Source organism: Balaenoptera musculus, chromosome 1 (genome assembly GCF_009873245.2).
Source record: "Balaenoptera musculus isolate JJ_BM4_2016_0621 chromosome 1, mBalMus1.pri.v3, whole genome shotgun sequence".
In the NCBI taxonomy this organism is placed as follows: Eukaryota; Metazoa; Chordata; class Mammalia; order Artiodactyla; family Balaenopteridae; genus Balaenoptera; species Balaenoptera musculus.
In genome coordinates, this window is record NC_045785.1 from 121985466 (window position 1) to 122118876 (window position 133411).

Genomic DNA, 133411 nt, shown 5'->3' on the forward strand with positions numbered 1-133411 from the left:
TTCCTTGCCCCAAGCTTCTCCTTCTCAATAGTGGTAGTTGCCTTGAAAACATCTGAAACAACTGGGCAAGACTGAAATAAGCTCTTTGTCTGACTGAGATGTCTTAATGAGAGGCCTCTAAGCAGCAAGTCTCATCTCTTGCTATTTATGGTATTGAAGCAGTTGGCTTATTAATATCTACAACATCTCAAATTTCTGAGCTCTTTATTCCCTTCTTCTGCCTGCAAACCAGTAGATTCTGGTCTGAGTGCATCTCTTGCTTGTAATACCTAGATAAAAACAGCAAGCAGCACTACAAATAATAAATGCTGGAGAGGGTGTGGAGAAAAAGGGACCTTCCTACACTGTTGGTAAGAATGTAAATTGATACAGCCACTATGGAGAACAGCATGGAGGTTCCTTAGAAAACTAAAAATAGAGCTACCGTATGACCCAGCAATCCCATTCCTGGGCATATATCTGGAGGAAATTATAATATCAAAAGATACATGCACCCCAATGTTCGTAACAGCACTATTTACAATAGCCAGGACATGGAAGCAACCTAGATGTCCATCAACAGAGGGCTGGATAAAGAAGATGTGGTACATATATACAATGGAATATTATTCAGCCATAAAAAAAGAGTGAAATAATGCCATTTGCAGCAACATGGATGGACCTAGAGATTATCACACTAAGTGAAGTAAGCCAAACAAAGACAAATATCATATGATATCGCTTATATGTGGAATCTAAAAAAAAACAAAAACAAAAACAAAACAAAAGAGGGAATTCCCTGGCGGTCCAGTGGTTGGGACTCCCCACTTCCACTGCAGGGGGCCTGGGTAAGATCCCACAAGCCCTGAGGCATGGCCAAAAAAAAAGATACAAATGAACTTATATACAAAACAGAAATAGACCCACAGACATAACAAACTTATGGTTACCAAAGGGGAAAGGGGGGGAGGGATAAATTAGGAGTTTGGGATTAACATTAACACACTATTATATATAAAACAGATAACCAACAAGGACCTACTGTATAGCACAGGGAACTCTACTCAATATTTTGTAATAATCTATAAGGGAAAAGAATCTGAAAAAAATATATATATATATATGTATAACTGAATCATTGTATTGTACACCTGAAACTAACACAACATTGTAAATCAGCCATACTTCAATAAAAAAAATCTAAAAAAACAGCAGGCAGCAGCCAACTCATACTTTCTGGCTCATTCCAACCACCTTCCCCCGCACGACTGGCACAATAGGGATTGTGTCTGCCTTTCAAGTTACCACAGCATCAGGTCTACCAAACGTTTTGCCATGGCAGAAGAGGAGATGCCATCTTTTCAGCCAGTGATACCAGTTCCTAACCTCCTGCTATGCTTCCGCTAAGCCAATATTACCAATTCTAAGCCAATCATTCTATTCTGTTCTATTCTATTCTACATTTTTTAGCTGCACAGGTGCAGCTTGCGGGATTTTAGTTCCCCGACCAGGGATCAAACCCGGGACCTCGGCAGTGAGAGCGAGGAGTCCTAACCACTGGACTGCCAGGGAATTCCCTAGGTGTTTATTTTAAATAGCACTCCACTTCAAGGTACCAATTTTTCTATTAGTCAGGGTATGTTAAATTAGTTTATGAAACAAATCCAAAATGTAAGAGCTTGAACACAAAAGAAATTTATTTACAACTTACCTAACAGTCTAGGGGCATCTAGGTTAGGATGTTTAAGATCTGTGAGGCCAGGGGTGGGGAGGAGGGGACTTGGCTCCCTATAGTTACAGAAGGACCCGGGATGCCATCTTCAGCACATGGTTTCTGAGGATGCCCTCTGTGTCACCCTGCCAGTCATCCAGGAAAGACAAAGAGCAAGGAGGTATAATGGGTCAGGCATGGAAGTCGCTCATTTCACTTCTCTTCCCACACCAGTGGAGAGAATTTAGCTGCATGGCCACACCAAGCTGCATGCAACTCATCATCGGTTAACTAGGAGAGTGAAGTATGAATTTGTGGAGACAGCTATCCACCCCCACTACAGATATTCTATTAGTCAGTGTTCTCCAGAGAAGCAGAATCCATAGGATACATTTATATAGACAGAGAGAATGAAAGAGAGAGAGAGAGAGAGATTTTAAGGAATTGGCTTCTGTGAGTTGGGAGGGTTTGCTGGCAAGTCTGAAGTCCTTAGGGCAGGCTGGCAGGCTGGAAGTTCAGGTAAGAGTTGAGGTGGCATAAACAGTAATGGAAAAGGATATGAAAACGAGTGTTTGTATATGTATAACTGAGTCACTTTGCTGTACAGCAGAAACTAACACAACATTGTACATCAACTATACTTCAATAAAAATAAATTTAAAAAAAGAAGAGTTGATGTGGCTATCTTGAAACCAAATTCCACAGGGCAGTAAGCTGGAAACTTGGGCAAGATATCTGTGTTGTTGTCTTGAGGAAAATTCCCTCTTATCTGGAAAACCTCACTCTCTGCTTTTAAGGCCTTCAACAGTTTGGATGAGGCTCCAGTTACATCATGGAGGATCATCCGCTTTCCTCAAAGTCTACTGATCATGAACTCTTATCACATCTAAAAAGTACCTGCACAGCAACATCTAGGTGCTGTTTGTCCAAACAACTGGGCATCATAGCCAGGCCAAGCTGACACATAAAATAAACCATCACAGACAACTAAGTATTAACCGTAGTTATTTTGGAATAGGCAGTGAAGGTGAGGCAGGAGGATAGTATAGGGGAGGTAGGCATAGATTTTTGTTATTTTTATATCTTCATAAATATTTGTTTCTTTACCGTGTGTATATATTACTTTCTTTTTAAAAAAAACTGTTGTTTTTAAGAAGGGAGATAAGATGATATAGACTGATGATATAAGTCTGAAAAGAAGACAGGCTTTTTGAAAAACTGAGGATCGGGCAATGGGTAGCTAAAAGCATGTCATCCCCACCTCTTGGTCCTCAGATAGGAGTGTCAGGGAAACAGCAGCTTCTGCTCAGGAGGGTTGTGAATTACCGTGTATTGCCAGATGCATTTATGTAATTATATGTATACTTCCCTCATGAGAAAGCCAGGTTTTTAGTTATGGGGGTTGGAGTATTCTATGATGAAATTGAGGCTGTGGTAAAGTCTAAGCAAAGAGCGGGGCAGCAGAGGACTTGGTGTCGAGGAAAGGGGAAGCGGGAGGAAGAAGGGCTTGGCTGGATGGAGATGGGCCATAAGAGGACAGACAGTGGTGGGGCGGCCAGTAGGATAAGGGGAACCCTTCCAGGTCCACCTGCTCTCTTTCTCTCCTAATTTTTTAGGATGGTTGCCAAGTCAAGGAAGAAGCAAACCTTTTGTGGGTTTTATTGTTGCTGTTATTGTTTTTTCTTGGACGGACATTGAGAGGTTTGAGGAGTGGCAGAAGGGGAGTCCAAGAGGGGAAAAAGGTAATAATACCTGTCATGCGTTTATGAGATCTGTGCCTTCATGCTAAACCCCAGGGAGCCTCCCATTGGCCCTACTCGAGTAGCCATTCTAGAATCCTCTCAGTGTGCAGTCCACTCTGCCTGCTTCCCTTTTGCTGTACAGCGGCCAAGAGGCTCCAAGAACACAGAACCTCACTCCCCTGGAGAGCCTGCAGGACCAAGTCTCACCACTAGGTGGCACACACACAAAAGCTGTAGGTTAACCGGCGGAAGGATAAAAATTAGACAACTAGAAAAATCAAACCCATATAGCAAAGAAGGAATTCAAGAATGAGGTCTACAGATTCAAATATCTATTGCGTTTTTTGAAATTTTGACTACCAAGTGGCTTTTTCTGGTGCCCCCAAACTTGAGGCTGGATGCTTGGTCATGATGGAAAGAAATGTCTCTGCACCAGGTGGCAGCAAATAGCAAGATACAAAATAAGAGAGGCTGATGACCCATCTAGAGCCAGGTTACCTCCTCAGGCAGCCCAATTCTATCTTGAATGGCCTCTCTGAATCGTTATCCATACCCCTTAATATTTGTATCCCACCCAAAGCCATTTCTCCCTTTTCCCAGGCTTAACAGATCCTGGATTTTTTCCCCAGTGTTTAATTCCCTCACCACATAACTAGGGCAAATCATGAGTAAACTAAACCAACCAGGGTTGTCTTATTCCCCTTGGCATTGATGGGCTTGGGGATGAGCGTGTGACCCAGATCCAGCCAATGGGCACTGGAGAGGCTGGGCATCTTCTGGGAAAAGATTTCCCAGCTCTTAAAAAAAGCCCCAATATGAAAGTTGGACAGCTGCATGTAAATCAATAAAGTTAGAACACACCCTCACACCATGCACAAAAATAAACTCAAAATGGCTTAAAGACTTAAACGTAAGACATGACACCATAAAACTCCTAGAAGAGAGCATAGGCAAAACATTCTCTGACATAAATTATACCAACGTTTTCTTAGCTCAGTCTCCCAAGGCAATAGAAATAAAAACAAAAATAAACAAATGGGACCTAATCAAACCTACAAGCTTTCACACAGCAAAGGAAACCATAAAAAGTAACAATAATATAAAAAAAAAGATAGCCTACAGAATGGGAGAAAATATTTGCAAATGATGCAACTGACAAGGGCTTAGTCACCAAAATATACAACAGCTCATACAACTCAACAACAGAAAAACAAACAACCCAACTGAAAGATGGGCAGGAGACCTTAATAGACATTTGTCCAAAGAAGACATACAGATGGCCAGTAGGCACATGAAAAGATGCTCAACGTCACTAATTATTAGAGAAATGCAAATCAAAACTGCAATGAGGTAACACCTCACACTGGTCAGAATGGCCATCATCAAAAAGTCTACAAATAACAAATGCTGGAGAGAGTGTGGAGAAAAGGGAACCCTCCTACACTGTTGGTGGGAATGTAAGTTGGTGCAGTCACTATGGAGAACAGTATGGAGGTTCCTCAAAAAACTAAAAATAGAACTAGCATATGATCCAGCAATTCCACTCCTGGGCATATGCCTGGACAAATCTATAATTCAAAAAGATACATGCACCCCTATGTTCATCGCAGCACTATTCACAATAGCCAAGACATGGGAACAACCTAAATGTCCATCAACAGATGAATGGATGAAGAAGATGTGGTACATATATATATAATGGAATACTACTCAGCCATAAAAAAGAACGAAACATTGTCATTTGCAGCAACATGGATGCAACTAGAGATTATAAGTGAAGTAAGTCAGAAAGAGAAAGAAAAATACCATATGATATCACTTATATGTGGAATCTAAAATATGGCACAAATGAACCTGTCTACAAAACAGAAACAGACTCACAGACATAAAGAACAGACTTGTGGTTGCCAAGGGGGAGGGGGAGGGAGAAGGATGGACCGGGAATTTGGGGTTCGTAGACGCAAACTATTATATTTAGAATAGATAAATAACAAGGTCCTACTGTATAGCACAGGGAACTATATCCAATCTCCTGGGATAAACCATAATGGAAAAGAATATTAAAAAAGAATGTATATATATAGTGTATAACTGAGTCACTTTGCTGTACAGCAGAAATTAGCACAACATTGTAAATCAACTATACTTCAATTAAAAAAATAGAGGGACTTCCCTGGTGCTCCAGCTGTTAAGACTCCACGCTCCAAAGGCAGGGGGCCCGGGTTCGATCCCTGTTCGGGGAACTAGATCCTGTATGCATGCCACAACTAAGAGTTCGCATGCCGCGACTAAGACCTGGTGCAGCCATGAATACATAAATAGTTTTTAAAAATTATTTTAAAAATTAAAAAAATAGAGAATTAAAAAAAAAGCTCCAATATAATAAGAGCCTTCATTCTTTTTCCCAACAGTATGAAAAATAGGTTTGTCTAAGCAAGGAAGAGGTTCATCAGAAAGTCAGGGAAAGAGGAGAAAGAGTATCTTTTTTGCTCCGTGGTTGGGGGTTGGGGGAGCAGTGAAAACGGGGCAATGCTCCTAGGAGTGTGTAAGCTGCTGGGAAGGCCCCACGCAGCTTCAGAGCTGAGCCTCAGCCGTGGCTGTGGCCCTCTTCCCACTCCCTCCTCTTCCGTTCCCCAGTTCTCCTCAGGTGGGTAGGGGGAGAGGATGCTGCAAGGGCCCCCTGCAGCCTCAGTACCAGGGCAGAGGAAGCTGAGGAGTGGCCAGCCTCACAGAGCTCCTCTCGCCCCTCCCCTGTTCTAGTTGCTTCTAAGGTGCACAGTGCGGAGAGACTCAGCCATGTGGCTCCAGGTAATCCATGGGCCCAGATGTCACACATGAGCCCAGCCTCTTACTTAAGCTACTTCTTCAGCCTTTAACCAAATCCAAGTGCCTCTCATCTAAAAATAACAGTTCTCTTCCACCCTACCCATGTGTCCGTCTAGCTGCAGACCTGTATCTCTCCTTCCTCAGAACCAGCCTGATAGGAAAACAGTACACCTGCTATCTCTACTCCTTCAACTCACATTCACTCCCCAATCCACTGTAATCTCTGCCACTCTACTGAAGCTGCTTTGGATAAGGTGTTAATAAGCTCCATCTTGCCAAATCCAATGGATGCTCTTCTAACTTTTTCATATTGACTTTTTTGTGTGGCATTTGACACTATTAACCACTCATTCATTTGTTCAGTAAATGTTCATTAAGCCTCTACCATACACCAGGCGTTGTTCTAGGTTCTGAAGATATATTAGTGAATAAAACAGTCCCAAGTCCCTGTCTTCATGAAGCATCTATTCTGGTGGGAAGAGATAGGCAATAAAGTAAATTGATAAGAAAATTATATTGTACATCAGAATGTGTTAGGAGAAAGTGTTATGATACATCAGAAGGTGTTATGGAGAAAAGTAAAGCAAGAAAAATGATAGAGTGCTAGAATAATCTGAATGTAGAGTGTTTTAAATAATGGGTCAGAGAAGGACTTACTGAGATGATTGTTGAGCCAAGACCTGAAGGTGATGAAGAGATCCATGCAGAAATCTAGGGGGAAGACTTTTTCAGGCAGAGGGAAAAGTAAGTGCAAAGGCCCTGAGGTAGAGTGTGCTTAGTGTACTGAGAACAACCTGGAAATCCCTGTGTCACCATCAGAGTGAATGACAGAGAGAGAATAGTAGGGGATGCTGTCAGACAGTAAGAAGGGGTGGGGTGGGGAAGAGCAGGGGAATGGGCACATCTTATAGTCTTGTAGAAGCTTTGCAAAGACTTTGGACTTTACTCTGAGTTGGGAAGTGTTATGGGTTGACTTGTGTCCCCTGGAAAAAAGATATGTTGGAGTCCTAACCCCCAGTACCTCAGAATGTGACCTTATTTGAAGACAGGGTCTTTACAGAGATAATCCGGTTAAAATGAGGTCATTAAGGGGGGTCTTAATCCAATACGACTGTGTCCTTAAAAAAAAAAAAAAAGGAGAGGGCTTCCCTGGTGGTGCAGTGGTTAAGAATCCTCCTGCCAATGCAGGAGACATGGGTTCAAGCCCTGGTCGGGAAGATCCCACATGCTGCGGAGCAGCTAAGCCTGCGAGCCACAACAACTGAGCCTGCGCTCTAGAGCTCGCAAGCCACAACTACTGAAGCCCACGAGCCTAGAGCCCATGCTCTGCAACAAGAGAAGACACTGCAATGAGAAGCCCGCACACCGCAACGAAGTGTAGCCCCCACTCACGGCAACTAGAGAAAGCCCGCGTGCAGCAACGAAGACCCAATGCAGCCAAAAATAAATTAATTAATTTAAAAAAAAAGGAGAAATTTGGACGCAAAGACAGGGAGAATGCCATGTGAAACACTGGAGTTATGCACAAGCTGAGAAACTACCAGAAGTTAGGAGAAAGTCCTAGAATACAGCCTTCCCTAGTGTCTTCAGGGGGAATATGGCCCTGCCAACACTTTGATCTTGGACTTCCAGGCTCCAGAACTGTGAGACAATAAATTTCTGCTGTTTAACCCACTAAGCTTGTGGTACTTTGTTTTTGTTTGTTTTTGCATTTGCTAAAATTTTTTTTAACATCTTTATTGGAGTATAATTGCTTTACAATGGTGTGTTAGTTTCTGCTTCATAACAAAGTGAATCAGTTATACATATACTTATGTCCCCATTAAGCTTGTGGTACTTTGTTATGGCAGCCTTAGCAAACTAATACAGGGAGCCAAGGGAGGGATTTAAGCAGAGGAGTTATACAATCTGGCTGACTTTGTAAAGGAATCACACATTGTTGCTGTGTTAGGAACAGAAGAGTGGAATCAAATGGACCAGTTAGGATGCTAATGCAATAACCTGGGTGACAGGCAATGGTAGACCAAGGTGGTAGTCTAGGTAGAAGTGCTGAGAAAAGCAGAGCCAACAAAATATGCTGGTAGATTGGGTGTGGGGAGGGCATGTGAGAGAGAGAAGAACCTAGGATGCCCACTTGTTAAAACCTTATCTTCAGCTCAAATAGCCTCCCTTTCTCCTGGGTTTTCTCATTATTCTGTGTAGGCATCTCTGCTTCTGTTTCTTCTATAAATGACAATGTTCCCCTGAATTTGTTCTTCCGTCACAAGCTATAGATTCTCCTTGTAGTTCAGAGACAAACCTGACTTCAACTTTCACTTGTATTTCAGTAACTCCCAAGTACGTAACTCCATCTTTGATTTCCCTTCTACACAACAGAAACATATATCCAGACCCTATTAGGCATTTCCACCTAGTTATCCCACAAGCTTCTTCCATTCATTTTGTCTAAAGTTGGCCTCATTATTTTTTCCCCAAAGCATGCGCCTCCTTCTCCTGTATTCCCTTCAGTGTAACTGGAATGTTCAAAGGTGGCTTCAGCTTTAGGCATAGTTAGATCCAGGGGCTCAAATAATGTTGTCAAAACTTTTTGTTTTTCTTTCTCTCTCTCTCTGCTCTACTTCCACCTGTTTATTGGATTCATTCTCTGATTCTCTACATTTATCAGGAAAGATGTTAATGGTTCAAGCCATTGAGCCAAAAGAATGAGAGGCCCTCTCCTTCCTAGCATCCACATATCAAATATCAGAGTAGTTCCTGGCTGGTTTTTTGTTTGGCCCCTATGCCCAGCCTGGAGCCTAAGCACCAGGGCCAGGAGGATAGAGCACTTTAATTGACCAGTCTTTGTTATTTGTCCACCTTTTAGGAAGAAGGGACAATGTGATAGACATATCATATGAAGTAGGGAAGGTATGGTTCCCTAAAGGAAACTGCTGTCAGAAGGAAGGAATGCTGCACTCTAGAGCCCGTGTGCCACAACTACTGAGGCCACATGCCACAACTACTGAAGCCCATGCGCCTAGAGCCATGCTCTGCAACAAGAGGAGCCACCGCAATGAGAAGCCCACGCACCAAAACGAAGAGTAGCCCTGCTCGCCGCAACTAGAGAAAGCCCGCGTGCAGCAACAAAGACCTAATGCAGCCCAAAATAAATAAATTTAAAAAAAAATAGAAGGAAGGAATGTTGGGCAGTCAGCAATAGCAGAGATGTACCACAGTCACATTGTCCTACTCTCTCACAGTGATTTAGAATACCTACATTTTGTAATTATGTGTTCATTTGTTTAACATCTACTTCCCCCACCAGAGTGGAACTCCATGAAAGTGTAACCATGTATATTTTTGATGACCACAGTGTCCTGGTACACAGTAGGCACTTAATATACACACGATGAATGAATGGCTTCCTAATCTGTCCAAAGGCTTGCCTTTCCTAATCTCTGTCCACCCTGCCACCAGAGTGAGCTTAAAATGGAAATCCGATCATGCAATTTCTCTTCTTGTAATCAATGGCTTAGAGCTTTCAACCTAAACCCCTTAGCTGGTCAGGAATTGGCCTCATGGCTTGCCGGTTCCCCACGTATCCCCAGAGCTCCAGTCATCCTAAACTACCTACTCTTTCTTGCTTCCTTACTTTCTTGTACATTATTCTTTCTGTCTCCAATGCTTTTCTTCCAACTTTTTCTCAGCCAACTCCAATAATTCCTTTAGAATTTGGCTCCTGTCACCTCTTTCAGAACCCTTTCTTGGACCTGTGTTAGATATCCTCCTCTATGTCCTAGAATACATTATGTTCATTTCTACTTGCCATACTTGGCCAAGTCAATCAAATGCTGCCCCATCTATACTCTAAGCTCTTTGAAGGCAGGGGTTTTGTTTTATTAATTTTTGCTAACCCATAGCTCCCAACCCTCCCCAAATAGAATCAATGGTCTCCTTCTCTCTGCGTAGCTACCTCTATTGCACTGTATACCACAATCATTACTGTTGTTCATCCTTTCTCCTAGAGGATATTGACTATGTATTATTAATCTCTGCAGCTCCCTGGTGTTGTTGAGTTGCTCTGATGTGACTGAGAAGAATCACCTTGGGGAAGTGATATTCACATTGCTAGAACTTTTAAGGATTGAGTCTTACCAGAGTTATAGAGATTATGACTTCTATATCTGTAGCCATGTAATTTTTTAAGTGACCTAATAGTACTTCACGTTATTTTGAAGTCTTCTGGGTATTTTTTAATCTTTATTGTGCATCAATAAATCTTATCTACTGAGATAAGCAGGAAGTTGGTTCATTATTTTTTATTGGAAGATAACATTTTTAGTTAAATTATCCTGTGGACATAGGGTACAACTAAGACTAGAAGGAAATGAAATTTGTTCATCTACAAGTCTAGCACTTTTTATCAGCAACATTTTACTAAATACAGTTAAAGCTTTTAGACAAATGAACTTCAGAAAGAAAATCTTCTAGCTGCTGCCTAGAATTATTATAAATTGATGATTAAAGGGGAAGAAAAACAAATTGTCAAATGATTGCTTAGTATATATAGAACAATTGAACATTTTACTTGTTCAACTGTTTTTACTAACGTCCCCTTATAATTTACAAAGTATATATCTATTTCTCATTTCATCTTTATAACAATTTTGTGAGTAGCAGGCCACTGAAGAAATTATCATCCTCTTTTTTAAAATAAGGTAACTGACACAGTAGCCACAAGTTGTCAGTTGTTTGAACATAGAATCCTACTCAACTCACCTTTGTGGCCACTATGCCCCCAGCACAGGGTCTTGCACAAAGATGGTGCCCTGTATGTGCCTGGTGGATGCGTGAATGAATGTATGTAATTATATCCTGACATTAATTTCAGGTTCTTGTGTTTTCTCGTCATCCAGGAAGCGTCATTCCAACATATTTGATGGAAAGAAGTCACACTTTGGCTAAAGCCTTTCTAGAAATTTGATTATTCTTTATTTTTAAAACCCAATTACTGGGGCTTCCCTGGTGGCACAGTGGTTGAGAGTCTGCCTGCCAGTGCAGGGGACACGGGTTCGAGCCCTGGTCTGGGAGGATCCCACATGCCGCGGAGCAACTAGGCCCGTGAGTCACAACTACTGAGCCTGTGCGTCTGGAGCCTGTGCTCCGCAACAAGAGAGGCCGCAACAGTGAGAGGCCCGCGCACCGCGATGAAGAGTTGCCCCCGCTCGCCGCAACTAGAGAAAGCCCTCGCACAGAAACGAAAACCCAACACACCCAAAAATAAATAAATTTTTAAAAAAACCCAATTACTGATTAACATAATATAGTCAAAGTCTTAGATGAGCCCACCACATCTAATTTAAGCAGTGTTTTCTATTCTATTCTCCCAAATTTGACTTCAGCCAAATTTCCTAATTCAACTTCCAAAGAGATCTCTCCATCTTGTTTTTTTTTTTTTCTTCAAACTACCTGGTACCACCTATTAGTAGGTGGTAAAATTAGTAGATTGAGACCAAAATGTTTTGTAGATACAGTACTTTTATAAAGTTAGAAAAATTGGTGTGAATATGGAGAATAAAATTTCAGAGGGATCTCTTCCGCAAGCTGACTTTTTAAATGATATTTTTATATTTTAAATATCACCCCTGAGTCAAGGGATATAAATGGGAATAGGGAAGCCAGTGGAATTTCCATTTTCCTGTCCAAGCTGACTTTACTGTTTATATCTGAGTGTTCTTGGAGCAGTGTTATCAAAAAAGAGCAGAACTGCATTTAAAGAATGTGACCAAATGTTTTGAAAAATGAAAGTATGAAATTATCAAAGTGCATATAGGAGGTAAACATTGTTTCATGAAACTTCAGTGTCTGGGTTGCAATAATGGTATTCCTTACCATGGATTGTGGTCAAAAAAAATTCAAAACCACTGCTCTAAAGTTATTGTCCTTTTTTGCTTAAAAATGTGAAATTTTCTCTAGAATGGAACAGTCTGTCACCAGCTCAAGCAGGTTGTAGGCTTTTTCAACCTTCTTGATATGATCTCTATTTATGGTTGATGACTTTGTTCAGCAAATGGTTGCAGTAATTAATTACAAACCTAAAAATCACTTGCATAAAAAAGGCCTTTGATTACATTCATAAGCAGCCAGATGGGCCTTGGATCCAAATATAATTTTCTGGTTTAAAATATGTGTTTAGCCTCTCATCTTCAGAAAGCAGTCATTCAAAATATCATCTCTGGAACCTCCCTGGTGGTCCAGTGGTTAGGAATACACCTTCCAATGCAGGGGATGCGGGTTCGAACCCTGGTTGGGGAACTAATATCCCACACGCCATGGGGCAACTAAGCCCACGCACCACAACTACAGAACCCACACACCGCAATGAAAGATCCCACATGCTGCAACTAAGACCCAATACAGCCAAAAATAAAATTGAAAAAAAAAATTTAAAGAATCGGGCTTCCCTGGTGGCTCAGTGGTTAAGAATCCACCTGCCAATGCAGGAGACACGGGTTCGAGCCCTGGTCCGGGAAGATCCCACATGCCACGGAGCAACTAAGCCCGTGTGCCACAACTACTGAGCCTGTGCTCTAGAGCCTGTGAGCCATAACTACTGAGCCCACGTGCCACAACTACTGAAGCTTGCGCACCACAACTACTGAAGCCTGCGTGCCTAGAGCCCATGCTCCGCAACAAGAGAAGCCACCGCAATAAGAAGCCCGTGTACTGCAACGAAGACCCAACGCAGCCAAAAATAAAATAAAAAAATTAAAAGAAGTTAAAGACTCAAAAGATTTAAAAAAAAATCATCTCTGTGATAAGCCATAATGGAAAAGAATATGAAAAAGAATATTTGTATAAATGAATCACTTTGCTGTACAGCAGAAATTAACACATTGTAAATCAACTATACTTCAGTAAAATAAGTTTGAAAAATAAAAATTAAAAAAAGCAATTTTGAAATTCAAAAACATCATCTCTTAGTAGACTTATGTTTATCCTCTTCCATATTCATCTGTGACCGGTGGACAATTTCCTGATTTAATAATTTAACATCTTCTTTTAAGATTCACAAAGTCACGTTAATATGTACCATTCAGATGGTGAAACAGGAATGTGCACAAGTTTTTTAAAAAGAGAGGGAAAAGAGACAGTGATAGTCACTTAAATGATACTCCCTGGGAACCCCAGCTTGCCTTACATGAAGACATTTTGCATAAACGGTAACAAGTCCAGACAGGATTCCAGCTCAGCAGTGTTATATTGTAGACCCAATGGAGTCAGCCTACCGGATGCTCTAGTAGAAACAGCATGGACCCTGAAGCCTAAGGCTCTTCCTGGTTCTGCCACTTGCTGTGATCTTGGGTACATCACAACATCTCAGAACCTGATCTGTCACATATAAAATCAGAACAATAAAAAGATATCCTATCTACCTTATAGGACTGCTGTGTTTGAAGATCAAATGCTTTCAATATGCCAGGCATAATGTCAATTGCTTTGTATAATCCATCCAAAACACTATGAGGGAAAAATCCATGTAGCTGATGTGACTAGAACCAGTAATTTGTAGGTTAATCTAAAAAGTTAACTACAGAATCATGAAAAAAAATTCATATGTACTTCAGACACTTCTAACTTATAACAAATATATACCTATTCACTTCTGATGTAGGGTCAAGGCTTTTTCCCTGAATATGAGGTTATTTTTTGGAGTCTTGTTTTTTTTTTTTTAATAAATTTATTTTTGGCTGCGTTGGGTCTTCGTTGCTGCACGCGGGCTTTCTCTAGTTGCGGCGAGTGGGGGCTACTCTTCGTTGTGGTGCGCGGGCTTCTCATTGCGGTGGCTTCTCTTGTTGCAGAGCATGGGCCCCAGGCATGCGGGCTTCAGTAGTTGTGGCTCGTGGGCTCTAGAGCGCAGGCTCAGTAGTTGTGGCACACGGGCTTAGTTGCTCCGCGGCACGTGGGATCTTCCCAGACCAGGGCTCAAACCCGTGTCCCCTACATTGACAGGCGGATTCTTAACCACTGCGCCACCAGCGAAGTCCCTTTTTTCTTTTTTTGTATACACCAAACCGATAATGTATCACCTCTCGTTTGTTTGATTCATCATGACTGGCTCATTCATTTCAAAGAACCCTTACCTTTATTTTGTTTTCCATGCATAGTTTATAGCAATAAAACAACAGAATCAAACATTTGCAACTCAAAGGTTTCAAAGACTGAAAGAATTTAAACAGAGTTTAAAAAAATAATTTATTTATTTATTTAATCTTAGTTTTTGGCCATGCCGCGCAGCATGCGGGATCACAGTTCCGCAACCAGGGATTGAACCCGCGTGCCCTGCAGTGCAAGCATGGAGTCTTAACCACTGGACCGCCAGGGAAGTCCCTAAACAGAACTTGTGATGATGAAAATTTCATGCTTTGTGGCAATGCTTTCCTAAAATAAAATGTTTTTAAGACAAAAATGTATCACCTCTGATTTCCAGTTTTGGTTTCTGTAAAGTGAAGTATGAACTAAAACACTAAGAATGAATGTGAGTACTGAATCTTTCTAAACTTTTATTACTTTTTTCAGTCTTTGTTATTTTACCCATATGTAAGTCAAAGCAATTATTTTTAGCAATTTGCTTCTATTGAGTCATTCCAAACCATTCAAATTAGTTTTCATGGACACAATTCTCTTTTTTGCATTCATATTTCATTAATTTTCACAATACTTAGTGTATATAATTAAAATTAACAAGTAAAACAAGTAACATTATACAATTCCCTGGTAAGAGCTAAAGTGCATACGTGCGGCTGACAGTGTCCAGTGTGCTGTGGGCATCAGGCAGCAGGCTTTTCAGAGGGAACTAAGAGAATCTAGCTGAAGACTCAGATGAGTGATGTTGGATATGACAGTTTTAACTGGAGTATTCATCCCATTTTCCAGACGAGGCCATTGAGGCTTAGAAAGTTAAGAGATTTGCCCATTTTTAATAAATGACTCATATGAAAAGCTCAAACAGATATAGGGAAAAGAAACCTAACACGACCACGTAAAGGTCAGAGAAAACCTCTAGGAGGAGGAGATGCTTGAGCTGAGTTGAGAAGGAAACATGAGAAAATCAGGCAAATAAGAGGAAGAATATTTCAGGCAGAGAAAACAAAGGTAATAAAGTCTAAAAATGTGAAAAATGCAGAATTTAAAAAATAAATTTGCTTGACTTAGAGCCTGGGATGTATGCGAGACAGGGATGGGAGAAGGGTAGATCCTAGGGGTGGGAGAGGCTGGAGATCCAGACTAGGGTGATTTTCTATGCTAAATAGTTTACATTTACTTACAGGTTACTGGGAGCCGGTGGACAACTTTCCTTGGAGGAGCAACACAATTAGATTTATATTTTAGAAAGATTATTGCCTTTACAGGATGGATGATGAGCCAGGAGAGACCAGAGTAAAGGAGACTACCTGACAGGCTACTTCAGGGAAATTAAGGGGACAGTGATGAGGACATGAATGAGAAACTCAAAAAAGAAACCAGTCCAGATAATCTGAAATTTCAGTAATCTGACTGTAAACCTGGAGTGGGATGTATTTTAAAGAACCACTCCCATCCTCCCCCCCAAAAAAACTTCAATTATTTTCAGGAATTATATTGTTGGTAGTAATGTTGGTATTGATATTGAGACTTTTGGGTGGATATTGTGGGATTATGCTAAAGACTAAGTATATGATATTCCATCATTTCTGGCAATGAAAACTGGAATTCTTAGCATGAGAATTAAAAGAGACACACGTTAAAGAAATTAAGGAAGAACTCTGTAGCTCGGAATTTAAGAGGGGCATAGAGTACTGGTATAAACTCATGATGCATTTTATCTTAAAACAACAACAAAACATATTACCTATCTTAGTCCACAAAAAGGGCCTAGAAACCTAGTAACCCAGTCTCAATGAGCATCTTTATGCTCTGACTGCAGTCTCCAAATACCATTCCCCAGTAAAAAGAATCAGGCCTCCTTGAAGAAAGTGTTGCCTTCTGGTCAGGCAGGAAATATGAGGTGGCCCTGGAACATCTTGTCATATCACTTAGCAAGGATGCCACCAATGAAAACTAGGGTCATGTCAAACAGCCCCAGGAGCCAGCTTAAAGAGCCTCTCACTGGCCAAAAATAGGACAATTTGAGCATCCACAAGAAAAATAACTTTAGTGAACTGAAATGAATCAAGTATGTTTAAACCTATGAACTGCTAATCACACACATTGTTCACCCCTGGAGCATTAGAGTGAACAGCTCATTATTTTGAAAACCAGATCATCACGCATTTAGTCTGCCTTTCCTATAAAATTTAACACTGGGTAACCAAACAGTAGATGAAGGAATGCTTCTACCTATAGAGGTATTTTTTACTTAATAAATGAAGAGATAGTAGAGTATCATAATTTTTCAATCCCTAATTATTGGCAATTAGTGATTAGCAAAAACTAACATTACAAAAAGAGACAACCAACAGTGTGTAAAACAGGCATGCAATCAGCAAATTTCAAACTGAGGGAAACCCTACAGGGGAAACAATGCAGTTTCTTCAACAAATAAATTACAAGGGGGGAAATGAAAGAGAGATGGTGGGGAACTAAAATGTGAGTGGACTGCAAGCCAGCCAACATCAGCGTCACCCTGGAATTTGTTAGAAGTGCAAGTTCTCAAGCTACACTGCAGACTTATCAGAATCTCTGCAGTAGGGCCCAGCAGTCTGTGTTTTAACAAGGCTTCTAGGTGATTCTGATGTATTCTAGTTTGAGAACCATGATAATAGATTAGAAGAGATTTACAACGCTTGTCAACCAACTGACTAAAAAAAACTGTAAAAAATTTTGACATCTATAGACAATTATCCTATCGAGGAATTGTCAATTTTTTAAAGTGTGAAAATGGTATTGAGATATATATAGAGATACAGATATTCTTTAAAGCCCTGAAACGTTTATGGGTAAAAGATACAATGCCTAGGATTTGCTTTAGAATAATATAAGAGGAATAGAAGCAAGAAGGGGTAGACATAAGATTGGCCATGAATTAATTGCTGAAGATGAATAATCAGTATCTGGGTGTTCTTTATACTATACATTTTTTTAACTTCCATTTATTTTTGAGGTTTTTTTCCATTCTAAAAAGCTTTAAAACTCAAAGCAAGAAGTAAATTCAAAGAAAATAAAAGACTATAACTTAAGCAGAATTAATCCAAAAAAGGAGAAAGTATATGGTGCTTTTACTTGTATTGAAGGGCAGGACTGAAATACACAATATAAGTTTAAGTTATATTGAAAAAACCCTACTACACACTAGCCTGTGAAAAAATGATTTTGATTTGGATGTAAGGGAAAATTCTGGATGCTCATCAACCCACTGATGTCATTTTAAATCCCTAAACAAACTGAACAGAATAATTTACACATGAGAGAAGAGGAACCACAATCTGGTCAAAGGCATATGAGTACACTCGTTTGCTTTCCAGGTTTCAAACTGGCTTAGATTCTTAAGTCTTATCTGTTAATAAATTTAGGTTTACCTGCATTTTTAAAAAGTTTACTACTAAGTATATTAAGAGCACAACCTGAGTAGCCTAATGTAAATATTAATAATGCTTGATTTTTTTTTTTTAACTAGGAAGGGGACAATCTATCCTTTACATAAGCAAAGTAGCCAAATCACGTGTCTTGAGAGCTGTTCAGAGGCTTCTCTGGCTTGAAATGTCATCTCCATTAATTCAGTGATGGTCTGGATTTAGAGTCATCCAAATGACTAGTCTTGAAAATTTTTCAGGGCAAGTAAATAAAAAAGCTAACTGTGAGGCTATAGTAGCCCTTAACATCTCCTTGAATTTACATTCTTGTGATGTGATAGCTCTGTTTCCTCTGCATACATCCTTGCTATTGTGTCCTTTTAGGAATAGGGTGAATAGATGTTCTCTCTCCTCCTTCCTTCTCCTTTTTCACTTCTCCCTTTTACTTACCCTCTTCCACTGAAATATACTTTATGAAAACCTCAACATCCATTAGAAATCTGATTAGAAAGCACCAGCTTCAAAACCTAAGAGGGCTGATGGCAGGATGAACTATATATTTTCACTTTACAAGGTGACGCAGAATTTTGAGTATGGTTTCTTCTCTTTTTATGCTTTAGTTTAGATATTCCGTCATTTTGTCATCATTGTTATCATGATCATCGTTTCCTTCTTTATCACCCTTTTAATTTTTATTTTGCCTGGAACAGTTAATGACATGGAGAAAAGACCATTAGAAGTTATCACTATCCATTATCAGGCATCTTTTCTGATAAAGGTAACCTTGCAATAGAGATTTCTGTTCCATTTCATCTGCTTTTAATGAGCTCCTGCTGTGCCCCCTCCCACCCATGTGATGGCTTTGAGGAAACAAGAACAACAACAAAAAAAGACAAAGCCTCAACTTTAGAGCTCATATACTCTAGCTGAGGAGATAATGGAAAGAGATGGGAAGAGATTCACCACATACTATATTGGGATGTTATAATACAACACAGCATTTGAGAGCCTGGACTACATGGCTTTAAACTGCTTGGGTTCGAATCCTAACTCTGCCACTCACTAGCTAGGGGATGCTGAGCAAGTTATTTAACCTCTCTTGCCTCAGTTTCTTCATCTGTTAAATGAGGGCAAGAACAGTAATTACTTTGTGGGGTTGTCTTGAGATAATCCTTAAACTAGATAATCCATAAAATATTTAAAAGTATCCATATATTTTATCAATTTCTGTGTTGACCATCGTTTCTTAGATCCCACACCTTCCCCCTGGTATTCTTTCCCGTCCCTGAAATATATCCTTTAATAATTCAACTATCTTGGATTTTGTAGCTCTGAAAATATTTTCCCCAGTTTTGCTCTCAAACTTCTGGTTTAGCTGTACATAAAATTCTAGGTTGATAATTATTTTCTCCAGCTTTAAAAATATTATCCCACTGTCTTCTGGACTTTATGCCATTGAAAAGTTTGCTGTTGGTTTAACAGTTGTTATTTTGCAAATAATGTACCTTTCTCACTGGTAGAATACATGCATCTAAGGACACTACTGATAAAAGTAAACATCTAGTACTAGAGTTATCACTCCACATAAGATTTCCAATTCCATGGATTCGGGGGGAAGATCATGGTATAAACATCCTCTCATCCTTTACAAAGGAGCAGGGCAAGAACCGAAGGCCACTGTGACTACAAGGAAGCTCTGCAAGATTAACCACAGATATAACCATAACCTTGCCTCCAGGGGAGGACTGAGTGCCTTCCCAAGAATCCAACAGATTGTACTAGGGTATGAAGGAAACTGCTGAGGACCCTCATTTTTGTACTCTCGTGAGTTATTACTTTCCTTTCCTCTCATGCTTTCGAATTCCTATAACAGAGCAACTCTGTATTTTGAGCATATGAAGCAAGTATGATAAAATATTACATTTAAACATTGCCCCAGGGTAAGGGGGACGGGAGAGAAAAAACAAAAGCAAAAACAGCATTGCCCCTTCCTGGCCAATGTTTATTTTACCCTTATGTTCAGATTACTAAAAATATGTATCTAGAAATATGGCAAAACAAAAAACATGTCTCTCCTCGTAGATGAAATAGCTAAAATTTTGGCCTCTTTTATTGATCTCAGGTCATATATTTGGGTTGAAAAAAACACACAACAAATAGTTCCAAATAAGAGTTACATAAACTAAATTTTTCTTCCAGATCTCTAAATGCTCACTGAGAGCCAACTTCCATGGTACATGGCACACAGCACATACTTGAGAGTTGATCCCACAGAAATATTTGGGTAAGCAAAATAAGAATTCGTTTCTTATTACATAAACATCACCTGTGCTTATCTAATCAAAACACTTGTTTAAAAAAAATTAATCTGTGACCAAAAGCACTATCATGCTTGTTGAGTGCCATTCTCATTCAAATCATATCCAAAAAAACCTAGAAATAACTCAAAATTAGAAAGTGGCCCAAGTGCTCAGGCTGCCTATGGCTCTTGCTACAAAATAGTTGCCGGTCTGATTTGAGTGTCTAAAAAGAATGACAGGAATTATAGGGTTCTTCTTAAATTCAAGAGAACTTCCCAGAAGGAGGTGGAGGGCCAAGAAATCCACCTGCCTGCTTGGTGGCAGCTCGTGAAGGGGCAAGGCCAAGGATCTTCTGGATGTTCTGTGAAGGAAACAGAATAAAAATTGGGTTTTAATAAGATACAGAGAAAAGTATTTAACATAGATCTCATATAAAGAGAAAACTTACAAATAAAAAGTACTGATATGACCTAAAACAGGATGATTACTACTTATTTTTTAAAAGGCCTATAATATTATAGAGATCACAGAACAGTAAAAGGCCTCTTACCTCATGGGATCTTGGTCTACTAACCAAAGAAGCTGATTTTTTCAACTGGAGAATCATAAAAAGAGGTAATCTTTTATTTCAACACAAAGTACATTCATTAGCTATTTCGTGTAGGAAGGCCTTTTCTCTGAGTATGGGTCTTATAGCTGGATTTAGTCATTATTGCACCGTCTGAAGCTGAAACTGAAATATTCAGTATCAATGTCTTCAAAGAAGCGAGAGAATTCAGAATTTTGCAAAGTAATCTAAGTTCAGAATCCTCCTAGGTTTCTACACAACCCCTCATCTTTTCAGCTGTCTCACTTAAATCTAATTCAATAGTTTTTTTTTCTAGAAACTCAACTTTATGAAACTAGTTCTCATAGAAAAGACTATTTTATACTCAGATTTCATCAGTTAATATAACATTAAATTAAATAACATAAATGCAACAATGAGTAAAACTAGCATAAACAGTTTAGGGATAAACACAATTGGCTCTTGAAAGGCAATGACTCAACTGGTGGGAGCAGACAGGTGGAGGAGTTCTATAGAGCAATCAGTAGTGGACAGTGTGATGTGGGGATGAGGTGGTTTGCTTTAAAGAGGGAGGGAAGGGGTTCATGAATGTGGAGAGGTTAAATAAGGTCAGTTAAGATACTGTACAGCACCTGTAAGGGGGAAAAAACCTTAAAGATCGTCTAATTATTTTTGCTCAAGTCTTTCATTTTATATTTCAGAAATTCCAATTAAAACTTGGAAGAGTAGGATGGCCTGTCTAAAATTACAAAGTTCAATGAAGAACAGAGTTAGAATTAAAACCCATGTTTTTTGATTCTTAATCTAATGGGTTCTCTTACACAGTACCTCCTCTATTAAAGTTCTGTTCTTCAGAACAAACTCTACACCAGGGTAGGCAGGTTAGCTTCTATGCATTCATTCGTTCAACAGTTATTGAGTACCTAATGTGCATAAGGCACTATGAGAATATCTATATCTAGGCTCCTCTGAAGTATACACTCCCCAATCCTTTATCATTAAGAATAATTGCTACTGAGAGGGCAGACAGCAGAAGCAAGAAGAACTACAGTTCTGCAGCCTGTGGAAGGAAAACCACATTCACAGAAAGATAGACAAAATGAAAAGGCAGAGGACTTTGTACCAGATGAAGGAAAAAGATAAAACCCCAGAAAAACAACTAAATGAAGTGGAGATAGGCAACCTTCCAGAAAAGAATTCAGAATAATGATAGTGAAGATGATCCAGGACCTCGGAAAAAGAATGGAGGCAAAGATCGAGAAGACGCAAGAAATGTTTAACAAAGACCTAGAAGAATTAAAGAACAAACACCTAGAAGAATTAAAGAACAAACAGAGATGAACAATAAATAACTGAAATGAAAAATACACTAGAAGGAAACAATAGCAGAATAACTGAGGCAGAAGAATGGATAAGTGACCTGGAAGACAGAATGGTGGAATTCACTGCCACAGAACAGAATAAAGAAAAAAGAATGGAAAGAAATGAAGATAGCCTAAGAGACCTCTGGGACAACATTAAATGCAACAACATTCGCATTATAAGGGTCCGAGAAGGAGAAGAGAGAGAGAAAGGACCTGAGAAAATATTTGAAGAGATTATAGTCAAAAACTACCCTAACATGGGAAAGGAAATAGTCACCCAAGTCCAGGAAGCACAAAGAGCCCCAGGCAGGATAAACCCAAGGAGAAACACGCCGAGACACATAGTAATCATATTGACAAAAATTAAAGACAAAGGAAAATTATTGAAAGCAACAAGGGAAAAACAACAAATAACATACAAGGGAACTCCCATAAGGTTAACAGCTGATTTCTCAGCAGAAACTCTACAAGCCAGAAGGGAGTGGCATGATATATTTAAAGTGATGAAAGGGAAGAACCTATAACCAAGATTACTCTACCCAGCAAGGATCTCATTCAGATTCTATGGACAAATCAAAAGCTTTACAGGCAAGAAAGAGCTAAGAGAATTCAGCACCACGAAACCAGCCCTACAAGAAATGCTAAAGGAACTTCTTTAGGTGGGAAACACAAGAGAAGAAAAGGACCTACAAAAACAAACCTATAACAATTAAGAAAATGGTAATAGGAACATACATATCGATAATTACCTTAAACATGAATGGATTAAATGCTCCAACCAAAAGACACAGGCTTGCTGAATGGATACAAAAACAAGACCCATATATATGCTGTCTACAAGAGACCCACTTTAGACCTAGGCACACATACAGACTGAAAGTGAGGGGATGGAAAAAGATATTCCATGCAAATGGAAATCAAAAGAAAGCTGGAGTAGCTATACTCATATCAGATAAAATAGACTTTAAAATAAAGAATGTTACAAGAGACAAGGAAGGACACTACATAATGATCAAGGGATCAATCCAAGAAGAAGATATAACAATTATAAATATATATGCACCCAACATAGGAGCACCTCAATACATAAGGCAACTGCTAACAGCTCTAAAAGAGGAAATTGACAGTAACATAATAATAGTGGGGGACTTCAACACCTCACTTACACCAATGGACAGATCATCCAGACAGAAAATTAATAAGGAAACAGAAGCTTTAAATGACACAATAGACCAGATAGATTTAATTGATATTTATAGGACATTCCATCCAAAAACAGCAGATTACACGTTCTTCTCAAGTGCGCACGGAACATTCTCCAGGATAGATCACATCTTGGGTCACAAATCAAGCCTCAGTAAATTTAAGAAAATTGAAATCATATCAAGCATCTTTTCGGACCACAACGCTATGAGATTAGAAATGAATTACAGGGAAAAAAACGTAAAACAGACAAACACATGGAGGCTAAACAATACGTTACTAAATAACCAAGAGATCACTGAAGAAATCAGAGAGGAAATAAAAAAATACCTAGAGACAAATGACAATGAAAACACGACAACACAAAACCTATGGGATGCAGCAAAAGCAGTTCTAAGAGGGAAGTTTATAGCTATACAAGCCTACTTAAAGAAACAAGAAAAATCTCAAGTAAACAATCCAACCTTACACCTAAAGAGACTAGAGAAAGAAGAACAAACAAAACCCAAAGTTAGCAGAAGGAAAGAAATCATAAAGATCAGAGCGGAAATAAATGAAATAGAAACAAAGAAAACAATAGCAAAGATGAATAAAACTAAAAGCTGGTTCTTTGAGAAGATAAACAAAATTGATAAGCCATTAGCCAGACTCATCAAGAAAAAGAGGGAGAGGACTCAAATCAATAAAATCAGAAATGAAAAAGGAGAAGTTACAACAGACACCACAGAAATACAAGGCATCCTAAGAGACTACTACAAGCAACTTTATGCCAATAAAATGGACAACCTGGAAGAAATGGACAAATTTTTAGAAAGGTATAACCTTCCAAGACTGAACCAGGAAGAAACAGAAAATATGAACAGACCAATCACAAGTAATGAAATTGAAACTGTGATTAAAAATCTTCCAACAAACAAAAGTCCAGGACCAGATGGCTTCACAGGTGAATTCTATCAAACATTTAGAGAAGAGCTAACACCTATCCTTCTCAAACTCTTCCAAAAAATTGCAGAGGAAGGAACACTCCCAAACTCATTCTATGAGGCCACCATCACCCTGATACCAAAACCAGACAAAGACACTACAAGAAAAGAAAATTACAGACCAATATCACTGATGAATATAGATGCAAAAATCCTCAACAAAATACTAGCAAACAGAATCCAACAACGCATTAAAAGGATCATACACCGTGATGAAGTGGAATTTATCCCAGGGATGCAAGGATTCTTCAATATACGCAAATCAATCAATGTGATACACCATATTAACAAACTGAAGAAGAAAAACCATGTGATCATCTCAATAGATGCAGAAAAAGCTTTTGACAAGATTCAACACCATTTATGATAAAAACTCTCCAGAAAGTGGGAATAGAGGAAACCTACCTCAACATAATAAAGGCCATATATGACAAACCCAAGGATATACAAAGGAGAAAAGACAGTCTCTTCAATAAGTTGTGCTGGGAAACCTGGACAGCTACATGGAAAAGAATGAAATTAGAACACTCCCTAACACCATACACAAAAATAAACTCGAAATGGATTAGAGACCTAAATGTAGGACTGGACACTATAAAACTCTTAGAGGAAAACATAGGAAGAATACTCTTTGACATAAATCACTGCAAGATCTTTTTTGATCCACCTCCTAGAGTAATGGAAATAAAAACAAAAATAAACAAATGGGACCTAATGAAACTTAAAAGCTTTTGCAAAGCAAAGGCAACTACAATCAAGATGGAAAGACAACCCTCAGAATGGGAGAAAATATTTGCAAACGAATGAACGGACAAAGGATTAATCTCCAAAATATATAAACAGCTCATGCAGCTCAATATTAAAAAAACAAAGAACCCAATCAAAAAATGGGCAAAAGACCTAAACAGACATTTCTCCAAAGAAGACATACAGGTGGCCAAGATGCACATGAAAAGCTGCTCAACATCACTAATTATTAGAGAAATGCAACTCAAAACTACCATGAGGTATCACCTCACACCAGTTAGAATGGGCATCATCAGAAAATCTACAAACAACAAATGCTGGAGAGGGTGTAGAGAAAAGGGAACCCTCTTGCACTGTTGGTGGGAATGTAAATCGATATAGGCACTATGGAGAACAGTATGGAGGTTCCTTAAAAAAATAAAAATAGAACTACCATATGACCCAGCAATCCCACTACTGGGCATATACCCAGAGGAAACCATAATTCAAAAAGACACATGCACCCCAGTGTTCATTGCAGCACTATTTCCAATAGCCAGGTCATGGAAGCAACCTAAATGCCCACTGACAGACAAATGGATAAAGAAGATGTGGTACATATATACAACGGAATATTACTCAGCCATAAAAAGGAACGAAATTGGGTCATTTGTAGAGACGTGGATGGATCTAGAGACTGTCATACAGAGTGAAGTAAGTCAGAAAGAGAAAAACAATTACCATATATTAAAGTATATATGTGGAACCTAGAAAATGGTACAGATGAACCAGTCTGCAGGGCAGAAATAGAGACAGAGATGTAGGGGACAAACGTATGGACACCAAGGGGGGAAAGCAGCGGGGGATGGTGGTGGTGTGATGAATTGGGCGATTGGATTGACATATATACACTAATATGTATAAAATAGATAACTAATAAGAACCTGCTGTATAAAAAAATAAATAAAATTCAAATATTCAAAAAAAAGAATAATTGATACTGATGTGTTTATATTTCTGAGATAACACTGTCAGAATATCACATAATATTTAAATATGAAGACACAGCTTTAAGAACTCATTTAATTATATTTGCCATAAAATACTTTATTTATTCATTCATTCAATCACTCACAATACTATAGATCATGCTGTACTTTAAAGAGAAATCTAAAAACAGGTTAAGAAGAAAAATCAATCATTAGTAGTTCAGGTTACGTCCCCTTAGTAAAGCTGGAGAATGTCTGTATTACTTTCATAATAAAAATAGCTCCTTCATGCCCCCCTCTAAAAATCCACTGCACAAAGCAATAAGAAGACCAAATGATAGAATGTCACTAAATTTCCAACTTCTTTTATTTATTTATTTTTAAATTATTTATTTATTTATTGGCTGCATCGGGTCTTTGTTGCTGTGTGGGGCTTTCTTTAGTTGCGAAGAGCAGGGGCTACTCTTCATTGCGGTGCTCGGGCTTCTCCGAGTGCAGGCTCAGTATTTGTGGCACACAGGTTTAGTTGCTCCACGGCATGTGGGATCTTCCCAGACCAGGGCTCAAACCCGCGTCCCCTGCGCTGGCAGGTGGATTCTTTACCACTGCACCACCAGGGAAGTCCCCCGACTTCTTTTACTTAGTCAGTAAGTACTTACTGACCACCTACAATGTATCCAGCATTAAGTAACGCATGATGGTATATTACTTTAAAGATAAAATTTGAAATAATAAGACATTTGAGAATTAGCTGCTGATAAACACATTTGTCTAGTTAATGACTAGAATAATACAGTCTAGACAAAATATACAAGGCATCCTTGCTCCGTTATTCTGTAGAGACAGGGGTCAATTAAGTGACTCCTTACCATTTTAGAGATAAAGACCAGTGTAAAAACCGCTGATGCCCTTTAAATCACACGTTTACTGTGATTTAAAGAAGACAAATGAAAGGAAAACAGGCAATATTTTGAAAGGCAGACTGAAAGGGTAGACTGTGGACAGTCTCATTATGAATTAAAAACACACAAATGACTATTGTACACAAGCCACTGCTCTAGATGGAAAACAGCCCTAACAGCAACAACCACAACAGCAACAAGAATGTCAAAACAAGGTTCAAGTTCATGGAAATCCAGGCAGTGCTTTGGATTTCCTTGTGGTTCTTGTCACAGACTCCCTTGGAAACACTAAATCAAGTTTATCAATGGTACTTTACTCAAGCATTTGTATTTCAATACCAACCCTCTGCAACCTTATCCTTTAGTGAAATTCTAAACCATCAGTTTAAATTCCTATAGTCTCACAAATGAACCCACAACGGTTTTTCTCAGATAAAATTTTTCCTCCACAGCAGTAATACTATCCTACATTTCTATGCACTTTAAAGTTTGAAAATAATTTTAAAGACTAGATACCAGTCCTTAGTTATCCTTGTTTTCGAGATGAGAAAGCTGAGGCAGAGAACGGTTACAAATCAGGCACAGTTTTCCTCTATTAAACAACTCTCTAAGGGATCTTCACCTTAGGAGTGAAAAATATTGTAGCAGGCCTGGCCTATAAAAAAATACACAATTATGAAGACTATGTATGAGCACACCATAGAAAATATATATATGTTACATTGTTAAGTGAATAAAGGCATATAAATCAAAACCCACAGAAGGTACAATACCAAGAGTGAACATTAATGTAAATTATGGACTTTGGGTGATAATGATGTATTAGTGTAGGTTCATTGATTGTAAAAAGAACGTATCACTATTATGCAAGGTGTTGATAGTGGGAGAGGCTGTGTGCAAGTGGGGGACAAGGAGTTAGATGGGAAATCTCTGTACAGTCCACTCAATTTTGCTGTGAACCTAAAACTGCTCTAAAAAAATAGTCTATAAAAAATGCATATAAATACTGTAAGAATATATGGAAAAACAACAGTTGTATTAATAATAGTTGTATATCCTTTTCTCATTCCTTGCCTTCAACTTTTTGAAATATTGCTGAACAGGATAATTTAAAATAAAGACAAATATTTCCATAGGTGCTATCTCAAAGTGCCAGCCAGGCATTGTTCTAAGCACTTCACATCTATGTTCTCCTTTAATCCTCACAACAACTCCATGAAGCAGGCTTATTATTATCCTTACATGCAGATAAAAAAAGGGGATCCAACTGTCAGGCTGTAATTCAATAAACAGTCACTGAGCTTCACAGTGTATATAGCAGGTATGTGTGTATACATTATCTCCTTTATATCTTTCAACAATCTCATCCATTAAACTTGACCTGACTGCTTTCTTACAGCCTCTCAATTCTCCTCCAATTTTTCAGGCCTTCTTAATTAGCAAGATTTAGTTTAGAAATATGCACTTTGCTAAAAAGACAGAAGTTTTAATATATTATGAACATGATATGGAAGAACACTTAACAGAAATGCAAAATATAAGATGTGAGTCTCCCAAGGAAATAGAAATAAAACAAAAATAAACAAATGGGACCGAAATCAAACCTGCAAGCTTTTGCACAGCAAGGGAAATGATAAACAATATGAAAATACAACCTATAGAATGGGAGAAAATATTTGCAAACGATGTGACTGACAAGGGCTTAATTTCCAAACTATACAAACAGCTCGTACAACTCAGCAACAACAACAACAAAAAACCCAATAGAAAAATGGGCAGATCCATTGTTCTCAGACTGTTGCCCCCCAGGGTGCCCAGGGACTCCAGCGGTGGGGTAGGTGGGGGGAGATTGAGTTGGGAAGAGGATAAAGGCAGAGAAGCAGATAGTTGGGGTTCTGGGACCCCTCTCTCACTTCTACCACTTTTACTGCTTTTCTATTTGGTGGTTCTGTGTAAGATTTAACTGAAAAAAGGGGTTGAAATGCTAAAAAAAAAAAATGCATGGGACTTCCCTGGTGGCCCAGGGGTTAAGAATCTGCCTGCCAATGCAGGGAACACAGGTTCGAGCCCTAGTCCGGGAAGATCCCACATGCCGTGGAGCAACTAAGCCCGTGCACCACAACTACTGAGCCTGTGCTCTAGAGCCTGCGAGCCACAACTACTGAGCCTGCGTGCCACAACTACTGAAGTCCACGCGCCTAGAGCCCGTGCTCCGCAACAAGAGACGCCACTGCCATGAAAAGCCCGTGCACCACAACGAAGACCCAACACAGCCAAAAAGAAATAAATAAAATAAATTTTAAAAAAATGCATGAAAGCTTCTTTCTACGGACCTGGGATCAGATCTCAGTCTGGGTGCGGGGCCCTGGCCAGTTGGACTGATTCTGTGGCGTGATTCTTGTCAATAAAAAAATAATGTAAATTTAAAGAAAAACAAAAAAAGAAAAATGGGCAGATGACATTTCTCCAAAGAGGAGATACAGATGGACAATAGGCATGTTAAAAGATGCTCAACATCACTAATTATTAGAAAAATGCAAATCAAAACTACAATGAGAAAAAAAGAAAAGAAAAAGATAGGGACTTCCCTGGTGGCGCAGTGGTTAAGAATCTGCCTGCCAATGCAGGGCACACAGGTCTGAGCCCTGGTCTGGGAAGATCTCACGTTCCGTGGAGCAACTAAGCCTGTGCACCGCAACTACTGAGCCTGTGCTCTAGAGCCCATGAGCCACAACTACTGGGCCTGCAAGCCACAACTACTGAAGCCCGTGCACCTAGAGCCCATGCTCTGCAACAAGAGAAGCCACCGCAATGAGAAGCCTGCACACCACAACGAAGAGTAGCCCCTGCTTGCAGCAACTAGAGAAAGCCCGTGCGCAGTAACAAAGACTCAATGCAGCCAAAAAACTAAATAAATAAATTAATTTATTTAAAAAAAAAAAAAAGAAAAAAAATTTTTTTAAATCAAAAGAAAACTGCAATGAGGTATCACCTCACACCAGTCAGAATGGCCATCATTAAAAAGTTTACAAATAACAAATGTTGGAGAGCATATGGAGAAAAGGGAACCCTCCTACACTGTTGGTGGGAATGTAAGTTGGTGTAGCCACTATAGAAAACAGTATGGAGGTTCCTCAGAAAACTAAAAAATAGAATTACCATATGATAAAGCAATCCCACTCCCAGGCATGTATCTGGACAAAACTATAATTCAAATAGATACATGCACCCTTATGTTCACAGCGGCACTATTCACAATAGCCAAGACATGGAAACAACCTAAATGTGCATCAACAGATGAATGGATAAAGAAGATGTGGTATATATATACAATGGAATACTACTCAGCTATAAAAAAGAATGAAATAATGCCATTTGCAGCAACATGGATGCAACTAGAAATGATCAAACTAAGTGAATTAAGTCAGAAAGAGAAAGACAAATACCATATAATATCACTTATATGTGGAATCTAAAATATGACACAAATGAACCTACCTATGAAACAGAAACAAAATCAAGGACATAGAGAATAGACTGGTGGTTGCCAATGGGGAGGGGGGTAGGAGAGGGTAGGAGTGGGAGCTGGGGATTAGCAGATACAAACTGGTATATATAGAATGGATAAACAACAAGGTCCTACTTGTTATAGCACAGGGAACTATATTCAATATCCTGTGATAAACCATAATGAAAAAGAATATGAAAAAGAATGTATATATACGTATAAGTGAGTCACTTTGCTGTACAGCAGTAATTTACACAACACTGTAATTCAACTTTACTTCAATAAAAATTAAATTTAAAATTAATTTAAAAAATTAATTAAAAAAATAAAAATAATTTAAAAATTAAAAAGAAAAAAAGTATGGTAAGGTTTTGGAAAGATATAAAACAATTATTTTGCATTTCTGTCCAGTCCTGTGTAACAGCGTAACAACTGAAGAGTATATGTCAGAAGAGAAAAACAAAGGAAAAACATTTTCCCGTAATCATGCCTTCTATTGGCAGGAAACCCAGAAAAATACCACTACAGGATTTGCATTCCTTCCTCTCTGCAAAGGATAAGGACCGGTGATCAAGAAAAGGAAATTGTTGGTTGCTAACTGGATATTCTGGGAAGACCCAGGTCACTGGCAATAAACACATTCTGCTAAATTTTATTTCTTAGTCATTTAGCTAAAATAACTCAGCCATGGCAGTCCTTACTTCACTCTTTGTTAGTTTCTCTGGCATCTGACAACCAGCCTTCCTTTCCAACTGATTACAATTTCTCATCAAGTTCCTATAACATAATCTTTACTTTATTCATAATGCTGTGTGTAAAATCCAATCACCTCAAATGGCCCCATCCAACAGTCCCAGGATTTTCACATTGTATCAAAATAGGCTATTTAGGAGAATGATGTAGAGATTAAATATTTAATGACAGTACAACACCAGTGTAGCTGAAATAATACTGGGTTAGCAGTCAGAAGACTTGCTTTCCAGTACTAGCAAACTAGGCAAAGAAAGTAATAAGCAGTATCTTTTCACTTTACCAAGTCTCAATTTTCCTTATATTTAAAAGAAGGGGGCTCACTAGGTTGATTGTTTTCAGACCCTTTAGCCACAGAATCCTTTCTTTAAACAAAATCATGTAAAAACCCAACACAGAAAAGAGATGAAATAGTGTTGGGAACCTGAAGCCCCCTACTGGGCCCTTCAAACTTCCCCATCAAGCACCTTCAAGGAGCCACAGTCCTGTGTGGCTGTGGCTCTAACATTCTAGAATGTGTCTATGTTGTAACAAATTATATTGCAGACTTCAACACATATCTTACAAAGTGGAAATCAAAATTTTGAAAGGAGGATGAGCCATCAAATCTGCACCAGAGTAACACCACCTCCTTTGTAAAGTTGAATGAATATTTTCTGTCCTAGGATGTCCAAAGGCCTCTTTTGTAATAAATGTCTCTTTTGGGGGGATTAGGGGATCAAGTGACAATTTCGACCAGTCAAGGAGAACGTTCTGAATGTTCTGAATTTGAGTTTTGTGTAAGAAGACAAGATGTTTTATCCTTTTAAAAATCTCAAAATGGATAGTAGAACCCAGCTGGCACCATGTGGGGTATCTATAACTCAGAATGAAATTGTAGTCTTACTGGTTTGAAGGATCAAAGGACAGAGTTTAGGGCAACCATAGCAACTGAAAGTTGAGGGGAAAAAATCTTGGAAAATAGCTAAAAGGAGAGTTCAAAATTTTACATCTAAACTCTGCCCATATCTCTGGCTGACTCTTAAACCATTCACGCATGAGACTGTCTTCAAGCAGCCGAGCTAAGACTAAAATAACTAAGATCTCAGGTGCTGCCTACCACAAAGGAGACAGACTTTGGAGTTTGAGTGCCAACTTAATTGCCCACTTAAACAAACAAACAAACAAACCTCCCACTCTTTTAAGAATAACAGAATCTAGAATCTCTATAGCCTATCATTCACAATGCCCAAGATACAGTCTAAAATTACTAGACATACAAAGAAATAGGAAAACTTGACCCATACTAAAGAAAACAGGCAACAGATAGAGCTCAATCTTGAGATGATCCAAATGTTGGAATTAGTAGATAGGGTTTTTAAAACAGCTTAACTATGCCTAAGGACATAAAAGAAAATATGTTCGTAATAAATGAACAAATAGGAAATCTCAGCAGGGAAAGAGAAAAGCCAAAAAGAACCAAATGGAAATTCTGGAACTAAAAAATACAGTATCAAAATTTTAAAATCATTAGATGAGCTTAGGGTTAACTCAGATGAAAGAGGAGTCATGAACTTGAAGACAGATTACTAGAAATTATCCTATCTAAAGAACAGAGAGAAATAGACTTTTAAAAAATTGAACAGACTAGTGTCCTATTGGAAAATACCAAAATTTTGAAAGGAGGATGAGCCATCAAATCTGCACCAGAGGATTAATGTATATGTAAACGGAATCACACAAGAAAGAATGGGGCAGAAAAAAATATTTGAAAAAATAATTGCTGAAATTTTCCCAGATTTTATAAAACCATAAACTCTAGCAGGATAATTTTTTTTAAATGCCCTAGGCACATCATAGTCAAATTGCTGAAAACCAAACTTAAAAAAAAATTGAAAGCAGCCAGAGAAAAGTGACACATTATCTGTAGAGATACAAAGATATAAAGGACTGCTCATCAAAAACAATGGAGGCCAGAAGATAGTGGAAAGACATTTTAAAATGCTAAAGGATTAAAACAAACACAGTCAACCCAGAATTCTGTATCCCATGAAAATATTCTTCAAGAATAAAGATAAAATAAATATTTTTGGATAAATGAAGATTAAGAGAATTTGTCACTAGTAGATTTGCACTATAAGAAACACATATAAAGAAAGAAACAGGGCTTCCCTGGTGGCGCAGTGGTTGAGAATCTGCTTGCTAATGCAGGGGACACGGGTTCGAGCCCTGGTCTGGGAAGATCCCACATGCCGTGGGGCAACTGGGCCCGTGAGCCATGACTACTGAGCGTGCGCGTCTGAAGCCTGTGCTCCGCAGCAAGAGAGGCCGCGATAGTGAGAGGCCCGCGCACCGTGATGAAGAGTGGCCCCCACTTGCCACAACTAGAGAAAGCCCTCGCACAGAAACGAAGACCCAACACAGCCAAAAATAATAAATAAATAAATAAATAAATACCACTTCTGTGCAACAACTCCCACATTTCCATTTAAAAAAAAAAAGAAAAGAAAAAGAAAGAAAGAAACAGACAGAAATCAGTACAAGCAGTGACATGCTTCATCTCCTATTATATCCCACCAAGAACTCTGGACTCAGTGGTCTCTATATCCGCTACACACTTTCAAGCCTCCATGTTTTTACTCATACCATGCCAAGAATATTCTGATAAGATTGGAAAACCCCTACTCATCCTTCAAGATACAACTTAAATGGCCCTCTTGTATAAAATCTTTGTTTCATAGAAATAATCCCTGCAGCCATTTCACTTCCATAGCACTTTTTTTCCCCTCCTATACCGTATTTGTACATGCACACACACACAAAGGGCATCAATCACACTCTCCTATTACTTATGGGTCTGTCTTCCCACATAGACTGTGAGTTCCACAAGGGTAGAGACAATCACTTCTTGCTCTTGCATTCTCAGCATCAAAGAAGAATTCCTGGCATAGTATAAGGACTTGAATCATTCTTTTGCAAGGACAGGAATATTCTAAATAAAGCCTTGAACTCATGCACTGAAACAATTCAAAGGGATCAGATTAAGATGATGCCTGAATAATCTGTTCTGAATCACATGCATTCTCTGATTTGAAGTTAAATATTACAAATGAAAATGCCTTGCTTATAGATAAGCTATACTGAAATTAATGACTTAAGTTATAATCCTTAAATAAAGTGACATAAATTAATGATGAGGTACAAGAGATGGCAGGCATCTATCTTGTCCTATCATTCTGATGACTTTAAGATATACTGACATGACATAATTAGAACCTATTTTTACAAGCCATATCAAAATTCTTTGCCCTAGGAAAGCCAAAAGTGAGAGAAAAAATAAAATTTACTTATTTTTATCACTGTCCTGAGCACATATGTCTGTTGAAGGAGACAATGACAAATTCTCACTGATACTTCTTCAGATTACAGTCATACATCCATTAAAGTTATATATTAAGATGTGAGTGACAAAAAAAAAAAAGAAACTCTTTCTTGTACTTTTCCTCAGAACCACTAACCCTCTTTGCCTGCAAAGAAAAGAGAATTCTGTTCATAGCTTTTACTGTCATATAAATTTATAAGAATAGACCACTTTTCCCTTAGCTGTTCACCAGGTAAGTTTGTGTGTATTTTCACTAAGATTTAGAGCACCTTCTGTAGAGGAGATCACCATTTACTCAACCCACTACTGACTCATAATAAGAAAAGGAAAGAAAAAAAAAAAAAGCAAGTACCTTAATTTTAGGAGTTAAGAAAATTTCCCTTTATTCTTAAATTTCATCACTGCCCTGGACTAACTTATCACCTCTGATAAAAGCTGGCAGACCTACCATTTCCGCTGCTACAAAGTCAGACAAAGGAAACAGTGATGTGAAGGTCAAGGCAGCTAATCGCTAATCACTACACATTAAGCAAGTAAACAAAAGGAGAAAGATAAAATTAGGAAAGGTAATTAGATTTCTTTTCAGTTAATATGACATATCACCATGTTTTAATCTGTGAAAAGAACCGGTCCTATCTAGGGCTGGGAAACAAATACTAATTTTAAAAATTTAAATACTTATTTTTTCACTGGTTTTTAAAAAAACTATCACCTTAAGAAAAACTGCTAACCTTCTATATCATTGTCATCTGATTATCATAACATGGTGAGGTTGTACACCAAACCCCATTTCACCTTTGTAAAAATTGAGACTCAGAGAGTTTCCCAAGGACACTTGGCCAGTAAGTGTCAACAAGAATCAAACCTTAGTGTTTTACCTCCAAATACTACACTTCCTCAACCTTATAATGCATTCCTCCTCTCTCCCCACCATTTTAAAGTTTCTGAAGTAAGAATGTGTCTTAAAATCTATTATCGGTAAGTATTATTTCTGCTTTTACTTGAAAACTCTTTGTTATTTTTTTTATAACTTTATTTATTTATTTTTGGCTGCGTTGGGTCTTCGTTGCTGTACGCGGGCTTTCTCTTGCGGTGAGTAGGGGCTCCTCTTCCTTGCCGTGCGTGGGCTTCTCATTGCGGTGGCTTCTTTGTTGCGGAGCACGGGCTCTAGGAGCACAGGCTTCAGTAGTTGTGGCACAAGGGCTCAGTGGTTGTGGCTTACGGGCTCTAGAGCGCAGGCTCAGTAGTTGTGGTGCACGGCCTTAGTTGCTCCGCAGCATGTGGGATCTTCCCGGACCAGGGCTCGAACCCATGTCCCCTGCATTGGCAGGTGGATTCTTAACCAATGCGCCACCAGGGAAGTGCCTCCTTGAAAACTCTTTAAGTTGATGGTGTATCATATAATCACTAACATACTAGAACATGAAAAAAATAAGTAATAGATAAAAACCAGACTCACAAATACTTACGTGAATTAGTAATGTCATAAAATTGCCTTAGTTTAGGTTTAAAATTTAATCTTTGTTTAATCTGCCTCCACTCTGATTGGTATAACAGAAATAATTTTAAATGTACTTCTATACCCTCATATTTGATAATGATTTCTTTAGAAGTGAAGTTGCAGGTGGGGAAAATTAACCTTTTTATTTGAAAAGAAACATAAGTTCCATGAGGGCAAGGACCATAATCATACGTCAGTTTTTTTTTTTTATATAACTGTATACTAAGCACCCAGCACAGAGCCTGATACACATATGTGTTCAATTTTGTTGAATGAATAAATGAACAGAGGACTCTATCAAGGGATTATTATTAATGTGATAGTAAGTTCTCTTATAGATAGGGGAAAAAATTACTGAAGCAGACAGATACCCTTAATTCAACCTAATATTATACCTCCATCATAATAAGGGGGCATGATATAGAAAGTTAGCAGTTTTCTTTTTTTTTTTAGCAGTTGTTCTTAAGGTGACACTTTTTTTAAAACCAGTTAGCACACTCCTACCCTTGGGGTATTGTCACGAAGGGACTGGAGCTAGTTGATTTAATCACACTATCACTCTCAGTAAAGGAAGTGGATTCTGGTTAATGCTGTAGAGACGTTATTAACTGACATATGTAAATATCATAATCTTTCACAAATATAAGATGTTTAAAACAAATTCCAGAAACCTGGTGATAGAACTATCCACTCACTTCAGCAATTAAACTGTTGATAGTTTAAGGACATGAATAACAGAAATGTTTCTCATTCCCCTAGATGCTATATTCTAATTTACTACAAGAAGACTTCCCCATTAAAACAAGCAAGGCCACCCCACCATTGCTGGAGGTAACGAATAAAATACATTTTGTTTTTACACGTTCAGCATAAACATTAACCCTGAGTGAATGAAATTATGGTTTTCACTCACTGAAACAAAAGCATGAGAAATTACTTGTATTCTTTTAAAAATGGTCTCAAACTGGTGGCAAACTGAAGCCTTAAGATAACAGTACTGGGTAAAATGATGAGTAGTTATGGAAAACAGTATGTTGATTCCTCAAAAAATTAAACATAGAATTGCAGTATGATCAGCAATTCTACTTCTGGGTATATATGCAAAAAGAAGGGAAAACAGGAATTCAGACATTTATACACCCGTGTTCACAGCAGCATTACTCACAACAGCCAAAAGGTAGAAGCAATCCAATGTCCTTTGACAGATGAATAAACAAAATGTGGTATATACATACAATGGAATGTCTATTCACCCTTAAAAAGGAAAAATTCTGACACATGCTATAACATGGATGAACCTTTAAAACACGCCAGTTACAAAAGGACATAAGTATGATTCTACTTATATGAGGTCAAATTCACAAATATGAACAGCCAAATTCACAGAGACAGAAAGTAGAATGGTTGTTGCCAGGGACTGAGGGGAGAGGGTAATGGAGATTTAGTGTTTAATGGGCAGAGATTTTCGGTTTGGGAAGATGAAAAAGTTCTAGAGATGGATAGTGGTGATGGTCATATGACAACGTACAATGTACTTAATGTCACAGCATTGTACAGTTAAAAATGGTTAAAGCAGCATATTTTATGTTATGTCTATTTTACCACAATAAACAAGAAAGATTAAAAGCACTGGAATTACTGAATATAGGAAACCAGAAAGTAGCTTCTGGACATAAGACAGCATTGCCTTGAGGATTCCTCAGGAAAATTGCTACCAGGGGCAGTCACACTGACAAGTTTAAACCTTGAGACTCTATAGGTATGACACGTATATTTTGACCCACTCCTCCATATTCTTTTACTCTAGGGGTTCAGATCACAATGCTTAGCCCACCCTATGACACCTGCGCATTCCAAAAGACCTGATTATCTACACAAGGTGTGAAGAAAGGAGGAGTGTCCCCAGCCAAACACTTGCACTGGGATCTGAACAGACTTACAAATTTCAAAGAGGAATTTAGCCAGGCACTCCAGAGAAAATATTAATAGTAGGCTGCTGACAGGGCTTCGTCCTATTCAAATACACACTAGATTCAAGAATAATCATTAACCTTACTGCATTCTTTTGACCCCCTGGCTTCTCAGTCTTTGAAAACAAGGGATAGGCAACCTTTGATCTCAAATGAATCCATGTTTTCCCTCATAAAAATCACATAATAGTTGGCAAAGTACAAGAGCAAAGAATAAATAAGGTACACTAGTGTCAACTCCAAATGCATCGAACCATGATTTAAATATAAAGAATGAAACCAAAATGTACTAGAAGAAAACAAGGATGAATTTCTTTATAACTTTAGTTAAAGACTAGTAAACCAAAAAAGGAAAAAACAAAACAAAAAAAAAACAACAAAAAACCTCCAGCAAACAAAATTTTGCATGGCAAAAACCATACTAAGTAAAACAAACATGAATGACAATTTGTAAAAATTATTAGTAACTTAGATCACAGAGAGAGCTAATCTCCCTAAGAGCTAAAAATTAAGAAAAAGACCAACAACACAATAGCGAAATAGGCAAAAAGCATACACAGTGTCTCGCCTACCAAAGAAAGAAAAAATATACATGAATAGCTCTTAGACAAATAGAGATGAATCCAATCCAAATGAGCAAATTAAAACTACAATGAGAGAGCAATTCTTATCTATTAGATTGGTAAAAACCCAAAAGTTTGACAATTTCTACTGGAGGTTGGGGGCAACATGAATTTTCCTACATTGTTCTAGGGAGTAAAAAGTGGTATAACCCCAATTTTCCAAGTTTATAAGTTTATATTTGGGTGTAGTATCTACTGTTTGTTTCACATATGCCTTTTAGGTGCACACTATGCTTTAAGGTATATACAGGAAATTAAGAAATCACTAGAAGCCCGCATACCACAATGAAGAGTAGTCCCCGCTCGCTGCAACTAGAGAAAGCCCATGTGCAGCAACAAAGACCCAACACAGCCAAAAAAAAATTTTTTTAATATATATACATAAATTAATTAATTAATTAAAAAAAAAGAATGGCTTCATTGAGGGAATCATAATACAGTCTCTAATCTGAAAGCCTCATATTTTATGACGGCTCATTTCACATGCATCAACAGAGTCAACTATTATGCAACCTAAGATCTTAAAAAACAAATAAAACAACAAAACAAAACTTAGAAAGAGAAAGGGAATAAGAGAAAGGAATTTTAATTCAAAGAAAGAAGCATATATTCCATAGTAACACTTCAAATGCTGAAGTATTTCAGACTGGATATAAGTTCATAATCCTCCTGTTAGTATACATACTAACAACCAATGGGGAACAGAATACAGAAACTATTGGCAGCTAATAAAAATGATAAAAGTAGGCCATTTAGGTGATTTTTCAAAGATTTTTAATATCTCAGAATACTTATACTAGAGCTCTATATACTTTTCTCTTATTAATATCAGTGCATAGGATCGGACAAGTGGAAATTAAAAGTATGAATATATATCTTCCTTGGCTGAAAACAAATACACTGAATTTTTTTGGTTTTTTTTGCTGCCCCTTCTCTCCCCACCCATCACCTTTCACCTATTTTTTGTATTCTCAGGAGTTAGCATGGCTGGTCTACTGCCTGGTTTTTATAAATTAATTAATTAATTAATGGCTGCATTAGGTCTTCATTGCTGCGCACGGGTTTTCTCTAGTTGCAGCTAGCGGGGGCTACTCTTCGTTGTGGCGCGCGGGTTTCTCACTGCAGTGGCTTCTCTTCTTGCGGAGCATGGGCTCTAGGTGCATGGGCTTCAGTAGTTGTGGCAAGTGGGCTTCAGTAGTGGTGGCTCGCAAGCTCTAGAGCACAGGCTCAGTAGTTGTGGCTCACGGGCCTAGTTGCTCTGTGGCATGTGGGATCTTCCTGGACCAGGGCTCAAACCCATGTCCCCTGCACTGGCAGGCGGATTCCTAACCACTGCGCCACCAGGGAAGCCCCTGTTTTTATAAATAAAGTTTTGATGGAACACAGCCACACTCATTCATTTACATATTGTCTAGGACTGTTTTCATACTATAATGGCAGAGTTAAGTTGTTGTGACAGAGACTGTATGGTCTGAAAAGTAAATACAAAAATATTTATCATCTAGACCAGCAGTCCCCAAACTTTTTGGCACCAAGGACTGGTTTCATGGAAGACAATTTTTTCCATGGACGGGCAGCAGGGAGATGGTTCAAGCAGTAATGTGAGCAATGGGAGCAGCAGATGAAGCTTCGCTCACTTGCCCGCAGCTCACTTCCTGCTGTGCGGCCCAGTTCCTAACATGTCGTACCAGTCCGCAGCCCGGGTGTTGGGGACCCCTAACTTCTTCTGTTTGCTGACCACCATGGTAAATGACCATGGCATTCCTGATAAAATTAATTGCTACATATACACCTCACCAGACTTTCTGAAATAACTGAAAGGAGTTTAAAGACCAGCTTGAGCTGAACTTTCTCAATGATCGTTCTTAACATTTATTTCATTAAAAAAAAACTCTACAGTTCAGATGGTGATTTCTAGGTAACAATGTCCAGGTAGCAGTGCAAATGGTGCATATAAAATAACTACTGTGAGGGAGTTCCCTGGTGGCCTAGTGGTTAGGATTCCAGGTTTTCACTGCCGTGACCCAGGTTCAATCCCTGGTCAGAGAACTGAGATCCTGCAAAGCCGCGAGGCGTGGCCAAAAAAAAAAAAAAACCCCAAAAACAAAATACAAAACTGTTGTGAGCCATCACAAATAAAGTAGTAACATCTGCATGTAATTAAAATAGAATTGTTCTTTGTTGCTTAAAGTAGCATGTATACATCATTGTTTTTATTAATATTTTGACCCTAGCCATAATTTTAATATTTCATACTTAAATAATCAAATTTAAGAGCAATATTCTAGTTACTGATGACCTCTGTTAAACCAACAAAGAGATCCATGTTGTCACTGTCTTGGCTTTCACCTTGGATAAGTCAAAATGCTAAAGCATGCCAAAAGATATAGTATACACCTCGGCTACACAAGAATATAACTTCCTGGTGGACATACCCACTTAAGTGCCTCACAAACACCTCAAACAGCATGTTTTCTAACCAACCTACTTCCCTTTCTTCTATTCCCATCCTCCATTTGGTCACCAAAGCCATAATGTTGAAGTCACCTTAGTTTCTCCTTTCTCACATTAAATCAATCTCTAAGTTCTGCTAGTTTACCTCTATATATTTTTCAACTTTGTCCCCTCCTTTTCAACCCTCCCATCACTGTAACAGTTTAGAACATAGTGATTTTTTGCTAGACTACTGTGATAATCTTCTGAGATTTCTGCATCTGGTCACATATCTACCCTTCAGAATGCAGCAAGTGTCAGAAAATGATTCCAGGAAGCCTGGAAACTTGGTTGCATTCAATATGCAACAGAAGAAGGTGGGAGACATCCAGATAGAAGGAAGAGCATTCACAAAAAGTGAGTCTGGGTAAGTGGAACATGGAAACTGTCAGGCAAGTCAGAATGGCTGGAGTGTTGGATGAGGTGAGAGATGAGGTAAGGAAAGTATTAAGTGGTAAGATCATGAAGATCTTTGTGAGCTTCAAATTATAATTCCGTTTCCTATTGATTCCCACATGCCAGACAAATCAAAAAACCTGCTGCCAGGATACAAAATTAATGCACAGAAATCGCTTGCATTTCTATACACTAATGACGAAAAATCTGAAAGTGAAATTAAGAAAACACTCCCGTTTACCATTGCAACAAAAAGAATAAGATATCTAGGAATAAACCTACCTAAGGAGACAAAAGACCTGTATGCAGAAAATTATAAGACACTGATGAAAGAAATTAAAGACGATACAAATAGATGGAGAGATATACCATGTTCCTGGATTGGAAGAATCAACATTGTGAAAATGACTCTACTACCCAAAGCAATCTACAGATTCAATGCAATCCCTATCAAACTACCACTGGCATTTTTCACAGAACTAGAACAAAAAATTTCACAATTTGTATGGAAACACAAAAGACCCCGAATAGCCAAAGCAATCTTGAGAACGAAAAATGGAGCTGGGGGAATCAGGCTCCCTGACTTCAGACTATACTACAAAGCTTCAGTAATCAAGACAGTTTGGTACTGGCACAAAAACAGAAATATAGATCAATGGAACAGGATAGAAAGCCCAGAGATAAACACACACACATATGGTCACCTTATCTTTGATAAAGGAGGCAAGCATATACAGTGGAGAAAAGACAGCCTCTTCAATAAGTGGTGCTGGGAAAATTGGACAGCTACATGTAAAAGTATGAAATTAGAACACTCCCTGACACCATGCACAAAAATAAACTCCAAATGGATTAAAGACCTAAGTGTAAGGCCAGACACTATCAAACTCTTAGAGGAAAACATAGGCAGAACACTCTATGACATACATCACAGCAAGATTCTTTTTGACCCAGCTCCCAGAGAAATGGAAATAAGAACACAAATAAACAAATGGGACCTAATGAAACTTAAAAGCTTTTGCACAGCAAAGGAAACCATAAACAAGACCAAAAGACAACCATCAGAATGGGAGAAAATATTGGCAAATGAAGCAACTGACAAAGGATTAATCTCCAAGATTTACAAGCAGCTCATGCAGCTCAATAACAAAAAAACGAAGAACCCAATCCAAAAATGGGCAGAAGACCTAAATAGACATTTCTCCAAAGAAGATATACAGATGGCCTACAGACACATGAAAGAATGCTCAACATCATTAATCATTAGAGAAATGCAAATCAAAACTACAATGAGATATCATCTCACACCGGTCAGAATGGCCATCATCAAAAAATCTAGAAACAATAAATGCTGGAGAGGGTGTGGAGGAAAGGGAACACTCTTGCACTGTTGGTGGGAATGTAAATTGATACAGCCACTATGGAGAACAGTATGGAGGTTCCTTAAAAAACTACAAATAGAACTACCATACGACCCAGCAATCCCACTACTGGGTATATACCCTGAGAAAACCATAGGTCAAAAAGTGTCATGTACCACAATGTTCATTGCAGCTCTATTTACAATAGCCAGGACCTGGAAGCAACCTAAATGTCCATCGACAGATGAATGGATAAAGAAGATGTGGCACATATATACAATGGAATATTACTCAGCCATAAAAAGAAATGAAATGGAGGTATTTGTAATGAGGTGGATGGAGTTAGAGTCTGTCATACAGAGTGAAGTAAGTCAGAAAGAGAAAAACAAATACAGTATGCTAACACATATATACGGAATCTAAGGAAAAAAAAAAAAAAAAAAAAAAGGCCATGAAGAACCTAGTGGCAAGACGGGAATAAAGACACAGACCTACTAGAGAATGGACTTGAGGATATGGGGAGGGGGTGGGGTGAGATGGGACAGGGTAAGAGAGTGTCATGGACATATATACACTACCAAATGTAAAATAGATAGCTAGTGGGAAGCAGCCGCATAGCACAGGGAGATCAGCTCGGTGCTTTGTGACCACCTAGAGGGGTGGGATGGGGAGGGTGGGAGGGAGGGAGATGCAAGAGGGAAGAGAAATGGGAACCTATTGTATATGTATAACTGATTCACTTTGTTATAAAGCAGAAGCTAACACACTATTGTAAGGCAATTATACTTCAATAAAGATGTTTAAAGAAAAAAAAAAAAAACCTGCTGCCACAGACAATATTCAGAGGAAGAAAAAGAAGAAAAACAACTCACTGTTTAAAGTCCCATCTCAAAAGCCACTTCATTCTTTCAACCTTTCTGCCTGAATCGTCTGCCACTAATTGAATGTTGTGTCTCTCTTCCAGGCTCTCACAACCTTATATGTATCTCACTCTTTTTCACTATGAATGTCTGACCATCATGTTGCTTGAATGTAAATTCTACAACCCAGACTTTATCTCAACTGTGACTAACTTAAAGTTCCCAAATTATTATGTTTATCTGTGTTTCTGAAGTGCCAAAAGGCACTGGTGTATAATAAAGAAGAAATGATAGTGGGAAGACAAAACCCACTCTTTACTCTTCTACCTTTAGATAGTTGCAATAAAGAAGAAACTTGAGAGCTCTAAAAATGGGATGTGGAAACCATTTTTGATTTTATGGCTACTTCCCATCCCTAAGGATCAGTAATCTAGACCCACACACATTTAAAACAGTTTTAGATGATACTCTGGAATTCTAAAACAAGCAACTGAGAGATCTCAGTAGCAAAAGGTAGACACTTCCAGTATTACAGAAGTAGACACTAATTTAGGGTGTGACAGCAAGGAAGGATATACATATTAAATAGTGGATGTTGTCACTTACCTGTCGAATTGACATGGTACAGAGAATATACAGGAAGATGAAGGAACAGTCTGTGGTATCATCCCCCAGCAGATTTCGATGAGACAGTCCTTGGATGTAGGAAAGGGGGGTGAAAGGGAGCTTTGCCACCACTCTACCATCAAATCTAAAAAGGAAAAGACAAAGAACTGTTATTTTTGGAAGACAGACAAGGCTCTTAGTTCCAGAGAAGAATCTGGGACAAAAATAGAACTCTAAGTCCCTTGATCTCTAAAAAATAAAGAAAGGATGATATTCTAAAAAGAGACTTGAAGTATAAGGATGTAAGGAAGGACCTAGATTTTTCCCATCAATCTTTTTCTAAACTAGTGATTCTTAATTTTTTCAGTACCAGGATCCTTTAACACTCTGAAAACTTATTGAGGACCCTAAAGAGGTTTTACTTAGAGGTTATATCTATCAATATTACTGTTTTATAAATTAAAACAGAAATTTTAAACCATTTATCAAATCATTTAAAAGGTAGCAATATTCAGTATGTTAACACAAGTATTTTTATGGAAAATATATTTTCCATAAAGAAAAAGAATTTAGTGAGAAGAAAGGCTTTTTTTCCCCCAATCTCTTTAATGTTTTACTTAATAGAAAAATGTTGGATTCTCATAGCTGCTTCATTACTCAGGCTGTCGCAATATTACACACCCTATGAAGCCTCTGGAAAATTCCACTGTACATTCATGAGAGAAGGAGAGTGAAGAAGGCAAATAACATCTTAGAATTATTACAACAATAATTTTTACCTCAAGGACCTCCTAAAAGTCTCACAGACCTCCAGGGATCCCCAGACCACACTTTGAGAACCACTGTTCTAAACCATGACACCAATAAGATTTTAAGAACCCTCTTTTCCAAGACTCAAAGATTCCCAGTATATACACATTAAACAGGATAAACACTTCTGGAGAGAAATTCATGGAATATACATAGCGGTGAATGAAAAATGGCATACATAATACTCTGAGATAACTTTTAACATACTTCTAATGTTTGAAAGTAATTCCTTTTACTTTTTCTAAAATAGGAAAGAAGAATGTTCTGAAAAGAGAAAATCTTAGAAAAAACTAGAAGAAAATATGTATCAGTGTTTATTTTGAGGTGCTGGGGATATAAACTTCTTTTATACTTTTCTATGAATAAGCTGTACAGTCAGACAATATTGAGAATTATAAATTAATGTGATTAAGGATAGTGATACTTCATAATATTAGAAAAATATATGACAGCATCAGTTACATTATCCAAATAAAGTCTTTAACTCCAGTTAAAATATCTAGAACATTCCCTCTTAGAAAAACATTTGGTATTTAGAATGTTTCTATAGAGGGAGAGGGAAAAGAGAGGTAGCATTACCATCTTTTTCATTGGGGAAAAAAATCCCTAAATATCCATATTAACTATTGTGGTTATAAAGATCTTCTTATACAGCTGAACTCCAAAGAATATAAATAGAATGAATTTGACATATTCTATACATATGTATGATTGTCCACTTACTATTTCCAACTGCTTTCCTAGTATATAGTTTGCACAGGGTAAGGGCTCAATCATGAACTGTTACTTGGATATGACGAAAATATTTAAAGATCTGCTTGAAGTAGTTATTCTTATCTACTAACCTCACAAAAGCAAAACAAAGTATTGTAATAACTTTTCCAGGAGGAGATATTCCCATTCACTCACAGGAAGTATTATACACAGTTGTTCCAATATTTCCTGGTTATATGCTGTATGCAGTATACTGTTCTACATACGCCACTCTACTCTCCATCTGTAGAGTTAAACTGTGAGGAGTAGGGCTGGAATAAATATAGCCCGAAATGTTTAGCCCTCTTATTGCTAACATACACACCCAACAAATTCATCTTATATAGTAATTTTATTCCTTGACATTTTTGACTTGAAATTGTAGCCAAAAAGAAAATCTTTTACAACTAATAAATGAATTCAGTAAAGTTTTGGGATGGAAATCAACATACAAAAATCAGTTGCATTTCTATATACCAACAATGAACTATATGAAAAAATAAATAAAACAATCCCATCTACAATAGCATCAAAAACAATAAAATACTTAGGAATAAATTTAATCAAGGAGGTGAAAGATATATACACTGAAAACTATAAGACATTGATAAAGAAACTGAAGAAGACACAAATATATGGAAAGATATCTATGTTCATAGACTGGAAGAGTTAATATTGTTAAAATGTCCATACTATCCACAGTCATCTACAGGGCTTCCCTGGTGGCACAATGGTTAAGAATCCACCTGCCAATGCAGGGGACACAGGTACAAGCCCTGGTCCGGGAAGATCCCACATGCCGTGGAGCAACTAAGCCCATGTGCCACAACTACTGAGCCTGCGCTCTAGAGCCCACGAGCCACAACTACTGAGCCTGCATGTCACAATTACTGAAGCCCGCATCCTAGAGCCCGTGCTCCACAACAAGAGAAGCCACCACAATGAGAAGCCTGCGCATCACAATGAAGAGCAGCCCCCGCTCCTTGCAACTAGAGGAAGCCCGTGCACAGGAAGACCCAAGGCAGCCAAAAATAAATAAATAAAATAAATAGATTTATTAAAAACAACAACAACAAAGTCATCTCTAGATCCAATACAATCTCTAATCAAAACTCTACTTTTCACAAAAATAGAAACATCAATACTAAAACTCATATGGAACCATAAAAGATCTTGAATAGGCAAAGCAATCTTGAGAAAGCTGGAGGTATCAAACTTCCTGATTTCTAACTATGTTACAAAGCTATAGTAATCAAACCAATATATTACTGGCACAAAAATAGACATGCAGACCAATAGAATAGAATAGAGAGCCCAGAAATAAACCCAGTCAACTAATATCTGACAAGAGCCAGAAATGCTCAGTGGGGAAAAGGATGGTCTCTTCAATAAATGGTGCTGGGTAAACTGGATATTCACATGCAGAAGAATTACACTGGACCCCTATCATACACTACTCACAAAAATTAACTCAAAATGGATTAAGGACTTAAACATGAGACCTGAAACTGTAAAACTTATAGAAGAAAACATAGGGGAAAAAGCTCCTTGACATTGGTCTTGGCAATGATTTTTTTGGATATGACACCAAAAGCACAAGCAACAAAAATCAACAAATGTGACTACATCAAACTAAAAAGCTTCTGCACAGCAAAAGAAACAACAAAATGAAAAGGCAAACTATGAAATGGGAGAAAATATTTGCAGACTATATATCCGATAAGGGGTTAATATCCAAAATATATAAGGAATTCGTACAACTCAATAGCAAAACAGCCCCCCAAATAATCCAATTAAAAAGTGGGCAGAGGATCTGAATAGACATTTTTCCAAACAAGACATACAAATGGCCAAGAAGTACATGAAAAGGTGGTCAACATTACTAACCATCAGGGAAATGCAAATCAAAACCACAATGAGATTTCACCTCATGCCTGTTAGAATGACTATTATCAAAAGGACAAGAGATAACAAATGCTGGCAAGGATGTGGAGAAAAGGGAATCCCTGGGCACTATTGCTGGGAATGTAAATTGGTACAGCTACTATGAAAAACAATATGGATGTTCCTCAAAAAATTAAAAGTAGAACTACCATATGATCCAGAAATCCCATTTCTAGCTATTTAGCCAAAGGAATTGAAATAAACTATCTCAAAGAGATCTGTACTCCCATGTCATTGCAGTATTATTCATAATAACCAAGATATGGAAACAACCTAAGTGTCCACCGACAGATGAATGGATAAAGAAAATGTGATATATCTACTGTATACAAGTCTGACAGAGAAAGACAAATACTGTATGACATCACTTATATGTGGAATCTAAAACAGCTGAACTCATGGAAACAGAGAATTAGATTGGTGGTTGCCAGAGGACGGGGGTTGAGGGAAATGGGGAGATGCTGGTCAAAGGGTACAAACTTCCAGTTTTAAGATGAATAAGCTCTGGGCTTCTAATGTACAGCATAGTAATTATAGTTAATACCATATTATATGCTTGAAAGCTAAGAGAGTAAGTCTTAATTGTTCTCACCGCCACCACAACAAAATGATATTTATGTGAGATGAAGGATTTGCTAACTGACCTTACTGTGGTAATCATTTGGCAATATGTATGTGTATCAAATTATCACTCTGTACACCTTAAACATACACAATGTTCTATATTATATGCCATTATATATCTCAATAAAGCTGGAAAAAAGCTTTAAAAGAAAAAGGAGAGAGAAAACCTTTCATGTCCTATAAGTGAGTTATTCATTTATGTGAAACTGAGCATTTAGTACGAATGAGACCTTAAACCAGCCACAAATATGAAGGAAAAAAACCCTTCAAATTAATTTTTCCAGGAGATTAGAGGCTTGCCATTGGAATAGCTAAGAATAGATACCATTACTGGTGTGTAGCCTAATAATGAAAAGAGTTAGGGAGAGAAAGAAAAAGGTGCAAAGAGAGAAATAGCTTATAATAGGTCGATTATTTCTTTAAGTGAACTTACTCTCTGCAGTTCCAGAGGGCAGGACCACTGCTCATGAGCAGAAGAACAAGCAGGCATATTTTGGTCCAGTAAAAGGAACCACTTTCATACTCTAAATACTACTCGGTAAAATTATATTATCTCAGAAACCATCAAGCTCCTCATCGTTGAAAATGATTAAAAATAATGGAAAATTATCTGCTAGAGGTATTATTGGAGGCATTTCCGTATTGACACAGAAGTAATGTGTTAAATGACTTTGAAGATCACTTCTAATTCTAAGATTTAATGTTTCAGCTTTATGGAAATGATCCAGAAGAGAAGCCAAAGACAAATAAATAGCTGAATTTGGTGCCTCTTGTTGCTACTCTGGCAATCTGGGAGCTCAAGTCCTTCCCATCTTAGTCTAACTTGAGGCTTTTTTCTATCAACAATTTTAAGACTAAAATAGATATTAGAGATAATGTATTCCATTCCATAATAAACAGATGATCAAGGTGAAACTAAGAGAAATTATACGAAAAATGAATAGTGATTGTTCAATACAATCAAAATATGTACTAGACTCTGTAATAATTGACACCCACATTAATTTTGTTTAGAACTGCTGAGGGATGGTGGGGTTTTTTTTTTCTATATGTTTTTTTTCCTTTTTTTCCCATTTAAATTTAAAATTCATACATACAAATATGATTAAATTTTGATTAAATTATTATTTGCTAATATTTTTAATGAAAAGAAAAAGAAAGGGGTGCATTCGGTTTCAATCCCAGCTATTGTCTGGACTGTCATGTCACATGAACAATGACGTTTTATCTGAGGATATGAAGATAGCATTGAATCCTATAGACTGGATATTCTGAACATCAGATCTGAAACGTCTGCTTTTCAATATATGTGAAATAAAACTTGGAATTCGCTCACCAAAAAAAAAAAAAAATGTACTAGACTTTTAATTTCACATACCAGCTTATAAAAATAGAGATACATTCTTTAACTTCTAGGTGTTCACAGTCCTAGACATAAGAAATATGTATATATTTAAATAGATTAAATATATATGTTTATATATATTTAAGTATATATATATTTATATATATACTTAAATATATATATATATATTTAAATTTCTGGGCTGGGCACAAAGACCAGAAAAAAAACATGAATACCATTCGGCAACCATGCTCCTTGGTATCTATCCAAAGGAGCTGAAAACATGTTCACAAAAAAACCTGCACACAGATGTTTATGGAAGCATTATTCATAATTGCCAACTGATGAACCTACAATGGCACCTCATTATCACCCAAAGTCCACAGTTTACATTAGGGTTCACTCTTGGGTTTTAATAAATGTATAGCAACATGTATCACCATTAAGTGTCACACAGAATAGTTTTACACTAAAAAATCCTCTGTGCTCTGCTTATTCATCCCTCCCTCACACCTAATCCCTGGCAACCACTGACCTTTTTACTGTCTCCAGAGCTTTGCCCTTTCTAGAATGTCATATAGTTGTAATCATATAGTAAGTAGCCTTTTCAGGTTGATTTCTTTCACTTAGTAATATGCATTTAAGGTTTCTCCATGTCTTTGCATGGCCAATAGCCCATTTCTTTTTAGCAATGAATAACATTCCACTGTCTGGATGTTCTACAGTTTACCCATTTACCAACTGAAGAACATCTTGGTTGCTTCCAAGTTTTGGCAATTATCAAGCTGCAATAAACATCTATGTGCAGCTTTCTGTGTGGACATAAGTTTTCAACTCATTTGGGTTCACTTTCACTTTTTATTCTACATTACTCTATACTGTTTGAATTTTTTAGAAGTACTTGTGTATTACTAGTATAAGAAAATTCTTTTTCTTTTTAAACTTTGGTTCTGATGCACATTCCTGGTTAAGATCTACTGCATAAGCTTTGGGAAGCTACCTGATATATCATAAACTAGTCATTTCAAATCATCAGGGAAAATATATTATTTGTTCCCTACCTGGTATTAACAATAGCTAAGTACTTGGTAAAGTTGGAAACTGACCACCAAAAAAAATTACAGATGAAACAAAATTTAAATATAACAAATAAAAAGTAGAAAAAAATTTATATAATCTGGTATGAGAAAGGCACTATTTATATAACAGAAAAGAGTAACAGATTTGACATAAAAATTAACATTGTCCATATATCTCAAAAAGACAGCTTAATAGTCTCAATAAATAAAAAATTCTTATAAAAAGAAAATAAGGGAAAGAACATGAACTAGAAATTTAGAAATAGATAAACATAATAAGTATATGAAAAGATGCTATATCTCACAAGAAATGCAAATTTTAAAAGAAATATTATTGTTTAGCTATTAGATTTGCAAATATTAAACAGATACATAATTCCCAGTAATGACAAATATATGAAGAAAGAACCACTCACAAGTACTGAGGGCAATAATCAAAAAATATAAATTAATAAAAACCTTTCTAGGGGAATTCCCTGGCAGTCCAGTGGTTAAGACTCCGTGCTTCCACCGCACGGGGTCGCGGGTTCGATCCCTGGTCAGGGAAACTAAGATCCCGCATGCTGTGCGGCAAGGCCAAAAAGAAAAAATTTCACCTAAGCAATACTGCTAGGATATGCCTGAGGAAAAAATAAGTATACACTGGTGTACATACTACCTGTGAAAATTCTGTGTGAAGATTAATAGAAGATTATATAAGTTAGGGTACATCCATTCAATGGAATACTGACAGACATTAAAAATGATTATGCAAGATGGGACTTCCTTGGTGGCACAGTGGTTAAGACTCTGCCCTCCCAATGCAGGGGGTCCGGGTTTGATCCCTGGTCAGGGAACTAGATCCCACATGCATGCTGCAACTAAGAGTTCGCATGCCACAACCAAGGAGCCCACGAGCCACAACTAAGACCTGGTGCCACCAAATAAATAAATAATTTTAAAAATCCTAGCCTGCGTGCAGCAATGAAGACCCAATGCAGCCAAAAAAAATAAAAATAAAAAAATAAATTTTAAAAAAATTAAAAATAATAAAAATCCTCTAAAAATGATTATGCAAGAGTTACACATACTGTATTTAAAAAATTATCACAGGTAACTATAGCAGGTTACAAAACAACCATTTTGGGGTATAAAAATTAATACATACAAATATCTAAATGTTTGTATACGGAGAGAAGAAGTACAGATCTTGAAAGGACACACACTCATTTGAGGAAGGCAGAGTGATCTTTACTTTATATTTTATACATTTATATATTATTGGAATTTTTCCAGTAAGAATTTATTACTTCAATGATTACAGAAAAAAATGTAATAAAAGGTTCCACCTGAGGGGAAAAATATGGCATTGTGAGAAAAATATATTTGAATCAGATGCCCCTCCCATAGAGCAGCCATTCATACCACGATATGTTCACAAATAACATTAAGAAAGGGAACCACATGAATATAAGGCAGCATTACCACTGGTAGAAATGGCCACCATTCTTTCTTCCTTTTCTTTTTTTTAAAATTCAGGTATAGGTGATTTACAATATTACATAAGTTTCCGGTGTACAACATAGTGATTCGCAGTTTTTAAAGATTATACTCCATTTAGAGTTATTATAAAATATTGGCTATATTCCCCACAGTTCTTTCTTAATCAGCCTATTTCGTTAGAACCCACCTGTACATAAGACTAAGGAATAAAATCAAATGCTGAACTTCAAGCAAAGCAGTGATTCAAATTTATTGTAGGTATCACACAATAAAGCCAAGACCAATAAGAATAGCTATACACACACACACCACTAACCTATAAAAATATTATTTTAAAAATCAGAAGTATGAGAAAAATAAGACGTTAAGCATCAAATTTTTAAAATATAGATGAGTACTTAGCTAGCTCTATACTGTCCAGAATGTGACAAATTAAAGAATATTTGAGTATTTGAGTTGTACCAATGAAGCTTACTAGTTAACTACAAAATCTTTCAGTGTTTGGTTTGCCTGGTAATCCACGGTGATATATACCCAAGAAATGAGAGAAAGCATAGCAGTGAAAAAAGAATACTGAGTTTAGAGTTATAAGTTAGAAATTATGAGACTTCTAGAAACCTTGGGCAAGTTATTTAACCTTCCAAAGGTCCTTTTCAGCACTAAAGGTCTATGATTTTAGTAATCACTAGTTAAGTGGAAATTCTGTATTAAAATCATTTTGGACATCCCCTTTGGTGCCTCACCTAAGTAAAAATAACCACTCCCTTTCTCCCCCCTACTATATTTCACACACACATACATCTATTGTAACATCCATCAATGTATTGATTTGTTTGTCCTTTCTTTCCATAAAATTTTGATATTACTGAGGGCAGGGAACACACCTTATTTGTTATATTCTGATACCTAGCACAATGCCTGGCACAAAGTAGGCCCTTGACAGGTGGGAAGAGAAGAACATGGAGGTGGGGTGGGGGGTGGGTACAAGGAGAGAAAGAGACAGACAGGTAGAAATGAAGCAGGGGAGGAAGAGTAGGAGAAAGGGAAGAAAAAGAGTGAGTGAGGAAAATGCGTGGTAGTTCAGGTGAGCTCTGAAAGGTAATAAATGACAGCTTGTCATCTCTGGATACTTTCCCAGCTTCTGTCAAAAGCAGTCCCACAATTACTCAGGCCTGCTATATGCTAGTTTAGACAATAGTAACCTACCTTATCAGTAAACAAGATTATAGTTGTTAAGACTCTATTTTAAGAGTCAAAACATCTCTGTACGACTACCTTCATTTTGAAGCAGTTTGTTAGTAAGGAACTTAAAAAACCCAGGAGACATATTAAATTCTTTTTAGAGGACCCATAAAACCTTAGTCTTTGCCTTACACATAAGATATCCTCAATATTAAGAGGGTGAAAAAGTTATAATTGTATTCCATCAAAATTAAATTTCCCTTGATTTTGATAACTGGATTGAGGTTAAGTAAGAGAATGTCCATGTTCTTAGGAAATACACACTTGAGTAGTTATGGGTAAAGGGGCATGAAGCCTACAACAAACTCTTGAATGATTCAGAAAAATATACAAATAATGTATGAATGAGTACATATATGATATGGAGAAACAGAAAAAAGGAAAGCAAATGAGGCAAAATGTTAACAATTGTGAATCTGGTTAATCAATGTACTATTCTTGTAACTCTTCTGTAAATTTGAAATATCAAAATATTACCAAAAAAGTTAATTGTTCACATATACCCACACATACAGCAATATTTAGATAAAACCATATAAAAGGCTACTCACATAGAATTAAACATTCCCATTAGGGCAGTAAAACAAAAGCCAATTGCAAACATGGATTTCATTCGAACCTGGAAGGAAACCAACCAATTGTTATTTTACACTAGAGAAAAAGCACCACTAAAGCACACCCCAAAAGTTTTGGTTTCATGTCATTTTTAAAAGATGCTCCTTGGCAAAAAGCTGTTTATTGGCTAACCCACCCTCCACCTCCAAGGCCTCTTCTCCTTGCCAGCTTCTGATGAATACTATTGGGGTGGCCATATGACCCAACTCTGGCCAATGAGATGTAAGTACCAACCAGAACTTTTAAAAGGGACAAACTTGGCTAGCATCCCTTTAGGCCTTTTGCCCATACTTCTTGCCTGGAATGAAGAACATAATGCCTGACAGTAAAGCACCATCAAACAACCAAATGACCATAAGCTAAGGAAGGTTAACCTGAGTCCTTAGTGACATTACTGTGCTGCCACAGCAGCCCAGGACTACCAACCTCTGTACCTCTTGAGCAAGTGAAAAAAATTTTATATGTTTAAGCCATTATTAAGCATTTTGTTTCTTGTAGCTAACTTCTTTCTTGATTACATGTGCCATAAAAGTATAATCAAATAGAAGATCATAAAGATTAACAGTTTATCAGCAATTTTTATCTCTTCTTTCTGCAGTTTCCAAATTTGGTCTCATGAACATGTAATAATTGTGACAACAGGAAAGCTATTTTCAAAAAAATGCACTTCTAAATTATGATCTTTCTTAATAAGAATTTCAAGAAACAGAAGATAAAATAATATAGCAAAGGTCTCTTGGTAAGCAAAAGACAACTGTTGCACAGTTTAGATGTCCTGTGTTGAATATACAGAAATTAAGTAGAAAAATAAGTCAAGCCATATAATTAGCCTACCTGCACCTCAGAAAGACATGCTTGAACTCTACTCTTTATAAATAATGAGTAAATGGCTAATAAAATCACTTTTCCTTACACTTTATGATATGCCTGACCCTCAGATCAAAAGGCCTCTTAAAGAATAAAAGCCACAATAAAGGCCATCTATGATGCTCCAACTCCTATTTGGGATTACCAGGTCACCATAAAGCCAAAGATTCAGCAATAACATGAGGAAGAAAAAGAAAATAAGCTACTTCATTTGAAAACATAAGGGGGAAGCTAATAAAAACTGTGTGAAAGGGACAAATTATGACTTCGAGAGAGCCTTAAAAAAAAGCTATTCATATTACTAACATGAAGCTTCAGCCCAGTAGCATATTTTCACTTCTATTTGGTCCAGGAACAACCATGATATTATTTATACCCTGCATAACTATAAATTTCTGAAAAGGTAAGTGCAGTGTACTTGATGAAAATCAGGGTCTTTTGCTGAAAAACATGTGGTTTATCATGAAGTTATATTTAGGACTCTTACCATTGATAGATCCCTGTTATTATTCTTCAGTTTCTCTTCTTGCCGCTCTGCAAAGAATTAATGAACTGGTTAATATACACAGCGCTGAGCGCAAAGCAGATGTTAAACTGTCACTGCCTGATGACTATAATAGCACTTCTGTCTCAGTATCACTTAGTAAGATAAGCTGAATACATGGAATACTGTATACTTTGTACTAACAGAAAATTCAAATGCAGCAGGGCACCAAAATAGTTCAAATTAAATAAATAAAAATATTTAAAGTTTAATTTAAACTTTAAGTGTCTGAACTCTGTACATTAAGATATACTCTTGGGCTTCCCTGGTGGCGCAGTGGTTGAGAATCTGCTTGCCAATGCAGGGGACACGGGTTCGAGCCCTGGTCTGGGAAGATCCCACATGCCGCGGAGCAACTGGGCCCGTGAGCCGCAATTACTGAGCCTGCGCGTCTGGAGCCTGTGCTCCGCAACAAGAGCGGCCGCGATAGTGAGAGGCCCGCGCACCGCGACGAACAGTGGCCCCCGCTTGCCACAACGAGAGAAAGCCCTTGCACAGAAACGAAGACCCAACAAGCCAAAAATAAATTAAAAAAAAAAAAAAGATATACTCTTACTTTACATCAAAAGGAAGTATAACCATAATGACTGTACTTAGGTTTCAAGTATTAATTCCCCATCTGTTATGATTTTTTCCCCCTCTTTCAGTTTCTTTATGAGAGCATGGAGTCTAAAAATTAAAAGCCAATTAAGATGAATTTAAGATTCAGGTTCTTTCATATTACAGTCAAATCAATCTAAAAATAAGCATAGTTTCATAGTTAAGTCACTTGGAAAGCTAGGAAATTTGACATATATTTCAAGAAAATTGTTATATAGACAGAACCTAAACTGCTAAAGAAGTCTCAGCTGTACATTAATGACCTTATTTACTGTATTCCATCAACGTAAGGGACTTTATTGTACTTAAGAAGAAATTGAGGCCCAGCAAAGGAGAAGTGACTTCTCAGAGACCACACAGGTATTTTATGCCAAAGCCAGGATGAGAAACCAAGTTTCCCAACTCCCAACCCAATGATCTCTATATATACTATGCTACTGCTTTCTTTGATTATGCATTTTTATCACCAGGATCAATTTATTCAACAAATACTTACTGATTACCTACTAAATGCCGAGCACTTTTCTGAGCACTAGGGATAAATGAATGAACAAAACACACACAAATCCTCACCCTCACAGGAAGATTATGAAATTAAAATATAATACCCTCTAAAATAAAAAATATACAATTGGAATATATGAAACTTGTGTGAGGGCTGCAAGTGCAGGCAGTTAAAGGAAAGGAAGGAAGAAAAGGCCTACAGAAACCGCAGACTGGAGTGTAGTTTCCAAACAATGTACGGTGAGATGAATATATGCTTCCTTGTCTTAAATTGTTCCTATCCAGTTTGTTCTCCCTGGGGGGAAAGGATACAGGCAGGAGAAAGTGGGGATTATGAAGATATATGGAAGAAAATGAACAAAATGGGGTGGAACTAAGGTGTATCTCGGGGACTAGAGCTCTTTTTCTACCTGAGCAGCCCTCTTACAATGTAATAAGACTTTTTAAAATTGGGTGTTTGAAGATTGGGATGACTAGAAGGTAAACAGGCATAAAATCAAGTAGAGAGGGAAAAGGACTACCACTGAGACATGAAAAGAAAGGTATAGAAAAGCATCTATGCTAGAAACCTTGGCACATCCTTGACTCCCTACTCTATCTTCAATCAAACACCAAGTCCTATTAATTATACCTCATAAATACTTATGAAATCCACCTCTTCCCCTCCTTACTATCACTTCCTTAGTTAGGATTTCTAACATCTCTTAACCTATATTACTTTCAAGTCTCCTAACAGATCTGCCTCCAAACTTGTTCCCTCAAATCCATCTTCCACATAAATGCAGTCAGATCTACTTAAAAGGCAAAACTGAACAAAATCATGATACTCCTCAGCTTAAAATCCTTCCATGGCTTTTCATCCCAAGATCATGTTTCTTTTTTTTTTTGGCCACGCCACACGGCACGTGGGATCTTAGTTCCCCAATGAGGGATCGAATGCACCCCCTGCAGTGGAAGCGTGGAGTCTTAACTACTGAACTGCCAGGGAAGTCCCAAGATCATGTTTCACTATCACCTGCAAGTCCTGCATCTGGCCCCTGCTTACTTCTGCAGCCACATTTCCAACCGCTCCCATACATTTTTATGTTCTTACAATACCAAACAACTTTAAGTTCCTGTATATATGATGCTTTTCTCTTGATTCAGTGTGTTTGTTCACAAAGTCTCTTCTACCTTGGGTGACCAAGCGTCCCAGTTTTCCCCAGACTGTTCCAGTTTTAGCTCTGAAAATCTCACATCCCAACAAACTCCTCGGACTAGACAAATAGGGATGGTTGCCTACCCTACTTCCACCTAGACTGTTTTATCCTACCCCACCAAACCCTTTCCTGGCTAGCCTATACTCAACTTTTAAGCTTCAGCTCTTGTGTCACCTCCTTTTGACAATCTTGATTCCTTAAGCAATACTATTCTAAAAAACTTTCTACAATTATGAAAATATCTTATATCTGTGCTGTCAATACAGTAGTCACTAGCTACATGTAGCTACTGAGCAATGAAATGTGACCAGTATGATTGAGGAACTAAAATTTCAACTTCATTTATTAATAATTTTAATTAATTTAAAATCTGAACAGTCAAATGTAGCTACAGGCTGCTGTACTGGACAATGCAGTCTTAGACACCGGATTAGAAGTCCTTTCTTTATGCTTCTAGAATATTCCAAGCACATCTCTATCATTATACTCACCGAGTTTATACATTTTGTTATAATGATCTGTTTATGTACTTAACAATGCAACTAGATGGCAGGCTCCTGGAGGACAAGGACTTCTTCATCTTTGTATCCTCAGTAATTAGCAAGTAGTTAGCTGCTCAGTATTGTAGTATATGCTCAATATTGCTTAATGAATCAGCAATATAATAAAAGCTGATCTGAAGATACCGTACACCAAAAATCCCCTTCCAGGGACAGGAGTCTTTCATGATAAAGCTGGTAGCCTGAAGAGGCACTTAAAACCTGAAAGGCTGAGAGGACACTACAGTGACACAGTTTTTATGAAGTTCTATTCCACTTTTTTCAATTATGTCCAAACAGAAGCTCTAACCATACGTAGTGTCAAGGTAGACTGTATGTATACATGGCTTAAGAAGAATACAGCAGTACAGGTTTATGATATATCCCAACACTACTGTGCTTGGTTACTGAAGATTTTTCAACTCAAATTGTTTTTAGGTGCCCACCATATACAAATAAAGTAGGTTTTGTTGGTTTCAAATAATTCAGAAATAAGTTAACGTTCATCTGGTTTTGGAGGGGATAAAAGAAACAGAGTCAAGTTTCTTATGACCTTGATGTGCTTAGTTGGCAGGAAATGCTAAGATGCCTCAAGAAGCATAAACACTACAAGGACTTTAACATTTAAAGTCCTAGACAATGTAAGAGTTTTCAGAAATCCAGAAATGCCCATGTGGGAAACAGCAAACCTGATCTAATAGAAATGTTACCAATAGGGAAGCAATTTCAGGTACTCCCCAAGTTATGAACAATAAACTTGCAAATATCTCCATAAAGGCACAGTTAGGTTTATATACCTCCCCTTCTCCCCACTAACCCCAATGCCTAATCTAAAGTTTTTCCATTTTCAGTTTTCTCCATTCCCAGCTCAGTTAATTGTATCTCAGATCCTCCTAATCTCTCTCTCTCTCAATACCCACGTTCTCTTTTACCCTCTTTATTTTCTTTCCAGTCTTAGAAAATTATTAAACTCCTTCTCTATCTCTCTTCCATTATGACTATCAAACCCTGACTCTAATAAAACTGCTAGGCAACGATTTATTCTATTCATTCTCATTATTTTAAAATATAAGATTCAAGTTTTACAAGGATATTCTGTTAGACACAATGAGAAGTGAAACATTTAAGTCCTTAAAAGTACTTAAAACATCCTTTTAGAGTTTCTATCTCTCATACTGTAATCAAATCTACTTTTCTTTAAGCCTCAGTGATTTAAGTAAATTTTAAATGTTATTTCCTAACCAATTTTGCTTTTAATTACCAGCAATACAAAAGAGGAACAAAAACAAAACCAACTATTGTCCCTAAGAATAAAGTTTTTACATTACATTATGGGTTAAATAAGCTTACGAAGACAGGTTTGTCAATATAACCACCATGTAATACATGCTTTTATAAGAATAATCCAACTTCTAATAAACTGTACTGAAAAAAGTATCTTTTTTTAAACAACCTGCTTTTCCCTTATCAAGAAACTTTGTTTCTTCAAGTGAATAATTTCTGGGAAAGTCACATTAGTAAGTAAAATAAGTGCAAACAATTTATTTTGAAATGATGATTTATATTGTTTATTAGCAGCAATCAAATATTTGACCATAATGCTTCATGTAATTATGAGAACAGTTTTGGTTGAGATGACGCAATAAGAGCTAGCTAGTTAACTCTTAACTTCTAGTACCCCAAATAGTTAAGAGTATACTGAAATAAGTAAAAGTGATTGACTGGTTCTCTATTGCTCTGTGTGTAACTTAGCCCTTAACTGTTGTCAGTTAACTAGCATAACTCCTCTCAGAAAGTTGTTTCTTGGCCCCAATAAGGTAGGGAAGTCACTGTCTCAGTCTAATGTTATTTTCATCTTGGTGGTGTGTTACTTATAAGAAGTATAGCTAGTGAACCTCCTCCTAAGGTTCACTCGCCTTAGTTTTCTCCTTTGAGAAAACTCAACATCTAGAAGCCCAAGGCTTCCAAGATGGTTGTACTTCCCAACCCACCTTTCAACTGTTATGTTGACATCAGGAGGGAGAAAACGTATGTCTAAAACCTTCTACACCTCCCCTGAAGATCTAGAATTTAAAGGTTCCAAGCCAAGTGCTGGAAATAAATATTCTATGTCATTCAGTGTTCACTTGTCCTGTGTGAACTATTCTTTATGCCATTCAGAACCTCAGGATTTAATACAGAGGAGAATCATACCTCAGTTCCTCCATCTGAAAGGAATTCTATACACCCTTTTACTACTGAACTTTTGGAATACACTCTCTATGAAATTTGAGGAAGTTTCATGGAGAGAAAAAACTGGAAGTATAAAGAAGATATATTTATATTCTAGGATGATTTATTATCCAAGATGATAGACAAAAGGAAACATTAAAATTCTAAAAGGGAATACTCCAATTAAAAAGAAGCTATATTTCTTGTAGGTACTGGAATACACTAATAGCAACTATGACATCCATTCTGACCAAAGAATGAACAAACCTCAAGCCAATCTATCACACATTTTTATTTGACAGCATTAGGCTTTGTACAACAAGATAACATAATTTAACTAGAAAAGGAACACGTCATCATTTACCTTAGTCAATAACCAGTGATTGGACTTCCCTGGTGGCGCAGTGGTTAAGAATCTGCCTGCCAATGCAGGGGACATGGGTTTGAGCCCTGGTCCAGGAAGATCCAACATGCCACAGAGCAACTAATCCCAGGTGCCACAACTACTGAGCCTGCGCTCTAAAGCCCGCAAGCCACAACTACTGAGCCGACGTGCCACAACTACTGAAGCCCGTGCGCCTAGAGCCCATGCTCCACAACGGGAGAAGCCACCGCAATGAGAAGCCCGCACACTGCAACGAAGAGTAGCCCCCGCTCACCACAACTAGAGAAAGCCCACGCACAGCAAAGAAGATCCAATGCAGCCAAAAAAATTTAAAAAATAAAAAATAAATAACCAGTGACTTTTCTGTCAAAGAATATAAATCAATTAAAGTACTCACGGGGTAACTGGGTAGTCTGATCAAACCGACAGTTTGGGAGATGGGGAACATTTTCAAATAAGGAAGAGATGATCAAAATAGCAGATGCTTCTCTATAGATTAAAAGAGTTGGGTATGCCATGACATTTCTATATTCTGAGTTGTCTTGAATGGAAGACCAATTAATGACATGCCTTTAAAATTTCATGTAGATTGGGAGAAGCAAAATTTAAATGAAATGCCTGATACAGCCTTCTTTTATAGAAAATCCAAATAGCATAGATAAACGTCTTGAATAAATATATAAATTCAGGGCCCCAAATAAATTTCAAAAATGTCCTCCCATATTTCCAAGTCACCAAGAAAGGAGATACACGCCCCATTCAGCAAAGCTTCAGAATGCCTGCTCTCCCTTCTCTAGCCACCTTCTGGGGAATATCTCCCTCTCATCATAGTCTTTGTTGAGGTTCAACCTTATGAAGATTCCTAATACCCCCTGCCCTGCCACTACTGACCAAAAAGGAGGCCAATCCATAGGCTTACCCATGACCTACGGCATAAAAAGATGAGCTGAGCTAGTCAGATTCCGTCTTTCAGGAATTTAAACCAAAAAATCTTGGGAAAGTGAATCATTTAACTGTGGGAGCAGAAACAGCAAAACAGTAATGTAGAACTGGCTCCTGAATTTTAGTTCGTCTAAAAATTATCTGGGCAGCTTGTTAAAAAAGCAGGCTCCTGTGTCCCATGTCCAGAAATTCTGATTCAGTAAAGCCTGGGAGTAAGACTCAGAACCCTTCATTTGTAACAAGTATCTCAAGCAATATTGATATAGGTGGCCTAGAGAGCACATTATGAGTAATACTGATACAGAAAGAACCACAGGACACAAGCCAAAGTTAGGCGCAGGCAAAAATTAAATGCTAGGAAAGCACTGCAGAGAAAGTGGGGAAGTTGAACAACAGAAGAGAGAGAAGTACTATAAATTAAGAGTGGAGCCCAATGTCTGGCTTTATCCCAGGGCTTGCTCTGCCTGCAGGAACTGCTTTAACACAGTTCCTGCCTTCCTGTAACCAATTAGTTCAGCTTTTCCTGAGTTCTGGATCACATATATCCTTAAATTCCTCATTACTTGAGGTAACTTGACTGCAGCCAAAATATCTAAATAAAATTCACACATCAAAAGTAGTTTCTCTTTAATGAGAGGGAAACGTAAAATAACCAAAACATCTGCTCCTGAAATTAAGAACGGGAAACATAAAATCTTCAGATACTTCAGTTTCAAATTAATGTCTCTATCCAAGACCATCATCTCTAAGAGCTTCACCTAGTGATATCAATGATATTTTGCTTCTCTGGAACACTGAATATTGCTGACAACACCGCTCTTACTAAAAACTCCCTTCTTTCAATGCAGCAATATCATTCTTTATAGTCTCCCCATTACTGTATATATATGTTTGTTTTTTTTTTAAATAAATTTATTTATTTATTTTTGGCTGCATTGGGTTTTCGTTGCTGCACGCGGGCTTTCTCTAGTTGCGGCAAGCGGGGTCTACTCTTTATTGCGGTGTACGGGCTTCTCATTGCGGTGGCTTCTCTTGTTGCAGAGCATGGGCTCTAGGTGTGTGGGCTTCTGTAATTGTGGCTCGAGGGCTCTAGAGCGCAGGCTCAGTAGTTGTGGCACACAGGCTTAGCTGCTCTGCAGCATGTGGGATCTTCCTGGACCAGGGCTTGTACCTGTGTCCCCTGCATTGGCAGGTGGATTCTTAACCTCTGCACCACCAGGAGTTTACATATATATATATATATATATATATATATATATTTTTTTTTTTTTTAAAGAAACCCAAGTGGGGAATCTGAGCAAAGGGGAAGTAAGGGCTGCATAATAACAAAATTGTAGATAGGGTCAGTATACAAAAATACATTTAACTGGTCTTATAAAGTTGCTGGAGATGAATAGCAAATCTGACTCTATGCTTATTAGCAGCCAGTCTCAAAGTGGAGGGAAAAACCATCAGTTCAAGCACAGGGTCAATAAGATAAAAAATAAATTAATTATTTATGAGAATCACTGCTTGTCTTGACATTGAAAACTACTAGAAAGTTTCCACAATTTCTCGTCAAAGGGGTATCGTGTAATGTTGTAGATAATGTTCTCAAAAATAGTCCATAGCAGCACTACAGTAAATTTTATCTGGCTGAGTTTTTCATGACATGTCTAATAGTGCAAATGTCAAGGTGAAATAGAGTAGAAGCAATTTTATAAAGTCCAAAACAATACAAGTTTAGGTTTACAGATTTCTGATAGTCTGGTTTAATTAGGAGTAAAATTTAGACATCTACAGAATGGATAGGATGTTTGTCCTTCAAGCAACTCCTAACAAATATTATGTCTTGTAACTCCTATTAGATTTTGATAAGCAACTCTTCATAAATATTATTTCTTTTACCTTCTGATGACATTTTGGTGAGCAAACAATTCAAGGTAGCATTCCATGGTAAAATAATTTGAGTATAGATAGTTTGTGTTGTCAATTTTAAGGGTAGTGGGTAATGTGCCTTCCATTTTTATATCTTGCCTATCCTTTATAGCAAAGCTACTCCAAAGAATTACCCATGTTCAATGTCTTCACTTCCTCACCATGCATTATCTCCCTGATCTATACAATCTGGCTTCTATCCCCTATCATGCCACTGAAATTATTCTTGCTAAATCACTAATTATCTCTGTTTTGCCTCTTAGATATTTAACACCCAGCCTCTAACCCTTCCTGTCCTCTGAAACTCTCCCCTCAACTTCCGTGACACAACTCCTTTCCAACTTCTCTGGCAATACTTTTTCAAGCTCCACTTCTTCTGCTACCCCTCAAGCTCCACTTCTTCTGCTACCCCTTAAATTTCTATGTCTCAAGACTCTCTCCATCCTCACCCTTTGCTTTTCTTACTTTATATGGTCTCCCTGTGTGATTTCATTTACTTTGTGGACTCAATTATAATTTATAATCATATGATTCTAAATTTTATTTGTAGCCTTTATCTCTCTGCCAGCTCCAAACCATACATCCAACAGTGTACCAAGTATTTCCGCCCTACTGTCACACAGACACTGCAAATCTAACATGTTCAAACCTGAAATCATCCTCTCCTCTTCCTCATCCCAATCTGCAACTTCTCCGATATTTCCTCTCCTAATCAGAAATCTGGGCTTTTTCCCAGACTCATTCCTCTCTACATACCCTACATCTAAAAAGTCTGCAAGTCCTGGGACTTCCCTGGTGGCACAGTGGTTAAGAATCCGCCTGCCAATGCACGGGACTCGGGTTCGATCCCTAGTCTGGGAAGATCCCACATGCTATGGAGCAACTAAACCCATGTGCCACATCTACTGAGCCTGTGCTCTAGTGCCCACAAGCCACAACTACTGAGCCTGCATGCCACAACTACTGAAGCTCATGCACCTAGAGCCTGTGCTCCGCAATGAAGAGAAGCCACCGCAGTGAGAAGCCCACGCACCGCAATGAAGAGCAGCCCCCGCTCGCCGCAGCTAGAGAAAGCCTGTGTGCAGCAACGAAGACCCAATGCAGCCAAATAAATAAATAAAATTAAGAAAAAAAAAAGGCCTTCAAGTCCTGTTACATCTACTTCCTCTATATCCACTGAATCTGCACCATTCCCATTGTCACTGCCTAGGTTCAGGTTCTTGCCATTTGTATGCCTAGGATACTTAAAAAGCCTCATAACTTCCCTGCCTCCAGAATCATCCCCTCTCTGATTCATCCTCCAAACTATTGCCAGAGTTGTCTTCCTTAAAATCTGATTTCAAATCTCTGTTTAAATCCCTTAATGGTTATGGGAAGACTTCTGCATACGTTAACCTCCTTACCTTAGTTTAATTTATCAAGATCTTTATGAACTAGGCCCTACTTATTTCTCTAGCCTTGTCTGCTTGTACTTTATACATACCTTCTTTTTTATTTGTTATACTAAACTATTTGTAGTTCCAGGTATATACCTTGCTATTTGATCCCTCTACTTCTACCGAGAATATACAAGGCTTAAAAATGCGGATTCTTGGGACTTCCCTGGTGGCGCAGTGGTTGAGAATCCGCCTGCCAATGCAGGGGACACGTGTTCAAGCCCTGGTCTGGGAAGATCCCAGATGCCGTGGAGCAACTAAGCCCGTGCGCCACAACTACTGAGCCTGCGCTCTAGAGCCTGCAAGCCACTGAGCCCACGTGCCACAACTACTGAAGCCCGCGTGCCTAGAGCCGTGCTCCACAACAAGAGAAGCCACCGCAGTGAGAAGCCCGTGCACCGCAAAGAAGAGTAGTCCCCGCTCGCTGCAACTAGAGAAAGCCCATGCACAGCAACGAAGACCCCAAGCAGCCAAACATAAATAAATAAATAAATAAAATTTTTAAAACTGCAGATTCTTAAAGTTATGAATGACTAGGATCAAACCCCTTCTCTACCACTGACTTAATCCATCATACCACGGAATGACCAAGATCAAGTTACTTAAACCTCAATTTTCTCATCTCTAAAATTGAGGTAACACTGTTCACTACCACATACCATTGTTAAGAGAATTAAAAAATATGTCAAGTGCTTACTTCAGGGTGTTGCAGATGGTAAGAACTCAACTGACCAGTATTTTATTTATTTATATTTTTACTTAGTTAATGCACACTAAAGCTTCAAGATTCAGCTTAAGCATTATCTCTTAAAGAAAACCTGATCCTCTAGATTCTTTTGGATATCCTTTCTTCTTTACTTTTATGACACTCAGAATATCTCTCTAAAAAGTAAGTATTACACTGCATTGATCTGTTTTTCCTCTTTAGACCTCTTAAAACAGCAGTCCCCAACCTTTTTGGCACCAGGGACCGGTTTCGTGGAAGACAATTTTTCCACAGATGAGGAGGGCAGGGGTGTGTGTGTGGGGATGGTTCAGGTGGTAGTGCATACGATGAGGAGTGACGGGGAGCGGCAGATGAAGCTTCACTCCCTCACCCACCCACCACTCACCTCCTGCTGTGTGGCCTGATAACGGTCTGTGGTCCAGGGGTTGGGGACCCCTGTCTTAAAAGACAGAATTCTACTTTGTTTCTCCAATGCCCACCAGAGTGACTGACACATACAGAGTAGATGTACAGTAGCATCTTGCCATGGAACTAAATGAATAGGCCATTTAGAACATATCTGATACCCCTACACTAAATTGAAAAGCTTTAGCTAGAAAAGAACACTTGTATAGTCTAGCCTGGTAGAGTAATCTCCCGGGATTTAACAGCAGTGACCTAGGCATAGAGACGTAGTTCTGATCCAAATACACAATTTCACAACCATTTTGTTCTGATTTTAGAATCAGGAAGCATCATAAAGTATAAATACAAATCACATGCAGTCATTTATAAATTGTCTTTTTGGAACTGAACTACATTCTGTAATTAAATTCTAAATTACACTGGAAAACCAAAAACATGTAATTATTTTGCAGACTAGGTAAAATTACTCAGCAGAAAATTTCCTACATCTTGGTAGATCTCCATCACCAGTCAATTCTCAGTAAGGAAGCTATGGCAACAATAAATACTAGTAACTCAGACTTAACTGGAAATAATCATCTCAGATAAGAAAAACAATACCGTTTTACAAACTATGCCAAGAACCTTCAGCCAAGTTCAAAAGCCATGACTGTCAACACCATTTCACTAAACTGAAATTTCAAACCTAAGAGCAAAAACAAGCAGAGAGAATCAAGTAAGATAACATATGCAAGTGCTTTGTAGATCATAAAACTATACAAACATAAGTTACCACTATTAAATACTTTATTACATTTTCATTATCTAAGAATTTATTTCTTCCAAGAAACCTCAATATTTTGTATACCAATAACTCATCTTACCGATTTTCTTTTTTTGTTGTCGACCAGCTGACTCCGTTATTGTTTCCTTCTTCTTTTCCACTGTAAACAACATAGTAACACAGTAAAAATTAATTATGCATTACACAAAAGAAACAAAGGATGTTTTATAACAGCTGAACCAATGAAAGAAGCTTACAAGAAAGTTACATGCTGCCTTTGATTATGGTCACGGTTAACTGGTATGCTCCCACACCTGCTGACAGTAAAAGGTAAACACAATATTCTAAAAATAAAACAGCAATATTGTAAGCATCATTAATTAAATACCCATAAAGGACTTTATAAAGACAAAGTCATAATCAAAACTGAGATGATTTTCAGACCATTACCTGTGGGTGATTGCCTTAGGTAGAGTCTAAGCACAATTTTAAAATTCTGCTCTCTCAGGTGATTAATTGTAGTGCCATTCTCATATTCACCATAGAAGGTGGGCATTCATTCATTCAGTTATTGGCTGCCTAAGTTAACAGGCACCATTCTAGGTAAATAAAAAGATAAACATGATCCTTGCCCTCTAAAAAGCAATTCAGTGAGGGCACATAATCAAGTAACAATTATAGTATAGAAAAATGGCAACACATGCACAGGGTAGGAAGATCAGGAGAGCCAAAAAAGCTAAGACCAATTTTTTTTGAGGCTTTTCAATTAATATGACGATAGAGTAACAGTAAGCTTTTGAAGAAGAATAGTGTTAACATATTTATATTTTATATTTACTATCTTTAATCACCTATGAATGGACTAGCAATAGATACACCAAAAATCACCTTTACTCTATTTACATTATCTGTTTCTTATATTATCTTAGTATACTTCCTTTACTAGCAAATAGTACAGTACCTGTATTATTTCTAAAAGCTGCATTAAAGAGAATTGGCAGGTAGGAATCTTTCCCTTAGTATATTAAGTATGCTGAATTCTAAAGGCAAAATTGGTGTTACTCCTTTATCAAAGAGATATAAAATTCAATTTAACTCCACTATTACAAATAAAATGGTAAAGTTCTGACTAAAATAAAATGGTAAAGTTCTGACTATAATAAAATGTGTGTGCGTGAATATATGTATTGGGTGTCTAAGTGACAGGTACTGTTCTAGGTAGATAAAAAGATAAAACATGACATATATAGGGGGAAAAAGGAGTTGTTTTTTTTTTTGTTTGGCCGCACCAGGCGGCATGTAGGATCTTAGTTCCCTGACCAGGGATCTAACCCGTGTGCCCTGCAGTGGAAGCTCGGAGTCTTAACCACTGGACCACCAGGGAAGTCCCAAGACAGATTTGGAATGAACTACTAGTATGAGATCATAAAAGGAAATTAAGTCAAATTCTACAAGATGTTACAGAAATAACATTTTAAAAGACATAATGGACAGAAACATTGATGCTTTATTCTTTATCATTATTATGAACCAAAGAAACAAAAAATATTTCTTTCCCACCTCAGAAGGACTATAACACAGCTACTTGGCATTTAACCATGACTGCATAAAAAACAAGGGGGAAAAAAAAAGTCAGAAGGCTAGAGAACAAAAACATAAGATGATACAATGAACATTAACCTGATCTTCTAGCACACTGGATTAAGACTAGATAAATCTTTTCTAGGGATAATATAAATTAACCTAATGGTTTTTTAACCTCGTGAAGTTGCGAAGAAAACTCTTTTTGCTGATATTTATTCACCAGAACCTCACCCCATAACAAGAAATGGAGATATTGGACTTCCCTGGTGGCACAGTGGTTAAGAATCCGCCTGCCAATGCAGGGGACACGGGTTCGAGCCCTGGTCCGGGAATATCCCACACGCCGCAGGGCAACTAAGCCCGTGTGCCACAACTACTGAGACTGTGCTCTAGAGCCCACAAGCCACAACTACTGAGCTCACATGCCACAACTACTGAAGCCTGCACGCCTAGAGCCCATGCTCTGCAACAAGAGAAGCCACTGCAATGAGAAGCACGCTCACCGCAATGAAGAGTAGTCCCTGCTCGCCGCAACTAGAGAAAGACTGCATGCAGCAATGAAGACCCAAGGCAGCCAAAAACAAATAAATTAATTAATTTTTTAAAAAAATAAAGGGAGATCCTTCTCTAAAAAAAAAAAAGAAAGAAAAGAAATGGAGATATCAGAGTTGACAAAAATAAAAGCCGTCTACTATGAAACACATTTTTTACCCATGACCTGGTATTGCTGCATTCTGAATTCCAGAGTTGTCAAACAGTTTATAAATTACTCTAAAAGCTTTATCCTGTTGCACTGTAAACTAAAGAAATATTTCATACTTTACAATAATTTGTACTTAATAAATGCTCTCAAATAAATAATTTTGTTACAAGAATCCAATTACATATAGTACTTTAATCTTTCTCATTTACTGAAGTGTTCTTTCATTGGTCTATGTTATAAAAGTGACACAACAAAAAAAGACTTACTGACATTTAGAGCACACTCATAAGTCTAGAGACCACCTAAATCAAACAACTTGGTACCTTTATGAAAGCATCTTTTGTCAAAGGTCCCACCACAATAGGACAGCTTTGTAGGTAACACCAGTGTTCTCCAAATAATGCCTAGGATCAGATCTGCACAAGATACAAAATCTACACCTAATTCTGATTCAAATATATTTATATTTCTTTGTATTCCTCAAAAACCCTACAAATTTTTTTGAGGTTTTAATTATTTTATTTTTTTAATTTCATTTCATTTTATTCTTTTACATTTTGAGCCTGTGCTTCCCATCGCTTTATTACAGAACAAAGAGTAGATGCAATAGCAAGGCTTCCCTTCAGTTTGGTTTATTACTATTGATTGGTTTGTTCACTGAAATGCGTGAAAATACACCTTAGTCACCTTAAATTCATTATTAGCTATCAAAGTCCAAAATGGATTGACTGATTCAAAATTGTTTCAATAGACAGAAAATATCTGCCTTTTCAACTGTGGCTGCCTACTTATTTATCTACTTATTTATACTCATAAAGGATTTTTGTTTGCCTGAAGTTGTGAATAGATTAGATTTTTATATAAGTTTAAAATATCAGGTAGTAACTATTTTAATAGTCTACAAGTTGGTAATCATCCAATGAGAGTTGTCACTGGAAAACATTTTAAAGAACAGATACATGTATATGTATAACTGAAACACTTTGCTGTACACCTGAAACTAACATAATGTTGTTAATCAACTATACTCCAATATAAAATAAAAAGTTAAAAAAAATAAATAACCAAAGTAAAACACTCATTTATTTTAAAGAATCAGTTTTAAAGATAAGCAATGGTCTTATGCTTGCCCCCACTCCCTATTTCCTTCATTTCAAAGAGCAACCACTTTTACCTCTTTTAGTTGATTATTTTGATATTTACCCCTATATCCTTTTTTTTGGTTTTTTTGTTTTTTTGGCAGTGCCGGTGGCTTGTGGGATCTCAGTTCCCCAACCAGGGACTGAACCCGGGCCGTGGCAGTGAAAGCACCGAATCCTAACCACTAGACCACCAAGGAACTCCCATAAAGTTTTTTTTTTTTTCTTTTAACCCCTATATCTTGAAATAAGCTAGTTACATCATAAAATTGTTATAGTTATATACCATTGTTATAGTTGTAATTTTGGTTAAATGTGAGTTCAACATTTACAAAATTATGACCGTGAAAATACCGTTCACAGGTAATTTATGTAGCAAACGATTTAACTTCCTGCGAGCTTTTCCTAGATTTATGGCATTTTAAAATTTGTTTGGTTGTCTCCGTACTTATCACTAATTCAGCCCCAGATTCTTAGTTAGCTGTCTAAATCTTTCCTGTACAAAGTCAGATCATTAGGCATTATAAATTTTCCTGAAGAAGTTTCTCCTAGCACCCTCTTATAAGCTCAGCCTGGTGCACAGCTGACATTCCTAAGAATGTCAGATCTAAATCTGCCGTCATCATTGTCCCGGCAATTCCCTTCACCTGAGTCCTGTGTTGGAGCTCTTGTTTCCTGGAGTTCATAACTTCCTCTTTTTTTTTGGTTTACTCATTTGTCTTGGTGTAGTGTATTTTCCAATAGTTGGCCGAGATAAAATTTTGTAAGGCCTTGCATATCTGATAATTTCCTCAAAGGATCCTTTATGTCTGATATGTTTTTATTTCTGTCATTTCCATGTGACACTTTTTTATAGTTTCCATCTCCTGAAAATCCCCATCTGTTCATGCATATTGTCTAGATCCTTTAAAGGATCCTTTCCACTAGATCCTTTAACATGCTAATCATAGTTATGTACAAGTTCTATGCCTGGGCCATCTCTTTTTTTTTTTTCCTTTTTTCTTTGGTCACACTGCACAGCTTGTGGGATCTTAGTTCCCCAACCAGGGATTGAACCCGTGCCCCCTGCAGTGGAAGCGTGGAGTCCTAACCACTGGACCACCAGGGAATTCCCATGGGCCACCTCTAAATTTGGTCCCTACAAACTTTTCTTGCCTGGATCCATACCAAATTTTGAACACAGAATGTCAGAAAGGATTATGTTTGCAATTAAGACGTTTGTTCAAAGAGGGAATTTACCTTATTTCTTCCTATTAAATATCTCATGCTAAATAACAGTTATCCATTTGATTACAAATATCTAGAAGACAGTATCTATGCCCGTTCATTGCGTACTGCACTCATCATGGTGACCTCTACAGCGAGCAAGCAATCATATGTTTCAACTGATCATATAAATGAAAATAATACATGCTCACTGAGTTCTTGTGTTTTTTTTTTAATTGAAGTAGTTGATTTACAATGTTGTGTGAATTTCTGGTGTACAGCAAAGTGATTCAGTTATACATATATACATAAGTTCTTTTGCAGATTCTTCTCCATTATAGTTTACTACAAGCTATTGAATATAATTCCCTGTGCTATATAGTAGTACCTTGTTGTTTATGTATTTTATATATAGTAGTTTGTATCTTCTAATCCCAAACTCCTAACTTATCCCTCCCCCTATCCTTCCCTTTTGATAATCATAAATCTGTTTTCTATGTCTGTGCACGTTCACTGAGTTTTGATAGATTACCTGAAATAGAGGACCTAAGACCATAAGAAATGCCATGAGACATTCCAATCATCACCAACCTACCTCATACTTATCTTCAAAGCAAGCACATTAGTCAATTATATTAAAAAATACAACTATGGAAGCTTTGCCTGGCAACTATTACTTTGAATTTAGGTGTCAGGTGAAGGAGACTTAACTTCTATAATACAGATAACTAGAAACAAGGCAATTAGTTGTGGATACCAAGGAAGCCCAAAATCTACAGAGCAAATTCATATAAGTATTTAAGGTATGAGAATATTAATCCAAACAAATTCGAAGCTAAATGTGTTTTGTATTTCATAAGACTACTCCATGATACATGTGATATGAAGAAATTTGTCTTTGGATGCCACTGCATGCTGGCTAACTAGTTTATGATCATAGCAGAATAATTCCTCACAAAGAATACATGTGATGTTACGTTATAGAGATCATTTATTCTTTAAGCTATTCAACACGCTTTTATCAAGTAGCGAATCTGTGCCAGGAACTGTGTTAAGTGCTAGAGATACAAGGGCCTTTGCCCTCATAAAATTACAGTTCAGTTGGGGAGAGGACATTATTTGAATAATAATAATCACACATAGAAAAAATTGTAATTATGGTAAGTTCTCTAAGGAGAAGTATCTGGATAAATTAAGGCCCATGATCTGAAGATTTGATCCTGCTGGGGAGACTAAATAAGGCTTTGAGATCTGAAGAATGAGTAGGAGTTTATTAGACAAATGAGAAGGGAAAATTATTCCAGACAGAGGAAAAAGCAGATACAAAAGCCCAGCTCCATAGTAGGAAAAAGCAAGATTAGTTCAGAGGATGGCTAGAGAATAGAAAGTAGGGAAAAACATGACGCAGATGTGGTCGGAGGGGGAGAGAGGGAGGTACCTGACCACGCTAGACCTTGTAGGCCACACCTTTGTCCTCAAAGCAATGGGAAGAAATTGAGTGTTTTAAGAAGGGCAAATAACACAATCAGATTTGTGTTTTGAAAAACTACTCCAGGTGTTACTGAACAGAATAAATTTGAGTGGCTGCAGGTGGAGCAATGAGGAGGCTATCACAGTAAATCAAATGAAATGTGATAGAAGTTTAGGCTGAGTGATGGTGGCAGAAATGAAGAGATGTAGAAAGACTGAAAACTCTTCAGGAGGACAATAGTATCAGGGATTGAGAGTGGACTGCACATACAGGGTGATAGAAGGAAGTATTTGAATCAACAAATATTTATTAGACATTTACCATGTGCCAGCCACTTTTCTAGGTGCATGGGATACATCAGTAAACAACGACGATTAAAAAAAAAAAAAAAAAAAGAACCCTGCCCTAGTGAAGCGTTCATTGTAGCAGATGAATGAAAGCAAAACAAATAGCAGGATAAGGAAGATGAGGAGTGGCAGTGGTACAGGAGGTAGGCTGACTGCAGTTTTAAATACGGTGGTCAAGTTAAGATTCACTGAGGTGAGCTCTGAACAAATATTTGAAGAAGATACAAGGGTTAGGTAAACAGATATCACAGAGAAGAACATTCTAGGTAGAGGGAACAGCCATTAGATAGGTCCCAGCACAGGAGTGAGGCTGATGTGTAGTAAGGAACAGCAAACAGGTCAGTGAGGGTGGAGCACAGTGAATGAGAGGGAAAGAAGATCAGAGCCGTAACAGGGGACCTCTGTAGGCCACTTTGGCTACAAAAAAAAAAGCCAAAAACTTTGGCTTTTCCTCCGAGTTAAAATGGGACACCATCACAGAGTTATGAGCAGAGAAGGGACATGATCTGATATACTTTTAAAAAGATTATTCTGGCTGCTATCTTGGGAACAGATTACAGGGAAACACAACCACTTGTTGGAGGCTATCACAATAATTCATGCAAAGGATGATGGTGGCTTGGACTATGGTAGTTAGCAGTGGAGGTGATGTAAAGTGGGCAGATTCTGGATATATTTGAAGGCAGCCCAACAGTACTGGATGTGGGCTGTGAGAGAAGAGTCAAAGATAACTACACAAGGATTATGTCCTTATGTCCTACACAAGGACAGGATTACCACTGACCAAGATTGTGACAGCTACAAATGTAGCAGGCTTGGAAGTGAGGAACAGTGTTCAATTTGGACAGCTTGGGTTTGAGATATACATTAGACATTCCAGTGGAATTAACAAGTTGATAGTTGGATATTTGAATCTTGCATTAACAGAGAGGGCTAAGGATATAAATTTGGGGGGGTCACTGGCTAATAGAGCACATAAATGAGTTCATTAAGGGAGTGAGTATAGAGGAAAAAAAATAAATTTTGGTCACTCCCAACAACAGGAGGTCAAGAAGAGGAACCAACAAGGAAACTGCAAAAGAACGACCAATTGACAAGTTAAGTGCAGAACCAAGAGAGTGGGGTGTCCTGCAAGCCAAATGAAGAAAGTATAGTAAGGTTTCTGGCTTGCACCATTGGAAGCAAGGAAGTACCATTCACCGAATAGGGAAATACTGGAAAAGGATCACATGTGAAGGTAAAGATAATGAGTTTGGTTTTAAATATGTTGAGGTGCATTATCAACATTGAATAAATGAAGGAACAGTAAACCGTAACTTAAAAGGCCTGAATTTGGTTTCTAATTCTTTGTTTGCTCTGAGACATTAATACGTCATTTAACCTTTCTGAGTCTCAATCTCCTTTTCTAGAAAAGGAGAATAATTTTATACAACTGACCACAAATTGTTACTATGTGGATATTAGAAATGGGATGTTGTAAGAAAGAAAACTTCAAACTCTTATGAAGACATACAGTAAAGTCATAGAATACAGAAAGTCACAAGAATTTTAAGATGTGAAAGTTAGAGTTAATCTTTATAAGGCAGAAAAGGAGACTGAAAACCAAACCAAGCTTGTAAGGAACCATTCACATTATGCCTATAGCAGCCCCCTCAGCTGTATCCTGTGGAATTCCTGTTTTATTTCAAAAACAACAAACTCGACTTGTTCTTAACCTTTTCCTCAAATACTCCTTCAACCATCAGACCCAAATGAAAGTTGGCTTATCCCTGAAGACACCACTTACCTTGATACTTATCATTATGACCTGTTGTTCTCCAAACACACCTTACTAGTTAAAATTTCCCTATTTTTGCACATATACTATTTCCTTTGCCTGGAACTCCTTCCTCATCTCATCCTCTGTCCAAATTCTAACTACGCATGAAGGACTGCAAGGCTATCTGCATCACAAAGGCTTCCATAGCCCCTCACAACTGAATGGGGTCTCTTCTTTAGAACCACCACAGCACATAATAAGTACCTCTCTTGTCAGTCACTCCGCTGAGGTTTGTATTAGGTATTCTGCATAAAAGTCTTATATTTCGGGACTTCCCTGGTGGTGCAGTGGTTAAGACTCCGCCTGCCAATGCAGGGGACACGGGTTCAAGCCCTGGTCCGGGAAGATCCCACATGCCGCAGAGCAACTAAGCCCGTGTGCCACAACTACTGAGCCTGCGCTCTAGAGCCCGCAAGCCACAACTACTGAGCCTGCGTGCTACAGCTACTGAAGCCCGTGTGCCTAGAGCCTGTGCTCCGCAACAAGAGAAGCCACCACAATGAGAAGCCCACGCACCGCAACGAAGAGTAGCCCCCGCTCGCCGCAACTAGAGAAAGCCTGCACGCAGCAACGAAGACCCAATGCAGCCAAAAATAAAATAAATAAATTTATAAAAAAAGTTTTCTTTAAAAAAAAGTCTTATATTTCTAAACAGACTTCAATTCTAGTCAGATTCACCTTTGTATTCCTATAAAGTTTTTATATCAGTTGATGCTCCTAATATATGTACTGTGAACATGCACTCAGTGAGCCTCATGTGTTAAAACTGTTTTTAAAGGATGTTCCCATACTCACATTTTTTACTCTGTTTTTCCACTTCTGCCTTCAGTCTCTTGTACTTGTCTGTTCTGTAAACCAGGACCCAGGTTATACCTGAAACATTAAAAGCAGCATGCTAACAGAGAAATGTTTGGAACGGTCACAACAGCCTTTATTAGTGGTTACCGTTAGATAAGAATGGATTTCAATTTTCTGCTCTATATTCACCAATAGTTAACTTTTTTCAAACGTTAAGACAACTGAATCTTCAACCAAAACTGTGACAAGATACGAAGGTGTCTTCACAAACACGCAAGTGAAACCTCCCCTAGACCGAAGAAACCTCGGCAATCGATTCCACACTACCCCTCCCGCTCCTGGAGGTAAGATTCCCTGGAATGGAGGTGAACCCCACTCCCACCCCCGCCAAAGGAAGCAAGGCTCGCGCCCTCTCCCTAGGCTCGAGGGACCCAGTGCCTAGGATCCTTCCCTCGGGGACTGATCAAACGTCAGAGAAGCAGCCGCTCTCACCCTCGGCGAGCAGAGCCGTGCACACGGAAATAAACACGATGAGCAGCGTGTCTGCGAACATGGTGCTCATCTTGCGCTTCAGTCTCTGCACTCCCACCCGCCAGGGGGGAAGCGCTCGAAAGCCAGGGAAAGTGAAGCGAAAACGACTTTCCTAGATTTCAGGACAGCCGAGTAACACACCGGCTCCGTCAGCCTGGAAGCCTCACTTCCCCTTCCGGGGCGCAGCGCCGGAAGTGCTCCTCCTGGCGTGTCGCGCTACCGCGAGAATCCCGTGGAAACCGAGCTGCGTGGGGCTTACGGGCTGGCGCTCAGGCCGAATCTCGCGAGAGTTGGAACTGGAGCAACTGAATCGGAGTTGCGGCGGCGGGACCTCGTCCGGTAGCGTTTGCTCGCGGTGGTGGAGTGGTGTGCTTTCTTCTCGCCCAGAGTCCACTTGTTTTGACTCGTCTTCGTTTCTGTCTCAGCCCCACATCTAAGGTCGAGTAGGTAGTTTACCCTAGGTTTGCGTAAAGTGAGGAGATTGACTTCCGCACACACGTACCGAATGTCTGTGTTTAGATGCCGGGCCACGGATTTGGGGCGCGAACGTCAATGAATCGTGGGCCGCTGGCTTCCAGGCACTCACATTCTAGTAAAGGAGAAAAACTTGTACATACGGTGTGATTAGGGTTTTAATAGAGGTATGACAAGAATGCTGCGGTGACCCAGTTGAGGGGATGGTCAGAGAAAGCTGGTAAAAGGAATTGAAGCAGTCGCTTAGAGAAGTCTGAGTTCTTTTGTAGAAAGCAGAGTCTTTCCAGGCAGAGACACGGTGCTTGAAAATACCCGGTGTGTAATAGAGCAGTGAGCGGTGTGTCTTGAGAAGGGGTCCTAAACCCAAATACCCATTATGGTCAGGTATAAAGTATTTTACACTGGGTGGGCGTAAGAAAATGGTGGGAGGTACTATGATGAGCAAGGGAGCACTAACTTTATCTGAAGGGAACAATTGATACATCCAACCAATTTCCCTTGGAGAATGAGCACCCAGTTTCCAATACCTTCCCATTTTTCAAGAAAATCCAAAAATCCTGATTTTATGTGAAATTTTAAAAGTTCAGTCTATAAATGCTGGTAACTCATTAAATTTTAAAATGGGTAGAGAAATTGTCTCATTAGCTTGGTTTCAGCCTTTTCAGCTTTTGCAGACTGTGTCTGTGTGAGTGTGTAGGAAAATCTGGAAGCTGGCTGAACTGTTTCCCCTTGACCTGTACTCTCTATCGTTTTTTTTTTCTTTTCTCCTAAACTCCAATGCATTTTATTTATAATTTTCCTATAACACTATATTTGGCCTTTATTAGTTATATGTGCATTTCTTGTCTCCTCTTTACACTTAGTGGCAGAGACCCTGTTTCCTTTTAACAGAGAAACAGAGTTTCTCTTCATGTGTCAGGATCAGTGGTAGGCACTGTAAGGTTGGAAAGGGTGATTAAGATACTACTCCTGACTTCCTTGTAAGTTATACATTATAACAACATATACTAGAGGTGTCAACTGAAAAAATTGCACAACCTGAAAGTTGGGAGTTACATTTTATTCCACGCGGACTTTCTGAGGCCTTAAGCCCGGGAGGCAGCCTTTCAGCTCTGAGACACTGCTCCAAAGAAGCAAGGGAGGAGCAAGGATATATAGGAGTTTTTGCAACAAAAACCAGGTAGTTGGCAATCAAAAGATTACTGCTAATTGAAGAAAAACCAGACGTCTCAAGCTTATGAATTTAGCTGTGTATGGGAAGATGCAAGAGTTTGGGCTTATTGAAATCCTTCCTTTGATATGCACCTTAACTGTCTAGGGCCAGCATCCTGTTTTTCACTCCATCCTGAATCCCCTCAGGTTGCACCATTGGGGACAGCTGCAGTGGCTGACAGCTTGGTGACCAGCAGCCTGTTTGTTTTTCTCTACCCTGAGTTGCCTCAGGGCTGATGTAGTGGCTGATGGCTTGATGGCCACAGTAGCCTATGTTTGCTGATATGGCAGGTGACATTTTACATCCACAGAGGTACTCATAAAATGTTACGGGAGCACAGATGAGGGCAAGATTGGTTCTTTCTGGAGGCGTTGGAAAAACTTCATCCCCCTTAAACTATTCAACTTCGATGGTTTTTATTCAGCTTTGTATCACCCATGGTAAATGCTGAGGTGCAACAGAGCATGACCTTTGAAGTAAGGCTTGGTTTTCTTTTTCTTTTTGGCCATGCCACGAGATTTCTGGATTGAACCCAGGGCCCCGACTGTGGGAGCACTGAGGCCTAACTGCTGGACCGCCAGGGAATTCCCCAGACCTGGTTTTCAATTCTGGCTTTGCAACTTAATTGACAGCAGTCCTTGAGCATATTGTTTAACATTTTTTTTTTTATAAATTTATTTATTTATTTATTTATTTTTGGGTGTGTTGGGTCTTCGTTTCTGTACAAGGGCTTTCTCTAGTTGCGGCGAGCGGGGGCTACTCTTCCTCGTGGTGTGCGGGCCTCTCACTGTCGCAGCCTCTCGTTGCAGAGCACAGGCTCCAGACGCGCAGGCTCAGTAGTTGTGGCTCACGGGCCCAGTTGCTCCGCAGCATGTGGGATCTTCCCAGACCAGGGCTCGAACCCATGTCCCCTGCATTGGCAGGCAGATTCTCAACCACTGCGCCACCAGGGAAGCCCTGTTTAACATCTTTGAGCCTCAATTTCCTTGTCTATAAAATAGTAATAGTATCAGCTACATGAAACTGTTAGGAAGATTAAATTAGAAAGAGTAATATTATAAAGCATATAAAACACATAGTTGATCAAATCCAACATGCTATTGATTAGAAGATGCACTATTATTTTATGTACTACTAAGAAAGAAAATAATTAAACCATGACACACCATTGATTGTAAGATGCATCCCATCCAGAGGTTTAAAATATGGGGGGAAAAGTCTTAAAATCAGTGAAATACGGTAATAAAAAGCATTTCAGTTATTCCTATGTTAATATTTACTACAGAACTGTCTGCTAGGATAACATTTCCTTCTCTAGGGAACAGTGCTAGAGGCAGTTCAGTGACATCTTTACTACATGCTACCAGATTCCTTTATCATACCTCTAAAGACTCATTGTATTAATTTTTAGATTTCAAAGTTTTCTCCATGAAGACCACTCTCCAAAAATTCACTGTCCTGCTCCAATTTCTCTACTATAAGGCTTTTGTACTGGGACTTCCTTTCACTATTCTCTAGGGTACGAGTCACTATTTCCTGGACCCACATCTTCCGCCTTAGTTTATACTTTTTTTATGTTGTGGTGCAACCTCAAGTAACTTCCTGTGAAAGGTAAATTGGAGCTAAACTTCAATGTTCTTACATTATTAGTAGTAATAATTAAGGATAATAATACCATTTTTTAAACAAATATTTAGTACTAGGCAAGGCATTGTAAAAGATTATGAGAGAAATTAAGTCTCTTCTCATAAGTGACGTATGAAAGGATATGGTCTTTAGTTCTGAATCGTAATCCTACTTCATGCAAGCTGTATTACTCTAGCAAGTTAATTTAATTTCTCTGAGCCTCATTTTTTTTTTTTAATCTATGAAGTAGAGGTAAAAATACCTACCTTCCAGAATTACTGTGAGGTTTGTATAGGGTTGAGAACAAAATTCTGGAGTCAGGCTACCTGTCTTCAAATCATGGCTTCACCACTCAATTTAATGTGCAATTTCAGGCAAATTATTTCACTGCACTGTGCCTTGGTTTCCTTAAATGTAAAATGGCATAATAATAATAGTACCTATGTCCAAAGTTGTTTTTTTTTAAATTATTTGAGCAAAATATTTAGAATGGTACCTGGCTCATAGAAAGGTCACAATAAGTGTTAACTGTTATTGTTACTGGTTCTTATTAAACCACCTAGCACATAATCCTTGAACTAGTTTTTTCTCATTCTATTCATTTTCCCTGTCCTCTTGCTTTCTTCAGTAGCTTCAGTTACCATTTATCCACTGATAATTCATTAAATAATATCTGTAGCTCAGGTTTCTTTTCTGATTCTCAGACCTAGTAACTTAACTGCCAACTGGGCGTTTCCGTTTGGATATCCCAGACTAAACCTATCCAGTTCTTTCACCCAAACTCCAATTTTCCCTTCTTCCCTTATACTTAGCAATCCAAGTGTTCATAGATGGATGAATGGATAACCAAAATGTGTCCATATACATATATATATATATATATATATATAATTCAGTCTTAAAAGAAGGAAATTCTAACACATTCTACGACGTAGATGAGCCTTGAAGACATTATGCTAAGTGAAATAAGCCAGTCACAAAAGTATGAATACTGTATTATTTCACTACGAGGTACTTAGAGTAGTGAAATCCATAGACACAGAAAGTAGAATGGTGGATGCTAAGGACTGGGAAGAGGAGAGAGAGGAGAGTTATTGTTTAATGGGCATAGAGTTTCAGTTTGGGAAGATGAAAAAGTTCAGGAGATGGATGTGGTGGGTGATTATTGCACAACAATATGAATGTACTTAATATCACTGAACTGTACCCTTAGACATAGTTAAAATAGTAGGCTTGATATTGTGCATATGTTACCATAGTTTAAAAAAACTTTTTTAAGTTGGACCATACCTAGAGGATGTGGATCAGCAGAATCTTTTAGTCATTTCTAGTGGGAGTATAAATTGGTACAGCCTCCTTTGAAAGTTTGTCATTACCCTGTAAAGATAAACATTTGGAAACCCCTTGACCTACCATTTTGCTCCAGGTATATACCCAAAAGAAACTTGAACAAGTACCAGGACATACACAAGATTGTTCATATGAGCATTCTCTTTAATATCAAAATCTGAAGACAACCCAAATGCCCATCTACAAGTAGAAGAATAGATAAATAAATTAGAATATATTTATACAGCACTCCAAATGAATTTATTAGTTATATGCCATAATGTGCATTAATCCTAGCAATATAATATTGAGTGAAAAGAGTCTGTAAGAATTACATACAGCATGTGATAGACTTCTTATAAAGTTAATAACTTCTAAGCTGCCCCCCAAAACTGTTTAGGAACACATATATATATATATATATATATATATATATATATACACACATATATATACATACATATATATATATATACACATATATATATACCTGTGATATTAAAAAGAAAAGCAAGAGAATGATGATTTAGATAGTGTTACCTTGAATGGGAAGAGGCTGGGTGATGCAATGGAGGGTCAAAGAGGTGAATGTAAATGTAAATTCATGTACTAGTTTTCATGTTGGTGATGACTTCATGGATATTTGTTTTATTTATTTGTTTGTTTATTTATTGGCTGCGCAGCTTCTGGGATCTTAGTTCCCCAACCAGGGATTGAACATGGGCCCTCAACAGTGAAAGCTCGGAGTTCTAACCACTGGAACGCCAGGGAATTTCCCTGTTGTATTATTTTAAATGAAAGAATGGATGAATGCTTGAGAGCCTTGAATGAACCAATGGTGAGAATGTGTCATGAGCCAAGAATAATAGTGAATCTAATTTTCTGCATCTGAGCTCAAAAGTGTTTTATCTTTTTACATTCAATTCGATATCTCTTTGATACAAGTAAAGAAAAGAAAGGCGGGAAATAATCTTTTAAATTACTTGCTATCAAGAAAAAATGATACTCTAGAAAAATGTGTCACATTTCTCTTGTGGCTTCAAGTACCCTCTGATTGACTGTCACTTTTGCCTGGGCATTTAAGCATCCCAAGTGTAGAAGATCAGTGATAGTGGAAAGACACCAAAATATCGAGTTTGGACGGGAATTTTGCAAAATAAGCAATGTTTCTTTTTAAGAAAATTAGTCTGCCAGCTTTACATAGGATAGATTTATTTGGAAGGGAGATTGCAGTCAGGAAAACCAACTATCAGGCATTCATCATGATGCAGTTTTAAGTGAGGAAGCCCTGAACTAAGTAGTATCAGCAGAAATTGACAAGAGAAAGTCCAAGAGAGTTTTGAAGGATGAAATAGTAATTCTTAGAATTAAATAAAATGAGGTGAACAAGAATACTTCAGTAATTCTAAGGTTTCTACCAGAGGCATTTCTAGGTGTATTGTGACCTAAAGCTTATACAATTCTTGGGCTCTTTTTACAAAGAAAAATATGGAATTACATGTCAAAATTAGGTACAAAAGTGAATACTTATTTACTTATTTTTGGGGGGGGGGATTTTGTTTTTAAATTCAAACAGAAAGTCACAAAAATTATACTCATCCTCATCAGTTCACTCAGTCCCATGTAATTAATTTTTTTTATCTTGATATTTTGTTAGCACTTTTATGAGTTCATCAGTTTTTCATTAGAGTTCTGAAAATGCTTATTCATTCAGTTCAGCAGTACAGTCAGTTACCAGAAACCTGTACTTGTCAGAGTCTTTTCCATGAATTTCTTGAAGATGAAACCCTTTTATAGGAACATATTTGCAAAAGCATCAGAGTACACCCAGAACTGTCTGTAAATGACATAAGACTTAAAAATGACCACAGTTAAAGATTTGATGAAAGTTCATAATAATGCAGTTGACAAGAAAATTAGTTATTTCTGAGATATACATTTTAAAGTAATAACTAAGATTATGACTTATAACATTATACCAGAACATATAAGATTTTTAGAAATTTCATGTAATGTCTGAAACATTTATATTAACATATTTCCATACAAATAACCCAATGAAAGTTTAGTATTAGTTGTTTTGTTTGTTTGTTTGTTTATACTGCAGGTTCTTAGTAGTCATCAATTTCATACACATCAGTGTATACATGTCAATCCCCATCGCCCAATTCAGCACACCACCATCCCCACCCCACCGCAGTTTTCCCCCCTTGGTGTCCATATGTCTGTTCTCTACATCTGTGTCTCAACTTCTGCCCTGCAAACAGGCTCATCTGTACCATTTTTATAGGTTCCACATACATGCGTTAATATACGATATTTGTTTTTCTCTTTCTGACATACTTCACTCTGCATGACAGTCTCTAGATCCATCCACGTCTCAACAAATGACTCAATTTCGTTCCTTTTTATGGCTGAGTAATATTCCATTGTATATATGTACCACAACTTCCTTATCCATTTGTCTGTTGATGGGCATTCAGGTTGCTTCCATGACCTGGCTATTGTAAATAGTGCTGCAATGAACATACGGGTGCATGTGTCTCTTTGAATTATGGTTTTCTCTGGGTATATGCTCAGTAGTGGGATTGCTGTGTCATATGGTAATTCTATTTTTAGTTTTTTAAGGAACCTCCATATTGTTCTCCATAGTGGCTGTATCAATTTACATTCCCACCAACAGTGCAAGAGGGTTCCCTTTTCTCCACACCCTCTCCAGCATTTGTTGTTTGTTGATTTTCTGATGATGCTCATTCTAACTGGTGTGAGGTGATACCTCATTGTAGTTTGGATTTGCATTTCTCTAATAATTAGTGATGTTGAGCTTCTTTTCATATGCTTCGTGGCCGTCTGTATGTCTTCTTTGGAGAAATGTCTATTTAGGTCTTCTGCCCATTTTTGGATTGGGGTGTTTGTTTCTTTAATATTGAGCTGAATGAGCTGTTTATATATTTTGGAGATTAATCCTTTGTCCGTTGATTCGTTTGCAAATATTTTCTCCCATTCTGAGGGTTGTCTTTTCGTCTTGTTTATGGTTTCCTTTGCTGTGCAAAAGCTTTGAAGTTTCATTAGGTCCCATTTGTTTATTTTTGTTTTTATTTCCGTTACTCTAGGAGGTGGATCAAAAAAGATCTTGCTGTGATTTATGTCAAAGAGTGTTCTTCCTATGTTTTCCTCTAAGAGTTTTATAGTGTCCAGTCTTACATTTAGGTCTCTAATCCATTTTGGGTTTATTTTTGTGTATGGTGTTAGGGAGTATTCTAATTTCATTCTTTTACAGGTAGCTGTCCAGTTTTCCCAGCACCACTTATTGAAGAGACTGTCTTTTCTCCATTGTATATCTTTGCCTCCTTTGTCATAGATTAGTTGACCATAGGTGCGTGGGTTTATCTCTGAGCATTATATCTTGTTCCATTGATCTATGTTTCTGTTTTTGTGCCAGTACCATATTGTCTTGATTACTGTAGCTTTGTAGTATAGTCTGAAGTCAGGGAGTCTGATTCCTCCAGCTCCGTTTTTTTCCCCCAAGACTGCTTTGGCTATTCGGGGTCTTTTGTGTCTCCATACAAATTTTAAGATGATTTGTTCTAGCTCTGGAAAAAATGCCATTGGTAATTTGATACGGATTGCATTGAATCTGTAGATTGCTTTGGGTAGTGTACTCATTTTCACAATGTTGATTCTTCCAATCCAAGAACATGGTATATCTCTCCATCTGTTGGTATCATCTTTAATTTCTTTCATCAGTGTCTTACAGTTTTCTGCATACAGGTCTTTTGTCTCCCTAGGTAGGTTTATTCCTAGGTATTTTATTCTTTTTGTTGCAATGGTAAATGGGAGTGTTTCCATAATTTTTCTTTCAGATTTTTCATCATTAGTGTATAGGAATGCAAGAGATTTCTGTGCATTAATTTTGTATCCTGCAACTTTACCATATTCATTAATTAGCTCTAGCAGTTTTCTGGTAGCAGTTTTAGGATTCTCTATGTATAGTATCATGTCATCTGCAAACAGTGACAGTTTTACTTCTTCTTTTCCAATTTGTATTCCTTTTATTTCTTTTTCTTCTCTGATTGCCGTGGCTAGGACTTCCAGAACTATGTTGAATAATAGTGTTGAGAGTGGACATCCTTGTCTCGTGCCTGATCTTAGAGGAAATGCTTTCAGTTTTTCACCGTTGAGAATGATGTTTGCTGTGGGTTTGTCATATATGGCCTTTATTATGTTGAGGTAGGTTCCTTCTATGCCCACTTTCTGGAGAGTTTTTATCATAAATGGGTGTTGAATTTTGTCAGAAGCTTTTTCTGCATCTATTGAGATGATCGTATGGTTTTTATTATTTAATTTGTCAATATGGTGTATCACATTGATTGATTTGCGTATATAGAAGAATCCTTGCATCCCTGGGATAAATCCCACTTGATCATGGTGTATGATCCTTTTAATGTGTTGTTGGATTCTGTTTGCTAGTATTTTGTTGAGGATTTTTGTATCTCTATTCATGAGTGATATTGGTCTGTAATTTTCTTTTCTTGTAGTGTCTTTGTCTGATTTTGGTATCAGGGTGATGGTGGCCTCATAGAATGAGTTTGGGAGTGTTCCTTCCTCTGCAATTTTTTGGAAGAGTTTGAGAAGGATGGGTGTTAGCTCTTCTCTAAATGTTTGATAGAATTCACCTGTGAAGCCATCTGGTCCTGGACTTTTGTTTGTTGGAAGATTTTTAATCACAGTTTCAATTTCATTACTTGTGATTGGTCTGTTCATATTTTCTGTTTCTTCCTGGTTCAGTCTTGGAAGGTTATACCTTTCTAAGAATTTGTCCATTTCTTCCAGGTTGTCCACTTTATTGGCATAGAGTTGCTTATAGTAGTCTCTTAGGATGCTTTGTATTCCTGCGGTGTCTGTTGTAACTTCTCCTTTTTCATTTCTGATTTTATTGATTTGAGTCCTCTCCCTCTTTTTCTTGATGAGTCTGGCTAATGGCTTATCAATTTTGTTTATCTTCTCAAAGAACCAACTTTTAGTTTTATTGATCTTTGCTATTGTTTTCTTTGTTTCTATTTCATTTATTTCTGCTCTGATCTTTATGGTTTCTTTCCTTCTGCTAACTTTGGGTTTTGTTTGTTCTTCTTTCTCTAGTTTCTTTAGGTGTAAGGTTGGATTGTTTACTTGAGATTTTTCTTGTTTCTTGAGATAGGCTTGTATAGCTATAAACTTCCCTCTTAGAAGTGCTTTTGCTGTATCCCATAGGTTTTGGGTCGTCGTGTTTTCATTGTCATTTGTCTCTAGGTATTTTTTGATTTCCTCTTTGATTTCTTCAGTGATCTCTTGGTTATTTAGTAACGTATTGTTTGGCCTCCATGTGTTTGTGTTTTTTACGTTTTTTTCCCTGTAATTCATTTCTAATCTCATAGCGTTGTGGTCAGAAAAGATTCTTGATATGATTTCAATTTTCTTAAATTTACTGAGGCTTGATTTGTGACCCAAGATGTGATCTATCCTGGAGAATGTTCCGTGCGCACTTGAGAAGAACGTGTAATCTGCTGTTTTGGGATGGAATGTCCTATATATATCAATGAAATCTATCTGGTCTATTGTGTCATTTAAAGCTTCTGTTTCCTTATTTATTTTCATTTTGGATGATCTGTCCATTGGTGTAAGTTGGGTGTTAAAGTCCCCCACTATTATTTTGTTACTGTCAATTTCCTCTTTTATAGCTGTTAGCAGTTGCCTTATGTATTGAGATGCTCCTATGTTGGGTGCCTATATATTTATAATTGTTATATCTTCTTCTTGGATTGATCCCTTGATCATTATGTAGTGTCCTTCCTTGTCTCTTGTAACATTCTTTATTTTAAAGTCTATTTTATCTGATATGAGTATAGCTACTCCAGCTTTCTTTTGATTTCCATTTGCATGGAATATCTTTTTCCATCCCCTCACTTTCAGTCTGTATGTGTCCCTAGGTCTAAAGTGGGTCTCTTGTAGACAGCATATATATGGGTCTTGTTTTTGTATCCATTCAGCAAGCCTGTGTCTTTTGGTTGGAGCATTTAATCCATTCACGTTTAAGGTAATTATCGATATGTATGTTCCTATGACCATTTTCTTAATTGTTTTGGGTTTGTTTTTGTAGGTCCTTTTCTTCTCTTGTGTTTCCCACTTAGAGAAGTTCCTTTAGCATTTGTTGTAGAGCTGGTTTGGTGGTGCTGAATTCTCTTAGCTTTTGCTTGTCTGTAAAGCTTTTGATTTCTCCGTAGAATCTGAATGAGATCCTGCCGGGTAGAATAATCTTGGTTGTAGGTTCTTCCCTTTCATCACTTTAAGTATATCATGCCACTCCCTTCTGGCTTTTAGAGTTTCTGCTGAGAAATCAGCTGTTAACCTTATGGGAGTTCCCTTGTATGTTATTTGTCGTTTTTCCCTTGCTGCTTTCAATAATTTTCCTTTGTTTTAAATTTTTGTCAGTATGATTACTATGTGTCTCGGCGTGTTTCTCCTTAGGTTTATCCTGTATGGGACTCTCTGTGCTTCCTGGACTTGGGTGGCTATTTCCTTTCCCATGTTAGGGAAGTTTTCGGCTATACTCTCTTCAAATATTTTCTCTGGTCCTTTCTCTCTCTCTTCTCCTTCTGGGACCCCTATAATGCGAATGTTGTTGCGTTTAATGTTGTCCCAGAGGTCTCTTAGACTGTCTTCATTTCTTTTCATTCTTTTTTCTTTAGTCTGTTCCGCAGCAGTGAATTCCACCATTCTGTCCTCCAGGTCACTTATTCATTCTTCTGCCTCAGTTATTCTGCTATTGATTCCTTCTAGTGTAGTTTTCATTTCAGTTATTGTATTGGTCATCTCTCTTTGTTTGTTCTTTAATTCTTCTAGGTCTTTGTTAATCATTTCTTGCATATTCTCAGTCTTTGCCTCCATTCTTTTTTTTTTTATAGACTTTACATTTTTTTTTAAAGACTTTTTTGATGTCGACGATTTTTAAAGTCTTTATTGAATTTGTTACAGTATTGCTTCTGTTTTACGTTTTGGTTTTTTGGCCGCGAGGCATGTGGGATCTTACCTCCCCGACCAGGAATCGAACCTGCACCCCCTGCATTGGAAGGCGAAGTCTTAACCACTGGACCACCAGGGAAGTCCCCCATTTTTTTTAAAGTGTTTATTTATTTATTTATAGCTGTGTTGGGTCTTCGTTTCTCTGTGAGGGCTTTCTCTAATTGTGGCAAGCGGGGGCCACTCTTCATCGCAGTGCGCGGGCCTCTCACTATCACGGCCTCTCTTGTTGCAGAGCACAGGCTCCAGACGCGCAGGCTCAGTAGTTGTGGCTCACGAGCCTAGTTGCTCCGTGGCATGTGGGATCTTCCCAGACCAGGGCTCGAACCCATGTCCCCTGCATTGGCAGGCAGATTCTCAACCGCTGCGCCACTAGGGAAGCCCTTTGCCTCCATTCTTATTCCGAGGTCCTGGATCATCTTCACTATCATTATTCTGAATTCTTTTTCTGGAAGGTTGCCTATCTCCACTTCATTTAGTTGTTTTTCTGGGGTCTTTTCTTGTTCCTTCATCTGGTATATAGCCCTCTGCCTTTTCATCTTGTCTATCTTTCTGTAAATGTGGTTTTTGTTCCACAGGCTGAAGGATTGTAGTTTTTCTTGCTTCTGCTGTCTGCCCTCTGGTGGTTGAGGCTATTTAAGAGGCTTGATGGGAGGCTCTAGTGGTAGGTAGAGCTGAGTGTTGCTGTGGCATTCAGAGCTCCGTGAAACTTTAATCCACTTGACTGTTGATGGGTGGGGCTGGGTTCCCTCCCTGTTGGTTGTTTTGCCTGAGGCAACCCAACACTGGAGCCTACCTGGGCTCTTTGGTGGGGCTAATGGCAGACTCTGGGAGGGCTCACGCCAAGGAGTACTCCCCAGAACCTCCGCTGCCGGTGTCCTTGTCCCCACGGTGAAACAGAGCCAGCCCCCGCCTCTGCAGGAGACCCTCCAACACTAGCAAGTAGGTCTGGTTCAGTCTCCCCCAGGGTCACTGCTCCTTCCCCCAGGTCCCGATGCACACACTATTCCGTGTGCGCCCTCCAACAGTGGGGTCTCTGTTTCCCCCAGTCCTGTAGAAGTCCTGCAATCAATTCCCACTAGGCTTCAAAGTCTGATTCTCTATGAATTCCTCCTCCCGTTGCCAGACCCCCAGGTTGGGAAGCCTGACGTGTGGCTCAGAATCTACACTCCAGTGGGTGGACTTCTGTGGTATAAGTGTTTGCCAGTCTGTGAGTCACCCACCCAGCAGTTATGGGATTTGATTTTACTCTGATTGTGCCCCTCCTACCATCTCACTGTGGCTTCTCCTCTGTCCTTGGACGTGGGGTATCCTCCTTGGTGAAGGCCAGTGTCTTTCTGTCGATGATTGTCCAGCAGCCAGTTGTGATTCTGGTGCTCTCGCAAGAGGGAGTGAGAGCACGTCCTTCTACTCCGCCATCTTGGTTAGTCCCACCACTATTTTTTTTAACATGAATATAACGAACTGATAACTTCATTCTGCCTTTGATTTTGGTCATTAGACCTTCATTGTTATTTAATGACAGTATTATGTGACAAGAGGAAATGACTGCCAATGATATTTCTCTAATCAGCATTTGCTAATGAATGAATGAAAATAAAGCACTGTCTTTTATTTTCTATCTTCTTTAATATCCTGGAGTATCACCTTTTATACTATAAGAGAGTGGTTATCTTTTATTTGTTACAGGATATGTTTCAATTAGACTATTGCAAACTTGAATAACCGGAAAGGTCAGGCAGGTAGCGTGAATATGTCAGTCCATTCTGGAGTATTTAACAGAGAAAGTAGGGTGGGAACTATAGTGAAATGAAGAGTGAGGTCCCACCTAAAGCTATCCCCATGCCATTTGTCAAACAAAACATGCCTTCTGGTTGGAATTTGACCAAAAAGCAGGCTAATGTGCTACTCGTATTCAATTCCTAGCCCTTTCATTAAATTACTCCTAATTATTATAGTGGCCAAGACCCTGGAATTTACTACACTTGTGAGGTATTATTTTCACTTTAGTTCTAAGATTATTTTCTGCCTCATGTTGTTAATATATTATGGTATAGCTCCTCTAGTTTTTATTCTCACATTTTCTTCCTTATTTCTGTTCCTAACTTTTTTCTTCCCGTCTTTCCTACTTTCCTGCTGTATCCTTCATTCTTGCTCTTGGAATCAATGCAGTCAAGTCATGGTTGTCCAGAATGCAAGGTAGAGTTGGTTCTCTTTCAGTGTCACACTTCAGTGAAATGTCTAGAGTTCTCTTGTTTGCCTTTTAAGTACATTCACCTGCAGTTCAACTTCGGCTATAATTTTTATTTTTCTACGTGTTTGTATCAATTGAATTAGGCTAATAGCAGACTATTCTGACCACAACATTACTAAATATGTGTAGCAGGTATGTGCATTGGAGCCCAGAAAAGTAGAAAAGAGTAAAAACATAGAAAGGTATGAATAAGGAACTATCACTTTGAAATTAGATATAACTAAAGTTTTCATTTATAATTTGTCTGCTAAAATTCATTTAGCTCCTCATGCAAAAGTCATGGCTCAGATTCTTCTGAGTCTTTTATGACAACCAAACAAAAAATCTAGTCATTTTTCAAGAGGAGTTAACTGATCATCTGGATGATGAGTACTAGGTGTGTATCTCATCTTAAAGATGATAGCTGTCTGGTCTTTTACCCTCACTTAGACCTGATATTGAAACATTTTCATGCCTTTATACCTTCTGCACCACAAAATTATTGCTGTGTAATATAGGATGCCATAATCTGCCTGCTCTAGGGTGTTAGCAACAGCATAAGAGCAACCTCCTTGGTTTGTCTGTTTTCTGCTAGAGCATGTTGCATCATTACATTGTCAGCTAAGGATATTTCTTAACACATAGCCAAAAGCAATTTTTTGCACATCTCATTGCATTATAAATTAAATGTGTTATTTAGTTGGGGAGGTGAATCTAGTACCATCTGTAGCAACAGCGTGATGGGAATTTTAGTCCCACCCAGAATATTACAGGATTTTTGTCTTTGACATTAAAATTCAGCATCTTTACTAAACCTGACAAGCTGTTGCCCAAAAGAGGCAGTTTCTGATTTGTAAATGCTTAAATATTTAAATATCTCAAAGAATAGTATTAGTCACTACAACCTTTCTGGTGCCCAGAAACTTTCTGTTTCTTTGCAACCACATAATTATGGCAACCAGTAAAATTTTATACTGAGAAAGGTTGCTTGTTATGACTGGCTCTTTCACCTCCAGATCTCTCAGAGTGATACGCGAAATGAGTTTTGTTTCAAAGAGATAGTGTCATTTTAGAACAGATGTTATGTCACTTTATTCAGAAGCTTCCTCTCTTTTATCCAGAGAAACCAGGGGGAAATTGTCAGAATGACAATGACTGTCTATATTTAACTTAGAAGAGAACATGTTTTCTGTAAATGTAAATAATGGTCAGAATAATCTGGGATGTATTAGATTACAATTTAGAAGATCTAGAGTCACTTTCTCATCATATCTTTCATCTTGAAATCACTTTCATCATCTCTTCGAGAACTGTCAATGTGAAAAGGAATTATACTGATGAGGTACTGACATTGTACGTTAGGCTGAGGAGACCAGTGAGCGAAGTCCTTAAGAACTTGGATTTGAATTTCAGCCCTGCCACTTAGAAGTTGTGCAGTTTCTCTAAAACTATTTCCTCTTCCACCTAGGAATCATAAGAGCCCCCCTCCCAGGGTGTTTGTGAAACACAGGGAGAATGCACCAAAAATGATAAGCATAATGTCCGGCACGTAATAAGCTCTCAATAAATGGCAGTTGCTATTATTGCTAGAAATATGTATAATAAACTCCATGTAGCCAATGGTCAGTTATCCCTGCAAAAAGAGAAATGCAGAATGGTTGGGCTGCTGAATTACAGCAAATTATTTAACAACACTATATAGAAAAGCAAACAACTTTTCTTCAATAATAAGTGTAATACATCCTTCATTCTTAAAATTTTTTTAAAAATGTCCTGTTAACTAAAAGAATTTCACTGGTCCAGTTTTCTTTTCTCCTTTCATTTCCTCTTGCCATCCTTTAGTCAAGATACTCATAAGCTCTGACAGCCCAAATGTCAGCCGAGATGAGGTGAAAGAAAGACAAGGAAATAGCCTGAAGAGTCCATGAACTCAAAACTTGTCCCCGGATAATTAAGAAATGGAAATGAGCATATCTGAAGGATTTCATTGTGGTTTTCTCTCATTACACTGTTGGACAAAGTACAGATTTTTTCCCACTAATGAGATTTTGCCATGACTGAAGCTGATTTTTGCTATCATGATACCTGGAAGCCTAATTCCTGGCTGGACTTTCTCTAAACACCCTTGTTAGCATCTCAAACTATTTCCTCTGGAAAGAATGTAAAGCAGATTCAGGTGTTGTGTGTATTTACAATTTGAAAGCCAAAACATTTTATTTCAATAGATTTTAAAGGAAAAAGAGAAGTACAAACATGTTTTAAAGATCCATCCAAAAACCATTTATTTAGCACAGACTGCTCCAGACTCTGTGCTGGGGTTGGAATTGAGAACACAGCCATAGTGTCAGACCTCAGGGAGCACAGAGGACAATCAAGTGACAGCCCATAAATGCACTATTGCACACAGAGAAACAAAGCTTATAAAATGGGATATGCTCTGTGCTTCTTTCTAAATTAAAGGCAACATCCTCAGAGGAGTAATTTTGAAAAAACTACACATACACACACACACACACACACACACACACACACGCATATATCTTTATTGGACTCATTATATATTTTTTCAATAAAGAAATATATATATATATTTTCCAATCAAGAAAAACCAAATAAAAGAAATGAAGACCTTCAGTACTTTAGATAATTCTATGAACGTTAAGAAAAAACAATCCATTATATTCCATTCTTCTTTCTCAATTTTTTTTACAGAGAAACTCAGAGAACTGTTTTTATTCTGCTGGTTTAGGAGAGGGTAATTGAATTTTAAGTACCTTTTTCTGCCAGCCTTAAAATCATATCTACCTATGAGAAAATGATTGTCCAATAATAAAAAAGAGAAAGAAAGAAAAAAGAAGTTAGTCAAAACTTTAAGGAAATAAAGGTTTAGATTTTTTTTTTAAGTTTTTGGCCGCACCCCACGGCATGTGAGATCTTAGTTCCCCGGCCAGGGATCAAACCCACACCTCCTGCATTGGAAGGCAAAGTCTTAACCACTGGACCACCGGGGAAGTCCCTAGATTTTTGTTTGATAAACACCGTGTTCCATCTTGATTAATTGACTTTTTATTTTCCCTTATAAAAAACTTCTCTGATTATTACATATGGCTTAATTGTCCTAAAATAATGTCATTATTGCAGTCTTCCCATGAGGGATTGTAGTGTGTTTACCAGACATGGTAGGAAAGGAAAAGGAACTCCACTTATTTCTCAGCCTGGATTTCTGCTCACATTCAAGAATTCCTCTGCTTACCTGGCCACCTTCAACTTGTGAATCCACAGATTTTGATATGGCGATGAGAACTGTGGAGTTTTCAGTTGTGTAAAGTGGGAACACAGCCCATTGACATCATGCCCAAGATGGTCAGTACATGGTAGCTATCAAACAAGGGTTCTTGAAGGAAGAGCTTTGTGTGGCCATCTCTGCGTGTCAGGAAAGTCAAGTGTGAAAAGATTGCAAAGGATCTCATTGGCATTTACACAGGTCAACCAGGGCTGGTAGAGGCAGGATTAGGAGAAAGGTGTGTTTACCCTCGTTAACCCTAAAGGCAAAGGACACAGACCTTGAGTCTTGAGAGAACTAGAGATTCAAACTTATTAGTAAGATTAAGATAACCTAGTAAAGTGAACATCTAGATTTTTCCCAACTAATTAGGGTTATATGTGAGTGTATCTGAGCAAAAGTAAATTTTTATAATAATTATCCCTAGTTGTTCCACAGCACTCTCTTGGTCTTAAGATATACCATTCAATGTTTCCCTAGGCAACTCTAAAGCTGTCCTCATTTTCGATATGTGTATATATACACACACTATAAATAATTTATGTTGTATATATAAAACATATATTTAATTTGAAGTGTACAGTTTTTGACTGTAAAATAAAGAAGACAAACTAGACACTTCAGCTAATGAAACCTGCAATTAAGAAATTTTATGATGGGCCTAATCAATTGAGTTCATATAGCCCATGTTTCAGAGCAAGAAATTAGTTTCCCTGTGTTTGAAACCTGGTCCTATGAATTAATAACTATGCAACCTTGCCAACATGCCTGAATTCCTCTGAGCTTCAGTTCTTATCAGCTATAAAATAGGATAATAAATAATACTGGACTCATAGAGTTGCTTTGAGGATTAAATAATGTAACACATGAAAAGAACTTAGAACTCTGCCTGTGAAAAAGTAGCATTTCGTAAATGTTAGCTGTTATTATTTCAATGTGCTTACTTTATAAAGTGCTTCTCATGACATAATGGTATGTCAGTACAATTAAGAGTTTTGCAGTTGTACATGTTGATAGAGCATAATTCCTGGTGCAGAGTTGGCATTCAATAATTTTGCTACATATGGGTGAAAAAATGACTAAAGTATGCATGTGAAATATAACAATTATTAATATTTATAAATTAAGAAAATATGTTGACTAATACATCTTTTTGAAGACATTTCAATAGTTCAGGCTATTTTAATATATGCTGACATATATAGAATTTTAGTAAAAATACATGAGTTTGCCTTTGACATTAATTTCCGTCTTCAATCTTATTTTAAAATTTTGTGCATTCAATTTTTCAGAATTTGAAAAAAATAACAATTTTACCACTGTTCACTGTATTATGAATCTTATCCCTAATATGTTTTTCCCATGATCTCACCACTTGGATAATTAAGTCCAAAACAGATAGAAACTTTAAAGCTCGTACTACACAATGTGTTTTTTTCTTAGTATACCTACTGCAGGAATAGCCATGAATTCTAAAGTAGCAACCAAAGTTGGCTATAAACTTAAAAGTGGTCATATTCATTCTTCTTATGTCATTAATTTAAAGAATCAAAATCATAAAATATAAAGGGACATAATTTGCTAAAATAGTTTTGAATTTTGTTATAAAATAGTTTAAACTTACTGAAAATTATAGAAAATACTGTCACAAATACTTGTGTTCTTGCTATCCAATTTTACCAAATCATAACATTTTGCTATATTGGCTTCAGATATTTTTTAATAAAAAATATATTACAGGTACCCCTGAAGTCCTCTGAAACCATTCCCCTGTTGTGCTGAGATAACCACAAAATAGAGTTTAACGTCTGTAATTCCCAAGCTGTCTTATGATATTAATGTTTGTCATACATATATACATGTAGACATAAATAATTTACAGTATTATTTCATGTAATTTTAACTTTATATCATGATAACTTACTATAGGTTTTCTTCTGCAAATTATTTGCTCAAGATTTTTTTTAAGATTTATCTATCTTGATAAATGAAGGTGTATTTCATTTAATTTAACTGCTGCTTAAATTTCATTGAATAAATATATCATAATGTATTTATTTATTATTAACACACTATTAGAAACAATGTTGCAATGAATGTTCTTTAACAAATTCCTTTTGTACATGTGGGAGAATTTCTCTAAAGTAGAAGTGGAATTAAGTCAAAGTGGAATTTTCTGGGTACTTGAGTGCATAAACTTCACCAGACATAGACAAATTTACCTAAAAAGTATATGTACAAATGTATACTTTCTGTCCACAGTCTATGAAAATTCCTGTGTCTTTGAATCATTGCCTATACATTTCCCCAGAATTATTTGCACTTTGTGCTGAATGACAAAATTGTCAAATCCTACTCTTTTTTTGTACATTCAGATAGCTTGGTTACAAATAAGAATAGTGCTGCTTCATTTCTTAAATTGGATTCAGTTCACAGTGGCTGAACTGTGAGGTCTTAGGAGACATGAGCTCAGTGGTTCTCAGTGGTTCTCAATCTTGGCAATACTTTAGATTTACCTAGATCATTTTTAAAATTCTGATGCTCAAGCCTCACCCCAGACCTGTTAAATAAGACTCTCCTTGGGGGTGAAGGGCAGGGGGATGTGGGTGCCGTGCTAGTTGCCCCACCTACCACCCTTGGAACTCAGATCCCAAAGTGATCCTAATATGCAGTCAGTGTTGGAAATTATTGCCCTTGTGTATGTCTGATAAGAAAGAGAATAAAGCCAGAGGGAGAAAAAAAAGATACTTGGCTGTAGACCCATCTCTAAAGTGAGTGGTGAACTGGAGCTTGATTCTTAATAGTTTTATCTATAATGAATAAGTAAATTAGCATCTGGGGAACAATAGTAGGTATTCCAGAATTTGGCAATGCTTGAGACCAAGAATATAACAAGAGTTAGTGTGCCGACAGTTGGGAATAGAACTACAGATCCAGGGTCAGGATGCAGTACCTTTAAGGTAAGGCAGTTTATGAAGTCCAGGCACGTGAATGGACCCCAAACAAGTAGGTTTGTTTTCTAGGCAGAAAATTTGGAAAAAGCCAGTGAGTGTTAGAGAAAAGCTTTGTCTATGTGGGCACCATTGGCTCATAGCAAATAGCAATAATTCCAACCCCATTAGCTGGTTAATGCCAGTTATAAATGTTTTGTCAGACTTAATTAGAATAAGTTTTGAAAATAAGTTATGCTTAAACGTGTAAGATATAAGCTTCTAACTGGTGATCAGAGGTCATGGAAGAGTCAAGGATAAACTGAAATGCCCCAAGTTATAATGAATGAGGAAAAGTTTTGATTTGGTTCATCATTTGTAACATAAGCTATTGACATAAACCAAGAATTTGTATTTAATTAAGATTGTTTCATAACTAGATTAAGTATTCTACTTTACCAAGAGTGTCAAAATCTACTATAAATATAAGGTAACAAATGTTCATGGAATCTCAGCTATAGCAACAACCATTTTTCATCCTTTCCTCAGTCAGTACAGTTATTTCAGTTTTTTATAGAAAAAAATGAATTGAAAGACCATTTGGCTTTGCTGACATGATCGGTTGCAAAGCTATTGGAAAGTTAAATATCAAATTATTATTTGTAGGACAAGAAGATATTGACATTACTGTATAGTTCATGTAATTATCTGACACATTCAGGAGAGATTAAGATTTCTAAAATTGTATCCTAGTTAGAACCCCTAGAAGCTTTTCTTTAAAAATAAAATACCTTAGGGAAAATTAAAGGCATCCAAGATATTTTTAAATTGTCATTGTGCATTCAACTTAAAAGACAGTTTAAGACATGAGTATGATGAGACGATTACATAGTGATTCAAAACAAAATACCTTTAAAAGTCTGCATGCCCTTCAGGTTGACTATGAAGTCATCGGTCAAGGTAAATAATCAGGGTAATTCTTTATTTTTTTCCAATTCAGTGCTGAGTACAAGAGAAGGACTAAATATGTTCAGAAAAGTCTTAATCCTGAGTGGAATCAAACAGTAATTTATAAAAGTATCTCCATGGAACAGGTATGCAATGATTATTTTCTGTATGACAGATTCAGGCTAATATAAAAATAGTGATGACAGAATTATTGAAAGATTGTGATTCATATCAATTTTTCCATACAAACAAAAAAAAATTAAGTAAAATACATGCAAGAAGTATAGCCAGTAAAATGAACTGGGTGCAGTTCGAAGATACAGTGAAAGAAAATGTGCACATTTTGACAAAACAGCTAAAAAATAAACAAAATGCATAAGACTAGTGGGACATTTTCCACTGATTATTTCAAAATTAAATATTTCAATAGACTGGGCTCTATCATATTTTGATGGAAAGTATTTTCCAACTAGCTGTATTTTGACTTTCATAAACAAAGAAAAAATAAGATTCAGATGCACTGAAATGAATTACCCCTCCTGGAAACAATTTAGGGATCATCTCTTTTCTAAATTGAGGCTTCCTATGGATCTGGCATTGTGCAACTAAACTGTGCAGAAGAAAGCATGAAGAAGACTAGTGTAAAGGATTATCACAACAAATAGATGACTCTAAGCAAAATTGCATCAATGTGTTTCTGAAAATCTTCATGTCATAACTTTGTATCAATAATAGAAAATAACTGATGGTTTATAAAGATGAATTCAGAGAGAAAAGAATACAAATAGAATAGGAAGAAGACATCCATGAAAACAATTTACAAATGAGTTGTCTCTGAAAATGAGATTTCTAATTTATCCTTTGTAAGATTTCTAAGTTGACTATGAAATTGAAACTGGATATAAATTATAATCTGGGTTCTTGAATTTAAAATAAGTTAAATTCATCTGCAGAAATAAGACAGTGCTACTAATGTGTTTTGGCAATTTACTGAAACAAAAAACTATAATCCAAATACTTTGAATAACCTAGACATTTTTGCAACCTATGAATTTCATGTATTTAAAGATTATATATAGATTCTGCTTGGTACTTTTAATAATGGGCAGGGGTAGAATAACAGGAAATAAGTAAAAATCACCCTTTTTTTTGCAAAATAGTGAGGTATCTTATGGTCAAATACTTGGTTGGACCACAAAATGATTGACAGTTTACATAATATTGAATGTAAGTATACAGTTTTATATAAACTTAAAGTATTTTTACATAAGCGGAAAGAGTTCAAGGAATGAAAATATAAATGAGTCTATTATATGAGTATAATGAAAACTTATGATGAGAAATGAGGTTAATGACATTTTGATTTGAACTGTAGCTCAAGAAGAAAACACTGGAGGTGACAGTCTGGGATTATGATAGATTTTCTTCCAATGATTTTCTTGGTGAGCTGAGCCTATGGTTTCCTTTTTTTATTTGCTTCATTATAAACCATCAATTAAACCTTTATGGAAAGCATATTTCTTAAGTGTATAAGATAACTTTCTGGATAAAATTCTTTGGTGGATAGAATTTATTTACAAATGACTCTTTGAATAGATGAATAGCAACTGGAGAAATAATTTTCACTTTACCACTTGATGTACTTTATAATTAATTTGCAAGATGAAATATTAATTGTTTTGATAGAAAGTTATATAATCATGCTGTAAATCTAAATGATTATGTAAAAGATTTGAGATAAATTTATTGTATTATAAAATGAGCTGGATTTTTTTCAAATGCATTTTCAGGGTATTTAATTGCTATTCCTCATTGCACGTATGAATGACTTGATGTGACATTTTACATTCTTATTTCTTTTAAGTGTCCCACAAAACATCTCAAAATATTTTAAGAAGCAAAACTAGAAGTAGGAGAAAATAGTAAAAACAATTTTTATAAATTCACAAGGAATGTAACCTAATTATGAAATGTGGCAGGATGCTCAGATTCTGTGATATTTTTCATCTATCATATTCCAAAAATACATATTTTGTTTAGTGATCTTTGCTTAAAGCAGAAGTTATGAATTAATGTTAAAAAAAATAAATCTCCAAAAGTATATAACACCTAGAAAATACAATATCCTTTTGATAGAGACAATAGAAAACAGTTGAGTAGTCTAGGTGACATGAGGTCTTGTTTGGTTCCTACACTCTGTACTTCTTTCCCATCAAAACTAGATCATTTGAACTTCACCTGCAGGCTCCATGTGGTATAGCCACTTGGACTAATCTTGGTCTTAGACAGGACTACTCTAGAGTACGGTTATATCTGATTTATTGTCCTATTTCAAAAAGCTGATTTATTGAAGTCCTTATAATTTATTGTTCACATGAACCTAAAGCATATATCCATTGTGTGGTTTTATTTTTTAATATCTGCTCAAATTTAAGATACCAACTACTGTAAAATGCACCATTGTTTATGTACCGCTAAGAAAGAAAAAATGTTGCCAATTAAACCATGACACAGCGCTTTCTTATTGTAAACTGTTGGTAATATCTCTGTTTCAAATGTGAACTAAAGTATGTTTTAAAATAGAGGGAATAAGTTAGTAATTGAAAATTAGCCATTCTTTTTCATTTTGTCCCTCTTGTAACTAAAATCAAACAATCTGCAAAAACACACTAGCCCAGTTTAAGAATATAATGTGAAAAAAAAAAAAAAGAATATAATGTGTCCATTTAACAAAAGAAGACTTGGGCTTCCCTGGTGGCGCAGTGGTTGAGAATCTGCCTGCTAATGCAGGGAACACGGGTTCGAGCCCTGGTCTGGGAAGATCCCACATGCCACGGAGCAACTAAGCCCGTGAGCCACAACTACTGATCCTGCGTGTCTGGAGCCTGTGCTCCGCAACAAGAGAGGCCACGATAGTGAGAGCCCCGCGCACCGCGATGAAGAGTGACCCCCACTTGCCGCAACTAGAGAAAGCCCTCGCACAGAAATGAAGACCCAACACATCCAAAAATAAATAAATAAATTAATTAATTAATTTAAAAAAAAGATTTGAAAAGTGTGCTTGGGTCAGATATGAGTAGATCATGGGGGTGTCTGGTTTAAAAGTTAGTTACAGTATAGCTTTGCTAAAGTGACAAAAAAAAAAGACTTTATTTCATAAAGAGATTGACTTGTGACTCTACCTTTTTGCATCATCTCCAAATAATTTAATTAATAGTCAGAGATGTCATACAGTTCGATTTAACCAAACGTTTATACAGCATCTGGTATGCACAAGACATTCTCAGTATCATGGGTGAAGAAAAATGAGGAAGACCTCATCATCCTAAAGGTTATACTATATCCTTTGACTTATGTCCTTGAATAAATTTCAGATCACAGAAAAAGACAACAAATGAATTACAGCTTAATCCTTAAATTTTATTCACTTATTGCACTTTTTTTCAGGTATTGATTGATTTATCTAGCACATCTCACCTCGATAACACGCCTAGGTGGTATCCTCTCAAAGAACAGACTGAAAGCATTGATCATGGCAAGTCCCATTCCAGTCAAAGCAGCCAGCAGTCCCCAAAGCCATCTGTCATCAAAAGCAGAAGCCATGGTATCTTCCCTGACCCATCCAAGGGTAGGAGATATTTCAAGTAGAAAAAAACTTTTGTCTGTTTGTTCACTCACTATCTTCTTGAATATGAGAGCCTGTATATTTAATATCCTTTGAAAAGTATTATATTGGGAAATATTTAATATATTATCATGCAAAGAGTAATGGATATGGAATCAGGAGAAATTTGCTTTAGTCTCAGATCAGCCCATAATTAGGTTGATGCCTTTGTGATCTTCACCTCTCTGGTTCTCTGTTTTTCAACCTATAAAATGGAGGAGGTTGGGTTAGCTATTGGGTCTTTTTCAGCTCTCAAAATCTAGGTTAATAAGATTTTATAAAATACGTTGGGGTATTTCATAAAGAAAACATAAAAATCCTCAACAGGTCATTGACTAGACATAATCATTACCATTTATGCATGTTTCTTCTGTTTAAATCCCTATTTTTTCATATGTATATTCTTACTCATAAATCATATATGTAATATATGGATATAAACAGTTTTGCATTCTGCTTTTTAATCATATCAAAAACATTTTCCTCATGTCATCAAAACAATTGGTATGCTGAAAATTACTTAAACCTTTCCTAAATGGTGCATTCAAACTAATTCTATGATTTTTTTTAACTACTATTATTATTTTTAAATTGCAGCATCATACATTGGGTTTGGCAATATGCACAGCTTTCCCATTGGAATGAGCTTTTCCTTTGGGAGGTTCATTAACCAGTTATCCTATAACACAACAGTAATCTTCATCATAAAATGAGTTACTGCCTGTATGAGAGAACCATGTAATATCTTTCCAGGATATGCTGAGCTATTTATAAATATTAAATAAAAATTTTTATATTGGATCTGAGTATTCCTTCCTTTTCGCCTCTTCTCAGGAAGTACAGCACATTGAAAAGTGGTTCTTTGCAATTTGGATTGGAAATGCAAGTGTTCTAGGAGATGAAAAACTGAAGTCACGTCCAGGAGGCCACTGAGTTGATACAATAAACCACTGACTACAATAAGTGCTATAGATTACTTATGAGTTGTATAGATCATTTCTGGATTCCACTTAGCCAGATCAACTCTGCACTAATTAACATTCTGGAAGATTATTGGTATAAAGACCTCTCTCTCTATGACTACCACAGTAAATGTGTGATCTTATATATACATTCTCTAAAATCACCTGAGATGATGATATAATACAATCTCCACTTCCATGTATCCCAGTGACTCACACACCTTCCTCCAGGAATTTTACTTAAAACTCCTCCTGTGGCAGTGTCAGCCTATTGTTTCTTACCTGGTCCCTACTAGAATTAGCAGAGTTGCTTGGTCAAACTATAAGTTAATATATTCATTTATATGAGACTACTTAGAATGTATTCATTCCTCTTCTCAAACCTCTCTTCTCAAGATTATCATCCTCTTGCCTTTCCTCCCAAAAATTGTCTCCCAAATGTTGAATCACATTGCTGTATGGTGAGCAGTTGCATAAACGCGCCAAAAAAAGAAACAGAATTAACATAAATCTTGGACGGTTTCAAATTATGTGAGACCCAGCTTGACAGGAGGAACGCTGGAGCAACTTTAACTCATGTTTTACCCTTTTGTAACCAGACATGCAGCTTCCCACCACTGAGAAATCCCATAGCAATCCCGGTAGCTCGAAATCCTCATCCGAAGGCCATCTCTGCTCTCATGGACCATCTCGCAGTCAAAGCAAAACCAACGTCACTCAGACCCACCTGGAAGATGCAAGGGCTGCTATAGCCGCTGCCGAAGCCGTCGTGCAACAACTCCGCCTTCAACCAAGTAATAGACGCAAATAAATTCCTCAGCATGGCAGCTTAATGTTCATCTGTTGCCTTTCTTTCCTGCTGTCCTTCCCCATTTGCTTTGTTTTGTGCATTCCCTGCCCCCTCTGTTCTCTGTCCCTTTGTGTAGGAACAGTATCGATACATAAATATGCTCTCTCTCATTTAGTTCTTTTTTGTTTTAATTTACATAGAACGAAATAAAACTGGCTGTTTCTCCTTTGTCTCCACCATCCATCCAACCTGGCTCATAGTATTTGGTAGCTGTGTCTGTGATGTGTGCAGGCAAAGCTATGTTGTGTGTCCTTTTTGTGTGCACTTAAATATCCTTTAGAATACAGGAATTATAAGCACAAGTGGCTGCCAGATTTCCAGGCATTACACCAAAAAAAGGCACACATAAGCATTTTGAGCAGATTAGCAATGAGAGTCTCACCTCTGAAAAACACTAAAAAATTTTAGGCAGAAGAGTCATGTAACCAACAGTCAAGTTCTAGAACCTAGGGGAAATGGAAAAACCATTTTATGCTTAAAATTTTTAATAAATTATGCATGTGAAATAATGAAGCTTTCCGTGTGAGAAACTTTCTAGTCTTTTGGAAAAAAAAAATCTGTAAAGAAAATAATGTTTCTTATATTCTCAAAAAAATATGTAGTATTAATATATGTCTAAGCAGATTCAATGAGGCCATGTTACCTCATTAAGGAGCACAGTTGGGTCCATTCTGTTGGATCACACTTTGTATATGATACAAGAGAATTTATAGGGTTATTCTTTTTTCTAACCATTGGAAGTCAAGATATCAATTAAAGCATAACAATTCACCCATCTTAACTGCTGTAATTTCAATTGATAGAATTATATAGGAACTTAGTGAGTACAGAGACTTTAAAAATGTAGGGGCACTGTTACTTCCAAGAGGCATCAGCCAAACAACGGAGATAGATGAATGTTCTCGCCATCTCCCAAAGTCATCATTTCCAAAGAAACAGCCAGTTTTAACCCCCTTTAGTGCTGTGCATGTGGTGTCATTTTGGCATTTGAAAACACAACTTACTTCGATAGAGCAAAAGATCACTTCTGTTTGCATGAATAACATTCAAGCTGGTTCCATCTGAGGATACATACTCTGGGTTTCCATTTCACCCACACTACCACAGCAGCACATAAGAGCGGTCAGTCTAATCATGCCAGGAAGCAGCACAGACACAGCATAGCAGGAGTCCTCCCCATTCAAAGAATTCAGTCTGATAATCTGCCTCCACCAGCTAATGGCAACCAAGACCAAAGCCAGCTAGCCCTCAGGAAGGTGATGTCTGATGGACCAGTCAAGCCAGAAGGAGGTGAGCAGAAAGGCGCTATTCAAAGCACACAGCAAGAACATCCCCCAAATTTAAAGCCCTCATCTTTTAATTTTTAGAGATTGTCTGATAAAGTATGTTTATCCACTTTTTAATGTGCTTTTGTGGGCATGGCATTTCAGGACTTCATCATCACTGTGTAAGTCCCAAGATCAGTCCCATAATGTATTGACTACAGTGATTTGTATTTTTCTATGGACTGGGCATCTTTTGACTTTTGTTGGGAAATAGATTAACAGTATTCATATTGCAGAATGGAACGCATGCTACTGACCTAATCTGTTCAAGCATGACTATAAATATGTTGCACTGTGATAAAAGTTTAAACTGCTCACAATTCGAGTTAGCATACCAGTTGGAATGTAGATCAGTTTTTCAAGTGTAACTTTAAAAAAAAATTCAGTGGATTTTGGAAATTCTTAGAGAAAGTAAAGGAAAAAATTGTTAATGCACTCATTCACCTTTACATGGTGAAAGTTCTTTCTTGATCCTACGAACACGTTTTTTCCACTCATGTTTCCGTAGTTGTCAAGTGTATCAGATGTGTTGGCATGTGAATATCCAAGTGCCTGTGTAATAAATAAAGTATCTTTATTTCATTCATAAACCACTGGGTTCTGAGCCATTGTTATATGATGCAGCTTAAAATGAGTGTGTCAGTTTTTGCTTTCTCATTTGATTCCTTGCAATAGAGAATTTAAAGTTACTGCTTCGTTTCTAGTGCGAGCTATAATGATAGAATATTGAGTTGCAGGACAAAGTTTCATGTCGGAAACATAAGATAGATGGGGAATTATTACCAAATAAAAGTACCAGAGCTTACATAAACATGTAAATAAATAATGGGGTTGGGCTACTCTAGGCAATGCTTCCACTCTTCCTTTCTTGCACGTCTGATCTACTTCACAATCTTCTCAGCTTTCTGGATAGAGGAAGACAAATCCAATGAGTCTTGCTCCAGACAGGCACCTAGACTTGATTCCATGACTTTGTTAGGAAGGAAAGCAAGTTAATATCTGTCCCTAACTTGACACCAACAATTTGTGGAATTTTCCCCAGGAAAGAATGCCACTCACTGCCAGTGACAGGGATCAAACCAGGGTGAATATAAAACTATCTTCATTGTAATTCAAATTTAAATTTAATTTTAATTCAAAAACATATATCAAAGAAAGGATTAAAAAAAAAACAATAGTAGTGTTTGCCCCCTTAAGTCCCTTCCAGCCCTAAAACACTTGATTCTATGATTCTGTACTTTCCACAAAACTAAAATTAAGACTTGTACTTTCCTATTGCATTTCTCTGTATTCTCAGAAATTTTTTAAATTTAATATGCTTTTGTCCCAACTAATCAGATATTTAGGAGCAATGGAGGATGTATGTGGCAGTACAAAGGGCAAACCACTGTGATGTTCCTTGAATTAGCAGGCAATTAAGGAAACAGCTTAAATATTAAGATAATTGTGAATATGCATTTACTCAGCCCAGTTTATAGACTATCACCAAAGCAGTTTCCCTTTTCTAGTTAGCCTTACTGTACTGTCCAAGAGTACTTAAAATTCCACCTCTCACCTTTTTTTCCATCAAATAAGTTCAGTTGATTTCTTACTTCATTTTCTTACTGCAAATATTTCATAATTGTAAATGTCACAGTAGTCAAATGCTTCTCTTATTTCACTCTATTTTTAATTATCATGATTTAAGTATTTCTATGATACTTTGTCTGAGTTTTCCTAGGTGTGGGTCTTAAAATTTGCAGCAAAATGCATTTAACTCCCTTTCTTTGAATAATGCTCTAATGGATATTCTCATACATTTAGAATAGTTCTTCACATTGTGCAAAGTGTTTCATCACCCATTTTCTCATTTTGTCACACCTAGTGGATGAGGGATTCGTTGCAGATATTTTCATTTCTGTTTCCTGAGTGAGCCATCAGAGAGTCAGGGTGTGCGGGTGGCAGCATGACTGATGAAGAACACATAGCTGGAAATTGTCAGAATTGGCAATCTAACCCGTGTTTATGACTGCACCTAATAAGCCTTTGCTTTTTAAATACATTGGCTCCTTTGAAATCAAACTCTCCTGATTTCACTAAAAACAATTGTCATTTACTTATTTGCTGTTTACACTCCAGTCCTTACAAATGATTAGAGGTTGCTAGAAATTATGGCGGAATACAATTTAGACTTGGTCTACCTACTTGATCCTCTTTTCTGAAGGCTGATAATTAAGCTGCCACAAGCCAGGGAAGTAAAACCCTCCCACTGCACAAGCTGAGTGCAGCAGCAAGCAGGCTCTGTAGAGGAGGCTGTGTATACATCTGCAGTCATTTCTATCAAGGGTGATGAAATTGTCCCTAAAGAGCTTTTCTTTTTTCTTTTTTTTTTGGTGAGCTTTTCAGCAGATTTCTGCTTGAAGTAGCAGACAATATGGGTCAGGTAAGAATTATGGAGTAAGCCAGGAGGAACTTTTTCCCTCTCTCCAGGGTTTAGTTGCATGCTAGGAAACCTGAAGGGAAGGATTTAGACAGATTGTGCCAGATCATCCTGATACCTAAACAACTCTCCGTTTGTATTTAGAAATCCCTGAAAATGTTTTTTTCCAAGCCAGTTGGTTTGGTGGAATATAGGCCCGGCTGTTTTAGAAGGTAACGCCAACCAGGGAAAAGAGTTTCAAAATAGGTTGTTTTTTAAAACCATACCCAAACTAAAACAAATTGAAGTATTTTTAAAACCTTGAAAATTAATTTAGTTGCTATGGAATGTATTACATTTTATATATATATATTAAGGGCATTTTTAAATTCCTGACCTGTTTTTGTTTGGTGCTGAGATTTTAGGTAAGCTTTAAGTTTAGAAACACTCATACAGGATGGATAGAAGTATCCCTCCACCCTGGGCAATAAGATGAGAGCTTGGAGAGGTTAGTAAGAAGATGAATCATTGACTGAGTTGTGTGAGGAACTATGACTGAAGGTCCCTTGTTGTGGCTGAATTTTAGGAGAAGGCCCTGAAGCTACTTCCACAGACCGCTGCTGGAAACTCCACTTTCCGCAAGGCTCCTTTGCGGCACCTGTCAAAGAGTTTCCTATCCATATTGCCGTGGTGAACTCTGACTAAGCCATCTCTCTGTGAGAGCTGCTGTCTTGGGCAAGTGGTATGGGTGGCTGGGTTGGGAAACAGGGTGGGCACTGGGAGTGGAGAGAAGTGTTGGTTACAAAGGCAGTAGCTGATCAGTGGTCCATTCTCTTCTGACCGGAAGCAGATGGTCACTTTTGATCAGAAGGAATTTGGTGTTCTCTCTTTCTGGAAAGGAGAGGGTTCAAAAGGAAAAGAAATCAGAATGAGATCATTTGGAGGTGAAGTCTTCTGGAATGTGTGTAAGAGGTTAATAAAAACAGACTTAACATTCCTCATTTCAATGTGTTTGTGCAAAGAAAAGAAAGGCAGTACAGAAAAGCTTTAAAACTGAAAATTTGCATAGTTTAAAATAAAAAGAAAACAAACTGTAATGATGTGAACACAGCAAATAGCCAGCAAAAATCTGAGAGAATCAAATTGGATTTCAGCTTTCAAAGTTTTCTGCCTGTTTCTCTGGGGGCAAGGGTTGTATTTCTTTGTTGTCTGTGAAAATCAAAGTATTCTTCTAAAGTTTTGGTTTTTTAAGAGTTTCCATATTTTCTTAGAAAGATTAGTTATGCATTTTCAAATCTTTCTATAGTCATTTAACATTCATTGCCAGAAATATCTCTGCTGCACATGCAGAGGCACAGACAGTAAATATATAGCTCTGAACATATGACACTGTCTCTTGTTTATGCACCTTCCTTCCCAAAGGTGAATTCACTGACGTATCATCAATGGATACTTTTGTTCTTTTCTAGTAGTAGCCATGAGTGTGTCAAGCCATCCACGTAAAGAATTACTGGTTCATACTGAGGACTTCTATGTTCATTTCATCTGACATGAATAGCAAGACCAACTGGCCTATCTAAGTATCAAACTTGGCTTCAGTATTGCTGTGCCTTTGTCACGTGATCTAACTATGGGCCTATATGATTGAGCGGGACTATTAATACATGATCCGAGAAGAGAAAGGCCTAATTTTTAATATGTCAAAGTCCCTTAAATGCTATTTATGACATGTCTCTAACAAAGTTCAACTTACTTTTTTGATTGCAAATTATTTTATTTTAGGTTTAAACAAATTTATTTTCAAAAAGTTAATTTACCAAATTACCAGCAGAGAGCAGGACCCAGAGCAAATGAGACAGGCAAGTAAATGCTGATGGAGGAAAGAAATGAGAAGCATGGAGCATGAGAAGGCTGATGGGGACACAGTGCGGGACCATGGACAGAGGGTACAATCTGAGCTTGGGGCTGGGAACGTTATCACCTGGGTAGGAAGGATCCTGGAACTGGGTGAAATGCCACCTGGGGAGAGGTGGAGGAATGCCAAAGGCTAATAGGTAGCTACTTAACAACATTGCCTAATTCCAGATATCTATCCATGAATTACTTGATTTTTTCCCCACTTTTCATCCGAATGTACTACATTATGTAAAATCATTATATTTCACCCATTCTCTGTTGTGCAAGATAATCTTTGGGAGGGAGGGGGACATATGGGGATGGGATAGGATGAAAGGAATCTTTATGTATAATGAGTCAGACTGTGAAAAATAGCCTTTTTTATTTTATTACTTTGTTGAGTCTGTAAATATATATTTTAATCACTGAGGTGACAAAAAAAACTTTCGGATTTCAAATGAAAACATTTCAGCAATATTTTGATTGGGGTATTATGGTTTTCAGATGTATAAAGAGAAATAATGTAGATAGAACCATAGCTTTATACCTCAATGTGTTTTAAAATACTGAAAGATAAAATTAATTAAATGATCATTTGAACAGAAACTAATCAAAATATTAATATTACAAATCAAACAAGAACAGATAAGTTTTTAAGAAGAAAATGCTTGATGAAAATCAGGAGGTAGGAATTCCCTGGTGGTCCAGTGGTTATGACTCCACACTCTCACCGCCAAGGGCCTGGGTTCAATCCCTGGTTGGGAAACTAAGATCCCACAAGCCTCAAAGTGCGGTCAATAAAAAAAAAGAAAAAGTCAGGAGGCACGTCCCTATTTCTAAACATAAGAAAGACAATGGAATAAAATTTCTACTTCTACTTTATTCTTAAAAGAACACAGAAGCAAAATCTACTTTTCCTCATTAAGACATTTGAAACTAAAATCCACATTATTTTAAGTTCTATAGGTCACATTATTTTTATTTTCAGAGATCTTATAGCTTTTATTTTTATTTAAAAAAATTTTTGAAGTATAGTTGATTTACAATGTTGTGTTAGTTTCTGGTATACAGCAAAGTGATTCAGTTATACATACAGGTCACATTATATTTTTATCTGACTCTTTAGGTAAAATGAGGTTGGAATCTAGAGAGAGAGAAAATGTAATTTTTATACTACACAATTCAAATTTCTTTCTATATGGATATATATATATACTTTCTATATATACTTTTAGTTTACTGTAAAGCATTCTCATTGCTACTGACATTTTTAAAGTAAATAACTACTTTGGCTCCATCTAACTATTATTGTACAAGAAAATTGAAGAGACTTAATGTAGAGAAACGCCGTTTTGGGAAGAATTTGCATTGTTTTATGCCTGCCAAATTTCATTATTTACTCTGGATTTCTGTGTAATATAGTTTTTTTGTGGGGTTTTTTAGGCAAAAATAGAAGAGACAAGCAAATTTTTATGATACATATAATATTTAATTCAGACCTTATAATTCTAGAGTTGCAAAGTTCTGAGTGAAACAAATTCTGAAGAAGCTTAGAGAAATTAAAAGGGTGATGATAATAATAAATCTTTTCAAGTAAGACATTAGAACTTGATTTTTTTAGTGCAGAAAATAAAAAATAAAAGACACCATAGAATGATTGTCATGTATATACTGGTTTAAGATGATTGTCAAAAAAAGCTGGTGCTAATTGTTTCTTTTTTTTTTTTCATTTTCACAGTTCATACTTCATTTTCATCACTGTAGACATAGACCAGTGATTCTCAAAGTGTGTCCATTGATCCCTAGGTGTCCCAGAGACCTTTTCAGGACTCTATAAGGTCAAAAAATTCTTAAGACTCTTAAGATGTTATTTGCCTTTTTTACTCTCATTCCTTCCTTAGTGTGCAGTAGACTTTTCCTACATTTCCATGAGATGTCATGACATCATTGCTTTGATGGCTAATGGAATATGTATTTGTCAACTGCTTATGTCAAATGTTTCTTAATTTTGAATATGATAAATATTGATAGATATAACTCACATAAAGCTAAGTTCTTTAAGAAATTCAACAATATTTAAGACTGGAAAAGGGGTCTTGAGACCAAAATATTTAAGAGCCACTGATCTATACCTGGGCACAATCATAATTTTTCCAATAGTCAATGATGTTGGATAATTAGAAATTTCTTACAAGATATAATTATCATATTTGCTTCTAAATTTTCTATGTCTTTTATATCTTGTATTGCATTTTGGAACCCCTACTTTCTTTTCTTATTTAATGTTAATTTATAATTTAAGATTGAGAAATGATTTTTCATTTTATATTCTTATTTTAAATATTTTATTGGACATGATTTAGATTAAGTTATGATTATATGCCCATATTCATTATTTACATTTGCAGTTTGACTGGTAAGTTGTCTATCAACTTTAATCAAGTTGTTCCTAGCCTAAGGTAGAATGAGAGGGAGTATTACAAAGGTAGAATACATTTTATTTGTGTCCTTATTTTGGTGATAAAATTTATTGGAAAAACATTTATAAATTATTTGTTTCTTTAATCTTCTATTGTATTATCTATATTAGTGGTCCTATACATTGCAAATTCATTGTTGGCATAAATAAAAATAGAAACACTGAAGATCATCACTTTGATTCAAATTTGAGGAGACGTTAAGTTTCTTACCTCTTACCTAATCCATGATCCTTAATTTCAAACATATAATTTATTGTGTTTTTAAATAATTAAAGCTAAAAAGGGAATTCTGAAAATATGTATTTATCATTTACAGAAAATATTATCTGAATTACCCATATTAGTTGCTCATCATTTATTCACATTCATACACACTTTTTTTTTAATGAATAGTATGTTTCAGAAACTCTTCAAAGTGTTAGTGATTCTGCAGTGGACACAATAGACAAAAATCACTGTCCCCATAAATCTCCCATCCTAGTAATATTTATCAAATAACCGATTAAAGATATGTAGGAAAAATTTGAAGAATGACAAAAGCATGAGTTTTGTCTGTCTTCAACTGAAATTGAAGTAGAACATTGCAATTAGTCATTGACTTAAGTTTATATGCACAGACACCATCATGTTTAGAAATATCTGAAAATAGAATTATTTTGTTATTTGTTCTGGTCTGGTTCTCTCTCGTTATCTTTACAGTTCACTAGGATATAACCAAGTATAGGAGGAGAGAAAGTGTTTGAAAATGATCAATTTGGAGAAGGTAGGAATATTAATGAAATTAATTAGAGATGTTGGATTCCATGGGACTGGACTGTGTTTACCAAATAATTGTCCAAATTCCTCTTTACTTTATTGCCATTGACTACATTTGAATGATATGAAAAATAATACTCAGTGTTTGTTGTAGCATTAGCCATGTAAATCAGTATGCTATTATTAATTTGTATTTGTTTACACTGGAAATGTCTCCTCTGGGCAGGATTTTTATATAAATCAAATTATTTGGATTCCGTTTAAAGGTAACATCCTTGTTATCTTAGTATTCATGATCTAAGTGATCAGTTTCAGGATTATGTTAAGAACATTTTTCAAAACTATTTTTATAATTACTTTCACTCAAACAGGACCGCTTGTTTTGCAAGCAAACTGTGAGAGAGAATATTTCAGTTTCAAAGGAGAATGAAATAAATATTGAAAAATTGAGTTGCCCTTGAAAAATTGATGTAGATCTTGAATATTTTTTTCTTTCAAATATGATTCTCCTTACTATTAATCTTTTAAAGGTAAAGATCTTTATAGTGTTATTTAAAGGTAAAGATCTTAATTGTGTTAGCATTTTTTTAGCACAAAACCAAAACTTGGTCCTTGATAAACTCTTTGTTCATTCTATTTATTTGGACATAGCTGGAATTACAAACTAAACTTATTAAAGATAAAATGAATTTACTTTCTTTATGATGTCTTAATCAAACTTTTATCCATTATTTACTCTGAAATTTTGGTCCCCACTTAAACTGTATTTATTTTAAGTGTCTTCTTCCAAAATAAGTTCTGAACCAAAAACACCTTTAGAAAGAAAGACACACTTAAAAGGCAACATTATAGCATAAATGCAAGAACTATAGTACACTGAGCCATCACATATTGTATTTATGTAAGAAAAAAATCCTCTCTACCATGTTACTAAGCTAACTTTACTCTCATTTCAAATACATGTTGTATTGAAGTTATATGCTATTACTTTTGTTCTCTAAAGTGATCATTGATCCTATTATCCGTAAAGCTAGGGAGTGAATGGGAGACACCTGCAAAATGGTGATGCATTAGATCAAAAAAGATTGAATGATTATTAAAATGTCTTGAAAAAGTCAGTTGTAAGGCCAATGTGGATGGAGAGGGAAGAGTGTGAACATGATTTAAAGCTTTACCACCTTTCCCAGGACATAGAAAATAGAGGCATCACATCTTCATCTCCCTCTCTGAAAGAAGCTACTATGTGAATAATATGGAATATCTTGAGGGACATATTTTGATTTTTATAAGTTTGTTATAACTTTCTGATATATATAATTATTTTTTCTGAGTGACCAAGCCCAGTGTTAGTGTTAATTTCATCCTCAATGACCCTGGGAGAGAGGTAATATAATCACCAATAATTTTTCATTTAAAAAATATTTCAATGACATCCTTCCTTTCACTGACCCCACCCAAGGGTTTACAAATGACTGATATATTGTAGAAATCAGAGTTGTCTATTTTAAATACTTTTATTTGTGAAAACTTGTAATTTGTAGGTATGTGAACACTCCTACAAATAGTTGTATTGAAGCTACCTATGCCATTTTTCTAATGTCTTCCTTTAAATTTTTCCAAATTGGATAATGAATATACTGAAGTAAATTCAGAAAAAAAGTATATTAAATTTCTAAAGTCCTTGTAAGATGCAACACTCCTTCTTAATACCCCTGGATGATAGTAGAAAACCTAAAAATGTTATTGCACATAATTCAAGGGGAGACCTACCAACAGTGTTGGGAACAGTGGAAACTAAAAGTTGACATTTTTCAGGGCTACATCCAAATCCAATCAACAAATGAGATAAGACTGCAAAATCTCTTTAATAAATATAACAACTAAAACAACAGCAGTAATAAAAGGTAGATAGATAGATAAATAGAAAGAGTGAAAGGTAGAGAAGATAAAGTAGAAAAGGTCACTAAAGTTAATACCAGCTAAATTAAAGTTACACTAGCTAAAGAACCAAAAAAAAGCATGCTATAAGTATATAATTTCTAAAATAGCCAGGTAGTTATTTCAGTTCCATCATTATACTATTGGAATAAACAAAAGAATTATTGATTGATTTCTCTTAATTTCAAGCAGTTGATTCTAAAATCCTATACATTGTATCTATGAAGATAATAATAATACTGCATCAACCAAGTAATTTGGAAAATTACAGGTTACCTACATAATAAATTACTCCTGAAATATTTGGAAATACCTTTGAGCTAGACCGAAGATATAAAACCAATGGAAGTGAGGCTTCATACATTCCAAGCACTGAATTCTAAGGTAGGCAACCTCTCTTAAATTGAGACAATTCAATATGATAGAAAAGTGGATGAGCACTTTTTAGTTTTGATTTGTGACCTGGAACAAGTCACTTAAACTTTCCAGGGCTTAGTTTTTCTATAAGCAAGATGATGGTTCTGGAACAGGTTATCTTTAGAGTCCTTACCAGCTTTTAATTTCCATGATTCCACAATTATAAAATCATCTACAATTCTGGTCCGAGACTTTGCGTATGGTGCTGCCATCGTGTGGTAGGCACAGTGATAGTTCTGCATTTTTTAAGTATGTATATATAGTAGAGGGGAAAAATCAACAGAGCAAACTAACTGAAGACAGATGTGCAGTCAAAGAGACACTACCAGGTTTAATTAAGGTTAGCCACAGAGGAGTAATAAAACAAAATGTTTTCTAACCACCTAGCAGCCGCAGAAAATGAAGAGGTCAAAGAATAATTTAAAACAGATTGAATTGCCTCACAGAAAATAAAATTTGTTTACCTGAAATGCCCCCTCAATAACTGAGTCACAAAATGATTCAACACGCTAGTATTTATTATTCTAGCGTATAGGGACCCTCTCTATAGGAATGGACTTCTTCCATCACATATTTATATGATACATTCTTTTTTCTAGTTGGTACTTAATAGTACAAATAAAAATTCAAAAAGAAAGTAGGCCCCCCAAAATGTAACTCTTTAAGAAAATGGCTCCAAAAATGTTTTTCATTATTAAATAAATCTCAATTCTAATGTAAAATAAATATTTTCATATGTAATACACAGGTGTATAATACATGATTTCTGAAATTCTGATTTCAAGATTTGGAAAAATAAAGCAGATAGAATATTTTTTAATTGTTAATTTTGAAATCATAAAATTATGGAAAGTCATATTTAGTTTTAATGTTTTAAAATAATATTTTCTACAAGAACATAGAAAGAGAGACATTACACTGAAATATAAACTGGAGCTCACCACCTGTCTGTATACCAAGAGGTGCAATCGGCCTACGTACTAGTATCTGTATTAGCACCATCTAGTGCCTCCCATGGAATGTTACCATACAAATTATTTTGTCACTTCAATTTAGAAATATATATATAATATTCATGGCCTGTTATGAATTTTTTTAATTCACAAGTCTATGCTCTCCCATGTTTCATGTATTATCATTAAATATTTCTTTTAGTCAAACCAGTTTTGAGGGAATTGGGATAACAGAACATCTGGTTGAGTGATCACATTTTTATATACAGTATGACAGATTAAGGTTGAATCTCTGATTTTAAAAGCTACCAAAAAAAACTAGGTTACCCAAAATTTCATTGACAAAGAACGTGGGGTTAAAAAAAACCTATATTGTGGTGTCTTTGATGAGATTTTTTTGATTTGTATCAACAGAACTGGATTAAAAATGAAAAATCTACTAAATCACTCAGATGTTTTAAGTTGTTCGGTTAAAGGAAAGAATTATTAATATGTTATCATTATTATAATTTTACTATCAATTTATTAAATATTGCTTAAGCATAGTCCCAGGATTAAGCTTTTAAGAAGGCTACCATGGAGCAAACATAGGTAGGTTCTGTTTCCAATAGCCACATGAATGTAACAACTACAATTAAAGATAGAAAGTGACAATTGCCATAAAAGACAAAAATTAGGTGCTATGAGAGTCTAGGTATAGAAGTTCACTTCTGATTGTAAAGATGAGGAAAATGTATGAAGCAGGTTCTATCTGAGCTGAGCCTTTCCGGATGAGTGTAATTTAGATATGAGAAAGTGACAGGGTCAGAGGAGGGTATAACAAAACTGGAAAGAAGAGGCTTGGCTAGAGCTCAGGAGAAAAAAAGCCAAACCATAGGGATTCAGAGTGAGTGGTCTGAATGGGCTTCAATGAAGGGTATACAAAGGAAAATTATGGGAGGTACATATGGAAAGGAGCAGATGATAAAGGACTTCGAGAGGCAAACTAAAGAATTTGACTGAAATCATGAGATGTCTTGAAATTGCATACGATCTGCCCTCCAATATTAAATCCTAAAAGCACTTTATTCATTAAGAAGTTTGCAGTAATATAGATTTAGTTCAGTTTAATTGAGTTGATGGTTTCTTATGTGGGGGCTGATTCAATTAAAAGAAATTAGCAAATAGACATGTTTCAAGTAACTGAAAAAGGTCTTTTAAAATATTTCCACTCTTAGCACCAGCTTATCAAAACCTCAGCATTTCTGTATTTTTAACTTCATTTTATGCTATGTATATATAGCACTGTACAGGGAAGATCCACTCTGCATTTTAGTTTAAGTCATTTTCAGAAACTAACTAAATGTCAGGCTATCTATCTCTACGTTTACATACCAGGTTAAGTATAAAAAAATTCAGTCATGCACCAGATGTTTTGAGATAATGCCAAATATCTAGACTCATTTGAATTATTCACCTAACCGCCCAAAATTTCTTTAGATTCAACATTACATGTAATTTTGTTTTGCAAAGATGTTAAGGTAGACTTAGACTTATTCTGAAATATGTATATGTTCCCTATATTTAGTTTTCTTTCTTGTAATATTTCTTATAAACTATTACTTGTTTGCATTTAAAATATTGACAACACTTGTACAGGTTTTCCAAATGAAATTTCTATTCACGTAGGCAGTATGACAAAACTGGCTTTCCTTAAATTTATTTCAATCCTTGTTCCTTTTCTATTACTATATTGTTTTACGTTGTGTTCACATTTCTCAAATTTCCCAGAAGAGGAATACAACTAGAAATTGCATCAGGTAAAATCAAAGTTTGCAAAAGAAAAGATTGGATATTTTGATATGTAAATAAGAAACATCATTTCTATAATGTGGATATTTTGATATATTGTGAGATTGCTCTGGGATTAAAAAAAGTTTTAAATTAGTAAAGATAAATTGATTTTAAAATTAATGTCTATTAATTAAGGTTTGTCTTTGAAAATAGTATATTGAGATTTTCCAGTTGATGAAATTAAATTTTTACATTCAATATCATACTAAAAATTATTAACAATCTAGTAGGTTGGATTATATAATGACAATCAAAAGGTATGCTAGCTTTTCCTTGTTTACAATCAGTTGACTTACCTGACTCATTATGTGGTTGGTTATACAGTTTAATCTTCTTTATAATGTTCATAATTTTTTATCAGTCATATTACCTTTACATTTTTTAACATCCTTTTAAAAGGTCTTTAACACTACATACGTCAGCTGGGTTTCTTCTACATAAGTTGAAGAAAATATTAAACAAACATTATGACTATTATTCTTTTCCTGGAAATCTAGTCCTATGAGTTACTCTTAATTCACTGGTGACTGGCTATTTAACAGGATTCAGACCCTTTTCTAACTAGCTATTCCCAATTTATAGATACCTGATATATAACTGACTAATTATCAAACATTTCTTCCTTCTCTATTCTGGGAAAGGAATCCTACTATCACTGGAATAGATAGTATGAAAATTTCTGGTGGCTTTAGAGAAACTGCTAATTCACAAATGGAAGGGAAGAAGTGAGGAAAAGCTAAAGCCTTTGCAAGACTTGATCCTGGCTAATCTGATGGAGAGTTTCCTGCCCTCAGATGATTTCCCTCACAGTATCTATGTTTTCACTTTATTTGGATATATTGGTTAAAACTCCACCGGATTGTCATTGTGTTTTTATACATTTCCTTAAGAAAAATGTTGATAATTTAGAATCATTAAATGATTATGAACTCTTTACCCAGTTGTGTGGATCTATCCAACTGCTTGCGAAACTCCTGAGTGAACAAGAGGAGAGTATTTTTGGAGGAGAGAGACTCTTAAGTACTTTTGCAGCCTAGAATACATGTGAAATTAGAAGAGAATCAAGGTGAATTCATTGTCCAGGACTAGGTGCGCTGTTCAGTGGGGAACAGCCATTGACAATAAAGCCCTGAAGAAGAGCTTGGGGGTACAGCAAATTAAATCACAAGACAAAGAAGTGTGAGTTACTGAGTTCCTGTTTTATCTCACTCCTCATAATCACAGTCTTATGAGGGGGGCTTTACTGACCCCATTATTTTCTTTTTTTTTTTTTTATTTAAAATTTATTTATTTAATTTATTTATTTTTAGCTGCATTGGGTCTTTGTTGCTGCACGCGGGGTTTCTCTAGTTGCAGTGAGCGGGGGCTACTCTATGTTGCGGTGCGTGTGCTTCTCATTGCGGTGGCTTCTCTTGTTGCGGAGCACGGGCTCTAGGCTCATGGGCTTCAGTAGTTGTGGCATGCGGGCTCAGTAGTTGTGGCTTGCAGGCTCTAGAGCACAGGCTCAGTAGTTGTGGTGCATGGGCTTAGTTGCTCGGCGGCATGTGGGATCTTCCCAGATGAGGGCTCGAACCCGTGTCCCCTGCATTGGCAGGCAGATTCTTAACCACTGTACCACAGGGAAGCCCAAAATTAATTAATTATTTATTATTTTTGGCTGTGTTGGGTCTTCGTTTCTGTGCGAGGGCTTTCTCTAGTTGAGGCAAGTGGGGGCCACTCTTCATCGCAGTGCGCGGGCCTCTCACTGTTGCGGCCTCTCTTGTTGCGGAGCACAAGCTCCAGATGCGCAGGCTCAGTAATTGTGGGTCACGGGCCTAGTTGCTCCGCGGCATGTGGGATCTTCCCAGACCAGGGCTCGAACCCGTGTCCCCTGCATTGGCAGGCAGATCCTCAACCACTGCGCCACCAGGGAAGCCCCCGACCCCATTATTTTCAAATGAGGAAACTGAGACCACCTAGAGTTAACTTCAGCAGGAGTTGGGATCCAAAACCAGATCTGTGTTATCAGAGCTCATGCTCTTAAACTCTGACCATGTGTCAGAAGACAAATGACAATTTCAAAAATTTGCCTAGAGAATCTCCACCCCCACAAAAAAAGAGGAAACACTTGCCTTCTTTTTTTTTTTTTAGTTATTTCTGAGATATACATTTTAAAGTAATATCTAGAATTATGATTTATAACATTATACCAGAACATATAAGATTTTTAGAAATTTCATGTAATGTCTGAAACATTTATATTAACATATTTCCATACAAATAACCCAAAGAAAGTTTAGTATTAGTTGTTTTTTTTGTTTGTTTGTTTATACTGCAGGTTCTTATTAGTCATCAATTTTATACACATCAGTGTATACATGTCAATCCCAATCGCCTACACTTGTTTTCTTTTCATTCCTTTTGTATCAGAATTTCCTCCCAAATCTCTAATCTAGAACTCTGCTAACAATATTACCATTCTCTTACTGCATAATTTATAACACAAATTCATAACTCTTCTATGGGAATATGGATTCTTATATACAAAAAATCAAACTCACGGGTTATTTAAAACAAGTCCCAGTCATAAACTAGGACATGCCTAAGGGGAAACAAATATCTTCAAATTTAAAAACCTGCTGGAGGTAGTTGGTAGAGCTACGTACAAACAAGTCCAGGATTTTCAGTCTTTTCCTGAAATTATCTATTCTATTTTGCATCTTCATTTCTCAGGAGAAAAACAAATTACTGGTTATTAATATGGGAAATAATTAAGCAATTTTCACATATCCTGTCATTTCTATCTACCCCAGTCTTCCTAAATTCCTTTCTCCATGAAATAGCCACAATTCTTATTTGTTTGCCATATCATTATTGCAATACTATATAAAGAAATCACAAGTAATAATAATACTATTTAACTCAGTCTAAAAATCTGATGGTTGATTCCTAGAAGTTAATTTTTTTTTTCTTTTGTATCCAACAAAAACAATCAAGGGCTTTAGTGTTGCCACCGAGTTACTGGTTAAGGAAAAGAAAATGAAAGGCAGGTTAAGAGATGTGGAGTTCTTGCTAGAGCTGTTTCTTTACACACGTAAATGAAGAAAATATATAAGTATGCATTCAGAGATCAATGGGAGGTCCACTGATTGACTGTGGTGTTGAGTCTTCCCACACCATGCAGCCAAGCCCACCAATCACCAGCCTGCAGAAAGCTCCGTGTCCACTGGCTCCTCGGGCAGCAGCTTTGGCAGTGGGTATAGCGTGGACAGTGGAGGAAGCAGCAGCACTGCAGGGGACACTAATCTATTTCCTATTCCAAGGATGTAAGTGGTGGTTTGTTTTTTTTTTCCCACTGGAAAGTTAACAGGCTCATGAGTAAGCTTTTCTTAACATTGAAAAGGAAATAACTAGAGAATTATCCAAGTCTGAGTCAGTGTCCCTGAAGCACTTCAACTGTTTATGCCTATGTAAAAAATAGACTGTTCAGGAAAGATTGGATTAATTTAGTGAATTCTAAGCATGAATGCTGGTCACCACCAGGACTACTTAATCAGTGCATTCTGTATTTAATGGAAAAACTGCTAAACTAATGATAACTTAGCTATGCCTGAATCAAGTTCAGCAGCAGTAATACATGGATGCTTTAATCGCATAATGCATAGATTAATTGATTTTGAATCAGGAGATATTTAAACATATTTAAAGAACTCATATATCACATTTGAAATAACACATTGGGCTGCTCATATAGACTTTTCAACTATAAATTCCTCTACCATTAAAATAGAAGATTTTGAAGTGGATCCATATTTTCTAGAACAGATAACAAGCAGTACATAGGTCCCCAAATAGATACTCTTGGAGTAAAGTTAATTTATAATACGTTAAGCCTCGAGAAAATCATATTACAAATAAAATGCAAAACTAAAGCAGACTGTATTTAAAATGTGTTAGAATGGGTTTAGTCATATTGGTGGCAAAATCTAGCAGCATCCAAGATAAATCAAAGATAAATATGTTATCTCTATTCCAATATCAAAATCTAAACTTCCTGACTTTCTCCAGTAACTAGTTTTCTAAGTTTTCAAAAACACCATTAGGCCATGCAGCTCCAGGATCTAGCCCAGGGTGAGTCCATCCCGCTGCTTGGTTTTGTAAGGTCTGTGAAGAACTAAAAATGGCTTTTGCATTTTTAAATGTTTCCCAAAAACCCAGAAGAATAGCATTTTGTGACACATGATAATTACATGAATTTGTAATTTCAGTGTCCATGTGTTAAGTTTTATTGGAACACGGTCACACCAGTTTGCTTATGTGTTGCCTAATGTTGTCTGTGCTCTAGGGGCAGACTTGTATAATTACAACAGGCACCATTCAGATCATTCACTGTCTGGCCCTTTGCAAAGTGAGTTTGAAGATCCCTGGTCTGGGCCCTTGTTCGAGGGTCTTTTTCATTTTCTCTGTTAAGTGAAACCATCTCTGGGAGTGGAACTTCTATTTCTCTTTGTTTTAATATCATGGTTTTTTATGAATCCTTCCTTTTGATCCCCAGAATAGTTCTAACATTTAGATACTGGCTCAAGTTTATAAAAGCAAAATAATGGGGAAAATGGATTTTTAAGGTGAAAAATGTGTTTATTTTGTGATTTTCGGGTTACATTTTTCCTACTTAAATTGACTAATTATTGGATTATCTGTCTATTTTTTTTGAGACATAGGCTGTGGATTCAATGGAGTTATTTGTATTTAATCAATTCTTTTTTTATTGGCAGTTATTTCTAAAAGGAGTGTGATCTCATTAGTCCGCAGACTCTGATGATCCAATTTAACTGAAGAGAATTTCTACAAATTCATTACATTCTTCTCTCTCCAAGCTGTGAATATCATATAAATTTGTAAAGGTTTTGCACCACACATCACTTACTATCCTTCCAATTTATCTGTACCTTTCAAAATATATAATCTAACACTGATGATAAAGTTATAACTTTCAGAACATAAAATACATTATTTCCTCAATATCTGAATGTCTGAAGTGGAAGTAGATTGGCTTTTTTACATACAAACCACATTTCAATTTTGCTTTTTCCCATTTTCCTGTTTCTCTTGTAAATCAAAAGCTTTTAAAACTGCATAGGAGGCTATTGTTTTTCCCATATGAGCACAAAGAAAATTCTCTTTTCTAAAGCATTATAGGATATAAGTAAAAAGCAGTATTTGGTGGTTCTTTTCTATCTCTCTTTGTATCTAACACAGTTTTGCTTGGGCTAGCATAAGTGTCCAATAACTATTTGGTGATTTTTTTTTAAACATCTTTATTGGAGTATAATTGCTTTACAATGGTGTGTTAGTTTCTGCTTTATAACAAAGTGAATCAGCTATACATATACATATATCCCAGTATTTCTTCGTTCTTGCATCTCCTTCCCTCCCACCCTCCATATCCCACCCTTCTAGGTGGTCACAAAGCACCGAGCTGATCTCCCTGTGCTATGCGGCTGCTTCCCACTAGCTATCGGTTTTACATTTGGTAGTGTATACATGTCCATGCCACTCTCTCAATTTGTCCCAGCTTACCCTACCCCCTCTCTGTGTCCTCAAGTCCATTCTCTATAAGTCTGCGTCTTTATTCCCATCTTGTCCCTAGGTTCTTCATGACCTTTTTTCTTTTTTTTAGATTCCATATATATATGTGTTAGCATACGGCATTTGTTTTTCTCTTTCTGACTTACTTCACTCTTTATGACAGACTCCAGGTCCATCCACCTCACTACAGATAACTCAGTTTCATTCCTTTTTATGGCTGAGTAATATTCCATTGTATATATGTGCCACAACTTCTTTATCCATTCGTCTGTTGATGGACACTTAGGTTGCTTCCATGTCCTGGCTATTGTAAATAGAGCTGCAATGAACATTTTGGTACATGACTCTTTTTGAATTACGGTTTTCTCAGGGTATATGCCAAGTAGTGGGATTGCTGGGTCGTATGGTAGTTCTATTTTTAGTTTTTTAAGGAACCTCCATACTGTTCTCCATAGTGGCTGTATCAATTTACATTCCCACCAACAGTGCAAGAGGGTTCCATTTTCTCCACACCCTATCCAGCGTTTATTGCTTGTAGATTTTTGATGATGGCAATTCTGACTGGTGTGAGGTGATATCTCGTTGTAGTTTTGACTTGCATTTCGCTAATGATTAATGACGTTGAGCATTCTTTCATGTGTTTGTTGGCAATCTGTATATCTTCTTTGGAGAAATGTCTATTTAGGTCTTCTGCCCATTTTTGGATTGGGTTGTTTGTTTTTGTGATATTGAGCTGCATGAGCTGCTTGTAAATTTTGGAGATTAATCCTTTGTCTGTTGCTTCATTTGCAAATATTTTCTCCCATTCTGAGAGTTGTCTGTTCATCTTGTTTATGGTTTCCTTTGCTGTGCAAACACTTTTAAGTTTCATTAGGTCCCATTTGTTTATGTTTGTTTTTATTTCCATTTCTCTAGGAGGTGGGTCAAAAAGGATCTTCCTGTGATTGATGTCACAGAGTGTTCTGTCTGTGTTTTCCTCTAAGAGTTTTACAGTGTCTGGCCTTACATTTAGGTCTTTAATCCATTTCGAGTGTATTTTTGTGTATGGTGTTAGGGAGTGTTCTAATTTCATTCTTTTATACGTATCTGTCCAGTTTTCCCAGCACCACTTATTGAAGAGGCTGTCTTTTCTCCATTGCATATTCTTGCCTCCTTTATCAAAGATAAGGTGACCATATGTGCGTGGGTTTATCTCTGGGCTTTCTATCCTGTTCCATTGATCTATATTTCTGTTTTGTGCCAGTACCTTACTGTCTTGATTACTGTAGCTTTGTAGTAGAGTCTGAAGTCAGGGAGCCTGATTCCTCCAGCTCCGTTTTTCTTTCTCAACATTTTTTTGGCTATTCGGCATCTTTTGTGTTTCCACACAAATTGTGAAATTTTTTGTTCTAGTTCTGTGTTAAATGCCTTTGGTAGTTTGATAGCGATTGCATTGAATCTGTAGATTGCTTTGGGTAGTATAGTTATTTTCACAATGCTCATTCTTCCAATCCAAGAACATGGTATATCTCTCCATCTGTTTGTATCATCTTTAATTTCTTTCATCAGTGTCTTATAGTTTTCTGCATACAAGTCTTTTGTCTCCTTAGGTAGGTTTATTCCTAGGTATTTTATTCTTTTTGTTGCAGTGCTAAATGGGAGAGTTTCTTTAATTTCTCTTTCAGATTTTTCATCATTAGTTTATAGGACTACAAGAGATTTCTGTGCATTAATTTTGTATCCTGCTACTTTACCAGACTCATTGATTAGCTCTAGTAGTTTTCTGGTAGCATCTTTAGGATTCTCTATCTATAGTATCATGTCATCTGCAAACAGTGACAGCTTTACTTCTTCTTTTCCGATTTGGATTCCTTTTATTTCTTTTTCTTCTCAGATTGCTGTGGCTAAAACTTCCAAAACTATGTTGAATAATAGTGGTGAGAGTTGGCAACCTTGTCTTGTTCCTGATCTTAGTGGAAATGGTTTCAGTTTTTCACCATTGAGGACAATGTTGGCTGTGGGTTTGTCATATATGGCCTTTATTATGTTGAGGAAAGTTCCCTCTATGCTTACTTTCTGCAGGACTTTTATCATAAATGGGTGTTAAATTATGTCGAAAGCTTTCTCTGCATCTATTGAGATGATCATATGGTTTTTCTCCTTCAATTTGTTAATATGATGTATCACGTTGATTTATTTGTATATATTGAAGAATCCTTGCATTCCTGGGATAAACCCCACTTGATCATAGTGTGTGATCCTTTTAATGTGCTGTTGGATTCTGTTTGATAGTATTTTGTTGAGGATTTTTGCATCTTTGTTCATCAGTGATATTGGCCTGTAGTTTTCTTTTTTTGTGACATCTTTGTCTGGTTTTGCTATCAGGGTGATGGTGACCTTGTAGAATGAGTTTGGGAGTGTTCCTCCCTCTGCTATATTTTGGAAGAGTTTGAGAAGGATAGGTGTTAGCTCTTCTCTAAATGTTTGATAGAATTCGCCTGTGAAGCCATCTGGTCCTGGGCTTTTGTTTGTTGGAAGATTTTCAATCACAGTGTCAATTTCAGTGCTTGTTATTGGTCTGTTTATATTTTCCCTTTCTTCCTGGTTCAGTCTCGGAAGGTTGTGCATTTCTAAGAATCTGTCCATTTCTTCCAGGTTGTCCATTTTATTGGCATATAGTTGCTTGTAGTAATCTTTCATGATCTTTTGTATTTCTGCAGTGTCAGTTACTTCTCCTTTTTCATTTCTAATTCTGTTTTGAGTCTTCTCCCCTTTTTTCTTGATGAGTCTGTCTAATAGCTTATCAATTTTGTTTATCTTCCCAAAGAACCAGCTTTTAATTTTATTGACCTTTGCTACAGTTTTCTTCATTTTTTTTAACCTTTTTTTTTAATTCTTGGTTTTTTTGGCACGTACTTTAAATTTATTTATTTATTTCTGGGTGTGTTGGGTCTTCGTTTCTGTGTGAGGGCTTTCTCTAGTTGCGGCAAGTGGGGGCCACTCTTCATCGCGGTGCGCGGGCCTCTCACTGTCTCGGCCTCTTGTTGCGGAGCACAGGCTCCAGACGCGCAGGCTCAGTAGTTGTGGCTCACGGGCCCATTTGCTCTGTGGCATGTGGGATCTTCCCAGACCAGGGCTCGAACCCATGTCTCCTGCATTGGCAGGCAGATTCTCAACCATTGCGCCACCAGGGAAGCCCTCCTTCATTTCTTTTTCATTTATTTCTGATTTCATCTTTATGATTTCTTTCCTTCTGCTAACTTTGGGGTTTTTTTTATTATTCGTTCTTTAATTGCTTTAGGTGTAAGTTTAGGTCGTTTATTTGAGATTTTTCTTTTTTCTTGAGGTAGGATTGTATTGCTATAAACTTCCCTCTTAGAACTGCTTTTGCTGCATCCCTTAGATTTTGGGTCATTGTGTTTTCATTGTCAGTTGTTTCTAGGTATTTTTTTATTTCCTCTTTGATTTCTTCAGTGATGTCTTGGTTATTAAGTAGTGTATTGTTTAGCGTCCATGTGTTTGTATTTTTTTACAGATTTTTTCCTGTAATTCATATCTAGTCTGATAGCGTTGTGGTCGGAAAAGATACATGATACGATTTCAATTTTCTTAAATTTACCAAGGCTTGATTTGTGACCCAAGAGAAGATCTATCCTGGAGGATGTTCCATGCGCACTTGAGAAGAAAGTGTATTCTGTTGTTTTTGGATGGAATGTCCTATAAATATCAATTAAGTCCATCTTGTTTAATGTATCATTTAAAGCTTGTGTTTCCTTATTTATTTTCCTTTTGGATGAGTTGTCCATTGGTGAAAGGAGGGTGTTAAAGTCCCCCACTATGATTGTGTTACTGTCAATTTCCCCTTTTGGGGCTGTTAGCATTTGCCTTATGTATTGAGGTGCTCCTTTGTTGGGTGCATAAATATTTACAATTGTTATATCTTCTTTGTGGATTGATCCCTTCATCATTATGTAGTGTCCTTCTTTGTTTCTTGTAATAGTCTTTATTTTAAAGTCTATTTTGTCTGATATGAGAATTGCTACTCCAACTTTCTTTTGATTTCCATTTGCATGGAATATGTTTTTCCATCAACACACTTTCAGTCTGTATGTGTCCCTAGGTCTGAAGTGGGTCTCTTGTAGACAGCATATATACGGGTCTTGTTTTTGTGTCCATTCAGCCAGTCTATGTCTTTTGGTTGGAGCATTTAATCCATTTCATTTAAGGTAATTATCGATATGTATTTTCCTATTACCATTTTCTTCATTGTTTTGGGTTTGTTATTGTAGGTCTTTTCCTTCTCTTGTAGGTTCCTGCCTAGAGAAGTTCCTTTAGCATTTGTTGTAAAGCTGGTTATGTGGTGCTGCATTCTCTTAGCTTTTGCTTGTCTGTAAAGGTTTTAATTTCTCCGTCAAATCTGAATGAGATCCTTGCTGGGTAGAGTAATCTTGGTTGTAGGTGTTTTCCCTTTCATCACTTTAAATATGTCCTGCCACACCCTTCTGGCTTGCAGTTTCTGCTGAAAGATCAGCTGTTAACCTTATGGGGATTCCCTTGTATAGTATTTGTTGCTTTTCCCTTGCTGCTTTTAATATTTTTTCTTTGTATTTAATTTTTGATAGTTTGATTAATATGGGTCTTGGCGTGATTCTCCTTGGATTTATCCTTTATGGGACTCACGGTGTTTCCTGGACTTTATTGACTATTTCATTTCCCATATTAGGGAAGTTTCCAACTATAATCTCTTCAAATGTTTTCTCAGTCCCTTTCTTTTTCACTTCTTCTTCTGGGACCACTATAGTTCGAATGTTGGTGTGTTTAATGTTGTCCCAGAGGTCTCTGAGACTGTCCTCAATTGTTTTCATTCTTTTTTCTTTATGCTGCTCTGTGGTAGTTATTTCCACTATTTTTTCTTCCAGGTCACTTACCCGCTCTTCTGTCTCAGTTATTCTGCTATTGATTCCTTCTAGAGAATTTTACATTTCATTTATTGTGTTGTTCATCATTGTTTGTTTGCTCTTTAGTTCTTCTAGATCCTTGTTAAACGTTTCTTGTATGTTCTCCATTCTATTTCCAAGATTTTGGATCATCTTTACTACCATTACTCTGAATTCTTTTTCAGGTAGACTGTCTATTTCCTCTTCATTTGTTTGGCCTGGTGGGTTTTTACCTTGCTCGTTCATCTGCCACATATTTCTCTGTCTTCTCATTTTGCTTAATTTACTGTGTTTGGGGTCTCCTTTTCTCAGGCTGCAGGTTCATAGTTCCCATTGTTTTTGGTGTCTGCCCCCAGGGTTGGTTCAGTGGGTTGTGTAGGCTTCCTGGTGGAAGGGACTGGTGTCTCTGTTCTGATGGATGAGGCTGGATCTTGTCTTTCTTCTGGGCAGGACCATGTCCGGTGGTGTGTCTTGTGATGTCTGTAAACTTATTATGATTTTAGGCAGCCTCTCTGCTAATGGGTGGGTTTGTGTTCCTGTCTTGCTAGTTGTTTGTCATGGTGTGTCCAGCACTGGAGCTTGCTGGTCGTTGAGTGAAGCTGGTTCTTAGCGTTGAGATGGAGATCTCTGGGAGGACTCTTGCCGATTGGTATTACGAGGGGCCAGGAGGTCTCTGGTGGACCAATGTCCTGGACTTGGCTTTTCCACCTCAGAGGCTCAGGCCTGACACCCAGCCAGAGTACCAAGATCCTGTCAGCCACAGGGCTTAGAAGAGAAGGAAGAAAAGAAAGAAAAAAGAAAGAAAAAGATAAAATAAAATAAATACAGTTATTAAAATAAAAAAAATTTCAATTTATTAAAATTAAAATAATTAAAAGAAAAGAAGAGAGCAGCCAAACCAATAAACAAATCCAATTATAACAAGTGCTAAAAACTATAATAAAAAAAATGGACAGACAGAACCCTAAGACAAATGGTAAAAACAAAGCTATACAGACAAAATCATACAAAGAAGCATACACATAAACACTCTCAAAAAGAGAAAAAGGAATAAAAATATATATATAAAGAGAGCAACCAAATCAATAAACAAATCTACCAAACAAATGATAATAAGCTCTAAATACTAAACTAAGATAAACATAAAACTAGGAACAAATTAGGTGTGGAAAACAAACCCTAAGTCTAGAGTTGCTCCCAAAGTCCACCACCTTAGTTTTGGGATGATTCATTGTCTATTCAGGTATTCCACAGATGCAGGGTACATCAAGTTGATTGTGGAGATTTAATCCGCTGCTCCTGAGGCTGCTGGGAGAGATTTCCCTTTCTCTTCTTTGTCCGCAGAGCTCCTGGGGTTCAGCTTTTGATTTGGCCCTGCCTCTGCATGTAGGTCGCCTGAGAGCATCTCTTCCCCACCCAGACAGGACGGGTTTAAAGTAGCAGCTGATTAGGGGTCTCTGGCTCACTCGGGCCAGGGGGAGAGGGGGTACGAAATGTGAGGCAAGCTTGTGGTGGCAGAGGCCAGTGTGACGTTGCAACAGCCTGAGGCACACCATGTGTTCTCCCGGGGAAGTTGTCCCTGGATCATGGGACCCTGGCAGTGGTGGGCTGCACAGGCTCCCGGGAGCGGAGGTGTGGATAGTGACCTGTGCTTGCATACAGGTTTCTTGGTGGCTGCAGCAGCAGCCTTAGCATTTCATGCCTGTCTCTGGTGTCCGTGCTGATAGCCGCGGCTTGCACCATCTCTGGAGCTCGTTTAGGCGGTGCTTTGAATCCCCTCTCCTCATGCACCCTGAAACAATGGTCTCTTGCCTCTTAGGCAGGTCCAGACTTTTCCCTGGACTCCCTCCCAGCTAGCTGTGGCACACTAGCCCCCTTCAGGTTGTGTTCACGCAGCCAACCCCAGTCCTCTCCCTGGGATCTGACCTCCAAAGCCCGAGCCTCAGCTCCCGGCCTCAACCTGCCCTGGCGGGTGAGCAGACAAACCTCTCGGGCTGGTGAGTGCTGGTCAGCACTGATCCTCTGTGCGAGAATCTCTCCGCTTTGCCCTCTGCACCTCTCTTGCTGCGCTCTCCTCCGTGGCTCCGAAGCTTCCCCCACCTCACTCCCTGTCTCCACCCGTGAAGGGGCTTCCTAGTGTGTGGAAACTTTTCCTCCTTCACAGCTCCCTCCCAGAGGTGCAGGCCCTGTCCCTATTCTTTTGTCTCTGTTTTTCCTTTTTACTTTTGCCCTACCCAGGTACGTGGGAAGTTTCTTGCCTTTTGGGAAGTCTCATGTCTTCTGCCAGCGTTCAGTAGGTGTTCTGTAGGAGTTGTTCCACATGTAGATGTATTTTTGATGTATTTGTGGGGAGGAAGGTGATCTCCACATCTTACTCCTCCACCATCTTGAAGGTCCTCCCTTTGGTTTGGTTTTTAATATGAGAGAAGATTGAGTAAATTGCAGTGTCAATGGAAAAAACAAATTTGAGAGGGAGTGATTCTCTACACTCTCTCTACATATAAAGAACAAACAAATAAGTTTGAGTGTATGATATGAGAAGATGGAATGTTAATACTTGTTCAGCAACTCCTCTTTAAGAGGAGAAAGAAAAATTTTTCCAAGGATTGATTCCCAGCCTTGACTACACATTAGAATCATATGAGGAGCTTTCAAAAACATGGATACCCAAACTCCAACCCTGACTATTTAAACCAGGATCTCTGGTGTTTGATCCCAGGCAGAAGTATTTTTTGAAAGCTCCCCTGGTGCTACTATCAATGTGGAGCCAAGGTTTAAAACTACTACCCTAATGAAACAAAAAAAGAAAGGGAGATCATTAGTACAGAAGTAGACATTGCAAGTTTGATAGGAAGAGGTTAAGAGTCTTTCCTTCTGATGGCTATATTTTTCTCAGTGAGCTATGAGGTCATCTGCTTTGAATGAAGAGGAAATGAACAGAAGTTAGATATTTGAAGAGCAAAGGCGGTTTAAAATAGTCCTGGAAATGAGTGGGAGAACAAGTAGACAGGAAGAGAAGGATGCTGTGCTGTATTGAAGGCTCTTTGGAGCTTAGTGACAGCATGTAGTCACACCAATCTTCCTTCCCATATGGCTTTCCCCAGCCTTCACTTGGTTTATTTCTAGGAGCAGAGAACAGACACTGTAAATTTTAATTAAATGAATTAGACAAAAAGACAGATGTGCAAGGGATCACAGGTCTCAGGACCTTTACATTGCCAGACCATAGAAGGTATAACTTTTGTTTTGTTTTTTTTTTTTTGGCTGCGTCAGGTCTTAGTTTCAGCACAGGGGATTTTTGTTGAGGCATACGGGATCTTTCGTTGTGGCAAGCGGGCCCTTATGTTGAGGCATGCGAGCTCAGTAGTTGTGGCATGCGGGCTTAGTTGCCCCACTGCATGTGGGATCTTAGTTCCCCGACCAGGGATCAAACCCGCCCATGTCTCCTGCATTGGAAGGTGGATTCTTTACCACTGGACAACCTGGGAAGTCCTGGTATATTTGTTAAGGAGGGAAGTAAAGAAAGTGAATGACGATTGGATTGGGTAAAAGAATAACATAAAAAGTTAAGTAAGATGGAATAACTAATTCTTCCTGGGAAAATCAGGGAAATTTTAGAGAACTATGAGTAAAGTCTTAGAAGGGGACTAGAATTTACCAGTTGAAATAAGAGACTAAGAATTAGGCTAAGGGAATATTGTAAACAAGTGTTGTGAAAATGCATTGCTTATTTCAAAAATACTGAGAAACTGTATTTCCCAAGCACAGTTTACAATGGTAAAGAAGACCTGAAAAGAGAGGTTTATAAAGTATCAGGATCAGATTGCATAAACTGTCGTAAATTCTGATTTTTGGTAATAATGGTATTGCTATAAAATAAGTATTATGATTCCAGTGGGGCAATATCTGATTCTATATTTTATTTATCAATTGAAAATTTTGCAAATAATATATTTCTAAACATATTTTAGTCTCTATTCTTTAAAGAATGTTTCCAAAAAGAAATAAGAGATTACCATTTTCTTCAAAATATACAGTATTGCACCTAAAAGTTTGAAAAAAGATAGCTGAACTAGAGACAACAACTGATTATTAGCAAAACTGACCAATTTTCCTTCATCAGATGACATTTCTGCTTTCAATGAAGAAGTTTCTAATGTGGAGGCCAGCTTTATTCTGTTGAGCTGGAGAATTTAATTTTCTGTTCTACCTGTAAAATTCAAGGAACTGTTTTTGTCAATTGATTAGAGCTTTTGAATGCTTCCCATATTCCCTTGAAAGGGACTACTCAAATCTGCTGGAGACCTTGAAAAGAAAGTCTTACACTATTGAATTACTTCCTTTTAACAGTAGTTAGGACTTGCAGACTAAATGAATTACAGCTGCCTAGAATATTTGATTCAGTTATGCCTCATTCAGATCCTATCAACTCCTACTTGGATTTCCACAGTAGCTTCTTAATGGCTTTGCCACCTCCACTCCTTCAAATGCATCCCCTGCACAGCCACTGGTGACTTGTCTAAAATCCATATCTGACCATAACATGTCCCTTCTAAAACTTCACAGTGGTTCCTATTGCCAAACCATACCAAGAAATTGGACAACATCCTTGACACCTTCTTCTCTTATACTCTCCCTCTCAAATTCAAGCCATTAAAAAAACTGCATCCTTCTGTTTTTCTAATTCTCTCTCACACTTGAACTATTGCAAATGTTTCTTGTTTGGTTCACCCACTTGCATGGAGAGTTGTTTTTCCATCGACATAAAGTTTCAGTTGTGCAAGATGAGTAAATTCTAGAGATCTGCTGTACAAGGTAGTGCCTAGGGTTAACAACACTGAATTGTGCACTTAAAAATATAAGTGGGTAAATCTCATGTTAGGTGTTCTTATCACTAAAAAGGGAGACATGAGGAAAGTTTTGGAGGCGATGAATATGTTTACTACCTTGATTGTGGTGATGGTTTCCACATTTGTATAAGTCCAAACTCATTGAATCTTATTCATTAAATATGTATCTTTTGTATATCAAGATTATATTAAGAAATTAAAATTAAAGTAAGCTCTAAGGAAAGAGTGGTCAGGGGCGTAGAGGCAGAAGAAGGCTGTCTAAAGTTTGGCAAAGCTGAATGAAATGTTAAGGCCATTTTGGTCACCAACTTATTTCTCACTCACCCCGCATCTTCAACACACACACACACACACACACACACACACACACACACACACACACATATACACATACATACTACATACACACAGACACTTTTCCTTTTCTCTGGAAAGAAAAAGGATAAATACCAGGTGGGATGAAAGTCAGGAGAAACACTGATAGAACAGAGAGTTACATCCCTCTTAGTCTTTATAAGGAGTAAGGTTAGGAGGGAGGTGATGGCTTGTCAGAAAGTGTGGTGTGGAAAGGGAGAAGGTGAAAAAGGACTTTGAGGCCAGAATGGTGTTGGTATAACAGTAAAAGTTTTTCACGAGTTTCAGTAATTTAGAGAATAGGAGAGTGGAAAAATCACTTAAACTTTCTTGGACTTATTTCCTTTCTGATTCTAGCATTCAGTCAAATCTTAG

The 133411-nt window shown here is 37.2% G+C and overlaps 2 protein-coding genes across 3 annotated transcripts; one reads left to right on the forward strand and one right to left on the reverse strand.

Annotated features, from left to right (window-relative positions):
* Positions 1-19867: 19867 nt before the first annotated feature.
* TMCO1 (transmembrane and coiled-coil domains 1) lies at positions 19868-77021 on the reverse strand. The gene is made up of 7 exons (XM_036869504.1): positions 76746-77021; positions 76251-76328; positions 67287-67346; positions 55502-55548; positions 54084-54151; positions 44254-44398; positions 19868-20450 (listed from the first exon to the last, which is right to left on the reverse strand). The coding sequence occupies exons 1-7, from the start codon at positions 76813-76815 to the stop codon at positions 20352-20354; spliced, it is 567 nt and encodes a 188-aa protein (XP_036725399.1). The 5' UTR covers positions 76816-77021; the 3' UTR covers positions 19868-20351.
* A 48-nt stretch (positions 77022-77069) lies between these two features.
* Positions 77070-105264, forward strand: LOC118891581 (protein piccolo-like). Of its 2 annotated transcripts, XM_036845298.1 has the most exons (4): positions 77083-77227; positions 99252-99318; positions 101324-101504; positions 103102-105225. In XM_036845298.1, exons 2-4 carry the CDS (start codon positions 99289-99291, stop codon positions 103311-103313), a joined length of 423 nt encoding a protein of 140 aa, XP_036701193.1. In that variant the 5' UTR covers positions 77083-77227; positions 99252-99288; the 3' UTR covers positions 103314-105225. The 2 variants fall into 2 exon arrangements, 1 of the variants encoding a protein (XP_036701193.1); XR_005019160.1 differs by lacking the exon at positions 99252-99318 and having other exon boundaries at positions 77070-77227; positions 103102-105264.
* Positions 105265-133411: the final 28147 nt, after the last annotated feature.

Bases quoted from the DNA above. Each gene is read 5' to 3' on its own strand.
- TMCO1 (XM_036869504.1), bottom strand. From the start codon at position 76,815: ATGAGCACCATGTTCGCAGACACGCTGCTCATCGTGTTTATTTCCGTG. The intron at 67,347-76,250 runs GTGAGTATGGGA...TGTTGTTTACAG, and splicing joins GGAAAAACAGAGTAAAAAAT to TGGAAAAGAAGAAGGAAACA. The intron at 54,152-55,501 runs GTAAGAGTCCTA...GTTTCCTTCCAG, and splicing joins ATAACAGGGATCTATCAATG to GTTCGAATGAAATCCATGTT.
- LOC118891581 (XM_036845298.1), top strand. From the start codon at position 99,289: ATGATAGATTTTCTTCCAATGATTTTCTTG. The intron at 99,319-101,323 runs GTGAGCTGAGCC...ACTTTTTTTCAG, and splicing joins TTCTTCCAATGATTTTCTTG to GTATTGATTGATTTATCTAG. The intron at 101,505-103,101 runs GTAGGAGATATT...TTTTGTAACCAG, and splicing joins CTTCCCTGACCCATCCAAGG to ACATGCAGCTTCCCACCACT.